The 144,179-nt window shown below is 35.4% G+C and overlaps 9 protein-coding genes, 1 long non-coding RNA gene and 1 pseudogene across 33 annotated transcripts in view; 4 read left to right on the top strand and 7 right to left on the bottom strand.

Moving 5' to 3' along the window:
• Window positions 1–9,508: 9,508 nt before the first annotated feature.
• Window positions 9,509–10,244, bottom strand: LOC127148158 (ribosomal protein S7, mitochondrial-like; annotated as a pseudogene).
• A 54,303-nt stretch (window positions 10,245–64,547) lies between these two features.
• On the top strand, window positions 64,548–66,858 carry LOC103492460 (non-specific lipid transfer protein GPI-anchored 2). Of its 2 annotated transcripts, none has more exons than XM_008452856.3 (3): window positions 64,548–65,075; window positions 66,424–66,465; window positions 66,572–66,858. In XM_008452856.3, the coding sequence occupies exons 1-3, from the start codon at window positions 64,733–64,735 to the stop codon at window positions 66,715–66,717; spliced, it is 531 nt and encodes a 176-aa protein (XP_008451078.2). In that variant the 5' UTR covers window positions 64,548–64,732; the 3' UTR covers window positions 66,718–66,858. The 2 variants fall into 2 exon arrangements, with proteins under 2 accessions (XP_008451078.2, XP_008451079.2); XM_008452857.3 differs by having other exon boundaries at window positions 64,553–65,075; window positions 66,578–66,858.
• A 426-nt stretch (window positions 66,859–67,284) lies between these two features.
• On the bottom strand, window positions 67,285–70,877 carry LOC103492459 (protein ROOT PRIMORDIUM DEFECTIVE 1). 4 transcript variants are annotated; one of them, XR_538261.3, is made up of 3 exons: window positions 70,454–70,711; window positions 67,800–69,974; window positions 67,285–67,704 (listed from the first exon to the last, which is right to left on the bottom strand). XR_538261.3 is itself a non-coding variant. In XM_008452854.3 (2 exons), the coding sequence occupies exon 2, from the start codon at window positions 69,864–69,866 to the stop codon at window positions 68,670–68,672; it is 1,197 nt and encodes a 398-aa protein (XP_008451076.2). In that variant the 5' UTR covers window positions 69,867–69,974; window positions 70,454–70,877; the 3' UTR covers window positions 67,285–68,669. The 4 variants fall into 4 exon arrangements, 1 of the variants encoding a protein (XP_008451076.2); XR_538260.3 differs by having other exon boundaries at window positions 67,285–67,992; window positions 68,124–69,974; XR_007818999.1 differs by having other exon boundaries at window positions 67,285–67,992; window positions 68,148–69,974.
• Window positions 70,878–75,380: 4,503 nt separating this feature from the next.
• On the bottom strand, window positions 75,381–76,335 carry LOC103492458 (uncharacterized). The gene is made up of 2 exons (XM_008452849.3): window positions 75,916–76,335; window positions 75,381–75,835 (listed from the first exon to the last, which is right to left on the bottom strand). Exons 1-2 carry the CDS (start codon window positions 76,265–76,267, stop codon window positions 75,636–75,638), a joined length of 552 nt encoding a protein of 183 aa, XP_008451071.2. The 5' UTR covers window positions 76,268–76,335; the 3' UTR covers window positions 75,381–75,635.
• Window positions 76,336–89,738: 13,403 nt separating this feature from the next.
• Window positions 89,739–91,210, top strand: LOC127148193 (uncharacterized). The gene is made up of 3 exons (XR_007818998.1): window positions 89,739–90,216; window positions 90,291–90,354; window positions 90,958–91,210. It is a non-coding gene; the product is annotated as an uncharacterized LOC127148193 (long non-coding RNA).
• Window positions 91,211–94,251: 3,041 nt separating this feature from the next.
• Window positions 94,252–100,328, top strand: LOC103492457 (T-complex protein 1 subunit eta). Its single transcript, XM_008452848.3, has 14 exons — window positions 94,252–94,454; window positions 94,572–94,832; window positions 95,691–95,816; window positions 95,896–96,099; window positions 96,717–96,886; window positions 96,960–97,095; window positions 97,270–97,386; window positions 97,503–97,622; window positions 97,709–97,807; window positions 97,901–97,990; window positions 98,835–98,922; window positions 99,469–99,557; window positions 99,730–99,804; window positions 99,900–100,328. The coding sequence occupies exons 1-14, from the start codon at window positions 94,440–94,442 to the stop codon at window positions 99,996–99,998; spliced, it is 1,689 nt and encodes a 562-aa protein (XP_008451070.2). The 5' UTR covers window positions 94,252–94,439; the 3' UTR covers window positions 99,999–100,328.
• Window positions 100,329–107,394: 7,066 nt separating this feature from the next.
• LOC103492456 (F-box/kelch-repeat protein At5g26960) lies at window positions 107,395–108,994 on the bottom strand. Its single transcript, XM_008452847.3, has one exon. The coding sequence runs from the start codon at window positions 108,853–108,855 to the stop codon at window positions 107,548–107,550; it is 1,308 nt and encodes a 435-aa protein (XP_008451069.1). The 5' UTR covers window positions 108,856–108,994; the 3' UTR covers window positions 107,395–107,547.
• Window positions 108,995–113,946: 4,952 nt separating this feature from the next.
• LOC103492455 (stomatal closure-related actin-binding protein 1) lies at window positions 113,947–124,523 on the bottom strand. Of its 2 annotated transcripts, none has more exons than XM_008452845.3 (13): window positions 123,896–124,523; window positions 122,969–123,287; window positions 122,025–122,153; window positions 121,002–121,094; window positions 119,739–119,879; window positions 119,192–119,260; window positions 118,796–118,879; window positions 116,498–116,678; window positions 116,221–116,337; window positions 116,029–116,087; window positions 114,948–115,082; window positions 114,681–114,830; window positions 113,947–114,329 (listed from the first exon to the last, which is right to left on the bottom strand). In XM_008452845.3, exons 2-13 carry the CDS (start codon window positions 123,248–123,250, stop codon window positions 114,285–114,287), a joined length of 1,485 nt encoding a protein of 494 aa, XP_008451067.1. In that variant the 5' UTR covers window positions 123,251–123,287; window positions 123,896–124,523; the 3' UTR covers window positions 113,947–114,284. The 2 variants fall into 2 exon arrangements, with proteins under 2 accessions (XP_008451067.1, XP_008451066.1); XM_008452844.3 differs by having other exon boundaries at window positions 122,969–123,267; window positions 123,896–124,510.
• Window positions 124,524–132,213: 7,690 nt separating this feature from the next.
• Window positions 132,214–136,533, top strand: LOC103492454 (ABSCISIC ACID-INSENSITIVE 5-like protein 2). Of its 17 annotated transcripts, none has more exons than XM_051080487.1 (5): window positions 132,225–132,373; window positions 132,965–133,261; window positions 133,776–134,471; window positions 134,565–134,636; window positions 136,219–136,533. In XM_051080487.1, exons 3-5 carry the CDS (start codon window positions 133,812–133,814, stop codon window positions 136,297–136,299), a joined length of 813 nt encoding a protein of 270 aa, XP_050936444.1. In that variant the 5' UTR covers window positions 132,225–132,373; window positions 132,965–133,261; window positions 133,776–133,811; the 3' UTR covers window positions 136,300–136,533.
• Window positions 136,534–138,583: 2,050 nt separating this feature from the next.
• Window positions 138,584–141,779, bottom strand: LOC103492453 (protein GAMETE CELL DEFECTIVE 1, mitochondrial). The gene is made up of 3 exons (XM_008452828.3): window positions 141,037–141,779; window positions 139,988–140,177; window positions 138,584–139,097 (listed from the first exon to the last, which is right to left on the bottom strand). The coding sequence occupies exons 1-3, from the start codon at window positions 141,645–141,647 to the stop codon at window positions 138,891–138,893; spliced, it is 1,008 nt and encodes a 335-aa protein (XP_008451050.1). The 5' UTR covers window positions 141,648–141,779; the 3' UTR covers window positions 138,584–138,890.
• An 801-nt stretch (window positions 141,780–142,580) lies between these two features.
• Window positions 142,581–144,179, bottom strand: part of LOC103492452 (uncharacterized) — a 7,281-nt gene continuing 5,682 nt past the window's right edge. For all 3 annotated transcript variants that reach the window (XM_008452827.3, XM_051081432.1, XM_051081433.1), the window contains 3 exons: window positions 143,331–143,435; window positions 143,052–143,168; window positions 142,581–142,949 (listed from right to left, as the gene is read on the bottom strand). In XM_008452827.3, the coding sequence (XP_008451049.1) occupies window positions 142,878–142,949; window positions 143,052–143,168; window positions 143,331–143,435 (294 nt within the window). In that variant the 3' untranslated portion in view covers window positions 142,581–142,877. The remainder of the gene's footprint in view (window positions 142,950–143,051; window positions 143,169–143,330; window positions 143,436–144,179) is intronic.

Here is a 144,179-nt window from a genome sequence, read left to right as displayed (position 1 = left end):
TTTGCTACTTTAAAGGAGTGAAATTTTCCTTGTTCAGAGACTGATCGATGTTGTTGTCAAAGGCAAGGACAATTTTCAATAGAGGAAGAAAAAGATATATCATAATATCTTTTCACGTTTGAAAAAAGGAAGACTAATCAATGAACAAGAAAGGAAGAAAATCAATGAATAAGGAAGAACGTGAATGAACAGGGGCTCACCTTACTAGTCAGAGGAATTGAATTTTGATGCCTCCGTTACAGAAGTTTTGGAATTCAGTCCGACCTATCCACAGATTCATATGGATCAAAGAGGTCATTCTAACCCGTTGGACTTGTTCATTCCACTAATTTGATCCACTAAAGAAAAGATGAAACTCTTTCTTATGGGACTCCCAGAAAGAAGGAAAGCTTATCCTGAGACATTTAGCTCCATAAACAAGTCCGACTATCCTACTAGACGGCAAAAAAAAAGGAATAAGATAGGATTGATTTAGTAGATTTAGCAGTTCAAGGTTTAAATTGAAAGGAATCAAAAGGTCATAATATCTAAAGAGCCATAAGAAAGAGTTCCATCTTTTTCTAAAAAAGAGGTCCGACCATTAAGTAAGAATATATAGGATGAAAGTAGCGGAGCAGTCGATCTCCTTCTTCTTCTTCCTTCCAATGACTTTGATTTAGTTCAGATTGGTTCTATGTAGCTTAATAGACTCCGCCATCAGAATGAAATTCCATAAATAGGTCCAAGAACAATAAGTGGAATTCTCATAAGTCCGACTATCGATGAACCTTGTCAGTCGTTCTAACCTCTCGATTGAGTACATCGACCATTTCCTCTAATATGCCCTAGTTCTAGTATTAGTGTATCTTTTGAAAGAACTTGCTTTGGTATAGGCTTTGAATAAGGCTCGTTCCCAACGCTCACCTTTTTGGCTTTAGTCGCGAATTGGTAAAGACCTACCCCTAGTTTCAGTCAGAATGAGTCCTCAGGACTCCGAGACATTAGCTTCTGCCAATAGTGGAATATTAAGGATCGCGTCCTCTGCATATTCTACATTATAGCCTATAACTAATTCAGCTTCCGCTTCTAGGAGATCAAAGGGAGCTCAATTAATTTCTGCTAGACAAGAAATAAATAACATAACCAATACAGGGAACAAGGGAATACCAAACCATATCTACTTTTATGCCGTGACAATCTCACTCGAATTATGGGGACCTACACATATTAGTACAATATATCGAGGTCCCTGACCAGAACCACACGTGCAATTTTCCCTACATGTGGCTCATCCGTGCTTTTCGAGCCGCTACCTGCTGTGACTCAACATGGTAAAATGGGCAGAATTGCACATTTGAGTATGAAGAGCACTCTAAAGTGACTCTAAAAGCTGATCATTCTTCTTATGCTTCGAAAACATCTATTGAAAGATCTCATACGAAGAAGAAAGCCCCTAATCTCTGATTCATGAAATGACCTTATGTTACCTCTTTGAATGCCTTTCTCTTAAAGTTCTAGCTTGAGCTTCTTTAACGACTAGGCCGGTTCCTCGCCAACAAATTATATTAAGATCTTGGGGAAAGCCCTAAGAAGTCTAGGTTGGCTTTCAGCTCCATCCTGGCCGACATTCTGCTCTTGAGGGGGTGGAGTCCTGGAGCGAACTACTCATTGTTGTCTTTCCCGAATCCCTAAGGGGCTTTTGAGAAGGAGCATTGTTAGAGGGAAAGGTGTGGTTGATAAGCCACTTCGAGGAGGCGACTAGACTAGAGTGCTTTCATTAAGCATGTGGGCTGAGTCATTCCCACCACTTAGGGTGGCCCAATTTGGCTTGGTCGAGAAGAGATGAAGATAAAGAATTTGACGTTACAGGAATCTCTTTCTATGTTAGCGGGAGGGGACCTTCTTATGGTAGTCCCATTACGGCCTCTGATCGTTCATCTCGTCTCCTCTTTCTTTGACTATACTTGGATGTAGCCAGCCATCTTAGCTTCACATGAGAGAGTTAGCTTTTAAGGCTCTGCACCCTCAGCTCGGCCCCTTTCCTATTCCCCTTTGCTGCTTATTAAAAGAATAAGTCCTGTTGAAGTGGCCCACCTTTATGAATCTATACCAGCTGCTACGCATGAGCCAATAGGAACTATCATGAAAATCGAAAGAAAGAAGTTAAAAACATAAGATATAAGTCCATAGAAGGAAACTTCAGCATTACTAGAAGAAATCAAAAGGTTCAGATTAGCTTAATCTTCCATTGACTTTTTCTTCCATAAGGAATCTGACAACAACATCGATCAAGCACTTCTCAAATTCCAATTATAAGGTTCAAAGAATTTGAGTTGAATAAAGTCATATTCATCTATGGATTAAAGAGGTCCGACTATTATATTAGTTCCATCTTTGATACATCCACATTGTTCAAAGAAAGTCTATTTCAATCTAATGTTTATTCTTAACTCCTCTCTTTATTCAATGAGCTTTGATTCTCACAAATTCTTTCTGCCTCTTCTTCTTAGTTGACTTGCTTCACTCATGTGAAGTCACTTCAAGAATTCTTTGACCTCCTTCTAAATTCTTTGCGCCTCTCCTTCTTAGTTGAGCTGCTTCGCACCTTTCAATCAAGTTATTTTATAACCTTCACAAATTAATCCTTTGGTCCTAACCCACAAATGCTTTGCACCTCTCTTGTAAGTTGATCCACTTTCACAAGTCTTGACTTGTCCGAAGGACTTGTTTATATCCATATTCATTTGTCCAGAGGCTCGACTGAAAGTAGACTGAGACTGAATCAATGAACAATGTCTCAACTGAAAGGAGAGAAAAGAATGATTAGATTTTAGACTGAAGGCTAAATGAATATGAGTTCTTTTGATCCACTAAAGAAAAGATGGAACTCAAAGAAGAGAAGCAACTGAAAGTTTTCCTTTTATTAAGAAAGAAGACAACTCTGCTACTTTCTGAATATGGAATAGAAAGCCTAGGATCATGAATTCCACTAAAAGGTCCACTCCGCTTCTTTACTGAAGTTTCTTCCGAACCTACTAAATCAAGTCTAACAACCAAGTCAGAAAGAGAAATCCTACCACTAAACTTCCATTCTTTCTAGTTCTTTGTGTCTAGGCTTTCCTTCCGCTTCGTGGCCTTCAAACCTTTCACAGCAACTGATCTTTCTTCTATGAACGTAAAAGGCATAAAAAAAGAAGCTTGCTTTTCTTGTCCGTGGGCTTCTTCTCCTCAAATTCTTTGAACCTTCCCACATAGAAGGCATAGAAGTCAACTCCTCTTCATAATCTAAGGGCTCATTTTCAAATAAGGATAAGGACTTCGCTTTCATTCCACAAATTCTTTGTGCTTCTCCTGTCCTTCTTAGTCGAGCTGCTTCGTACCTTGAAGATGAATGGATTTCTGACTGTCTGGACTAGCTTATCCTCGTCTTTTAGTCGAGCCTTGTTGTAAATTCTTTGCTCATCTTCTCTTTTGATAATGAGACCTCTCAACTCATTTGAAGCTTTCTTTTTTTTGAAATCAATTCGCTTCGCGCCTTTATTACCGCTCTTTCTCTTTCTTCCTTTTTCTTCTTCTTCCTTTTAGAATATTGCTCGAAGATTTCTTGCCTTTGGCTAAGAATACGTTGAAGCTCTTTTCCTTGTCTTTCTCTTTCAGATATTATAAGATCAGATTTCAGGGTGCTATCCTTGTACTCAGTCTTCCTATTATCTGAATATGTTCTACAACTCACTCTTGCTCCTTCGTATCTTTCTTGTTCTTTCTTTTCAAGATGCTTACCTCTCTCATCTGATTTGATGGATTGGTCTCGTTATTATAAAACCTTATCAACAGAAATGAACCTCTTTTTCTAAGAAGCAGAACGCGTCATCACCTACAACCCTTTCTTTCTTCTGTCGGGGACTTCCACGAAATGAAAAGAGGCGACATCGTCGTATGCTCAACACTTGTTGCCTTGGTTTATATCCCTGCGTATTGCTATGGCCGATCTTTCACTCGTGCAAAGGTTATGAAATAACTCGATTGAAAGGAGAGGCAGAGTAGGAGTTGAATGAAAGCGAAAGTCCTTATCCTTATTCTTCAAAGGAGCGCAATAAGGAAATAACTCAACTCAAAACAAAAGGTGCAAAGCAGCTCAACTGAAAGATAACGCTCGACTGATAAGGAGAGAGTCCTTATCCTTTGAATTTGAAGAAGTGCAAGTGAGGACCATGAATTTCTTGCTTTGTCTTCTCGGAGGCTTCTGAGAATATCAAAGCACTTCCACTTTGATGCTCCTGGTTTCATCGAAATGGCTTGGCCCTGCACCGTTTGGAGAATGAGCTTATATATGGGCATGGCTGACTCAGTTATTCTTGCAATTCAGATCAGATTCAGACCGCCTCAGTGAATAAGGGCTTCTCTAAAAGCACAGTTCTTACCTCCCTTCTTTGAACTCGTCCATTCCTTGGATGGTCCTTTGCTCTCACATTTGAGTGTTTGCTCGTCATTTAGGTTGGTGAGTGAGATTTTTGCTCATTGCAGTCACCCATGGGGTTTTTCGAACCTGGATAGTACTAGGACCCTTGTGTCCCGACCCTTGATCGGATAAACTACCCTATGACCCACAAGTCAAAATGAGTCTTACGACGAGATGTAGACATTTCCCATGCTACAATTCCCTCTAGTGCCTTACTGGGTTAGGTTTGGAGAACATCCAAGCAATTGCCTTTGCGGATCCAAACGCACTTACAAGGCGCACAATAAGAATTAGACTAATAGAGACTTCATAAGGGACCATTTGAGCTGTAGATCGTAATGCTCCTAGAAAGGCATGTTTCGAATATAAAAGAGTGAAAGTTCCTAACAATCAACAAGTTGATCATACCTTTCTTTGAATTGTACGAGCACGTCCTCTCTCACCCCCACCGCGCTTACGACTCTTTACCCTAACTAGCTCTAGCTCTAGTTCTTCCCTTTCTATTCCTTGGTAAGCGGACCGCTGGAGCATTGAGAGCGATATCTGCTTTTGACTGATGGAAATCTCTCAACCTCTATTACCTAATCGAACCCAAAAATCACAATTGATTGGTTCTTGCCAATCGTATTAGAGACATCTTTATCTGAGAAGGAGGCTTCATCGTCCAGCTCCTTATAAGTGATGTTAGGATCGGTCGGCTCATTCTCTCCATTCAAAAAGAAAAGAGAGAGAGATCTTTCTAAGCGAGAAAAAAACTCAATATTGAAGACACGTCACATCAATTGAAGCAGGTAGGAAGGACACGAAAGCTACCCTTTGACAAATGCAAGCAAGGTCGCTTGCTTACTCTTCGTTGGCGGCAAGGAAGGAGAGGAGGGAAAGAAGACTAGACCATATTAAAGTCAAGAGGCATTTGGGAAGCAACTAGTTCTGGCCAAGCATCAAGCCAACCACTACATAAAGAAAGAGATCCATATACCAGTCATTAGCGATAGTGAAGTCATCAGAGGTAAAAGTTTTAGCTTTGCGGACGAAGTCAAGCCACTAATGGAGTGGTGAAGGAGGCAGACTATACGTATACGTCTATTAGTAACCGTTGAAATACCAGAGAAAAAATGGAAGTGAACTATTGAAGCTATCAGTGTGATTAATCCATCCTAAAATAAAACTTCAGATGAGTCAAAAATCCATATGAACCTGAAAGGTGCAAAACAGCTCGACTAAGAAGAAGAGGTGTAAAGAATTTATGAAGAAGGAGAGGGCTCGACGGAAAGGAGAGCGAGGCTCCGTAGGAGTTAAGAAGTGACTTCAAGGTAAGAAACAGTTTGACTAAGAAGGAGAGGCAGAAAGAATTTACGAGGAAAGGAGTGCAAAAAAGAAAGATTAGACTTTCACCTGCTGTCTGAAGTCCTAGGCTTTTAGTGGTTCGAAGGACGCTCAAAGAATCTCACAAAGCGATTCATTGAGGACAGGTTAATATGGAATAAATAAGGATCCGTCCGAAGGTGCAAAGCGAAACGACTGTTAAGGCTCAAAGAATTTGAGAAATCCATATTAATAAATTAGTGAATATTGAGAAGTGACTTAACAAGAGTGCTAGAGCAGAGCATAAGAAAAAAACAAAGGTCCAGATGTTCATATGAATATAGAAAAATAAAGGTCCTCAATGAATAAGGCTCGACTAAAGGGAGAGTTGCAATCCTGTCTCAACCCTTGTTCATTGATTCAGTCGAGCCCTTGTTCATTGACTTCTTGCCTAATTAAGCTACTCAAGATGTCCTCTCCTTATTTAACATTGGTAGAATAATGAATTCGCTTTCAAATTCTAAGATAATTCTTTAATCCTTTTGTTTTGAGTCGATTATTTCAAAAAATAAAGGGGTCCTTCACAGAATAATGGATAAGGACTTCGCTTTAAAATTCTGAGATAATTCTTTGATCCTTATCATTTGGTGTCGAGTTATTTCATAATGCACTCCTTTATAGTCATTTCACTTCGCGCCTACTCCGCCTCTGAACTTCTTTTTATCCATTTTCATAAACCGAAGGAACTTGTGCATCAAATGGAAACCTAATATGGACGACCCTCAATTCCTAAAGAGCCTCCGCTAGGAGCAAAGAAATTGCGAATAGCCTATCCTCCGATTTCAGACTCCTAACGGAGTGGTAGACTAATTTCCTTTCTGAATTTGCTTGCGACAAGTCCTAGCATTAGTATGAGTTCGTTGACCACGTAAGGGTAATCCATCTTGATGACGAATTCCATGATAACAAGAAAGAGAAATGAATCATTTGATGTCTGCTCGTTCTCCCCTCTTTAATTCCCATTGAACAATATAATATTGACCTATCATTTGTATAATTTGGTCGATCTGATACTTAGTTAACTCTTTGATCTTTATGTTCCTACTGATATCTAATCAATAACAAACCTAAATGGAATTTTTATGTCCAATTCCATCAATTTGAGTAAAGGAAATTCTAACTTGTTTATCGGCAACTGATCTTGCTCCTGAAATATATGACATTCTTGATCTTTCCTTTGACTAGTCTTCTCGACTGAATCATAAATGAGTTCTCTCCTCTTGAATGATCTTTTCTATAGGTCAAACTATAGTGAGTGGTCTAAATTTTGACCCGAATTGATGAAGATTATGTTCTCGTACCCAAGCCCTGAAAGAAGAGAAAGAGTCTTGTGGAGGAGAATTTCACACTGATATGACTAAAGATGTGAGAAAGTGCTCCACGATGGGTCGTCTCGCAGTCTCAAAATGGAAGTTTTTTTTGTTTATGAAGATATAGCACAGAAGGTGTTTTAGGGCCGCAAAAGAAGAAACCTCGTCGATAAAAGATGGAAGTAGTCTTATGTGCCAAAATAAGGTTATAATGGAAGGCATAAAAAAATCAAACTTGGTCTAAGCTGCCTGTGGTTACAGAATCTCATGCAGAAGCCTCCTTGACTCCCTCTCTAGGAAAAAAAAAGGCTTTCTCTGGTAAACCATTCAGACTCCCAGAAAGAGAAAGCATATGACCCAGGTTTTGATTAAACAACCTTCAACTTGCTTGCATGTTTGAAGCATATAGCTAGCCTTTCTTTTAAGCCAGGATCTTTCTATTTGAGTATGATTGGGCCTTGCTATCATAGACTCCCACTGAGCGGTTGTCGGGCATACTACTTATCTAATGATTGATTCTCTCTCTTAAACTATGTAGTACTTTATATATTCTTTAAGGCAACTCTTGAAAAAGAAAAGTAAATGAAACTACAACAAAAACCAAAATTCATCAACATTTGCATCTCAGTTGACTCCTGTGTCAGACCATGACCCTGAGCTTGTGGATCCTATAAAAGACAATCTTCTAATGCTCTTTAGAGAGGTACCCTGGATAGATCGTCTACCCAAGGGTTGACTTGAAAACCAACCAGAAAAAAGCCTCATAGTTTACAAGGTTAAACACAAACAACAAGCCAGGCACCTTGCTCGATCCCACTACACAGGAAGCTCAAAGAATTTGAGAAAAGGTTAGATCTTTTTTTCAGAGAAAAAGAAAGGTTAGAAGAAGAAATCAATGAATAGAGGACAAAGAGGGAATGAATTGAGAATGAAAAAAGAACTCAATTTCTTTGACTCTCTTCAGTGGATAGTCGGACAGAAGTTTGAGTTCCATCTTTTCTTTAGTGGATCAAAGAGGTCTGATTGCTAAGTGAGAATATGAAGGATGAAAGTATAGAGCATTCATTCCACTCAAAATTCCTTAGATTTGACTTCTTTAAGAGTTTGATCAAGGTGCCTACTTTTTTTAGAATTAGTCGATGCCAATTTTATAACCTACTATTTAGGTTGTAATAAGGGCACTTCTACTCTAAGAGATGGCAAAAATCTATGAAATGAATTACCATCAGAATTAGAAGGATGTGCCTTGATGCATCCGCTACTAAATTTCCTGTAGGGATATCCTTCAATCCTTCTTCTACTAGCCGAAAGTTCTCCTTTTATTTTATCATCCGGTGAAAGGTTCTTTTTGGAAATACTAGTTCTAAGCTTTCAACTCGTGCCCTCTTTCCTTTCTAAGGCTTTGCACGCTCATCTCCCTATATTCTCTCGAGCGAATGCCTATGAGGATAGTTCTTCTTTCATCTCTCTCCCCTCTCACTTATGACTTCCCAATCTCCATTTCTCCTTTCAAAGCCGCTACTTATTATACATCATTTCCTCTATTCCATTTCCTCGTGATAAAGAGAAATTGGCATACCCGCATGGATGATGGGGGTGGTGGGGAAAGCCTCCGTCCTAGGAATCCACCTCACTCAGCGGATTAGAAGCTTAAAAAAAGTGGATTAGAGCGCTTTCTTCCATAATCAAGAAAAACGACTGCTGCAACTACAAGTTCAAGTGGCACAAGTCTTGGTATGATGGAGACAAAATGGCCAGAATCAAAAGGTAGAAAGCTACAGTTTAGTAGTGAGGTGGGAAAGTTCTTCCATTCCCACGTAAGCTAATGAAGGACGAGTTTCACTATTACTATTGATAGCTTGAGCCAAAGAAATCCCTAGTGGAGTGAAAAAAGGAGCAAACCTTCACAACCTTTTACCCAACAGAGAGAGTCCTAACTTTTCTTTCTCTTGCCTTTTTCGACATAAAAAGGGGGGCTATCGCACCTCTATCGCCGAAGACCTCTTCTTTCTTTTTAACCTCACTTCAGATTATGCCCAACCATACCAACATGGTATCTCAAAACTCCCCTCCCTTTTGTTCCTTTTTATTTGATTTTTTATTGAAGTGCATTTCTCAAATCAACTCCCCGAGTCACTAGAAAGAAGTGAAAGGCCCACTACTTCAGAATTCATGGCCCCTTTTTTATTGATCTTGCTCTCATATTCATTTGACCCAGAAAAAAGAGAAGTCATATAAAGTTTGATTCTTTCATGCAATGCATAAGGAGCAGGCCTCCTTCAGAAAGCCTATCCTTCAACTCAATGAATGAAGGGAGGAGTATGAGGAAGGTTGGCTTTCTATATTCAAACTCCAAATATCAGAAGGCGGAGGCTGGGTTAAAGAATATCTAACTTCATAATCTAACAGAATAAGGAATATATTCTATTATGTGATCTCTACTTTGCCACCATCTAAAATGCGCAAAACTTCAATTAGTGGAAGCCAGTCTATGAACATTCTCCCTTTTCTTACGTGCAATTCCTCCCTTTCGATAAGCATCCAATATTTCAGCAAATGAATATTTCTTAAGCTTATCCTATAGCTTATACGTCGTTTGAAAGCTGCTTCAAGGATCCAACAAATAGCTAAGGTTTGTTAACGATCCCTTGCTACAATCCCAGGGACACTATAAATAGTACCTGCTACTTTTACTTTTTTTACTTCACATATGAGCTTTATGTTCTCTACGGCTTCAACTATCAGTTTGATTCCACCACATTTAGTTTGAGCTTGGTGATTCAAAGTTTGATAAACAATAGTACGAACTCTCGTTCTTTTACCTTCTTTCATGCGAAAGTTCACCAACTTCTTGATCAATTCTTTTTTATCACCATCAAAGCCCCCTATAAAGCTTAGAATTGGAGAGAAATTGGAAGTCGCTTTCAATGACGAGGCTGAGAAATTGATATTCCGCAATCGTCACTGTCCATCTTTCTTTTCAAAGTAGACCACTCAACTTCTTGAACTTTGGTCTCGCTTTCGGAGTGATAGAGTATACACTCTCCTCTCATACAGCTCAGTCCCAACATCAAGACCGATTCAAAAGAGATCATACGAACTGTCGATTTCAGTGAGATAGCCACAGCCATCTTCCTCTCCCTTTTCAAGAAAAGATTAGATAACCTTTGGTTGAGCCTCTTCTCTCCTCTTCTGTACTCTTATCTAACATCACAAGTCTATATTATATCATCATATTGTCCTTTCAATTCTTCCTTTCAGTTTCTAGTCTTTTAGTGGTCTTACATCCCTCTTCCTATGGTCAAGCTACTTTTATCCCTCCTTCGAACTTTTTTTAACAAGAACAAAGGCTCAACTGAAAGGAGAGGGAAGTCCCCACTAGTTTCATTTACTCAAGACCTCCTCTTCAAATTCCAAATCGAATTCTTTATTCTTCAATATTCTTTTCACCCTTTATGAACTTCGTTGCACTCTTAATCCTTATAAGTGATAATGACTTTCGCTTTCATTCCAAAAATTCTGTGTGCCTTTCCTTTCATTTTGAGTCGAGTTATTTCTAATTTGAAAGGCTTCTTAACAGTCGCTTCGCTCTTCTCCTCTGCTTCTTAGTCGAGCTTCTTCGAACAGCCCCGTAGGAGTCGAATTATTTCATAACCTTTAGAGTAGCTTAATGCAAGCCTTTTTAGTTTGCAATTCGAAAAGAATTTGAGAATTCTTTGATAAGGATTCAAATTCTTCTTAAATTCTTTGATCCTTTCATATGAATATGGATTTCTTAAATAGTGGTCCGTTCGAAGGTTATGAAACAACTCGAGTATAAGGAGAGTGTCAAAGAATTTGAGAGCGAAACTTCTTCATTATAGTCCTTTATTTTTAGAAATAACTCGACTCCAAACAAAAGGAAAGGTTCAAAGAATTTAAAAGCAAAACTCCCTCCTTATTCCTTATTAGGATTAGGAGAGCAATGAAAGAAATCCATATTAACATTCCGTTCCTGATTAAAGAACTAGTCATTAATGGTCGGCTTCATTGATATCCTTTTGGTATACCTTGCGAACACTTTCCTTTTGAGCCTCTCGCCTTCTCTAGAGAAGCGAAACTCGAATGGATAGAGCAGATGGTCCAACTAAATAACTTTTTCTTTTTCATTACTTCCATGGTTGTGTCTCATGGAATGACGCACCCATACTATTTCAACGGTTTGTTAGTAAAGATGGTCCCACAAGTGCCCCTTCTTCCAATGGTACTTTAATTTCTATTCTTATCTCTTTATTCCCTCTTTTGGTCTATCTACATTCCAGGAAATTCATACGCTCCATGGATGGAGAAAAAAGTGGAGTCTTGGTTAGAGCAAGCCGCCCTATTCTATTACCAGACATAATTGAGAGAAGCTCATCTGAAACTCGAGCTAGAAAGGCCTCATTTCATTTCGTTCCCCTTATTCATTTCCTTTTTCTTTCATCCAAGGGAGACTTCTCCTATTTTTCATCTTTCTGCGATGTGCTCTGTTTACTATTCTTTCATACTTTTTTCTCTTTACCAAAGACTCTGACCTTTGTTCATTGAGGCTGGGAATCAGCAAGGACTCAATTCCAAGATGAGGTGCTCTAGGCACCCCCATTTAGAAATAAGGGTCTCAGTTTTTGGGCTTGTAGCTTTCCTCATCCACCCTTCATTAAGTGGTGCTTGTGTGAGGGTTGTGCTACCAGAAATCGAGCTTGAAGCTCTCACCTTACCAACGAGCTGACAGCTGATGGCTCTTGCTCACAACTACTACCAAAAAGCTCCAATGAAGATTCATATTTCACATAGAGGAGTGTGCATCTTTATCTTAGGTGTTCTTCTGTCGTGCGACCTGTGGGCCCATGCCTCCTATTTTTTCAGGGTGAGCAACGTGAACTCTGATTCAATTCAAGTATTTAATCCTACCGCTGAGATGCTTACTTGACTCCTTAACCTTGATAGAAAGATGGCTTATTGAAGAATTCTTAAATAAAGGTAAGGAACTTTGGATGAACTAATGTGAATAGTTGTCAACCTCGTTGCCCGGAAACACCCAGTGCTGACCATACTGAGAGAGATGAAAGCGCAAGTAAGGCCAGTTGGCGAAGTGGCATTAAGCATCTCTAATGGTACGAAAAGAGAGGTCGTGATGATATCTTCTACATTCGTACCGTTCATCGTAGAGTAGATCTCGCATCTAACCAAGTCTTTAACCAAGGAACGGGAGAATTCCCACTACTGTAGGTAGGCCAGTTGGGCTATGAGTGTGGTGGGAATTGGCTTCCTAAAAAGCCAGCCCGAGGTTAGAGTCAGCATAGAACGAAGGGGATGACCTCTTGTGTTGGCAAAGCCAACTTCTTCGTTTGGGCGGAGAAGAGCAGACATATGGACACGGGTCAGAGCGCAGTGTAACTAAGAGATCCATTCCATTTAGGGCGAGCTTATGTGGTTATGGGGGTGGGTACAAGTCGGTCTGGTGTTCAATCCAATTGGTCAGACAACGACAATTTCACTTATTATCTTAGTATTAGCCACCTATCCCGAAAGAAAATATCGGAGTTGTAGAATTGGTTTTTTTATGAGGGAAGAAGCCCGACAGGGTCCCCCACTGACTTGGCCCCAACTGGTAGCTGCTGGGTTTCCCCATCTCTTCTAAACTTCCCTTGATCTTTGGCCTGAGCTATATAAGGTAGAAACTCGTCTCACGTACAATTCGGAGGTGAGCCCCATCCCAGCAGTAATGGTGCGGCTTAGGTCAACTAACACAAAGAAGATAAAGTTCACTCAACGATTGTCTTTGGGTTCTGAACTCCATATGAGGAAGGAGCGTTGTTGCTTGCGAAGTTTCAATCTTATACATGGACCCACTTCTCATTCCATTTATGGTAATTTGATGATCTATAAATTGTCCCTAACGAAGGATCGACTCATCTTTTTGCATGATAAAGAACTTCGTGCCGACCAATTGCCAATCAACTTTCCAACTTCATATGAGAATGCAAAAACTAGAGCATTTTCTGCATCAGTGGATGATAGGCTTTCTTCGCTTTCATCAAGATTTATAGTTGACCATGTTCCCAGAAGAAAGATACTTTCAAGAAAGGACAAGCGTAACTAAAGTAACTATACATACAAATCCATCTTCGAATCTATATGCTTTGATTGGAACAGGAAGTTCTAAAACAGGCGGTTGGTATACCACCATAATGAAACTGCCTTTTCTTTTTTATTCGAATAGGATTTCTCTTGGCTTCATTGGGAGGCACCCATAGTTTGTTACGTCTGCTCCAAAAGGATAAGTTGCTTGGAATTGATTGAAGTGGAGTTCATAATTGCACAAATGATGAGGATTCTTTTCTTCTGAATTCAAAGGCGGATGGAATAGGTAAACTACTAAATAGAAAGACTACGTAGCTTAATAGATCAAATCTTCTGAAAAAAGGAAACTTTAACTTGAAAAACTGATCCCTCACTAAGAGAGATAAATGGGATCCTTCTTGAATATCCTCTCTAAAGCGGGAGCCAACCTTTCATGGAGCCTGCCTTGCCTCTTGCTTTCTCTAGAGTGAGCTTCACAGCCAAACTCTCTTCCTTTTTTTGATTTGACGAGCATAATTTGAATTTCCAGTAGCCAAGTAAGAGATGGTATGAGTTTGAATATCGACTTGGTGAACTACCATCCTTCTTTCAATCCTTTGGTGAACTACCATCCTTCTTTCAATCCTTTGTCTCCAGACTCCAGCCAAGCTTCTCATCACGAAGAATCGCTTAAAAGCAGGCAGGCCTCTATCCCGACTGTATAGCAGTTGGGATTGAATTGCCTTCTTTTTCTTTTTTCTCATGTAAGAAAGGGCAGAAGCAAAGAGACGTAGGCAAATAGAGACAAAGAAGTTCAATAAGGGGAATAGAAGAAGTCAATCGGTAGAAGGCAAGCAACTCGAGTTAAAGGTCTTCTCGGTTGAGATGTTTGCGGGAAACTATCTCGGTATCAACTCGCATTTCATATGAGTGGAAAAGGGGTGATTACACTTCTACTATGGCATCTTATCGAGCGGGCAAGCCTTGTTCTCGGTAGTATACCCCACCTTCAGGAAAGAAGATGCAATCCAACCCACAGAACGGTAATACCAAGAAAGTAGCTCATAATGGAGACTCGAGCAAGCATGCCATCGAGTGCAGTAGGATCCCTAAGATTTCATAATAGTTCTCATTCTCAATCAGGCATCTTTCTAACTCAATCTTATCACGAAAGATTCAAAGTAAGTCTCCCTAGTGGATAATCGGACTTCTTTATCCATTTCACTCGTGCGGTATATCAGTATCCTAGGACTTCTCATGTTGTGGGACCTCTCTATGGAATTTCATTCTTGCGGTAGGCTTTCCTTATTCCATTTTCATCATCGATAGTCGGACTAATTTATGGAATTTCAATTTGTTGTAGAAGTCAATAAACATCCATAAATCAAGGAGTCTTGTCTTCTTCTTATGCCTAGGACTGATGTTTGTTTTTGTTGCAGGACTTGTTCATTCCATTAAATCTTTCTTCTTTTTTATTTTTAGTGGAAAGAAAAAGAAAGAGTCAGTTGTGAGACTATTATCAAGTGAGAAAGAGAAAGCCTAGCGGATTGAGGGTCAAGCTTCTGAGATCCTTTTGGGAAAGCCCATGTAGCGGTATGGGTCAATGGAGGAATAAGCGATGTTGTCTTGTCGGCCAATCCTACTATCTATAGAATATGGTGGTGAGGAAGGTATCAGACTAAGATTGACTCCTTTGATAAAGAAGATCAAAAGGCCATGCCTCTTAGATAACCAAATAACCCGGGCATTCATCCATTTAGTAAAGTTACGAATGCCTAAACCTCCTACTTATCTATAGTTTTCTCACCTAAAAGAAGAGTTCGAGATGGAGGAATCTTATACTATTGTGTCATCACTACTTTTAGGTCGACAAAAGCCTTCTCTCATTGATCGAGCACAATCATCCTATCCAAAGCAAAAGATTCCAAGTTTGATTTTTCAACTAAACTCAAGATGTCATGACACATAATGGATCACAGGTTTCTCCTTTTCAGGTTTATTCCCAAGATCAGATGGTCGAGAAAGAAACAACATAGAGAGCACCATGTCAGCTTTCCTTCCACTACTTAGTCAAAAAATCACTGAGAAAGTACATCATGGAGTTTGACCAAATATCAAATCCAGTTTTGTCTTGGGTTGGTTAGCCAGTCTCATAGACCTTTGGCTTTCATACTAAACTGACTGAAGGAAAGAAAGTTCCTGCTACTGGATCAAAAGTTGCCTCAGCCCTCCTTGGTCCCCTTCATCAGTTTTGGTGATTCATTCTCATCAAAATATAATGATGAAAAGTCGAGACTGGCCTTAGAAGCTTTTGTCCTTTATTTCAGGGAGGTAGAGACGTGCGAAGGAGCTTCACCGCCCACAGAGTAGGAGAGAGAAAAGACAGAGGAATATGTCTAGCAGAGGGAAAAAGTGAATAATATTCAATGAGTATGATCAGTTTTCGTTGAGGGACAAAGTAGCTCTTAGTTCAGGAGAAGAATTCTCTTTCGTCAGTGAGTTGTTGATAGGCTTTCTTCCTTTAAGTAAGTTCAAAGATCGATCACTCAAAGCCTTCGTTCTTTCACTCGAAAGTGTGAATCTCACTATTTTAGGGACAAAAAGACGAAGACTAATCAGTCTCTGATGGATCAACTGAAGCATAAGTAGAGAAATCTGTTAGGTTAGAGGTGTGAAAAGTTGCTCGAAAGATAGCACCAAAGTTTAGTACGCTATTTCGCCAAGGGAAAATGTGACCATACCATTCGCTATTAATATATAGATTGACTTAGCTAGAGCTCCACCTACAAGCCACTCACTTGATTATGGAAGAGAAGAGGCGGTCCAAAGTCGGACTGATTTATGAACTCAAACTTCTGCTTCATTGATCTTCTTTTCACGCTTCTCTAGGCTTTCTCTTTCTTTTCTATACTTTCCTTTTTTCCCTTCTTAAATTTTTCAAAATTCTTTGAGCCTTGTTTTAGTGACTAATTCAACTACGTAGAACCAAAAACAAAGGTGCAAAGAATTTGTGAACAAAAATCAAGCAAAGGCCAATTCAATTACTCCGAAAAGATGAATATGACTTTATTCAATGAGCTTTGACCCCTCCGAAGGAGCAAAGAATTTGCTTGTGAAAAAAGAACAGAGAATTTGAAAGGATAAAGAAAAATGAGTGCATTTAGGATGAATTCACCTACGCTACGCCCCAAACCGCGTAGTGAGTTTTTTTCATATTCTCACTAAGAAATGGCATCTCCCACGTAGCGGTTCAAACTTCCATCTGGACATAGTAGAAAACTACCTCAATGAACAAGGCTCCGTAGGAGTTGACTTTTGCTGCCTAGCCTAAGAAATGGGTTCTTTGATCTGTCTGAAGGACTTGTTTTTATCAATATTCACTTGCCCACCTCAATGAACAAGTCAAAAAACAAGGGTTTTTTGCATGAAAATGCTTCAAAAAAGAAGGGCGCGTAGGCAAACTAAGACGTTGTGATACAGGTAGCAGTTTCCATCTCCATTTCAGAGGCAAAAATTATAGACAAGGAACTTGACAAAGAAGAAGGGGAGGATGCCTCATCTGCAGCTGAGGCGGTAGAATAAGTAGTTGAAGTTGAAACATTATATGCACACTTTTTTTTCATCTTTAAAATGAGAAAAGATTCTCCATCTCGAACCGAAGGAAAAGAAATATTCCAAACTAATGAAAGAGGAAAGTCCACATTAGGAAGTGGATGAGGCAGACAAGGCGACCCAAAGCAGAGGCACGCGCAAAAGCTCAAAGAATTTGAGAAGTGTGTCCGAATTTGATCTTGAGGCAGAGGGCACTGTCCCTGGATCTCCGGCCTTTTGTTCATTGAGGTGATCCCAGTTGATGCTTCAAAGGTGCGAAGTAAAGAGATTGGTGATAAGGAAGGATCTCCTAGGCTTGACTTTTACATATTAGTTCTTCTTTTAGAAGTGGCCGTTTATGTTCTTTCGATTGAGGATGTTGATCAGAGATCTCACAAGGCCTAAAAAGTCAACTATTTGGTCATCCACGTAGCAATGGTGAAATTGATCCTTACCTATTAGACCACCCTAGAAAGAAGAATGAAATAATCGCCTTTACGAGTCACAAATGAGTGAAAGGCCTTGATTTGAGTAGTGATATGATCAATCCACAATCGAAGAACTGAACCTACAACTTCCACTGTAGGTGAAATAGGGTCAATAAGATATAAGAAAGAATCTTGAGCAAGCCTATGTGACGCTTTGATTTTTCCACTACAAGGGATGCTAGGGAATCCTCATAAGCCACCGTTATTGAAAGAGTTTCAAACATAGCGGGAGTTACTAGAGAAGCAGTTGCAGAATGAAATTTCTGAATAAGTATGATCTGAAAGCTTGTAGAAAAATAAAGTCGACTGATCAAATGATCCTCGGGGTTCATTCCTTACCGCATAGTGGGTCGTGGCTTTTAAGGCTTGGACTCCCTAATCAAAGAGGATTCCTTGATTGTTTTCTAAGATAAATGTGCTTCCCTTTTAGCCTTTCTCATCTTCTGACTTTGATTGCCTCCATTTATCCTAAAACTTCTTTTTCATACTTTTTCTCTTCTTTGTATATTCATTTGAAGGTGAATACATGGTTCGGCCCACTTCTATCTGATGGCTCCAGATCTGTTGTCATTATAGGCAGCTCATCGGTTGGTTCTTTTTAGGTTTTCAGATTGAGGCTTGACTGACTGTAATGGAGAATAAGAGAGCTTGGCTTATAATAGGTTTCATTCTCAATTTCACTTTCTACTTTCTAACTTAGGCTTGATTCTTGAATTGTTTAACACAAGGGGTTTTGGTTTCTGACTTGAATGAGATCTTAAAGTAGGTTTTAACAAAGTATCAAACTTTGAGAACCTCCTCAATCAAGAAGTTGAAAAAGAAAAAAGGAGCAATGACAAGATAAAGATCTATTTTGATAAAGCTCTTCTTCTGCTTGTTCAATGACTTTCTCTTGATAAGAACTTCAAAATAGAGGTTAATCAAGCTCTTCTAAGGAGAATTCAAGGTCCTCATTTTCTATATAGTATAGTATAGAAGAAATCACTAATTGGGAGCTCTGCTCGTGTCGCGATGTGATCGTGACGCAGAGCGGCCGACGTCCTCATTCATTTAATCTTTAATAAATAAAAAGTTCAAAGTCGCCACCAATTATATTAAGGTGTGATTGGTCACCCAAAAAAAACATTGGTTTACGTTAATTGAGATTTAAAGTTCGAGAGTCAGTTGTGTGTGGGGAATGTGTTATTCTCTAATTTTTGGCTTATAAAGGTGGTTTGAGAAATAATGTTTGGAAAATAAATAATATGAAAGTGGTGAAATAAGTATTCTGTCATTCAACAAATCTAATCAATTAATATCAACATATTTAATAAACAGTAAAAACAACCAAATTAAACCCTAAATCTAACAAATTTAAATCAAATGGCTTAAACCTGAAAAAAAAAACTTAACAAAATTAAAACATAGAGTATAGGTAATTTGATGCAACAAATTCCATTGGCCTAAACCTAACAAAATTTGATGCAACAATATTCAAATGGCCTAAACCTTACAAAATTAGAACACAAAAACATATTTGATGTAATAGTATTCAAATGGCCTAAACTTAACAAAATTAAAAAGCAGAGGCATAGTTTGATGTAACAACATTCAAATGGCCTAAACCTAATAAAATTAAAACACGGTAAAGTAAAACATATGTAAAAAATTTGATGAAAGAATAGATTCAATTGGCCTAATCTAACAAAATTAAAGACACGGTAAAATCAATTCAACGAATTAAAAACAAAACAAATTTGAAAAAAGAAAAAAAATCTACGTTATAATAGGAAAGAGAAAACAAAAACTTACTTTTTGGCAGAATAGTTTCTTCGCTTTTCTTTTGACACTTTTAATTGGTCTCCCCTTCTTCCAAGAAAATCTCTTTTTTTTCTTCCCCCAAAGGAAATCTCCTCCTTTGTTTTTATAGGCACTGAGATGATAGTTTTTCTAAACTACTGAGAAGAAAGCAAGATCATGTTTGTGAGAGTAGAGAATGTGGGGAGAATCGTGAAGAGGGAGAATTGTGAAGAGGGAGAGGAAAAAGTTGTGGAGGGAGTAGTTAAGGGAAAATAGGGAGGAGATGTGAGATTTACTTTTTGTTTTCTTACATTTTTTCCTTTTTTAAATAAATAAATAAATTCAAATTCAAATCAACTTAATTTTATAAAAAATAAAGTAATAAAATAAAATAAAGTAAATATAAAAATTAAAAATAAATAGCCAAAATATGATATCTACAGCTCGTGCGAGTGAGGTCGTAAATTCTTTGGTCCTCACGTAGGAACTCAAGAAAGCAAATACAAAGGTAGAAGGTCTGTGGGTTAACAAATGGAGGATCTTTCCCCTACTTATTCATCTCAATTCCTCAAGTTTTTCCTAGTCACTTATTGATCGCTCCTCAAATTCTTTGAGCCTTAACATCAAACTTTAGTCAGAGTGGAAGTGCTCGACCTTGCGCGCGATCTTTGACTTAGTGGATCAAAGAGGTTAACTAAAAAATGAAGTCGCTTCAAACATTCGTCACTTTCGAACATTCTTCTCCTCTTTTATTAATCTAAGAGCTCCTTTTCACCTTATTAAGGATAAGGACTTCACTTTCAAATTTTGAGATAATTCTTTGATCCTTATCATTTTAAGTCGAGTTATTTCAAAAAATAAAGGGTTCCTTCTAATTGGAAAAGGAAGGAATTTGCTTTCAAATTCTGAGATAATTCTTTGATCCTTATCATTTGGAGTCGAGTTATTTCATAATGCACTCCTTCTAAGTGGCAGAATAAGGAATTCGCTTTCAAATTTTTCTTAAATTCTTTAATCCTTACAGTCGAGTTATTTTATAACCTACTCCACCTTGTTCCTTGATTTCTTTATGTGGCACATTCCTATCGGTCTGACCTTTCGTATTCATCAAGGGTTGAGGTGAATATGGATAAACAAGTCCTTTGGATCAACATTCAAAGGCGAACTTTCAGTCGCTTCTCAACTTCTACGAAGTCTTTGTTCTGAAATATTCCTTTCAACCTTTATGAACTTCGTTGCACTCTTTTAAAGGATAAGTTTTTATTCAATTCCTTGTTCATTAATTCAGTCGAGTTATTGCATAACCTCCTGACCCTCAACTCCGACGAAGCCTCAGTTGTCTGAAATCCATATGAGTTCTTTGAGCCTCCACAAAGATTATTTGCTTCCGACTGAACTTTCTTTTTTGAACATTTGAAAACCATTTCATTTTTGTTAGATAGGCTTGGAGTTGATTCCATGGAAACTGATTTTTTTTTTATGTTCTACTTATTTTTTCTCATTGTATTATACGTTCTTCCTTCAACTGGGGGAAATTGAATCCCTCTTTCACATCCTCTGAATCTTGAACAAGTCCTTTGGGCATTCCAACAAAAAATATTGTAGGGCCCAGAAGGCAAAAAGACTGAAGAGGGTCAGACAAAAGAGGTAAAGCCACGAGAGTCAAAGTACGAGAGGGTCTCAGAAACTCAGGAGAGTCTAGAAAGAGGGAAGAAGAATCAGACTAGGAGCAAGACATACCTAGAGGAGACCGAATAAAGCAGCTTTACTTTGAATGAAGTGGCTTCGCCACTCGACTAAGCGAGTTCTTTCCATTGATGCTTTTCTTCTTTCTTAGCTAAGCTAATATTAGTCATATAGTAGCTCTTCTGTAAAGGGGAAGAGCCCTAGCTTCCGAGATGAAAGACAAAATCTCACCTTTTTTTACTTCAAACCTCTCCGTTATTTACATGGAAGAAACGAACGAACTACTTTAGTCCTATTAGAGTGTCACAACGAAGACCTTGTTCAAATCCAGTAATATGTGATATCAAAGCAAGAGCTAGCCATCGAGCTAGTGAGCGATGATATCTTCTCGGTGTGAAAGAAAGGGTTAGTTTTTCCTCACTGCTAAGGGCCCACTACGTGTAGAGGGAAACTAATCTTTCTGAATTCACTAACCGCTCCGTGGGATGCCATAAGAAAGGATAGAGAAGAAAAAAGAGTGATGATTATTGACTTATATATTTCTAATTAATAGAATATTATTTCATTTGTAAAGAGAGAAAGATCAATGAACAAGGCTCCGTAGGAGTTGAGGAGTCCTCAAGACTCCTCAAGACTGTTAGAGAGTTAAGAAAGAAAGGGCTAGACCGGAAGAAAGAAGGAATATATGCTCAATCATTCTTCTTATTTTGAGTTGTGAATATTTGAAGAAATGAGAGAGAAAGAGAAGAGATACTATCAGTCTTCTTCTCATTCTTTTCATTGACTAATTAGCTTTCTTATCTTTTCTTATACGAAGTTCAGATCAACCACTATTTTGAGCATCGAGAGATCGAAATTTGGAAGATTCCACACGCTTTCTTGCTTCGATCAAGATGGGGAACCACATTCAATGGCGAATAATAGTTCACCTCGCACGAGTCCTTTCAATCAGATATTATTGACTTTAATAAGAGAGAATGTGAAAGGGTAAGCATAGATCTTAATCGTCTCAAGATCTCTTCCCTTTCATTTAGTTGAGATCCAGAACTGAGACCACTTTGTGGGGTCCTAGAAACTAACGATTGATCTTCCATTCGCTTCGCCCTTCTCCTTTCCAGCTGCTTTACACCTTTCCTCTCTTTTTTCTTATCTCAACTGAAACTCAAAGGGTGTGGCGCCACATTGTTCAAGCCTTGGAATCAGCCCTTAAGAGAGCAATTTCTCTACTTACTCTATCTATAGAGAAGGAGTGAATTCCTTCTTGTGTAGCTGTGTTCCCAGCTCCCTAATCAGATGAATCCCCAAAATGGTAGGCATATTGAGTCGGCTACATAGGCCACTCTCACCCATGCAAATTAAAGGATCGGCTTCATAGGTCGAAGTTCACAACTCACTTAGGATTCAGGTCAAGTCACCTATGGTCATCCTGGTGAAATGTAGTCTCAACTAGTAATGGTGTTAATAAGAGAGACTATTCATTTCATGGTCCAGTCTTATACAAACTCTTTATATAGAATACCCCCACTCTAATGTCTCGACATGAATGATTATGATCAAATCATTTGTAGCACTTTAGAACAATTGTAACAACTACAAAGCAAGTCGTATTCGTAGTGTCACTAGGATAAGGTATCCAGCCTTATCCATTTACTACAAACCATTTAGGTTATCACTTAAACATGATCCACTTGTATGTCTCCACATACATGTTTAGGTTACAAAATATAATCTTGGATGTTAGTTTATTGGCTTTGTGGGTTAATGCAACTAAATGTCAAATAAAATAAAACACTTGTTTTATTTGATAAATAAAAAGTTTGTATAATATAAACAATTACAAATTACATGACTACGAGATTTAGGGCATCAACTCCAACAATCTCCCACTTATCGTAAAGCTAGTGGGGTCTACAACATAAAAGTTAAAATACTATAATAGTACACAAAACAATAAACTAGGGCATACAATACGCACCCAGTAAATCTCCCACTTGCCCTAGATTAAATGTGGTATGTCACGTAGACCCAGACTCTCTAGATGACCCTCAAACACCTTAGCCGTGAGGGGCTTTGTAAACGGATCAGCAACATTGTGCGTCGAAGCTATCTGTGTGACGATCAAGTCCCCTCGATGCACTATCGAATCAAGTGATACTTGCATTCAATATACTTTCCACGCTTGTGACTTCTAGGCTCCCTAGAGTTAACCACAGCCTCATTTTTATCACAGTAAAGAGTAATTGGCTTTGACATGTTTGGAACTACTTGCAAATCAGTCAAGAATTTTCTAAGCCAAACAGCCTCCTTGGCAGCTTCACAAGCTGCGACATACTCTGCCTCCATGGTGGAGTCAGCAATACATCCTTGCTTGATACTTCTCCAAACTACAACTCCTCCATTAAGAGTGAGCACTGAACCTGAAGTAGATTTCCTAGAATCTCTATCAGATTGAAAATCAGAGTCTGTGTATCCTGTAAGAATCAAATACTTAAAACCGTACACAAGCATGTAGTCCCTCGTTCTCCTAAGATACTTAAGGATAGTTTTAATGGCAGTCCAAAGAGCTAATCCTGGATTAGATTGATATCTACTGACTATCCCCTCCGCATAACAGATGTCAGGTCTAGTATATAACATCGCATACATCAAGCTGCCAACAGCTGATGCCTAGGGGATAAGTCTCATTTCCTCAATCTCTTGAGGTGTCTTAGGACACTTTCCATAGACAAAGTAACTCCATGCCTGAAAGGTAGTAAGCCTCTTTTGGAGTTTTTCATTGAATATTTAACAACTATCTTGTCAATATACGATGCTTGAGACAAAGCTAGCGTTTTATTCTTACGATCTCTAAAGATCTGAATATCCAGAATAAACTGTGTCTCTCCCAAATCTTTCATTTGAAATTGGGCTGCTAGCCATTATTTGATGTCAGTTAGTAAACCTACATCATTCCCAATGAGTAGGATATCATCTACGTACATAACTAAGAAAGCTACTAAATTGTTGATGATTTTTTTGTAGACACAATGTTCATCAACGATTTGATCAAATCCATAAGATTTTATTGCGGTATTAAATCTTATGTTCCAAGATCGAGAAGCTTGTTTCAATCCATAAATAGAACAAGGGTGAGCATGGTGGGCCAAAAAACCAAAACGAACGATCGAAATCGAACGAACCAATGTCGGGTGGGTGAAAAAATACTATAAGCAGTCAGGTTTTGGGTATTAGAATTTGAAAACTGACTTCAAGAGGTCAGTTCAATCTATAAGGTCGGTCGGTCTGGTTTACCGACCAAACCGACTCTACTTTTTAATATATATATATATATATATAATATTTACAAAGTTAGGTTTTTTCTGCTCCCACTCACAGCCCACATCACGCCGGCTCACATTCCACACGCACAGATCTCTCCTTTTCCCTCAGTTAATCGTCGTAATCGTCGTCGACGGTGACTCCATTGGCTGGTTACTCCATTGGTCGATTACTCTATAGATTCCATTGGCCGGTTCGTTGCCTCAGTCATTCGCCATCACGCACAGATCTCTCATTTTCCCTCAGTTGTTTGCAGTCAGCCACACACACAACCCATTCGCCGTCAGCCGCACGCATAACTCGTTCGCCGTCACGCACAACCCGTTAGGTATTTTTTTCTTTTCTTTTTAAATATATGTGTATACGAAAATGTAAAGTATGTATACTCTATTCTTTACTAGAGCCTGATATACTCTATTTTTTTTATACACATATATGAAAATATAAATAAAGAATAAAATACTTAATCAAAAATGGAGCAATTAAGGGGGATGTTGTTTGGTGCCAAAAATTACCCATTTGGAATGTGAACAAAACTTCCTCATTGAAATGAAGAAGAAAAAGAATGAAAAATTTTTAAGGTTCTAAAGAGATGAGGTATTCTGTGAGGGAAAAAACACTTTAAAGACCAATTTTTAAAGTGATTTTTGCTTGTGTGTGAAGAAAAAAATCAAAGGAAGAGATGAGTGAGTGTTGTTTTCTTTTTCTGAGATAAAACCCAAATGGGGAAAATGGATTTCTTTCTCTCTTTTTTTAACACTTTTTTGGATTAAGATTAATGGAAAACTGGAAGTGGGGTTTTTAGATTTTCAAGTGGCATTTATATAATGAAATTTGATTATGAAGAATATGAAAAAGAAAGACACTGTAGACCCAAACTTAGGGGACATTTTTAATTCAAATTATATTTAGGGTTTGATTTTAAATTGATTTGTTGTTTGAACCCAAAAAAGATAGATTGGGCATCATTTTCAAAATAAATTCTGGTGGTGTGTAGAAAATATTTTTAAGCTTTGGGTTTCTTTTATTCTTCCCACACACACTAAAATGGAATAGATTTTTTCCTCCCATTATAGTTAAATCAAATGGATTCAACGGATATGGAGTTAGAGTGTGATAGGAGCTGTGAAACTTCAAAAATCGTAAGGGACGAAGATACGGATGCCAAGCGTAAAACCATTGATGTTGATCTTGATTCATATGGGAGAGAAGATGTTCCAAATCCCCCGAAAATAAGGAAGAATGTCAAGCAATCAATGGTTTGGGAACACTTTGAAAGGCTTAAAGGTGATCCTAATGACCCTCATGCTAAATGTAAATATTATGGAGTTGTTTATGCATATCATTCTAAACGCAATGGTACTAGGACTATGAAGCATCATTTAGAAAATTGTAAAAGGTACCCTTACCAAAAAAAGAGAGACCAAACTCAAATGACATTAGCTTTTAAACCTAAAGACAAAGTTGGAGATAATTCTTCACAACTTGTATGTGGGTCATTTAGTTTACAGGGTTGTCGGGAAGCTTTGGTTGAGATGATAATAGTTGATGAGTTGCCCTTTAAGTTTGTAGACGGTAAGGGGTTTAAGAAGTTTGTGGATAAATTAACATATGGAAATCATACTAGATTTGTTGTTCCATCTCGATTTACGGTGGCTAGAGATGTGCTTAAGTTGTATGTTAATGAGAAGAACCGTTTGAGAGACATGTTTGTAAAAAACAAGTATAGAGTTTCTCTCACCACTGATTGTTGGACATTGGGAGAAAATATTAATTACATGGTCTTAACTGCCCATTTCATTGATTCTGATTGAAAATTACATAAGAGAATACTTAGTTTTTGTCCAATTGAGAATCATAAAGGTGATACTATCGGTAAAACAATTGAAAAGAATTTGAAGGATTGGGGCATTGACAGGGTAATGACTTTGACGATTGATAATGCAAGTTTGAATGATACTGTTGTTGCTTACCTTTTAATTGATTCAGTAAAGGATTATTGTTTGGTAGGAAATTTATGCATGTTCGTTGTTGTGCCCATATATTGAATCTTATAGTAACTCATGCTTTTAAGAAACATAATGATTATATTGATAGGATTCGATATGTTGTGCGATTTATACGGTCTTCTCCTGCTCGTTTTTTGAAATTTTAAAAGTGCATTGAACTTGAAAAAATAGTTTGTAAGAGTTATGTGTGTCTTGATGTTCCCACAAGATGGAACTCCACATATATGATTCTTGAAGCTGTTGTTAAGTTTGAAAAAGCTTTTGATAGATTATAAGATGAAGATGCCTCGTATAGACATGATATGTCACCGAATAAGGAAGATTGGACAAATGCTAGGATGTTAATATGTTTTTAAAAGTATTTTATGATGTGACATTGAAGATTACAGGCTCTTTGTATACTACTTCGAATTTGGTCTTCCATCAGATTACAGTGGTTCAGAATTGTATACGTTTGAATGCGGGTAGTGCAAATGCATTGTTAGTTGGAATGGCTAATAACATGAAGGCAAAATTTGAGAAATATTGGGGAAATAATGAAAAGAATAATTTATTGTTGTATGTTTCTATTATGTTGCATCCTCGAAAGAAATTAAGATTTGTATCTTTTTGTTTGAAAAATTTTTTTGGTCTCGAAGTTCCTGAATTCATGGGAAATGTAGTGGAACAATGTTGTAGATGTCTCTTTCATGAGTATAGTGTTACTCGAAGTGGGAGTAGATAAAGATGTAGTAGTACTAATACAACTAGTACACAAACTGTTTCAGGCTTGGATGTTAATGTTGATTTTGATTCAAATGAAAATGTGGGTGAAGATTTTGCCTACGACACGATTGTTGAGGAATTTGAAGATGATGCTACTACACCTTTCGAACAGGGGTCATCGGAGATTGATATTTATTTGTTGGAAGCCAATGTTAGGACGGAAGGTGATTTTGACATACTACAGTGGTGGAAGATGAACAGTGATCGATTTGAGGTTCTTGGTTATATAGCTAGAGATATTTTGCCCATTCCAGTTTCTACTGTAGCATCTGAGTCGGCTTTTAGTATGGGAGGACGTGTTGTTGACTCATCACTCTGCTCATTGGCTCCTAAACAGTGGAGGCTCTCATATGTACTCAAAATTGGCTAAATTTTGATCCAATACATCTTCAAATTCAACATGAATTGGAAGAGGCTTCAAAATTTGAAGAAGGTATTATTCAAATATTTACATGATATCTTTTGTAGTTGTAATGTGTAACTTTAGTGAAATCTTAAATTATTTAATAAATTCTTCATATTGATTATGTAGGATTCTGGGTGGTTATGGAGAATGAAAAGGAGCTTGAAGACCTTCCAGATTTTGATAAGTTGTCAATTACCAATTAAGCGATTACTAACTAATTCTGATCCAAGACTTGTAATATTTCTATCGACTAGACTATCATAGTGTTTCTGTTTCATACTTTGGTTGTATTTATGACAATTAATAGTAATGTGGTGAAGTGAATTGAACTTGGATGTTTCTAATTTCATTTTGGTAGTATGTTTAGATTCTTATTTTTATGTTGTTTATTTTATTAATTTGTGTAATAACTATGAACTAAGCATTGAAATTAATAGAACTAGATTTTATTTTTTAATCACAATTATATGATTTAAAGACAATATAGAATATATATCATAGACTTTTCTATTGAAATTAAAAAGTGAAATAAAACATAATAATGTCATTCTTATTTTTTAAAATCGTTTATCAAAGAAAGCAAGAAACATAGAAAAAAAAGGAGAAGAGGAAACAAAAAAAACCGACCGACCCGACCGAAGGTTGGACTGGTCACTTTTGTTGGAAACAGCGGCTGAAGCCGATTTTCCAACTTCTGTGCCGACTTGTAGTCGATTCGGGGCGGTTTCGTCAGAAAACCGACCCAACCGCTCGATGCTCACCCCTAAACAGAACGATTAAGCTTGCAAACCTTTTTGTTCTTGACCTAGAATTATGAATCCTTCTGGTTGTTGCATATAGATGGTCTCCTCAAGATTTTCATTTAAAAAGGCAGTCTTAACATCCATTTGCCAAACCTCATAGTCAAAATATGCAACAATGGACAAAAGTATTTGAATAGACTTCAACATGGCAACAGATGAGAAAGTTTCCTCATAGTCAACTCCCTCAACTTGGGTATAACTCTTTCCCACTAGTCTAGCTTTAAAAGTTTGTACCTTACCATCTGCACCTCTTTTTCTCTTGTAGATCCATTTACAACCTATAGGTTTTATCCCATCAGGTTGATCTACAAGATCCCAAACTGAATTGAAGTACATAGACTCCAATTCAAGAGACTCCAATTCAAGATTCATAGCTTTGATTCATTCATCTTTATCCACATCCTCCATTTCCTTCTTAAAAATCAATGGATCCTCAATGTTGTCATCAGATATGACAGTTAAGGCTTCAGTTAAACTCATATAATGAATAGGTAAGTTTGTAACCCTCTCACTTTGTCGAGGTTCCCTCAGCGATTGAGGTTGACGTGTCCTAGTAGATGAACCGACATGAACAACTCTTGTTAATGTACTAGGCACTTCAACAACTCTTGTTGAAGGTTCCGTTAATGTACTAGGCTCTTCATTTAATACTATATAACTATGCAGTTTATGCTCCCTTATGTGGTCCTCTTCTAAAAATGTAGCATTTGTCGATACAAACATTTTATTATCTTTATGATCATAGAAATAACCACCTCTAGTTTCTTTGTGGTAACCTACAAATAAACATAATTTTGAACGAGGTTCCAATTTCTTAGGATTAGTCCCAAGCACGTGTGCTAGACAACTCCAGATTCTAAAATGATGTAAACTGCCTTTACGACCATTCCATAATTTCAAAGGTGTTTCAGAAACACTTTTAGATGGAACACAATTCAAAATATAAATTGCAGTTTGCACTGCATGACCCCAAAACGAATTAGAAAAGTGAGTGTAACTCATCATAAACCAAACCATGTCCAACAAGGTTCGATTTCTCCTTTCTAATATACCATTCTGTTGAGGTGTACCAAATGCTGAGAGTTGGGATATAATTCCACGTTCATCAAATAGTTTTGGAATTTCAAATCCATATACTCTCCACCTCGATCGGATCGAAATATTTTAATAGTTTTACTTAATGCGTTTTCAATTTCAGCCTTGTATTTCTTGAACTTTTCAAGGGCTTCAGACTTATGTTGCATTAAATAAACATACCCATAGCTTGAATAATCATCAGTAAAAGTGATGAAATATAATATTCAAATCTTCCTCTTGCTTTAACATTCATAGAACCACATAGATCTGAATGTACAAGTTCTAGGGATTCTTTGGCCCTATGACCTTTTCCAGTAAAATGTCTTTTGGTCATCTTACCTTCAAGGCATGACTCACATACAGGTAAAGAATTTTCTTCTAACTCACTTAGAAGTCCATTTTTTACTAATCTCTCAATTCTATTGAGATTTATGTATCCTAATCTTAGTTGCCAAAGATGAGCATTTTCTTTTGGAGAAATTTTAAGTCTTTTATTTTGAGTCGTTGCAGTTTTGAACATTTCAGTAGGAGGGCTTTAGATGTTAATGATTTTAACACATAAAGATTATTTTCTAACTTTGCAGAACAAATCTCACACCATTTTTGCAAACAAACACTTTATTTACATTAAAAGTTAACGAGTAAGATTGTTCTAGTAAGCACTTTACAGAAATCAAGTTCCTTTTTAAATCAGAAACAACATATACATTTTCTAATAAAAGAAAAGATTTCTATAAACAAAGTCGAAGCCATCCCACTGTAATCGCTGAGACAACATGCCCAGTTCCAACTCTCATCGTCATCTCTCCAGTCTCCAACTGCCACCAGGAACTAATTCTCTGAAATGAAGAACAAACATGATTAGTGGCACATGAATCTATTATCTAGGTTGAATCATCATTTTCCACTAAACAAGTCTCTAGCACTAGTAAATCATGTTTACCTTATTTGGCCTTCTTCTTTTCTGTCAAGTACTTGGGACAGTTTCTCTTCCAATGTTCCTCTTAGTTGCAATGGAAACATATTCCCTTTGCAACCTTGGCTTTCTTGCTCGTTTTAGCAGCAACGGAGTTAGCTTTATTTCCTTGGCCACCCTTCTTCTTCTTCCACTTCTATTTGTCAGATGAAGAAGGCAAAAACTGAGTTCCAAAGGTCGAACATCTATGGAACTTTCTTGTGGAAGAAGCAACATTTGCCTCACCCTTCTGTCCTTTGATTTTCATCAAAGACTCGAAAGTCTGTAGCTCATTGAGAAGGATGGTAAGGGTACAAGCAATCTTATTCATAATAGCATTGCTTCTAAATTGCAGAAAACTCTCTAGCAGAGATTAAAAAATAAAGCTAACCTGACTCGCTTCATCGATGACAGCCTCATTCATTTCTGCCACATTGAAATAAACCATCATATTGAGAACATGTTCTCACACTGAGGCTCCCTCGTTCATGCGGATAAGAGTTATAAATGTATTTTAGAGCATCATCCTTGATCTGATAAGAGGCCTGACCAAACATCTCCTGCAAATAGTCCATAATCTCACGAGCGGTGAGCATTGATTCATGTTTCTTGGCCACTTCAGATAAGCTAGCCAAGATGTATGCTCAGGCTTTTTCATTTGCCTTGACCCAACACTCATGTGCTTCTCGAACAGTTCCAAGTTACATTAGCAGTTAGGACTTGAGGACACTCCTCAACTAGGACAAATCTAAGGTCATCGATGATTAGCACAGTGTTGATAGTATTTTTCCAAGATGCATAATTATTGCTATTAAGTTTATCAGCAGTCAGCATATTCAAAGTAGCACTCGTCATTATCAAATTGCTGAAAACATACAATTTATTTATATTAGTTATACTAGCATTTTTCATATAGAAAACCAATCAATTTAACAAAATTTTAAAATATCCTAAGTGATATCTATTTTGCAATGATGCCTCAGTGAGGTAGGATAAAAACCTTTGTATGGTGATTAATTATCCCTTCACTGAATTGAGACAATTTCAACTAAATATTACACCAGAATAACTCTTATTCCTATAATAGTTTGTCATCATTGTTTAGTCAATAAATGATTAACTTACTTAAAAATTTCTTGTAAGTGTAACCCTTCATTTTAGATTCTAGAGTTCCGCCCCAATAAGTAATTCGTAGAGAAAAACCGATTGGAGCAAAAACTAAAGAAATCCTATCCATTTCTGAAGTTTGAGTAAAATCTAATGCAAAAACCTTCCGTAGGAGGACACAAGCAAAGATGCCTCGAGGCCGAGCATAAGTCTCACGGTGTGAATGTTTAAGGAGAAACATGAAAAGAAAAAATGAAGTATCATATACCCCATTTTCTTCTACTTAGTGTTTTACTAAAAATCAATTAACTTAGAAAATACGACTAATTATTTATTTAAGTCCATTGTTAAATTGGTCCAATATAACTCTTATATTGGATAGTTTAACAATATATGATTATTGTTCATCAAACACTTTGATAAATATAATCATGTATTGCATGCTTATAAAATGTTCAACTAATTCACCTTCTAGGTTAGTTCCCAAGTAGGGGTGTTCCGTTACCGTCAGCTTAAGTACCCCAGCCTAGACAGAACCTTCCTTAGACAAAGGTCCCTTATAAACTAATATTTTATAAATTTAATCTTTTATTGATATCATTTTAATCCTATTAAAACGAAAAAAGATTAATCCTATTTCTAATCTCATTAGAAATATTATTCATTAAGGTCTAGGTGAATTAATTTTAAACTATTTAAAACTAATTGTGACCTTATGTTAGCATGCAACTCTTTATTATAGAATTTAATTCTAAATTCATAAACTTATAACACTTATAAGAAAAGAAAATAACTAAAACCTATAAACATGCATTTCTAATGTCATTGAATAAATATAACGATTATATTCATTAAGTAATGACATGCTCAATGCATTTCTATTTTCATCACAATACAACAATTATATTAATGCAATGAAAATAAACATATCCATCAATCAAACTATATAATACAACATTTTAAAATATAGGATGATGCATGGATATATTAATTATACATGCTATCATATAATATAACAATTATATTAAATATGATGCATGAGCATGCTTAGAAAATCATGCAACTAAAATATAACACTTATATTTAAGAATGATGCATGATAATTATAATCCTAAGGTGTGATTTTAAACTATATGACATACAATATGCATATAATTGGCTTAATCAAATATCACATGCAATAATAGATTAAATAGCAAAATAGACCAAATTTGGCACCCCTACAAAAAATAATCAAATTACATTAATTTAATTAATAAAACAAAAGTCTACATGTTATGGAACTCAAGCCCACAACCTCCTGCAACAATGATTGATGACCAACAACTGCACCAAACATAAATCCATGATACATTAAAGGCGCGCATAAACAATATATGTGCTTTTGATATTTTTTTTTTTTTTTACAAACGCTGCTGCAATTCTGTACAGATTTGAATCTATACAAAATTGGAAAAGATCCTTCGTAAAGCCTCTGAAAATCGTCCATCTTCCCAGCAACACTTACCTCAAACGACACGAACTTACAAACTCGATTACATAATTAAAATGGCCAAAACAACATCCTCTTACATCAATCAAATTAATGAAAAATTGTAATCTAAGGTGCCAAAATTGAAAACATCTATTTTGCAAACTCACATTCAACAATGCAGAGGGAAAAAAAATACCCACCTTTTCTCTGAATTTTGTTTCAAAAATCAAAAAAACAATTGCACAACCTGGCTGTAATACCAATTGAAGGAATGGAATTCCCATAGCAGAAGCGTATGAATGCCATGCAATTGAAATTAAATTTGTAAAACCAATAAATTCAAAGAAAAACAAAAAAGCCTAAGCATGTTTTTATGGAGGAAAAGGTGTAAAGAAACTAACCTTTGTAGAACCTTAAAGAATTCTTCTTCTAAGCTTCAAGAGCACCACGAAGTCTTCCTCGTTATTCTCCAGGTAAAGAATCACATAGAGTTTTGGGCTTATGTACTTTGGTGAGGGAAAAGTTTTTAAGAGAATTCTGTTTCTTTTTAGGAATGCAGAGAGATCAATTAATCAATCACAGAGAGCACTAAAAAATAATCTTTCTCTTTCTTTTTAATATCAAATCTTAACCATTGATATGGAGGGGGAAGTTATCAAAATAACTTCCTCCCTCTTTCATACAGGAGTTATTCTGTTTATTAATTTTTTAAAAATATATTAATTAAAATAAAATAAATTTAATTTAAATTAATCTATATTATATCTCATATAATATAAACTTTATATTAATATAACCAATGGTTTAGATCTCTCATATGATCTATAGTTCTAATATGAATCGAATCCATATTAATTTTAACCTATAGTTTAGTTACGAATCTTATTCATATTATTATTATTTGAATCATATTCAAATATTAACTTCTCTTATAAAAAATTTATTCCCTTTAATTAATTTGAACAATTCAAATTAAACCAAAATAAATTTGATCCTCATTTATTCTTATTGAGCTAACAATGAGACCTTATGGACCTACAGGTTGAAGCTCCAATGAAATGGGATTAATTAATTAAACTCTTTAATTAAATTAGTTTTTATTCATTAACTATTAGTCATTCCACTAAAGACTAATAGTTGCACTCTTCTTACTGTAGATATATTTTGTGTCTATTAGATAAACCAATCAATGACCCTTCACAAATTGCTCGTAATTACCGCTAGGAAAAAAATTATCATTTTACCCATGTAATTACATCTAACTCCTTAAGTACCACTGATTCCTCTAATGAACAATAATTATAGTCCTACTATAACTGAACTCCTATCAGGCTAAGAGAGGGTGTGCCGTCACATTGTTCAAGCCTTGGAATCAGCCCTTAAGAGAGCAATTTCTCTACTTACTCTATTTATAGAGAAGGAGTGAATTCCTTCTTGTGTGGTTGTGTTTTCAGCTCCCCAATTAGACGAATCCTCAAAATGGTAGGCATATTGAGTCAGCTACATAGGCCACTCTCACCCATGCAAATCAAAGGATCGCCCTCATAGGCAGGAGTTCACAACTCACTCAAGATTCAAGTCAAGTCACCTATGGTCATCCTGGTGAAATGTAGTCTCAACTAGTAATGGTGTTAATAAGAGAGACTATTCATTTCATGGTCTAATGTCTCGACATGAATGATTATGGTCAAATCATTTGTAGTACTTTAAAACAATTACAACAACTACAAAGCAGGTCGTATTCGTAGTGTCACCAAGATAAGGTATCCAGACTTATCCATTTACTACAGACAATTTAGGTATCACTTAAACATTATCCACTTGTATGTCTCCACATACATGTTTAAGTTACAGAAGATAACCTTGAATGTTAGTTTATTGGTTTTGTCGGTTATTTTATTAGATAAATAAAAAGTTTGTATAATATATGCAATTACAAACTACAAGACCACGAGATTTAGGGCATCAACCCCAACAATAACTAGCCCCCTATAGGGCGGTCACTTCTCTCCGTCGTAGCATAGCCTACATCACTTATGAATTGATGGTGAAGCATATCCTTTAGACTTCTTCCAAGTCTTTTATGGAGCATAACGAAAGAAGAGTGACTCAGCAGGACTTTCGTATCACGAACTCTTTTTACTTTCAATTACTGCTCAGTAGGGTAATGAATGGAAGAACTTCAAGGGATGAAAAAGATGGTGGGGTTGCTCAGGCGTAGAAAACCTCTCTCTATGATATAATTTGGGAATGTGAGTTCATTGTATTATAAAAGATTTAACTCATGATCTTCCTTCCTATTCCATGAATGAGCTACATAGTTCATTGAGAATCTTTGTTTGCTTTTTTTCTTTATAGAATGATTGAGTGAATTAACGAGATGAACATCTAAGCATTGCTACTTCACCAAGGACAACTATTATATTACTTCCTCTTCTCTCTCCTTAACATCAAAGTTTCTTCGCAACTTTGGTCTCGTATTTCATCCTCAGCTAAAGCAGCTACTTCGGGAACAAGAACTAAAATAGCTACCACTTCAACCGCTCCAAAGCAGTCTGACTTGCACTCCTCCTTTCTCATATTCTTGAACCTCTAATTCAACAGACTCTAGACCCTCAACCGACCAACCTGAACTTGTCTGCCTCTACCGACACTAAGGGGACTAGCACAAGATCAACTGATGACTCTCCTCTGATTACTGATTCTGATTCCTTTGGAACTGCAGCTTCCCAACCAACCTGGTGGGTTCTCTCCTCGATGCTACCTGTACTCTTAAGTGATATTACTTGCTTCATTTAATTCTGGTTCTCCACTGACAGTACTTCTTCCTGTTGAGCATATTCATACTTTAGAAACTCAGTGGATAATAAGAATCAGCCCCTCTCTTTTCCCTATCGAAACTCTGACTCAGACTCTACCCTATCTGGATCCCTACCTTTATATAGTTTTTTTATGTGAATACAAGGAAGCAGCTCGGACAACTCTAGTTGAAAAAGATATTGCGTCATCTCATGACTCTGGAAGTCTCCTTTTAGGGGTCCTCATCGTGCCTATTTATGGGGAAAACGGAATGAAAACTAGAGTCATTTCATTCATAGTGAGTACAAAAATGGGTTCTTTTCCCGTTCCTTTAGACATAGAACGACTTCTCCTACGGCTCCTACAGAGTCTTATTCCTTGTCGCGTAGGAGGCGTAGAAGGACTCTGGATTCCTTTCTTTACGCTCCTTTCTTTCTCTATTCATTTAATACGCTTCACTTCTCAAAGAACTCATATGGATTTCAAACTCCTTTAGAGCGGTCCAGAGTAGTTTAATTAGTCATTGATTCTTTCTCTCTTCTTTCTTTGTATGTAATTAAGTAGGTTCTTGTCTTTAATGTTTTTAGAGAAAAATGTGCAAATTGGACCTGCAAGAAAAAACCTCAAAATGGGTTCCCCATGTCTCGTGCCCTCCCATAGGGTAGTCGAGCGAGTGCCTCTAACCTCTTTTTCTTCTACTTTTCTCGTACTAATGGATGGAAGAGACTCCCCCTACTCCAAGCTAATCTTCGGAAACAGACTTTCTCATGGGTTGAAGCAATAAAAATAGTTGTTCATTCCAATTCTCCCTAGATGAGAATGGAACTCACTCTGCATGGGCACCTCTATTTGAGAATGACCTTTGTGGATTACCTTTTTTAAAAGAGGCTACTTCTACAGACACACAAGCTGCTACTGCCACTTTTGCATCTGAAACTAGGACTGGAACAAGATCTTCTTTCTCAGTCGATATAGGCCTTGAAGCCTCAATGAAGCAGGTTGACGGGCACTAGGTAACTCTCTCATAGATTAGTGTATGAGCCTGATGGTTGGGTCCTTTGTCCTTATGGTGAGAGCTTGTCCTGAGCTGGTATTCTACCGCTACATGGGTTATCGAATTTACGGACTTATGATTTCGTATTTCATCCATTTTGACTTAATCAGAGAAAAGAGTCTAAATAATAGCTTTTCATAAAAGAAACTCCAACACTTCCCCTGCAACTCGAAAAAAATAGCCACAACTTCTGCCACAGAGACAACTAAAGCAAGAGTCAGCATTGCTGGTCGAACTGTCGTTTATAGGTCTCGTCTTTGGTACTCTTTTGTTCAAAAACCTATATACCTGGAAGGGATGAAAGAAGGCGCTTAAAGCTTGAGCCTGTTATTAGTAGGGTCTTCGAAAGTAGAAACCCACGGAGTAATGATCTGTGGCATACATCTCTCTTTATGCAATAAGAAAAGTATAGATAAATCTCGTTCATTAAAAAGTACTCTTTCTTCTCTTTTCTCTACTTTGATTATAAACGAGAAAACTAGAATGAAAAACAAAGGGATTGGACGAGAAAACCCATACTAGTCCATTGTTCATTTTCCCTAAGGTGAAGGACCCAGACTCAGAATCTTTAGGCTCACAGAGCAGTTTTGGGTAGCAAGTCTTTCTCTTCAGGCCCATAGAGAAAACTTATATCGTTTGAATAGAAGTTCATAGTTAGCTTAGGATTAAGATTAAGTTACCTAGGTCATCATAATCGAAATCGTCAGTTTATATAGTCAATGGTGTTATAACTTAAAAGTCACTATTTCATGGTTCCAGTCTTATACAAACTATTTACATAGAATGCCTCTACTCCCATGTCTCTACATAAACGATTCAGGATCACATCGTTTGTACTAACTACAGAGCAAGCCACATCTATAGTGTTCCCGGAATAAGGTGCCCCAACCTTATTCATACACTATAGATCGTTTAGGCTATAAACTCGAACTTGATCAACATTTATATCTCTACATAAAGTTCAAGTCTACACTAGATAGCCTCAGGACTTAGTTAATTGATTCAAGATTATAGTATTCTATTTTCACTAATAAGTCTTTAATAACCACTTTATTGAATAGAATCTAATTTTAACTACAAATTACGAGCTTTAGGATATAAATTCCAACAAGGTTCACGACGATTCTGCCTTCATCAAGGTCCTTATGATAGAAGTTGAATTGAAGAGGAATGATCTTCTTGGCAATAGGGTTGTTCTGGTCCCGGAAGCTTCTCGACAGAGTGTTGCCTATTAGAATTATTGGGACATTGACCCTTTTCAGGAAGGTTTGCTCATATTTGGTGTCAAGCCTGCACTTCTGTCCATCGAGAAGGGTCAGCATAGTGTTTGGGTTTATGCACTGGTCCTCTTCGTTTTTATTGGATTCGTCTAGAAGGGTCAGCATATGTCAAAAAAGTCATGAGCCCCCGAGAAGTCATTCTTTTTGTGCCCAATGGAGTAGATTTGTCACCCAATCCTTTTAAGCTTTCTAATGAGTAGGCTTTTCTGGCTATCAGATTCTCTATAAATAAAGACCTTCCTTGTTTTCAGGCATTTCTCAAAGAGGAGAGTGGCAATCCAATCAATTGCGAAAAACTTCTCGTGTATTTCTTCCCAAATTCTTTACTCCTACGGCCAGCCCTGATTTTCTAAGAAGTCGATGAGAATCCCCATCGGATTGTTTGATATTTGACAAGGAGCATATCCTTAACCGCTCTTCTCTTAAAGAAAGAAAATTGTCACGTTCACACAATTTAGCATAGGTTCGATTATTCTTTTCTTTCTTTTTTCAGTCTTTTTAAGGCTTTTGTGAGTTCGGAAAGCTTTTACTTCTAACAAAATTGAATTTAGCAGAAACTTGCCCCATACATAAGGTGTTTTATCCTCTTTGGTTACATACCCGTAGAGTGTTCTCCATGCCTTTTGAAAGGAAACGAAGCTCAACTCATCTAGAGCTTTATTTTATCCTCTAAGACTTCCCTTCTTTTTTTTTTATTGTGTTATTCTTGGAAGCATTTTCATTCAAGACAGTTATATTGTGATTCATTTCACTGTCTTAGTGTCTTTCTTTCGCAATGACAATACAGACACAGTCAAAAAGTTTCTTAATCTATTGTTCCAATTTTTGGGGCTGGACTTTATGTCTTTCCCCTTTTCCTAATCGAGACAGGGTTATAAGAAGGAATTTTCGTATGTACTCCTTCATCTTTTCTTCTCTTATTTATTCCGTGGAGGTTCTTGGTGTAGCGTAGCCCGCCTTTCTTTGAATTCCATTAGGCCGCCAGAGTTTTTCTCCAAAAAAGCATGGGGAAAAAAATCAAAGAAGTGTCCCCTCCTTAAAAGGTTATAGAACCTTTGAGCAATCTAGAAAGATCCCGAAGGAAGAAGCCGTAACTCGGCTGAATCTTAGAAAAATCGAAGCTTCTGTAGAGGAGCTGAGAAATATACCCCAACCTCATGATGCAGATAAAAAGGTAGGAAGAAGGAAAAAAATCGTGAAAGTTAACCTTTCTTTCTTCCTACCTCTCTCCCTAGTTGTCGGTAGTCGCTAGAGCTAACGGCTTTCAAGTTTGAAGGTAAAGGTATATTTCTCAGCTCATTGAAGGGAGCTTCGGTCTTTCATCTTTTCGCAAAGTCAGTAGTTTAATCAAAAAAGCAAATTGAATCTTTATACAAATTTGAGACTCTTCAAAATGAGACTCAAACCCAAAAAAGTGATTCACTGACTTTAGCTCGCTTAACCCTGGAAAAAAAATAGAGCATTGTCGGCAAATCCGTACATATATGACTTTCTCCAAGATTTCACTCTGTAATAGTCTGGTTTTCTTATATATGCAAAATAGACAGACCTAGCGGCCATCCAGTCGAGTTGTGCCCCAAAAGAGTCCTACAATTTCTGCCCTTTGTCCACGATGTCCCTAGTCAACAAGGCATAAGCCTTTAAGGCACACATCCTTTACATCAATCATTTCACGATAATAGACAGAACTTCTCACTTAATGAATTAACAGAGGAATGTGAGGAATCTTTAAGGAAGAGAATCATGCACTTTGTAAAAGCTAGCTCGAGCGTACTTGGGGAGCAAGCGGGTAGTATACAAAAACGTTAAAATGTTTTGATCCTAATGTATTCAAGGGGAGAACCAACACAACAAGAAGAGGCCTGAAAGCAACTATCAATACAAGAAGAGGAAGGAAAGCAACTATAAGTGTGAGTTGAGGTGAGGCTCTGTAGGAGTTAAGAAGAAGTCAACAAATATAAGGGGTGAAGCGATCGAAGTAGATTAACTCAGGACCCACCGCTACAAAGTCAAAATCAAAGGACAAAAGCAGAGTAAGACACGAAGCGAAACTACTATGAAGGAGCCCTTAAAATTTAAAATAACTCTACTCAAAATGATAAGGAGAGGCTCCGTAGGCTCAAAGAATTTGAGTCCTTCATTATTCTTTAAATTAAAAGGAGCCTTTCAAATTAGAAATAATGAGACTAAAAAACAATAGGGTGCGAAACAGCTCGACTAAGAAGGACAGGCTCGATTAAAAGGTAAGGAGTTGAGAAGAATTTGGAAGGATCCCTTAGATTAATAGCTCCGCTACACTACATTATACATCATTATAGGTATTACTTTGGGTTATAGGTATGACTTTGGAAGGCTCTGTAATAGTTGAAACTGCACCGCTCTGTTTCAAATCTTCAGGGCAAAGGTTCAAAGAATTTGAGAAAGCATTAATCCGCTAGGCTACCTACATTGGAAAACAGAAAAGAAAAGGAAGGTGTTTGGTGTTCGCTCCACTGGAGAAAAGAAAGGGCGAAGGCACCGAAGCCATCGTTAGGCTACTCTGCTCCGCTTCAAATCTTTAAGGTGAAGGTACCGATCTAAAGAAGAAGGTAGGTGGATCAATATATCACCAACAATTGACAATGAAAAAGCAGACGTATGGTCAAACCTCTTAGCGAGGAAAAGGACTCAAGGCAATAGCCTAGTGTCGTTATGCAAAAGTAGGAAAAAGGTAGGAAAAAACGTACATCTGAAAATGGCAGCCGTAAACCATTGTTTTTCAGCTACGCGAACAGCTGTAAACTACTTTATCTTGTCTTTCGGAGGAGCAAAACTGGAGCATAGCGTAGCGGACAGCCGTTAACCACTGTATTTCTCCTTTCTTTTTCTGAAGCGTAGCGTAGCGAACAACCGTCAACTACTTTTCTTTCTCTGGATCTTTAAAAAGGAAGCAAAGCGTAGCATAGCAGACAGCTGTTAACTATTTTCTATTTTGGAGGAGACGAAAACTTGAGATTGATCCTTTCTTTATCCGTAGCGAACACAGCACAGTCGTTAACTACTTTCTTTCTCCTGTCTTTCTCAAATTCTTTGACTTTATTCAATCTCAAATTCTTTAAGCCTCTATTTATTCAGACTACTTTCTTTCTCATGTCTTTATCAAGATTAGGAGCGGTAGCTCCGCTTAGCCGATAGACTTAAACTACCTATATTTCTTTCTATTTCTTTATCCAAAAGTTAAAAGGCGCAAAGAATATTGCGAAGATTTCAATTCATTTCCTTCTCAAGAGCGGAAGTGTAGCGTAGCGGAAAAAGGAAATAGTCATCAACTACTTTTTCTTGTATTTAGATCCTTGATTTCTTAAAAGCGGAGCGTAACGAACAGCCATCAAAAAATGATACCCAACAACTTGTGAAGCTATTAGGGAAAACAAGAATGCATTTAGGGATTTTAAGGGTTAGGAGAAGGCTCAAAGAAGATTTTTGCTTTCTTTTGCGGGGAATGAAGCGTATTACTCCTCTTCAGTGGCTTCTTATTAGTCTCAGTCTGACTCTTTTAGATCTAGACCAGACAAAGCCCTTTTCATTCTTGCAGCATGGCGCAGTACACAACTCATCTGAAGCTTTCTTTTTCTTTCATTTCTTTCTTTATTTCTAACCCCAAGCTCAGAGCTTATCCTATTCCTCGGCTCCTCTCCTATAATGTCAAATGAAAGAAATGCTTTCTATATGACTCCTATTGATATTGAGAGGACAACTGCTCGGACTCAAATTCTGATCGCCTTAAATCACTTTGCTACTGAGCACGACTCTGCTTTCATATGAAAATGGATTTCTGAGTGAAAGATGAATCGAAAATCTTCAAAATATTCTTTGCGCCTTCTATGATTACATACTAACCTACTCTGTCGGTCGTCCAAAATATATATGATGAATAGTCCAAAAAAGAAAGGTTCAAATGACTGGGGTCAATGTTGTTTCTGACTCCTTCGGATGGTTCAATTATTTTTTCTTAATACTCCTATTTAGTGGAAAGGATAGATTCAATATTCTTTTCACCTTCTTCTATAAATCACTTTGCTCCGTCGGTCTACGCGTTAAAGTGGAATGCAGTATTCTTTGCTCCTAGCTGCGGAATCCTCTCCTTACAGTCGAGTCGCTTTTGCTCTAGATGAGGAGCATTTAAATCATAAATTCAGGCTCAAGATGACATTATTTCTTTTTGGAGTCTTATTCCACTAAAGAAGAGTTTCAAAAAAATCTCTTTTGATGTTAGTCGTATTATGGAACTAATAATAGTCGTATTATTCCACTGAAATGAGCTCTATGGGAATTGAACCCTTATTCATTGTACTAGTTCATTGATTTGACTATAAGGGAAATCCTACATTTTGCAAGGTTTTAACATAGGGAAGATGGAAGAAAGAATGAAAAATCAGACATTTTGCAGTCAAAAAAGATCTTTTATCGGTCAGAAGGTTATGAAATAACTCAACTGATAAGGCTCGGTTAGCGGTTGAAAGCGAAGTCCTTATCCCTTATTCTTAGAAGAAGACCTTCAAATTAGAAATAACTCAACTCAAAATGTAAAGATCAAAAAATTATCTCAAAATTTGAAAGCTAAATACCTTATTCTTTCAATTAGAAGGAGCCCTTAGATCAATAGCCTTCAATAAAAAAGAAAGTGGGTCCGTTGTTGCATCAGTTTTTCAATAAGTCATTTTCTTTCGGTAAAAGTTACGTCATCTCTTGACCAGAGAAAGAATGGTGAAAGCGAGAAAGTTTCAATTCAAGGGTAGAAAGAAGCCAAAATAGAATCACAGGATGAAGAGTTCAAATCCACGAATAACATAAAGAATTCAAAAGCGATCCATTGTTAACCCTTCGGAAGGGAAAGCAACTGCAACTTCTGATCCCGATTGAAGAAGAAAAGATACAACCTCTCCTTAAACCTCGGATGAGTCCACTCTGTGTGCTGCATAACCTGTCTCCTCGCCTTCAAAACGAAAGTTGAGCCTCTCCTTTCAATTGAGCCCTCAGTGGCGACATCAACATATCTATAGAAAGAAGATCATTTCAAGGGAAACTTCACCAAGTTCCCTCATCAAGACCCGACGAACCTGTTACGATATAATGAACTATCTTCCAAAGAAAGAGCTTATCGAGAAAAGAACTGAATTTGTCTTCCTCAGCACAAAGCGAAGCTACAGCTTGTTATTGTTCAACAAGTTCAACTAAATCAAGAACTTATGAAACTGGAACAAGAACTGCAAGTTCAACCTCCACTGTTATTGGGACGAGGATGGATTTATTCCTATCTTGCTTCAACGGCAACTTAAACAGTAAGGACTTCTAAACCCTCGCTTCTGACGTTCAGTTCAAGTGGTGGAAAGCGGTTTCCTCTTGGCCTTTGTTCCATGGATTAGAAAACCTCTCATGATTGGGCCTTTCTTTCCCAGATATCCGCAATGCCTTTTTGTCATGATCACTACTTCACTAACCGAATTCTTATGGTGGTAGAAGTTTAGTTCGTCCCATAACTGATTATTTATGGATTTCCTCATTAGTCCTACAAGCTTACTCATTCATGAATTGTACCATAGTCAGAAATTAGATGATAAGAAAAGAAACTTGCAACGGCCTATTTTTCTGCAACTACTGACATGGAAGCCTCTAGTCTCACTGCCTTGATTAACAAGAGCTACTGGTTGGTAGAGCCTTTCTCTGCTTGAGTCTTTCCTCTTTAACTTAGAAAACAAAGGCTCGACTGAAAGGAGAGGAAGAAGTCCAACTAAAATAGAAAGCATGCCCTCTAACTGGAGGAGTATTCTCTACCAGTCTCGTAATCTTATCGCCTCATACCCATAAACAAGGACTGAAGAGGAAGGAACAACTCCAACATCAGCTTCGTCTCGCATTTCATCCTCTTTCAGTTACACAGCAAGGGATCCTTCATTATAATTCTGAGCTCTAGAAATAGAATAACTAAGCTGGTCGCTTCGCTTCACGACTCAGTGTCATGGAATACAATAAGCTACAAGACGAATAGACTCGTATGGAAGACAGAAAAACACTACTGCATCAAGTTGCACCCCCTCGGATCAAGCTTCTTTAAAGGGTGTTGAGTCGAGGTACCAGATCAAGAGGATTCTGTACTGTCAATGAAAGAGTCGAGTAAAGAAGCAATCATATCACTATCAATCTCTTTCTTCATAGTCTTCCTGTATCTAGAATAAGAATCAGTCTCAGTGGAACAAGCATTTAACTTTAAATGCTAGGGCTCATCTCCTTTAAGTGAGGCCCTGGTTAATAGGGAAAGTCTTTAGCAATATTAATATTCCCCCTTGCACTTCTCCTTTTGAGTCAGATTTCGTGCCTCCAATGGTCGCTTCGCTTCTAGCCTTGCCTTTGGTTTGCACTCCTTAACAAAAAGGATAGAGAATGAGCAAAAGAAGAAGCTCGTGTTTATGAGAAAGTGGTTTAAAATAGATTCAGGTTCAAGATCATATAAGAAGATAGAGAGAAAGAGTTATAAAGGGAGAGTCTTATCGGCTTATATCTGATTATTTCTTTCTTAGCCATTCTTTTCATTCATTCATTACATTAATTCAAGTAAGGATTCTCAATTTCACTATCAATCTTTGATGAATAAATAGCGTCAGTAATAGAATCTATATGATTCAGATAGTTGTGGAAAGTCTGTCTTTCGAATTCTGACCACCGTTCTTTGAGAAAAGAAAAAGAATATAAGAACTCTGAATATTGGTAGTTTAAGCTTTGTCTCTGAATATGATTCAAATCTTTTCATTTAGAAAACCCAACGCCCAATAAAGTTGTTTAGTAGTGGACCGAGAAATGGTGCTCGAAGATTCCAGTAAACGTCTGGCAGAGTATCCATGGATAATAAGAAGGGAAGACAGAAAGAAAAAGCTATCGTGAGAGTTCTGAACTTATGATTTTTCAATTTCTCTTCCTTTATTCAAAGATTTCTTTCATGCTTTTCGAGTGAATTCATTAATTCAAAGAATAGCTAATATATATGGAAGAAGATTCAATATTCCTTATATCTTATTAAGGATATACTTTCTGAAATAAATAAAAGGAAGAAGAAAAAAAAGTAGCCTAGTGGAAGAGAAATGCAAGCTTCTTTCAATGAAACTGAGGCACAAAGAATTTGCGAACAAAGGCGAGACTAAAAGGTGTGAAGCAGCTCAACTAAGAAGGAAAGGCTTAATGCAATAAAAGTTGCAAAGAAAAGAAGAGAAAACAAGTCAAGAATCCTAACGGAGGGAGTGCACCTAAGGATTATAGAATAGACATTAGCTTTCAATGAACATCCATCAAAGAAATTAGGAGAGGGGAGCACAAATCAGAGAAAAGCCTAGGGGCCGGAATAAGCAAAGAAAGAGGAAAAGGAGGAGCGCCCTACCTAGATAGATCTGAAAATGACCAGCTCTAAATATTCTTTGAGCCTTGTCCATTGAGGTTTTTGTTGAAGTGGTTGTTTGACCAGTAGTCGCAGTCGTTGGGGAAGTTATTTTTGTACTTTCTCTTCTTTCAATCTCCAAAATATGATAGAAGGATCAAACCATTCCCCAAAGGAAACTAGCTGAACAGAAATGAAACTTACCAATAAGTAAGAGGAAAGTTGTCAGTCAAAGAACTCTTCACTCTCTTCTCACACAGACAAGGAGAGTAGTTAGTTGAGATTGGTGGAGAGGCTCAAAGCCTACTAATTGACATTCTCCCATGGGAAATGAAAGGCAAAAGACATCTTTTCTTCGCTGGGTCCCTAGAACCTAAAATAAGTATGAAAATTGAGGGTACCCGTGCGATCATCAATAGGGAAATTTTTACTTTGCTTTCGTGCCCTATAGCAACAAGAAGTACACATCGAGAAGCCCACTCTGCGGTTCGATGTAATTGAGTCAAAAAGAGTTATATCAAGTATAATCTTTCTTTCTCCATCCAGAGGCTCCACCTTGTTCATTGATTGACAACAACATCGATCAGTCACTTCGCTTCATTCCTTTCCGTAGGCCTAGTGGCGGAGAAGGAGGCATCAAAATTCAATGAATCTACTACTTTCATCTTTCCAAAAATAAAGGTCCAGGTTAAAATATTAGTGGCAATTAAGGAGCAAAGAATTTCCAGAGTAGCTTAATTCCACATGAATTTGAAAGGTACGAAGCAGCTCGATTAAGAAGGAGAGGCGCAAAGAATTCTAAAATTATTATTGAATTCCACTAAACTTGAAAGCAAAGAGGTCCAAGTGATGCTCAAAGAATTGAGAAGCGACTGAAAGTTCACCTTTGAATGTCTCCTCTTTTATCCACTAAATCAAAGATTCCACTAGTTGACAATCGTCCAAGCCTCTCCTCAATGGGTAACCGGGCTTTGTAGAGTCCAAGTGGTAGATTGAGCTAAAGCGAGAAGTTTCCAAAGTCAATATGGTTCATAGAAAAGACAAGAAGAAAGAAATCAATGAACAACTAATGAATCAAGGGTTGATTTGAGATTAGTGGTCTGCGCCTACCCAACCATTCCAGGACGATATGATCTCTTTGATCAGTGCTTCACTAGCCACTAGATCCAAGAATCCCACCATCTCAATGAAAAAAGGTCTTAAATCACTCGATTGATTGGCACTCCAGTAGGCTCAATGATATTCTCTCTTATTTGAACCTATCTGATCTACGCAAGAAGTGCCCTTCAAGGGCTTTAAAGCCTTCCATCTTTCCTGATCACCGCCCCTAACTTCTTTCTACTTCTCATTCGTCTATCATTTTCATGATAAAGGGTTTCAGCCATTATTCAAGTCTCCAAACGATAGAAAAGCTTTCGACAACAAGAAAGCAAGCCTTAAGGGGGGAAGAAAGTCTAGCTAAACAAGGCTGCTCATCAACTAAAGTTGAAAGGGAAAGAAGTTCAGATAGATTACCGCGCCCGTACGAACCCCCACATAGCGGTATTTGACTTGAGCGCTCACACACATTTCTATTGATTAATATAGTAATTGAAGAAAGAAGGCTACAGAGCGGACGTAACAGAAGGTTTTCGAATGTCGACTCAGTTCATGCATAAAGGCTTCTCTTTCGATCTATGGAATGCATTGATAACTGTATTCCCACTCTTCCGCTGCGATCCCAAGGGAGTCAATGAAATGAGGGCAACGAGATCGGGACCTTCAACACTGAGAATAAAGACATATATACAGTCGTATGATGGCTGGATCGACCCTTGGCTCTTATCCATTTCCAAAGAAAGGTATACAGCTCAAGCTAGCACTCTGAATTTAGCTCAAAAGGAAGATGAATACGTCCTTATTAATAAGATGGGTCAGACCTCTTTAATCCACTAAGTCAAAGATGGAACTAGAAGAATTTGAGAAGCGAATACTCGTGCAAGTGCTGAAGTCTTAACCTACTTCACCTTTTTTGATTCAGAATTCTGATTTGTCAAAGGTTGGTTAATATATAGGATGAAAGTAGGAAGTTGAATAGGAATTACCTTCAAAGTCCTTGTAGACAGGAAGTACAATCAAAACTAACGCCCTAGCTCTTTCTCATTTTTTTTCAATCAATAGGGTGCGCTTCAGATGCATAAAATCAAAAGAGGGAGATACATCAGAGAAATCATGTATTCTTAGGCTCTGGCATCTGTCTCAAAGGTAACTGAAGAATCGACAATGAGGCCTCTTAAATTTTTTTAGCCTCTAAGGTTTTTTCAGATTCACAAAACTCAAGGTCGGAGAAAAATGTATGGGACTACAAATAAGATTTCTCTTAAAGTAAGGAGAGAAATAGTAGCTCCAAGGTAAGGTTTTGGGATCAACTAAAAGGAATCGACCCACTCCATGAAGGAAAGCAAAATTTCATTCCCAATCGACTACAGAAGCTTTTTTTTTTTTTCCTCTTGTAAAGGGGCGAGAAGTCCCTAAGAGATGGGGTTGCAGATGTTGTCGTGGCCCTTGTTCTTGTTCCAGTTCTTCCCCTATGATTCTATCATGCTGGAGAAGTTTCTCTATTGCTATTTTCCAAGGCAAAAAGATAGGCTTTTCTCTCAATTCACTCTGATTCTTTCTCACTCCTTTGCATCTTGAATGTGATTTAACCTTCTTTCTTCCATTTGACCAAGCCATAGGCTAATTGTAGAGGGAGAGGAGAGATCTAATTGAGAAAGGTTGACAAGGATCAGGAGTGCAAGGGAAAAAGGACGAGCCCTTGATTTCATATCCAGGTTTAGGATCAAGATAAAGAGAGAGAAAAAGAAGTTAAATTTCATCTTCATTTTTCCAGTAGTGGTATTTCATTCTTAGACCAAGTTAGACCAACAGTTTGATAACTCAAATCTCCATGAAGTGTAGAGAGATGGAAGTAAAGCATAGGTAGAGCAGGAATTGATCGAGCAGCAAAAGAAAGTAGAACAACCTAGGATCAAGGAAGAGAAAGCGAGAGTAGCAAACAACTACAAGATAGGCGAACCTCTTCCTTTCACTTAGAGGGAGAAACAAACCTCATTTTTCTTTCATCATTGGTAGAGATGGAGCATAGAAAAATGAAGGAAGGAAGCATGGGAGCACTAGAATCAAGAAATTCATTCTTCTTACACTAAGCGATTAGAAAACCTACGAGTTGGTGAGAGACCGGCTTTACCGAGTGGAAAGGGCCCTTCCTTTGCCAAAGGAAGCACATAGTTAAGGTGGGTTTGAATGCAGGAGTTATGAACGAGGAATGCCTCCAAGCATACTGCCACTAAGAAGATCAGAGAGTGCCTTACCAAGTGGGAGGGCTCTGCTGCTATTTCACAAGGTCAGGGTTCTGTTCTATCTCATCAAAGAATATAAGGAGTGTCTGGATTAGAAGAAATAATGAAAATAGTAGACAAAGGGAGGCATATCATCAAAGTCAGCCAGAGAACGTCATAGACAAGCTTCTCAAATCTCTGATATTATACTTCAGAAAGAGAAAAGCTTGATCAACCTTTATTTAGCTGATTATGAGATCAATGCCTTTGCCATAAGAAAAGTTGGATCCATCTGCTTCTCAACTCATTTGGAGCTTTCTTTTAGCTTTTAGTGGAATTCATAAGTTAACCTCTCTCCTTTCAGTCGAGACGTCCTCTCTAGTTTAATTTCAAGCCCTCAATCCTCTAAAATCTACCATATTTAGTCCTCTTTAGTTTAAGTCCCCTAGGCTTTCTTATTATGGTTGGCTTCTGTGCCCCCTTTCTCTTTAGTTTACTTATTCAGGTATACCATTCAGAATCAGACTGATCAAGGCAGAGGAAGAGCCTCAAGAAATAACGAAAATCAGAACATTGTTCAATAGTAGCAGCTTGGGACCATAAAGGAGGGTTTTTCTTGTATGCTTTTCCTTTATTTCTCTTGAGAGATGGAGCAAAGGGTCAAAGAATATTGACTTGAGTTTTTTTTATTCTTTTTCGTAGAACTAACCAAGCGCTTATTACTCTATTTCGGCCCCCTCTCAGCAGAACCTACTAAAAAGATTCAAGCTTATCTCCAACCCTTTCTTCTTCAACATGGGAAAGATCTCATGAAAGAGGAAGTAAAGTAGCTAGAACTCGGGATGCAGACTAAAAGTCGAGGCGTCTATTGTCCTCAGTCTAGTTGATAATAGTAAGTCTTCCCCCTACCTTTCCAACCAACAAAAAACTCGTAGTTTGTTCTAGTTTAGATGTTTTGTTTTCTTCCTCATTTCGTCTGATTTGATTGACTCTTCGGCAAAGCTTCAATGGCAAAGCCACTCATAGATAAAGTCAAAAAGCTTCCCCCAAAGATTGAAATTGAGTTGATCCTCCGATCAGTCGCTCTGGCTAGTCTCTCTATTAAAATAAGAGGTCTCATCTAAATCTGCGAATGATTGACCTCCTTTGAATCTCTTTATGGGAGGGAATGGATGGACGGTTCAAGGAAGACGTGTGCAATCACAGTAGAGTACGAGTACATAAATCTAAAAAAAGAAGACGATAAGGCACGATACGCGATCGATCTACTAAGAAGAAAAGAGACTGAAAAAATGGTTTCTTGCACTGGTGCAAGCAAGAGAGAAAGGGGGATGGTAGGGTTCGCTTCGGCTTCCTTCCATTAGCCTCCCTTAATATTATCGACTGATTTATGGAATGTTAATTAAGCTAGTATGGGCCCTTATTTATTCTTTTTCCATATTAGTTTTCCATCTTATTCATGAGTTTCAGAGGATTGTAGAAGGCTAAAAAAGAAAATGAGGTGAGATTGAAAGGTATGAAGCAGCTTGACTAAAGAAGGAGAAGATCAAAGCTCATTGAATAAAGAGAGAAAACAAGTTAAGACTCCTAACTACGGGAGTACAACTAAGGATTCCATATTCTCTTTTCATTCCATAGATTCGAAGGCTTGACTAAAAGAAGAGCGAGGGTTGAGAAGAGAATGCAAGTCAGAACCATTAATAGACGCCATGTAGCGCTAATCGATGGCACTAAACTACTATGGTCAAGCAGCGGCTTCAAAGATGGAACTACTTCCTTAAAGACCTTAACCCTGAAACCTGACACCTAAATTCAATAAAGAAGGAAATGTGCTTAGAGTACAAATGAGATTGAGACTATATCATTGCACAAAAGACTGAAAAAGTGAATCGAGTAGGGGCAAATTGGAAAGTCCTTATTCATCTTGCTAGGTACTGCTGTCGTTACGTTATTTTTTAGGGAATCGAGTGGAAGCAAGGAAAGCTACTAAGAAAGAAGAAAGAACTAGACTTTTTTCCAAGAAAAGGGTAAGGAAAAGGTTCCAGATATCAAGCACAGACCTTATCCCTTTACTCACTTCGAGTAGACCCATCAATCATACTGGAAGATAGCTTTTTTCAAAGAAAACGAGAGTAGTGCGATCACTTCTTTCATCACAATCGTACACAACTTGTCGACCTCTCACTCATAGAAGGGTATCATATATCTCCATTATGGAAGGACGCTGGGGTTTGGACCACTCATTACATTATATGCGCTTTGACGAAGAGCTGCCTTTTTTTGAAGAACAAGGTAAAGCTCTAAACCTTTCTGAAATATACCTGTTCAATATCTTTCTATCCATTCAATCTTGAGTTCTTTAAAGCCTGGAAATGAGCAATGCTCGAGGAAGCCAGTTGGAAGGGTCAGATTGACTGTGTACTGAGGCCCACTACATCAGAAAATTATTGATAAGAGAGGAGAAATTGACTCTCATTGTTGTTCTAACTATTGTCAGTTACACAACCAAAGCATGCAATCAAAATGCATTAAGACAGGTACCCTAAAGAGGAAAATGAGGGACGGCCCAAAAAGAGAGTTCGCAGGTCGGAGCAGAGTCAAAGCAAAGAAATTAGGTAGGTAGGTTCAGTTTTACTTCTTGTGAATTAATAAAGATAAAGAGTGAGGGATTCTCGGGGACCAAAGGATTAGAGAGAGAAGAAAATAAGAAAGAACGAATGACTAAAGAAAGCCACTACACAGGCAGCAAATCAAGCAAGAAATGGTACTCAGAAATTGTGTAGTTCATCTTTCTATTCCATTCTAATCAAGAAATTTCCTATTCAATTCTTCTTCCTCTTCCCTTTCTTTATGCGCAGCAAGAACCATGAAAGAAGAGAAGGCCACTATTAGTTTAGTATAGTACTACAATGTTCTTTATCTTATCTATTTCAAGGCCTGTTAGAGGTTCTTTCTTTCCATATTCTACAATGCCAAAGGAGGGTTCATCCCTAATTTCAATCTTTCTTGAGTAAGATAGAAGCAAAGCACGTGCCTATAGAAAGAGAGAGTCCAGAGGTTTCGGTCTTCAAGAAAAAAGAAAAGAGGTTCAGAATGAATGCAAATCTAATGAACCTTTGCCTTCATACCGCTCCGTGGGTGAATTACAGAAGACTATTGAAGTTGTAGAAATTGAGGCATCCATAAAAGAAGAAAAAGTATATAATTGTAGAAATTGAGGCATCCATAAAAGAAGAAAAAGTATATAACCCATATAAAAATGAAAGAGGAAGGGAAAAGAAAGAGATTTTGGGATCAAACCAAGAAAGAGTTTTAGTCGTGGATATAGCGAATGAGATTCGGCATGAACCTACTTTTGACTAAATAAAGGGAAAAGGTGAAGCTCCAACAAGAGCAAAGGCTAGGGTTGCTCTAGGAGCATCCATCTGCTCTCGATTCCTTTATAATATAATATGAGATCATATGCTTTCAGACAAAAACTCCTATTCATGGTGAACTACTCATGTACATACTAATATAATCGCTACCAACATCAAGGAACTACATAAAAAACCTTCTTTTAGAAAGAGGTCAAGAAACCTCCTAAAAAGGCCTTTTTCCATTATACGATACCAGCAGAAAAGGAATCCTTAGACAAGATAGGCTGTAAGGAATAGTCAGTAGGTCAGAAGGCCAAGAGAGATAGCCCTTCCATTCCATTTCCATACATTGCTCTCGCATGCCAGGTGGAAAATCAGAAGTTTGTTGCCAAACCAAGCTCCACAGCAGACCAACTAAACGCCTTTCCAAAATTCTGACTAAACCCTTGGAAGATTTCGAAAACTAGCCTTTAAATTGGTTTGATGAAAAGTCTCATGTTATTGAGTTAGCCTTCTTCCTCTCCGTTCAAGGAGCACTTTTCTCTCTTTTTAAGAAGCTTATTCTTGTGCTACAGTAGAGAACCAGACATTCTTGAAAATCATCAGCCTATTAGTTCACTTACATGCAAGAGGGAAGGCCTAGAGAGAGTGCTCTTATTTATACAAGATCCGTACTAAAGAGAAGCTTTGAATAGCCGCCTACGACTTAACTGAACTTTTTTTAATGTCATAGGTTACTTGTTGGACTCAAGATGGAATATGAACTTTAAGGATAGGCATTCCTTCCTTACCTCCTAGGCTTTCTATGGAATATTCAAGACTGACAGCTTTCCTTCCACTAGGCTTTCTCCTTGTAAGTCTTGGCTTTCAAATAGTGGAATATTTGATTTAGTGGATCAAATCAGTGGAATTCACAAGTCTCGCAACTTCATGAATATGGTAGAATTCATAAGTCCTTCACCTATATATGGATAAACAAGGACTGAGGTAGAATAGGTTATAAAATAACTCGACTGAAAGGAGAGGCTTCGTTAGGAGTTGAAAGCGAAGTCCTTATCCCTTATTCTGTGAAGGAGCCCTTTATTTTTTTGAAATAACTCGACTCAAAAAGATAAAGAGAGGCTCCTATGGAGTTGAAAGCAAAGTCCTTATCCCTTGGAGCCCTTCAAATTAGAAATAACTCAACTGTAAAGAGAGACTCAATGTAATATGAGTGAACTCCTTATCAAAGAATTTGAAAAATCCATATCCAAATGAATTTCATTCTAGAACTCGCTCTCCTCAATGTAATCGAGCTTGAGACTATATTAGATAGAAATCTTCGCGATCATCGTAGAAATCCTGGGAATGTGCTTCTCAATATTCTTTGAGTGTCTCATTGATAAGGACATATTCACTCCCGATTCCCCTATCAAAAAGTTCTCAACTTATTTCGTTGTGTGACCTTTCTACATTCCTTGCGGCTTGAGAGTTTTCCTCTAAAAATGGAGGATTAGGAGAAAGGGGGAAAGCATCAAAACCTACGACAAGGAATGAACAAGTCAGTTTAAACTATGGAGGACGAGGCGCAAAGCGACTGGGAAGGAGATAGGCTCGAGTGAGGTTATGTGTTAAGATACGAAGAAGAAAGAGAAGAGAATGAAATAATTTGATTTAATAAGAAAGAAAGCAACTTTGACTTAGCGAAAGCAACTTATTGGCCAAGTTATATCTGATTATCGAATGAGCATATCAAAATCAAGGTCGTCCTTGCACTTCTGTTAAGTCCCTTCGCTTCATGCCTTCAGAGGAAGCGCAAATAATCTGATTCATCCTTTGGCTCCAGTTTCACTTCTATACATACGGCTTTTCATTGTCGATGATATCGATATTGATCCGACTGCCTTATTGTGGCTTCGCCCTGAAGTTCAGATTGGAAGCGGAACTGGGCTTGATTCCGATACAGTGAGGCTTCTACCCTCAACAAATAATACTAACTGAATAGCAAATACCCGTTCATTAGATGTGTCCCTCTTCCTATGGTCGAGCTACTTCTATCCCTATATATTTTTTCTCTTTTTCACTCCTCACTCAATTTTGGTATATGGCGCCTTTGTCCGTCTTTGTTCGGTCAAGTTACTTTCTTTGTTCGCAGGATCCTCCAAGAGTCATTACTTTCTTATGTTCTTTCCCAGAAATCAGAGGAAGACTTTCTTTTTGCAATCTCACGATCTATAATAAGCCACTGAGAATCTAGGCCTTTCATGAAGGATGGGCACCTTGCCCTCGGTAACTCCCTCCTCTGATCTCGCTCCAAAGGAGGAGTTTTCTACACTTTCAGGCTGCACTTATCTTTAGTCCAAAAGCTAATATAGGTATGTCCCCCACCAATGAGCCAACTGAAAATTTTCATATATAACGAAAATATAATTAAATAAAATGGAATCAAATTGGTTTCTTTATTTATTTTTTTTCAATTTTTAGAAACATTTTCTAAATTTTGGGAATGAGAAACTAAAATGGTTATCAAACATGACTGTTTCTTAAAAAATGAGAAATAGAAATAGGAAATAGGAACGTTATCAAACGGCCCCTGGATCGCAGACATTGTTTTGTGGGTAGTCTTGATTTTAAATGTCTAAAATAATTAATGTATGTATTTGGATGTGCAGGATAATTGATGTATGAATGTTAAATATTTGTGTCGGGTTTTAAGGTTCCCTAGATAATAATATCTTGGGTTTTAAAAAAGTGAAACAAACATAGATATTAAATGCCTGTCTAAAATCCCATGGAAAAACTTGTGAAACAAATAGGGTCTAAGAACTATTTAGAAATTTTCAATATATATACACACACTTTGAAGATAAATAAATTTGTTCACTTATGCATATTTTACAACCACGATATTACAAAAAAAATATATTAGAGTTGGATTTAAGTTGACAACATTTTGAGGCAAGTGGCTCGAATGACAAATAAAATTATATATCAAATTTAGATAATATTAAAAGGACATAAATAATCGTACTATTGGCATTCATTTTTTTGCTAGGATTTATTTTGATTAGATAGGCATAAAATTTTGATAATTTTTCCTTTATTCATGTCAATGCATGTCATATATTTATTAGATTATAAAATTGGATAAAATGCACTCTTGGTCCTCGAGATTTGAGGTTAATGTCTTAAAGTTTTTAAAATGAACACTTTAGTCCCTCATTAGTTTGACAAAATATATTATAATATTATTTTCTTATGATGTAGAATTATCTCCTCCCTCTTCCATTCTCTCCCCACCTCTCCTTCAACCATCCACGCACCTTTTTCTTCTTTTTGTTAATTTCTAGAATTAACAAGAACAATTTTCAAGTTTCCTAACTCAAAGTCATTCCACTCATCATCTCCACAAATCTCTAGCCAATCTTGCGAGCGAGAATTTCTGACAAGCATAGAGTTGGTTTACAAAATACAACAAATTTGTTTGCTTTTTTATCTCTATTTATTTACTTTCTTTCTAATTTCTCCAAATCTCAACTATTTTTTTTATTTTCCAAATCCAACCCCCCATTTTTCAAAAAGAAATTTCCATAGTTCTAGCCCCTTACTTCTTTTGTCACCATCAAATTCCATTTTCTTGGTCCAAATTCAAAAAAAAAATTATGTTTTAAAACTTTAACAGGTTTTATAGAAGAAAACCTAACTAGCCATTTTTTGATTTATAGTGCAGAGTAATATTTCTTATTTGTAAATTTATTGTGAGAAAAAAAATGAAAACCATGGGAGTGGAGTTTGAGATAGGATGAAAGAAAAATGAAAATTTCATAGTAAAAAGGAAGATATAGACCAGTATGAAAGTTGGGATTGATTTGGGAGCAAAGAAAGAAAATTAAACCAAAAAAAATGAAGGTTGAAAATTAACGTTCTCGATAAGAAGAGAGGATGGGAGAGAAGGGATGTCACATCATAAGAAAATAATATTATAATATTTTTTGCCGAACTAATCATAATTAATGGTCAAATCATTTTTTCGTTAGTCAACTAACAGTCTAAGTAACTTTAGAAACCATTTAGAATTATTTCTCAAACCTCCGGGACTAAAGTATTCATTTTAAAACTTCATGGATCAAATAGACAATAATCTAAAATCTCAGGGACCAAAGAGTGCATTTTGCCCAAAATTATATAATGTTTTAACTATGAAACAAAAGGAGAAAAAGTATGAAGAACAAATATAAACAAGAAACAAGAGATAAGTTTTTAATTAAATAAGTTTATATTCTTGTTTTCTATGTCTCGAGTCAAGAAATAAAAATAGTTACAAGATATATTCATCGTTGATGATTGCTCAAGACAATACCTAAAGCTTAGGGGTGCACTACAAGTACGTGTGTCAACAGATGTCAGATCTACGTCAGGAAAGGCTACGCCAAACTAGAAATGACCGTCAACAAGAGCGTCGTGAGAGACACATCGTCAAAGGCACTCCCAACGTGCAAACGAGACGACATTGTCAAGTACGTCGACATGGTCAACACGTCGACAGTGGAGAACTATCGACGTTTGTTAACAATGTCGTAAATACCTTACTGTTGATGTCATCAAGTATCATCAGCGTTGTTTAGTATGCGGTGTATGCAGTGTTATATGATTTAAATTCATTCTAAAACACAAGTAATGTAAGATTCATAAAAATTATAAAAATTCCAAATCGAATTTATATTAATACTAATTCATGATGGAATACGAAACATGCATAGCGAAAACAATGATCAAACTTTACTCTATATGCAACTTAATTAAAAAAAAATTAAGGTTAAGAAAAGTACAATACCTTTGTAGCTTCACAATCCTCGAAATCTCTTCACGATCCTAAACCGGGACCACCACAAGTGTTGATCCACTATTCTCCAAATTTAGAATCGAGTTGTGGGACCCATTAAGTGAAGGAATAATATGAGAGAGGGATTGGAAAATGGAGGAGGAGATTAGGTTGAGATATTACAGAGAAAATGGTATATTTTGTAATTCAAAATTACAAACATGGCCAATTTTCTTTTCAATTTGAAAAATATCTTTTTAAATAGACTAATTACATACAAGATTGCATGTAACTACTTTCTTAAATCTCAATACCTAACAATCCACTAAAGTTTAATGGGCTATGTGTTTACATCTTATGTAAACACTTGTTCTACTAAGTGTTGGTGGGATTATCCAACAAAATATTGGATTTTCTCACTAACTTGAGTCCAAGGACAATATGGTCATTTGATCAATTAAAGTCAAATTTTGACTTTTTACCATTTTGTCTGTATTGACTAATTTCAACCTCCCAAACATAAATCTATATTTCTTTTTCTGAAATTCAAATCATATTTTAATATAAAGCCGGTCAAAGTTTGACTTTTCAAAATCAAAGTTTGGCTTTATAAAGTCGAAAGTCAACATTTTGACTTTTCACAACTTTGACCATTTTCATCAATTTCGAGCTTCTAAATATGAAACCGTATTCATATTTTTAATGTTTAAATCACATTTAAACTTAAATCTCTATAATCGACGGCTATATCGATTTCTCTCTCTACTTAATTCGAATTATTCCAACATATTTTTCTAAGTTAATTCCATATGAGCTAGCAGGGGAACCTAATGGACCTATAGATCATGGGTCAAATGATCCAAGATTAACTAGCTAAACCCTTTTAAACCGAGCTAATCAACATTCGTTAACTAACAGGTCACTCCACTAAAGTTTCGTAGTTGAACTCCCCTCACTATAGATATATTTGTGTCCATTTGATATAACCATGATCAGTAAGTTAATCCTTCACAGGTTATTCGTAACCTCGACTGGGTCAAAATACTATTTTATCTCCAAGACCACATCTTATTCCTTAAGTCCCACTGATCCACTATTGAACAATTGGTTTAAGGTCCAACCTATAAACCAAATCTCTCTCGGCCTAATGAGAGGGTATGGCCTTTTATTCGAGGCTTGGATTCAGTTTTTAAGGGAACAACCTATCTATTAATCCTAAAACGTGTAGGAGTAATTTCATCTTGTACCCTATGTCCCTAGCTATCCATTCGGTCTTACCCCTGAAAGGGAAGGCTTATTGGGTCAGTGCCATTGAGCTGCCTTAACCTATGCAGATCTAAGGATAATACCGTTTGAATAGAGTTCATAGTTAGCTCAGTATTAAGATTAAGTTACCTAGATTATCATAATCAAAATAATCAATTTATGTAGTCAACAGTGTTATAACTTAAAAGTGATTATTTCATGATTTCAGTCTTATGCAAACTCTTTACATAGGATGCCCCCACTTCCATGTCTCTACATGAACGATTTAGGATCACATCATTTGTACTAACTACAGAGCGGCTTGCATCCATAATGTTCCTAGAATAAGGCGTCCAACCTTATTCATACACTATAGATCGTTTGGGCTATAAACTCAACCTTGATCCACGTTTATGTCTCTACATAAAGTTCAAGTCTACACTAGATAGCCTCGGGACCATAGTTAATTGGATTCAAGATTATAGTACTCTATTTTCACTAATAAATCCTCAATAATCATTTTATTGAATAGAATATAATTTCAAACTACAAACTACGAGTTTTATGACATAAATTCCAAAAATTCAAATATTAAAAAATTACACATTTGTAGGTTCAGAAATTACATGAATAATAAAAATGAAAAATGAAAACTTAAAACATAACTCTAAATGCCTACACTAGTTTTCCAACTTCTGCACATTTTCTCAGCATGATTGTAGCTAGTATGATCATAGAGACATGGGAAGAATGGGCAAGGAAGGAAGTTGAACATTATTACGAGCTTCGTCAAAGGAAATATAAGGTTGCTTCAAACAGAAACGATCTTTGCTCTGGTGGTTCCAGAAAATTGATTGGAAAGAGAGAAGCAATAAATGACAAGATCGATAACAGAACAGTAAGTCATAGAAAGTTTCTCACTTGCATATTAAGTAAATGTGATTGATAGCTTTTTTAACAATCAAACATATTTACCTAATATGTATGTGAGGAACTTTCTATGGCTTGTCTGTTTGGTTCTCGATCTTGTCATTTTTTGCTCCTCTCTTCTAGAATAAGGGTTGTTTCTATTTGAAGCAATCTCATATTTTCCTCAATGCACCTCGTATTAATGTTTAACTTCTCTCTTTGCACATTCTGCCCATGTCCATATGGTCATACTAGCTACAGTCCATGTTAAACTCTTAATGGCTACTATTTCACTTTCTTTGAGCTTCTTTATAGACTTCTTATACAATTCCTTTTCTTTCTTTGCTGCTTCAATATAGAAGATTATAATTCTGAAATATACAACAAATTTGATATCAAACATACATACAATATACATCTTGCCAAATAATTATGGAGTTGAAAGTTAAATTTCTTACATCCATTATTAGATCATGTCAATATCATAAAGCACATACAAGATTTTCTTTTCACGAATATAACAAAAAATGCCCTTTAATTATTTTGAAACAAATTTCAAACATATATAACTCCCAAATTGAAATTGGAATTCAAATTGAAAATTTGAAATTCAATCTCAAATTGAACTTCATCTTACATCCTAACAACATTAAATTCGAATGCAATACTAAAACCTACAACTAAGTCAAAATCAAAATACTAAAACTAATTTAAAATCTAAAACCTAAAACTAATTTGAAATATAAATACTAAAACTAATTAACTAAAACAAAGTAAACCACTTACTGGAATGAAGAGCGGCGGTGGAAGATGATAACGAATGGAATGGAGCGGCGGCAATTGCTCTCCTTCTCGACTTCTCGTAACTCTCTCTCGACCTTCTCTCCTTTTCGGTTCTCTCTCGGCCTTCTCCTTCTCAATTCTGTGAATTACAGAATGTGTAGTTAGTTTTTATAGAGGATCTCCTGACGTTTTACTTATGGCATCGACATAAGATTTCCAACTTGCTACACAATCACTTATGGCATTGTGAGAATCTTGTCAAAAGCAGTCAAAACGTCACACATCTTGCGATGTTACCTACACCACATCGTCAAAGGTTCGACCTCTCACGACGCCATGCAATTTGGCATCGTGGTATGATTGTCAGAATTTTTTAAATGTTCAACCTTTGCTGACGCAGTCAAAGCAACGTCGACAAAAGTCGACATCTCACGACGTCATGCATGCAACGTCGATAGTAATTAGGGATATGGTGACATGTACATGCATGGCATCATGAAAAGTCTATATTATTGTTTAAATTAAACGTTTTCACGACGTCTCCTTGTGGGGCATTGTAGAAGCCTCACCCTCTGTCGACGTTATTTGTGCGACGTCGTCAGAGCTTCATACTACTAATGCTTTCTTCACAGCATTGCAAAAAGATTCTTCTTACGACGACATCCCATTTCTCAACGCCTTTTTCAGCATCGACGAACCTCTGATTTTTTGTAGTGGTGGGTTTATGCCCACCAAAAGGAGGCATAGAAGAGCACACATCGCAAAATGGAATAGTCAAGGCTTCAAGATAACTAAGTTGGACCATATATGAGTTAATTAATGAAATAATCAAGTTGAGCTCATTGTCCAAGACGACAATGGAGCAATCTCATCTAACACATCTTGCAACCTCAAAACTCACATTTCTCTAACACCGGCAATGTTACACATAACCACAAGTAAGCGTCAGAGAAATGACAATTTACCTAAAACATCCATAAGATCTCTACCATCATAGTAACCATATTTGTGTGTCAAATGACAAAGTCATAAAGAGACTTATTTTACCAGGAGTGTAAGAAAGCTCAAAAGAATAGAGTATGTACAAACAAATAATCTCAACGACCTCTAAATTTTAGACATTGTGCCTTGAGCAATCATCAACAAGCTAAAATAACATATCTTGTAACTATTTTTGTTTCTTATTTTTCAAGACATACAAAACAAGAATATAACTTATTTAATTAATAACTATTTCTTTCCTCGTACTTTTTCTCCTCTTGTTTCATAGTTAAAATATGATATAATTTTATAATATAATAAATACATAATATGCATTGGATGAGATAAAGGAAAAATTACCAAAATTTTATGCTTATCTAATCAAATTAAATTCTAGCGAAAAATGAATACCAATAATATGATTATTTATGTTCGTTTAACATTGTCCAAATTTGATCTATAATTTTATTTGTCATTCGAGCCCGTTGACGTAATATGTTGTCAATTTAAATCCAATTCTATTATATTATTTTTGTAAATACATTGTGGTTGTAAAATATTAAAGTGAGACTAATTATATGTATGAATGAACAAATTTATTTATCTTCAAAGTGTATATTTATAGAAAAAATCTAATTAATTCTCTATACACATATGTATGTATAAGTATGTAAGTAGATATACATATATAAATATAAATATAAATATATGTGTATATATAGAGAGATACATATATACCTACATACGTATACATATGTATACATATATACATACATACATATCTATACACATACATACATATCTATATACATATATATATTAAAAAAGAATAATAAATAAAATATTAAATTTGTTTTCAAGTAGCAACTGAATTTAAGAGGGTCAAAGACAGATGCAATGCAAGCTCACATGACCACCAAGGCAAAACCAACTTTGTAATTAGAAAAAAGAAAACCATATAGATATAAAGTCTCACATTAATTAACAAACAAGGAAAATTGCTTTTTGAATATTCCATCCTTCTTTTTTTTCAAACATTTTTCAAAATTTAGAAAAAGAAATGGAATTTGTTATCGAACTAGTTAGTTTAATGAAAGAAAAAAACATAAAACATAAAAAATAAAAAAAATAAAAAAAAAACTAGAATACTATCTAACAAGCCCTTACATTTTCAAAAACCAAATTAATAACAATAAAAAACTAATGATCTCTCTTAAAATTTTACTAAAAGTTCCCTTTTGGAATCATATAACTTTTGATTTGTAATTTGTAAAATTAAGCCTTTAAATATCTCTTTTGTCACTAAAAAAGTTTTTATTCTTTTTGTGATCTATTTTTAAGTTTAGAAATAAGACATATTCAAATATAGTAAAAAATTAAAACTGTTTATGAAATATAGCAAAATCTATTAAATTTTCTACAACTCATTTAAGTTTTTTTGGTTATATTTTTAAGTTGTTTCAATTTTTTTGCTACCCATCAAAATTCTTTGTTATATATTGAAATGTATTTACTCTGTTTTCTAAAATTACCTAAGAATTCAACTTCTGTGTTTAAGAAATGTATACTTAAAATTTAGAAAAATCAAAACACTAAATAGGATGGTCAAACATAATCTAAAATATATATAAAAAAAATAAAATAAAATAAGGCAAAAATAAAAGGTTGTCATCAATATTGACATTTAAGAGTACGAAATTAATTAGGAAGTTAGGTTGGTGATGAAATATTAAAAATAAAAATTAAAAACAAAAGTCAATACTTTGTATTTGTATACTTACATTTTCATGTTTAATAATAATTATAAATGTGAACAAAATTATTTATTTTTCTTTTATTTCCATCCAACTTCCAACAATAATGAAAATAAATTCTCTCACAATGGTCTTAAAAAAGACAAACTTTTCACATGGGGCTTTCATTATTTCAAAAGCCTTTGTACCTTTTTGCCACAAGGAGAATTTGAATCCAACACCAACTACTTTCACATTATTATAATGTGTTTATTATTATTCTCAATATTTGTCTTTTTTTTTTACCAAAAAAAAAGAACGAACTTTGATGATGAAGAAATGAATGTAGGGAAAAGTATGATAATGATGAAAGGTTAACTAATTAAAGTTTGAATGATGAGTTATACATTTAAAGAAAGTTTGCAACAACAAATTGGCTATTATAGTCTTAAGTTATCATAGTTGAGTTATAATAGTTTATAACGGAGTATTACGAGACATTGTAACTAATTGGAGAGTACCAAATAATATTTACTATAGTAAAAAATGGTTATTATAGTATTTGATAACCCTTGCTCCAAACGGCCTCTTAGTTAATAAAGATTTGAAATAAATTTTTAATTTTTTAATTTTAGCTATTATCGATTTGAAGGTAGCAAATTTATCTATTTTTATTTTTTTCTAATACAAGGGATTTGAACAAGGACATTTATACGTTAGTTAAATTATGTTTAATTTTGACTTAAACAAATGTTTGCATTGCTTTAATCTAATTAACCTATGTTATGTTACTCGTCCTAAAGGTTCGTTGTTAATTTAACCAACATGTCACATATTAACATTTCTAAGTATTACATTAATTTAGAGATTTACAAGACTTCAAATAGAAATTTCATAAATATAATCAAAAGCTTTTGAAAGTTGAAAGAACTTTAAATACTAAAACTTTAATTTAATGCCAAACAAAATTATATGTTTAAATTTAGGATTTAAGTTAATTAAGATGAAGTTTTCAAAATTAAGACTCACTCCGCTACACGATAATTGAATAATTTAATTATAAGGTCAAATTATAGGTTTAGTTTACTAATCTTTTACGTTTGGATTAAATTATGTTTGAATTTTCAAATGTGTTCAATAGATCCAATTCATAAACTTTCAACTATTCAATTTGAAAAATGTTTAATAAATTGTTAAACGGTTAAAAAATACTTTCAAATGTTTTTAACGGATTCAATTCATAAACTTTAATTGTGTCTCGTAAATATTTGGTTTAAAAATAAAAAGATATTGTAAATTAAAACCAGTAAAATTTTAGATTATTGCAGTGATAGGCACCGATTGATTTGCACTTACATATATTGATAGAAATATATAAGTGACTAAATTGTTACTTTTAAACCAGTTTTGAGACCAAGAGTGATTTTTTATCTTATTAAATCTTAAATATTATATCAAATATATTTAAAAAAAAGATATGAAATATGTCAATAACCAATTTAAAGAGATTGAAGTAAAGAAATTAAATGTACACAAAATTGAAAGTTGAAGTAATAAACTTGCAAATAACTAAATTTAGTGCATCCTACTTATTCGTTGATTTATTTCCAAAAAAAATCTCATTCTTTAATCATTTTCATTGTAAATTTTGAAATCATATTCCCACAATATATTTAATTTATCCATTTTAGTTTCAAAATTTTAAAATCTAAAATTACAAACCACTGAAATTGAGTACACTTCCAAATTACCCAAAAGTGCAAAGCACAAGAATGGAAAGAAAAAAAAACAATAATTGTTCATATCATAATTTGGTGAAGAAAAAAAATGGTTTTTTCATCATTAGGAAGTGGATAAAATAACTATAAGAAATAAATAGACACCACCCAAAATAAAATAAAATAAAAACCAATCACAAAAATGGAATCAAATTCCTTTCTTTTAAATATAAAAATAATAAAAAGAGATCATTTTTAAATAAAACAAATATAACAAAATATGACTATAATATGTAAACCTAAACCTAAATATAATCTATAATATTTGATTGTACTTATAAATATATTTAGAATTGTTGTCATTAATAATATGGTAATATGGTATGGTTTGTATCATATTTTGGTGAAAGAAAAAAAAAGAAAAAAAAAAAGAAAAAGAAGGGTTTTGTTATTTCATTATTAGGAGGTGGATAAATAAATAAGAATAATAAATAGACACAAAGAAAAGAAAAAGGGTAATAAAAGTCCTTCAATGGCGGTAGCTGCTCCCATTAATTTCCCTCACCCTCCTCCTCTTCCCATCTCTATTTCATCACTTCAATTCCACCGCCCGCTCCTCCAAAAAAAAGAAGCCCTAGCTACAAAGTAAAACCAACAAAATTAACCAAAACACTTTCAGATCGCAAGCGAGCAATGGCGGCGGGAGCCTGGATCTTGGCTCTGGCAGTAGCGACAATGGCGATTGAGGGGATCTCAGGGCAGGCACCGGCGCCGGGACCGGCGGGGGAAGTGGATTGCTTTACGACGCTGCTGAACATGTCGGATTGTTTATCGTACGTGACGGCGGGGAGTAATGATACGAAGCCGAATAAGCAATGTTGCTCGGAATTGGCAGGGCTGGTGGAGAGTAGCCCTAAATGCCTTTGTGAGCTGCTTAGTGATCCGGATAAAGTTGGATTAACCATTGACGTTGATAGAGCTATGAAGCTTCCTTCTCAATGCCGTGTCTCCACTCCTCCCATTTCCCTCTGCTCTCGTAAGCTTTCTTTCTTTACTTCTTTCCTCTTCAATTATTTTCCTTTCTTAGATTATTAAAACTTATGTTCTCAAATATGGGCAAGGCTTCATTTAATTACGGTTTTATGGGTTTTTTAAAATTTAGAAACTTAATAAACACAAAATTGATAGTAAAATTCTTTAATAAGTAATGATTTTTGGGTTATTTTCAAATACATTACTCTATCCTACTCTGATCATATAATTGTAATATTTTATTATATTTATAAATATTTTATTTTTATAGTAATTTATCTTAATTTATTTAAAACATTTCATATGTTTAGATCTATGAATGATTAAATACTTTCGTCCTGATTTTGTTAATTATTTGCAATCTTTAAAAAAAGCAATGCAAATTTTGAAATGAGAAAAAGGTTTTCACATACTTTTATTTGTTTTTTTCTAAAAGATTAAACTAGGAATTTAAATAATTTTTGGAAGTATGAAAGAAAGTATAATTTTTTATTTAAAAAAAAAAAAAAATCTTTATAAACCAAATCTAAAAAATGAATGATATGTTGGATAGAAAATTCGCATTATGTTTGATGTCTTCAGATTTATTGATAAATATAAAATAAATACATATAAACATTTTCTAATACGAATCTAATTTTTTAACTAACCATCAAAGTAAGAAAAACATAAAATTTAAATTCCTTATTTTTAAATCTTCGTTTTTAAAATCTCTACCAAGCTTTAAAAATAACTTTTCTTAACCACATAAAACAAAAAGGGAAAGAAAAAAAAAAAGGAATTTTTAATCAAACAACTAGATTTGGGCCGTTGTCTTTAAATTTGATTTAATAGGCAACCAAATTTAAAAAAGGGGAATATTATTAAATTAATTTTAAGTTTAAATGGTGATTTAATTCAAGTCAAGTTCCGTGATGATAATTGAATGTTAAAAGATATTTTTACAAAATTGAAAATTAAAACCTTTTCAAAAAGTAAATAATTAAACCAAGCATTAGAATATTTTAAACAAACATAATTACATAAACTAGCATATTAACTTCGCTATCAAGATGCTCTTTTCCCCCCTAAAAAATTCAAATAGATATCACAAGCATCTTTAATAAATATCATCCTAATATGAGACTACTTAGCACTAAGCTTGAACGTTATATTGAAACCAAACCACTAATTTTATAATCTCAATGGTTTGGTTGTAGTCTCACTCCAACATCGACTCCACCAACAACACCATTTGATATTATATATATCGGTTTAATTTAGTTTGTTCTTTGTCAAGTTCAAATTCAAACTGATAAGTGGTTTCAATGGGTTTGAGCGCTTTGCAAATTTTTGGTTCTTCCTAAATGCAGTTTTGGGATTTCCGGTGGGATCAAGTCCAGCACCATCACCAGGTAATAAATCATACACTTCTTTTGTTATGTGGGAATAATGAAACATTATAATTTCTCAATTTGAGACTATGCTAAACTAAAATTTCGTCGTTAAATGTTAAAACAAACCTAGGTGTTCAACCACCGGATGCAGGAGGCTCAAGCACCACCGACACACCGGGAAACAGCGGGAATAGGGCTTCGAGCATCAACCACCTTCATCTTGCATTTCCACTTGGCTTAGCCTTAGCATTCATTCCTGCACTTTTCTAACCAAGATAATCTTTGATTATCTATAATTGTTTGCCTATTCTTCTGTCTTTCCTTTTCTGTTTAGAAGTCATTGTATTGTATTGTATTGTACTGAGATACTTTCATGATTGTTAGGCCAATAAATTGTTAGCTTCTATTAAATTATTTTGTTGAAAGTGAAACTACCTGTCCTACAGCTTCTATTGAATTAGGTTTTCATGATATGATAGGAAAAATCTATAGATGTAACTTTGCAGCATTAAATGGTAACATGATTGAGATGGTAGCAAAGCAATTGACAGATATTGGGATACAAAAGTATCGTTGGCATAAGGTTGGAGTTTGGTAGAGTTGTTAACTCTACATTTTGTTTGATCCAATGAAACAAGTTGTAAGTAGCATGACTAAAAACATTAGTTTTACGACTCGTTTGACTCTTTCTTTATAGTATGGACTCTACCACCAAGGTCTCGTCTAGTTATAGGAAACATCATAAATCAATGGTAATCTAAAAAGTAGGGTTCATTTGGTTGTGTTTGTTATTTACCTATCTTTTGGGATCATAATAATGTGAGACTTGCCTCCAAATTTGTAATAGAAAATGAGCAAACGTAATTGAGGCTCATAACGATTGGTCAATCAATAGTATCTCGTTATGATTACACGAATTCTCATTACAAATTGGTAAACATGGCCACTTAACAACTCTTCAAACTAAACAATTTTACTACTTGCCTCAAATGATCACAGCAGAAATCCTCGAAGCAAAAATAAAGAGAGGCCAGAATTCAACAATAAAAGGCACAAACATACCCCCAATTCAGTGAACATCTGTGAAAAATGGTGTTGAAAATAATCATCTGAAGTTTACGTCACATAAGTCCTAATCAGTAAGCACCAAAATCCTTTCAATTCCTTCCCTTCAAATCTTCTACGGTACAACCAAAAATCACGAGTCCAAATGGTTCAGATTCTGCCTTTTCACTTGAACCAAGTGGCAGCGGGGAACTCAACGCACAACATGTTAAAGTATTCAATAAGTTCACGCAGGTAATGAAAATACAATGGAAATCATACGAAGAGATGACAAATATTATAAGTACCATCTTGAATAAGACCCATCCCATCTGAACTAAGCTTTGGTCGGAGCATAATCACCTGCAGATCACAAAGAACACATTTTCAGACTACCAAATCAGGTTGTTCATCTTCTCCAGTTAAGTCTCCCTGCCTTAAAGACCGAATTACAACATTGTGAGGAGCGTCCAATCTAATCGTCTCGCTTTTCAATCCTCCCTGAGAAAATTTTTTGGATAAGAAATCATTTGATTGATTGAATGAAATATCCAAGGATATACAAAAAGGACCTATTCGAGAGGAATACAAATATGTTTCCAATTTGCTACGATGAAAGAAAAGTTGCTAACTTTTGATAGCTTGTATGCTCTTACACCAAGAGAAACCATTTGTAAACGGCTGCTTCAAGGTTGTCCCTTGTGGTTTTGGCCTTATCTGGGAAGATTCTTGTATTCCTTTCATCCTATCACTTCCACAGAACGGTTGATGAAATGTTTATCCATAAATGCTTCTTTGTGGCTGTGATAGGGTGATCAATAAGCTGCATCTGAAGCCAATTCTACGTATCATCAGGGGAAAGTATGGACACCAATTCTTTGAAAATTCATTCAATCAAGGAAGTTGTTTCAGATAGTCCTTTCCCGAAAGAAAGGTGTTCACATCTGCAAGAAGATGCAGTAAAATATCCCATTCCTTCAATTTCTTTGTATTAAAAAAGGGTCTGTCATATTGGTAATTAGCTATCAACTCCCCCAATGGATTCAAATTCCCTTAACAAAATTGTTGATCTCTCCGGCATTCTCCTTTTTGCTTTCAGACTCGTGACAATGTTTCACAAATTTGAATGTGACAAGCTTTGAAACATTTGTTGAAAGAATATGCATATTTTCATGTATTCATTTGTTACCTAAAAGAGGGAAGCCACCATCTTCATTGTGAATTTGATCTGCTTTTTGTCTTAAACTACTTTGAGATAAACCACGACGCCCCATAGCAACTAAATCTAGGAGTTTTCTCCTTACAGTATAAACTGGATTTGGATCTATTAAACACCCCCTCTCATATGCCTCTCTTAGGAAAACGGTATGTCTCTTTCCCTTGGTTGATAAATAAAATATCCCAGGATGATCCAAGAATAGATCTCTTATATTTAACTCAATGCCAAACCATTTCCTAAAATGGCTGATCTTCTCTACTTCCACCATCTTTTCCACGGTCAAAGTCATGAATTCATGAACAATTGAAACCGCTCGCTTTTCCAGTGCTAGACTAGTGTTCTTATACTTGTTACTGTCAAGTATTCCCTCATATGGTCCAGTATATGGACACTGTTGCCATTCCTTAACCTTGGCCTTGAAGATTTTTCTCAACCGCATACCCGGAGGGTAGCTATGTTTAAAACTATACTGGATTTCGGTCTCATCAACAGTGCAGTCCTCTTCACAACACTGACCCACTCTCCATTCCTCAACAGCTGCTCTGAATTGATTTCTCGGAATGTCATCAACCAACTTCAGATAATGAGTATTTGGTTCATGAGCATCACAAAGCTGAAAAACATGAGAGTATTTTGATATCACAGTGTCCTCAAAATCGTCAGGGAGGCCAAGCTCCCTCCACACCTTGTAAATTGCACGCAGTGGTACCATCTTAGAATTTGACATTGACAAAAGCCGAACTAATCGATCAACAACCTGAGGCAATGAAGAATTGATAGCATCTGCCTCTTCAGAGAATATTTGATTGGCAGTGTCTGTTAATTTGCAAAATGGTAGAGACTTGTTTGGATCATAGAAAATGTGAAAAATATGAGGGTATTTGCGAAGGAAGGAGGGAGCGCCACGGTTGAGGTGGAGCTTCTGGGAAAGCCTTGAGAGGAAGTCTAGAGATACTGATTGATTCCTCGGATTCGCAAGGATAAGATCTTGGATAGCAACCACTTTTAGAAAATTCTTGTACTTATCCATCAGTTTCTCAAACGTTGGATCCCTAGCTCTTGATGCAACATATTGGGAAGATGTTACTTTACATCTGACAAACATATTGAGATGAAGGTACCTTTCTCCAATGGACCTAAATATATGAGGTCCCATTTTAATGTACAATTTGCACCACAGAACCGTCTCACAAAACACTACTCCTTTCTTCGCATACAAATTCAGCAGCTGTGGCTTCTTTTATGAACAAAGAAATATAGACGCCTAGAAACAAAAATTGTATGCGTTAAATCACCCATTGACCCCAAAAACTTACGTTGATGAAGGTAAATTTAATAACATATCAGTATTCTACACTTGTGAGATTTGATACCAATGTAAAGATAATGGATGAACATAAAATTAATAATTATATCAATATTCTAACAATATGCTTCAATCACAGCAAAAACATTAGTATGAGAATCACTAATTTTGAGGAAACATCTCCGGGATGATCATTCCTCCTCTCACAGTGAAAACCAAAGTCATTTGCTGAGTGAAGTGTCTGAGGCCCCCTTTTAGACTATCACCAATGCAAAATTTCAGCCCAACCCAGATTTCAAATTAAGGTAATGACCCAATATACGCTATCTGAAACTCCTCAACACAGCCAGAAATTTCAAGAGAAATCCACAGTTTCCTTTAGAAAAATGCTTGAAAATGGAATTTCCGATTCGGTTTTCTGTAGGGATTTTACTTACCCAATACCAACGTACCGATGGAGCTTGTGAAAGCCTTTGGCCAGTAAGAAGACAATGGAAGCCTCTTGCATCAATACAAAAATCCTCACGCCGTGGCATTCCATATATGGAATGAATGAAGCCACTCAATACATTTTGTCGCCACCCCCCAGCCGCCGGCCGTTGATGAGAGGAAGGAGGAGAAGGAAAATAAGGAGGAGAAGGAGAAAGGTTTTGTTCTTAGTTTCGAGTATCATAAAAAAAAAAAAAAAATTAGTACTTTCTAAATTACATTCGTACCCCTAACAATATTAATTGCATATAATTTGAAGAATGTGTTTTAGCAAAACAAAGTTATTTATTGAATAGAAAATAAAAACGCCATAACAATGATCAAATGAAAAATCAACAAAATAGAAAAAATAAATAAACAAAGAATCTACATTGAAAATATTTAAAATATTGTTATGATAAAAAGAAAATAGAGAACAACAATTATTAATAAAGTAGAAAATCAAATAGAAAAAGACTAAAGTGGTGAATTAGATGAAGAAAGATGATTGAGAGGATGATGTGATATTTTTAGTTATCTTAGTCTATTGGGCTTGTTTAGGCAAAATTGAAAATATTTTTCTTTTTAATAAAGAAAAAGAGTATTTGAAATGTGAAGTGAATTTAAATCTTACGGGAAACATAAAAGGGTTTGGAATCATGTGTTTGTGTTAGACTACAATTAGAAAAGGGTAAAGATGTCTATTCATTTTATGTTTATCTCTTCTCAAAAACCTTCTCAACTATTTGTTTTGTGAGAGTGGGCACAACCGCTACTACAACCCCACCTTATTTAAAATAATCTTTTATTTAATATAATATATATATATATATATATTAATTTAATATTTTAAAATTAATATTAAAATACAAATGCGAATAATGTGAGTGAGCACGTGCTCTCTGCTGGCCCCTACTTAAATTTTCTGGTGATCCTATCGTATCGAAGAATTGCAAAAGGATTCGTTTTAGTAATTTATAAGATGATGACGACTTAAGGAGAAAATCAAAATTCTTAAATAATTAAACAATAGTGTAAAAATCATTAAAATTTGGCATTTTCATCCATTTTTCTATAGTTTCTATGCCTTAGAAGATCGCACGTTTAGCCGGTGGTTTGATTTTTTAGCTTGTGAAGGTATATATCTCTTTTTATAAAAGCTTAAAAAAATTGCAATATTAAGAAGGAAAGTTATTTTTAATTACAAAATGTAACGACCCAACTCCTTATACTGAATCGAAGTCATTACTAAATATAGAACAAGTGGTTTAAGTCATAAAATTTATTAAAAACGCATAAGGTTTAAGAAATTTTATTTATGAAAATTTAAACAAGGTAGTTATGCAAAAAGTGAAATGCGTTCTAAAGTCCTACTCGGGCCCTATCTACATAAAAAGATGATAAGTAATGAAAAGTACTCAAACTCAAATACGAAAGTCTAAAATAAGGATAAGCGGAAGCAGTAGTCCCTATGGCCCTCCACGGTCACTTCGGGTCGCTCGCCAGCTTGCCCTTGCCTCGTCCTCTACCTGAAAACATAAAGTGAAGAGAGTGAGTATAAAATACTCAGTAAGGGACCCACTACTAGTCCCACTAGGTGCCTGTTAACTTCCTGTCAGAGTCCTGTAACTGGTACCCAATTTCTGGCACGTTCCCGAACACATGCAACATGCGCTCCCGTAGGAACGTAACTCTGGTCTTCGGTGCCCCGGGGGACACCTAGGACAGTCGGGATGCGAGGACCCCGTCGAGTCACTCGAGTCATATCTATATCCATGTTAGACTGGTGTCCCGTCGGACCACACAGTCCTCAATGGTGGTGATCCCGAAGGACACCCATGCAGGTACGACTCTAACAGATTAAGCTAACAGGTACCCTAATTGCAGTATACATACACATGGCATCAGCATATAACATATCACATAAATCATCTCTACACTCTCCGTCTCGACATTCGTCGTATAGCCATAACAGCTCTCGCCACACATAACAGGCTATAGTATAACCAAATCGTCATTTGCATCATACTAACATTTATTTCAGGCATCGTACTGTCTAATCCTTAACATGAAAAATTGGAGCATACATAGTCTCATACTTCTAAACATGAAGCTAGTAGTAGAATCTCTTACCTGGAGATTTACTTGTCGAGTCCTAACCGCGAGGCAGTACGCTTTCCAAGCGACAAGGTCCTAACTGTTTAATATGCCAAAATTCGTAATTAGGTCACCAACGACTAACGGTTCAAGACTCATTTGAAATGACTTACCCTAGAGAGAGGTTGCAGTGCTCAAGCCCCTACTGAAGAAATCCCCCGCTGCAGCAGTTACTTGGTCCAAGACGTCCCTTAAGGAAAATAACTTAATTTAGTCCCAAATTAATTTAATTAACGTCCGAAGCATGGAGTCTTACTGGGAAATGCCACAATAATTAATTAAATTACCAAAATTTAGGTGGATGGAGCCAAATTAGTCTTGGCGGCTCGGCTGGAAGAGGACAGGGACCGGCTCGGCTTGGCGCAGGCGCGGCTCGGCTCGGCACAGGGATTTACGCGTGCGGCTCGGCTTGCAACGGGAGGGAGACGCGGCTCGGCTACGCAGAAGCGCGCGGCGCGGCTTCACACGCGGACACGGCTCACACGCGGATTCGACTTCGGGTTCGGGCGCGCGGATGTGGAGCGGCTCCGGGTTCGGGTTCGACGGCTGGAGGCGCGCAAGGCTTAGCTGTTGGATTTCAGTCGGCGCGACGGCTGGCTGACGAACGTTCCGGCTGCGCTGCGTCGGATCTAAGCGGCGCGGCGTGGCTGGGCGTGTGAGCGACGGCGTTGCGGACACGGCTGGCTGGCGAATCGGCTGCGGCTCCTCAGCGCTGGATCGGAGCGACGCGACGCGGCTCGGCTGTCCTCCTCAGATCGAAGCGGCGCGGCGAGTTCCGGTTTCGGCTGGCTCGGCGAGTTCCGGCTTCGGCTTGCAGACGCGCGGCTGATCGGCTTCGGCTGTCTCGGCGAGTTCCGACTTCGGCTTGCAGACACGGCGCGGCTGGGAGGGTGGTTCGGCTCTACTGCGGCCGGCTCCGACGCTTGTGTTTGAAGCTGGCGGCGGCGGCTAGGGTTTTTCTTCTTTGGGGAGATGAGGAGTCTCATGTCTCCCAATGCCTCCTTTTTAAAAGAATTTAAAATAATAAAAGAAATCAATAAGCCCTCTTTTCTCTCTCTTCAATTAAGCCACCCTTGACCCTTTCCAAGGCAAATGATTAATTTGCTAATCCATTAATTAGATTATTTCACCCCTAATTTCAATAAATAAAAAAAACCAACTTTAGTTTAATAAGGGCTTCCCCAATTATTTCCAACAAAAATAAAAATAATAAAATAAAAAGAAATTCTTATTATCCTAAACAAATAAGGGTTCCCAACCTTAATTACTCGAGAAGATCAAAATGGTAAGGTTCTTCCAATAAATTTAAAATTCCCATAACCACACTTAATATTTATGACAAAGGGCAAAACAAAAAAAGAAATATCAAATTGTTGGGCGTTACACAAAATTTCTAAAAATATTTATAAATATATCAAAATATTACGTTATCTAAGTGATATACCAAAATATACACTATATGTATAATAGATAAAGATAGTTGTCAAATCATGGTCCATTGTAAACAGACGGTGATATTTTAAAAATAACCCTATTAAAAAAATATATTTCTAATTATTGTATAATCAATTAATTGACTTTAAAAGTTAAATTTGAAATATTTTTTAAATATAGCAAAATCAATGTCTATCATCGTCTATTCTTAATAGATAGTAACAATTTGATATATTTGTTAATAAGTTGCTCATTTTTCGAACATAACCTTTAATTTGATCAATGTTAATGCGAGCAAAAACTAATGGCATATATAACAAAAATCTAACCTAAATATTTGAAAAGACCAAAAAGAACACACGACCCTTTTAATTTTTCTTCAAACAAATAGAAAACTCAATTCAAAATTATTGGCTCACACCCTCTCCTTCTTCGATTTTCTTCATCTTGGATTCAAATTCAGAAGGTATACTCTCAATTCAATCACTAATGTTTTTTTATTCATTCTTTGATCAAGTTTTGTTAGATTAAAATCATTTTATTTTATTTTTGCTTTGCAATTGGTTTTTCTTCTTAATTTCTTCTTCTCTTCTCTTTAATTTGTTTCAATTTTTCGTTTGCTTATATCGTTGATTGTCGTGCTTTTGTTGATCGTTGTTAACTTCCCTCAAACTAGAATTAGATAGATTATGTTATTTTGTTGATTTGTTCATCTTCTATTATAGTTAGATGATTGAAAAAAAAAAACATAACTGATGGAATCAAACATATATCTTCTGAATTTGAATCGAAGATGAAGAGAGTGCAAGCGAAAATGAAAACAAGAAACGTTTTGAATTTGGAGCCAAAACGAAAAGGCCGAAGAAGAAGGATCGAGGCATCAATGATTTCAAGTTGAGTTCTTTTACTTGTTTGAAGAAAATTAAAGGTAATAGGTTGTTTTGGTCTTTTCAAACAAATATTTGAAGTTGGATTTGTAATTTTAATTACTTGTGTCATATTTGCCATTATTTGAAGGCTCCATTCGTGCAACCACCCTATAATTTTTTGTGGCAAACTTAAATACGTTGTCTTTCATCTTTCACACGTGTGTATATATAATTTTTTTACCCAACAAAATGAATTTTTTTTACTTCCATATTTAACTATGTTTAAGTATTCTTGATTTTCAATAGATTTTGGTAAGCCTTCGACTATAGTTTTGACCGAGATTCCAATTTCGACGTGCCTAATCAATAAAAGAAATATAAGCCACGTCACCATTTTAAAAGTTAATGGAATTTTGGCATTAGAGACTAAAATAAATAATTTGTAAAAATTGAAAGACTAAAATAAACTTTTTAAAATCAAAATATCACTTTATCTTTTCTTTTCTTTTTTTTTTCATCTACCGCAAGATCGGACCAAAATAGAACGTTCACACGCCCCACAAAATTTGAAGTTCATCCTCTCACCGAAATTTCGACATTCTCACACGTGAGGCAATGTCAATGCATGAGAAAGAGAGTGAAAGCAAAGAGAGCAGCACCTTCGAGGCGTCAAGAAGACGGAGCACCGTCGTCAACCGGCGGAGGAAAACAGCGCCATTTTGAACCGTCGAATCTTGCAAAGACAAACTGCGGCTCTTTCCAAAACTACTTCTACTCTATCCTTCCGCCGACCGATCTTTGATTCAGATTCAGCAACCTCTCTCTGTAATCCATTTCTTCTACTATTTCTTCCTTCCTCCACCTTCCTCCTCTTCCTACAACTACTCGACTCTACTCCAAAATCACGAATCAGTAAAGAAGAAGAGGGAAAAAAAAAGAAGTGAATATTGTAATTAATTCGTTATACTGACCTTGCGTATCAGGGCCGAAAGAGGACGGCGACGGCGAGCGGTTGGAGGTTAAGATAGAGTTGGGCTGGGGAAAAGGATGTTCGGATTGCGATTGAAGGAGATGGATGAAGGATTTGAGTTCAAGCTTTAGGTATTCGAAACGATTGGGGTAAAGAAGTTGGAGAGATTGTAATTCGACATTTGCTTGTTCTTCGATCATCGTCTTCCTTGCTTTGCTCCATTCTAAGCTTGAGATTCTCTCCGTGTATGTCTCGTTATGGTTCTTCTCTCCTTGGAATTCGGCCATGGAAATGAAAGTGGAAGAGAAAGGGAAAGAAGACGACGGAAAGTTTGTGGGGTCTTTTTGCAACATTTCACTGAAGAGAAAGGGAAAGAAGAAGACGGAAAGTTTGTGGGGTCTTTTTGCAACATTTCACTGAATTTTGGGGTTCTCGATGTAATTATTATTATTTTAATTTCTTTGGTTTTTTTTTTTCTCTCCTCGAATTTGTTATTTTAAAAATCAATTGGCGCCTATTTCTTCAAAATTGGTTTACTATGGTGGCTAAAAATTAAACTACTTTGACACATTTATTAAGACTAAAGTCAATGTCATTGAAAAGGGTCGATGCTAATTCTTTATGTTTGTTTTGTATGAAATACTCATTAAGGATACTCGGCTTTGCTACCTTCTAAATTGAGAAGCGGTTTGGGGTGTTATTTGATCTTTCGATGTAGACGATAAGTTCGAGGGAAGATGGTCGGTGTAAGGTCATTCAATATCGTGTGATTGTGATGGCTTAAGAACTATTAGAACTGTATTTGTTGAACAATAAATTTTGGTCAATTAAATTGCACCACATCATCACACAAAATTGTGATAATTATAATTTGATTAGATTTGGGTAGTCAAAGTTTTTTCCATATCCAACCCAGTTCAAGCCTCTTATGAAAATAGAGCCAAAGAAATAATGGGTTTGAGCGGCCAAACAAGTGAGTTCGAGCCCACCAAGCAAATGGGCCTAAGCTCAAGCTGCCAAAAAATGGATCCAAGCCCAATAGGCAAATGGGCCCAAGCCAACAAACAATGAGCCCAAAGCCCACCTAAAAGCCCATAGAATTTCTCTATAAATAGAGACCTTTTGGAATTTTAGTTGAAAAAAGAACCAAAGCTCTTAAGAATTGAAGATAAAATTTCAAAAAGAAGTACAAGTTTTTATCAACTTCAAGAATATCATCTTTGAAATATTGAAGCTTAAATCGACTTGCAACTACAACTTTCTAAAAATCAAAGATCAAGAAGTTCTAAGTTTAATTTGTATGTCAGAGAAATAATCAAATGAGTAAATACTAGAGATTGTATCAACAATATTATCTAAATCAATATACAAAGTTCAATTCCACGAATTACATTTCTCTTGAAATCTCGTGTGAACAGTATTAACATCCATTAGTGAGATCATAGCATTAGTTGAGCAATTTCAAGGTAGATTTAAGTATTTAACATATATCTTGATGATCGTGTCTTATGGGTTATCTTCTGTTGAAGCTACTCACTCAAATGGAAAGTGTTGGAAATGACCCACATACACCTTGTCTCATGGCCTATCTCTTCGGCCATGAGACTAGAGCCTTTCATATTGCAAATGCTGATCTATCGGTGATATTTTTGTTATCAATAAATTTTGACAAATTTTGCTATATTTGCAATTTTTTAAAAATGTTATATATGCTAATATTTTTAATTTAATTGATATATTTACAACTATCTTGATAACATGTATATTGTATTTACATTGGTGATATTTGGTTGCATTTATTACATTTCATGAATTATTTTTACGATATACTAGAATATAGATTCAACCCTCACATCAATATCAAACCCATAAAAACATGAAAATATCAACATTTGAACGAAAATTTAATAATATCAACCAAAATTTGTTTTATTTTATAATAATCTCAAATATTAATATTGTATAAAATGATCAAATATTAGAGATGGTAGCATTTTGACCTAAATTAAATACTATTGATCAAACTTTGTTTTATTTTTTAATAATCCCAAATTCCAATACTGTATTTGAAGATTGAACACTTTGGGTTAGTTGTGACACAAATGACATTTATTAGTGGACCACTTGCATAGATGACATTTAATAAAAGGATAGTTGCAAACATAGTAATTATATTCAATATAATTAAGTATATAGCAACGTTTCTACAAAATTGCAAATATAGTAAAATATGTTAAAATCTATCAATGGTGGGAGTCTATCATGTGTAGCAAATGTTGGTTTATCACTAATAAACCATAAGATTTTATCACTGATAGACTTTATTATATTTGTAATTTTTTTAAAAATATTGCAGCATACTTAATAATTATTCTAAAAATTGCTACATATTATTAATTATCATTTAATAAAAAATAATAGAACATATAGCAGAATAATAAAATAATTGCATATATAACACAAAATTAATAAAAGACTAAAAGATCCATATGCACCCACCATTTATAGCATATAAATTAGTAATGGAACATCTGGCACAACATTGACCATTTTTTTGGAAATTTTTAGAAATAACGCACGATAGGTTTCGTCTTACAAAACTAGAGATTCTATAATTTTTTTTTAAATATTCCAACATCTTATACCAAATTTTATATATTTATATTTTCTTTTTCCAATTTTAGTTATACAAAATATTATATCAAACGTTAGCTAAGTTTGAATTTTTTTAAAATAATGTGTTTTTTAAAACTAATGTAAAAAATATGATATGAGAAAAAATATTGACAAAAATAGGATAGTTTGGACGAAGCGGGATAAGTCGTGGACCCCACGACTTCAATGAGATGACACATGAACCTCACACCTTTTTTCCAATTTACAATTTCCAAAAATACTTTTTTTTATTAAATATCTTTCCAAATTCCAAATTCCAATCTCTAAAAATATATTTTCAAATCTCAAATTCTAATCTCAAATTCTTAAATATATATATATATTAACAAAATATGCTATTATAAAATATATTAAACAAATATTTGCAATCCACCGATATTAACAAAATATCTAATTTTTTTAGAATCAAAATGAGAAAAGTTATATCAAGAATAATTCTATTGTATGGAAATTAGAATATCTAATTTTTTTTAGAATCAAAATATCTAATTTTTTATTGTATGACAAGAATATCTAATTTTCTTATAGAATCAAAATGAAAAGAGTTATGACAACAAATCATTTGTGCGGATTGCAAATATTTGTTTAATATCTTTTTTAATAACATATTTTTTTAATATATATCTTTTTTTAAAAAAATGGATATTGAAATTTAAAATTTGAAAATATATTTTTGGAAATTTGAAATTTAAAATTTGAAAAGATATTTTTGGAAATTTGAATTTAAAAATTTGAATATTTAATATATATATATAATAATGAAAAAAAAGAAAAAAGTGTGCCGTCCACGTGTCAGCTCATTGAAGTCGTGGACTTCGCCCAAACTACCTTATTTTGTCAATATTTTTTTTCCTACCCTGTTTTTGCCGTATCTTTTAAAAAACACATTGTTTAAAAAAAGATTCGCTAAGTTTATATCAAAATATCAACAATTTTTTAAAATTTTTTAATTTGTTTCTAGATGAAACCTAAGAATTGTATATAATATTTTGGCAAAATAATTGAATTTGAAAAAAATTAAAAATATATAAGATTTTGGTATAAGATTTGAAAAATTGATAATCTCGATGTAATGTTAAGTTTTAGAAAGGAAATGTAAGAATAAGATATAATATTTGGTAAAATAACAAAATTTAGAAAAGAAAAAAAATAATTAAAAATGTATAAGATTTGGGAATATTTGAAAAAATTGTTAGAATTTAAAGTGATCTCTACCGAAGATGCATCTGAAAGATGAAAACAATCAATAACATACAAATGTTCACGCATGACACGTAAAAACCGTCGAGTATGTCGAAGTTCACGACCTCTAAAAAATGTCAAGACTTAAGATTATTGATATGTAACAAAATGTCAATAATTAATTTGAGTGTTCACGACATTTAAAAACCATAAATAACTATTCTTTACTTAATTTGAGTGTTCACGACATTTAAAAACCGTAAATAACTATTCTATACTTGATATGGAGAAAACATCAAGAATATGAGTGTTTTTTACCTTTAAAAAATGTTAAAAATGTACTTGTTTATAACATTTAAAAAACGTCGAGTTTATTTCATTTTTTTAAGTATGGTCCTACAATCTCATAAATATGCATAACGATATTCCTCAAATATAATTAAAAAAACTTGAACATTTCAAAAAATTTACATATTTGTTTGATATCGTCGTATACAAAACTTTACTTTACTTCTAGAAAGATTTTTGTAAGTTAATATGGACAACCCCATATGAAAAAGTTTCCAAAAAATTCTCTCACCTCCACATTTTCATAAAAAGTATTGGTGTTTACATAACGTCTAGAAACAATAGATACTACTTGGTGTTTTAAAAATGCCAAGAAAAAGTACATACTAGTTGGCGTTTTTTAAGCCTCAAGAAAGGGCCTAACGTTAATTTTTTTTTTTTTGAAAATTTGCCCATATTTGCATTTTCTTGAAAATTCTTGACCTTTTAAATTTGAAATCACTCATCTCTTCTTCTTCTTTTTTTTTCTCAAAAACCATCAAGTATTTAAAATACAAACTTTTTTAGAATACCTTTTTCTAGTAATGCAAGCTTACAATCTATTTTGACTAAGGGTAAGTATGATAGATTGAAAAACTGACGACTAACTGAAACAAAGTTGATTAGTTGAAAAAGGAGAGGGATTGGTCGGTGTCATTTTAGGAAAATTCCAAATTAACAAAAAAAAATTAAGAATAAAATCAACCGACTTTTACTCATCGACAGTCAAGATCAATTTGAATAGTTATTAAAACAACCATAGTCATTTCAGATGATGATTTGATAAAAAAAAAAAAAAAAAAAAAAAAACTGACTCCAACTGACCGATGCTCATCCATAATTTTGACTAAATCATTTATGTTTATTTAGCATGAAAGACATGGAGTGCTTTATAAGTGTTGTGGTCCTGTAAGGTCTCCAATGATATTTGACTTCGCTACCTTTCTAACATGTGTCCCTTCTTTTCTATATGCAAGGGATTTTGGTCGTTATCTAATCTCTAGGAGTTGATGGTTGATAAGCTTGAAGAGCATGATTAATGCAAGGTCATTCAATCTCGTGGTTCCTTTAAAGTTATTGGAATTTTATTAACATCAATGAGATCAAAGTGTCACATGATCGTTTTCAAGGTGAATCAAACACATTTCTTGACGAATGCATTCTTACAGAAATTCTTATACTTTGTAGACACCTTAAATGGAAAGCATAGGGAGTTAAGTTTTATGGTGCTCCCTTTGGATGAATGAGTATAATGGAAACTGAACGTTGATGCTTCGTAAAACTTTAAAAAGTGTTGCAGTGAGTGGGATGAGTTGTTCGTGACTCCTTTGGATCTTGTATCTATACCAGCCTTTTAAAGATCTCATAAGGTGGTCTATTGAATATCTAGAAGTCCAAGTTTTCCTTGAGGGTCTTAAACTTCTCAATTCTATATATTGTTTCTTTCCTCCCCATGCCTTTGTGGTTTAATTTGATTCTTATGAGGTGGTGAACTTAGTTAACAACTGCTTGCTGGACAATACCGAGGTAGAATACATCTAATGAGCTTGATGTTTTGGCAATGGCATCTGGAAATTGTCTCTTCTCCTTTTGCATTCGCGCTCAAAACCAAATCACCACGTCGCTCATTATGCAAGCTATTTTTCAAATACCTTTTGATTTTTTTTATTGAGTCCATCTTAGAAGATTTTGGGAGATGTTCTTCGTATAAAGTTTCATCTCAATGAAGATTTTGGGAGGTGTTCTTTGCGTAAAATTCCATCTCAAATTTGTCTCTTGTATTCTTTTTTCTTCCAATGTTGTAGTTTGTGTTCAAAATTGTCAGGGGCTTTAGGGTGAAATGATATTAAATGTCGACGAACTTTGTATTTTATTTTAAAAGTATTTATAAACTTTCAAATATATGATTGATTTTTGTTTCTTAATAAAGATATCCTCGTAATGCTTTCGAAGTTTTATCAACGCCCTTAACTGTAACGCCCAACATTTTCGGTTTCCTTTGTTATTTTGGACCACTAATAATATTAATCCTAAGTGTGTTTATTATTGGTATTAAACTAAAGTTTTTATGGTTTAATTATGAAGTTAGGGGGGTGAAATAAATTATTGGCTTAACAAATAAATGGCCTTGGAAAGGGTCAAAAGTGGTTATTGGAGGAGAGAGGAAAGAGGGTTTTAAAGATTCTTTTATTATTTTTATTATTTTTATTTCTTTTAAAAAGAGGCCTTGGGACTCGTGCGTAAAGAGGAAGAGGAAAATTTTCAAAGAAAGAAAAAGGGAGAAAAAAAAAAAAAAAATTTTCCTTTTGAAACCCTAGCCGCCGCACGCCGCCGCCGCCGCCGCCGCGAACCCGAGCCGCCAAGCATCCTTCTCTGTTCAGCAGCGCAGCCGAGCCGCAATCGCGACCGAGCCGTCGCCGAGTTTCCAGCCGCGCCGGGAGATCGTCCAAGCCGATCTGCGCAGCCGAGCGCCCGTCGGACGCCGAAGCCGAGTCGAAGCCGCCTCCGTGCGTCCGCAGCCAACCCGTCAGCCAGCCGAGGCGCGCCGCTCCGATCCGACGCAAGCGCAGCCGAAACGCCAGTCGTAGCCGTCGCCGAGCGAAGCCGCGGTAGCCGGACCACCAGCAGCCGCCGCGCCACCCGAGATCCGGAAGCCGAAGCCTCGCGCGCAAAGGTCCGACCGAAGACCCGCCCCGCGACCCGAACCGACGCGCGCCACCCTCCGGAAACCCGACCCGCGCCCGCGTGCACCCGTGCGTGAGCCGCGCCCGCGTGTGAAGCCGCGCCCGCGTGTGAAGCCGCGCCGCGCGCTTTTGTGTAGCCGAGCCGCGTCTCCCTGTTGCAAGCCGAGCCGCGTCTCCCCCTGTTGCAAGCCGAGCCGCACGCGAAATCCCTGTACCGAGCCGAGCCGCGTCTGCCCAAGCCGAGCCGGTCCTGTCTTCTTCCAGCCGAGCCGCCAGGACTAAATTGGCTCCATCCACCTATATTTTGGGACGTCTTGGACCAAGAAATTACTGCAGCGCGGGATTTCCTTCAGTAGGGGCTCGAGCACTGCAACCTCCTTCTAGGGTAAGTTAAATTCAATTGAGTCTCGAACCGTTGGTCGTTGGCGACCTGTTTACGAATTTTGACTTATTAAACAGTTAGGACTTCGTCGCTTGGAAAGCGTACTGCCTCGCGGTTAGGACTCGACAAGTAGATCTCCAGGTAAGAGATTCTACTACTAGTTTCATGTTTGAAGTATGAGACTGTGTATGCCCTATGTTGCATATTGAGAGTTTGACAGTATGATGCCTGAAATAAATGTTAGTATGATGCAAATGACGATATAGTTGTGCTATAGCCTGTTATGCGTGGCAAGATTTATTATGGTTACGACGAATGTCGGGGCGGAGAGTGTAGAAATGATTTATGTGACATGTTATATGCTGATGCCATGTGTATGTATACTGCAAATTAGGGTACCTGTTAGCTTGATTCTGTTAGAGTCGTACCTGCATGGGTGTCCTTCGGGATCACCACCTATTGAGGACTGTGTGGTCCGACGGGACGCCAGTCTAGCATGATATAGACATGACTCGAGTGACTCGACGGGGTCCTCGCATCCCGACTGTCCTAGGTGTCCCCGGGCACCGAAGACCAGAGTTACGTTCCTACGGGAGCGCATGATTGCACGTGTTCGGGAACGTGCCAGAGATTGGGTACCAGTTATCAGGACTCTAACAGGAAGTTAACAGGCACCTAGTGGGACTAGTAGTGGGTCCCTTACTGAGTATTTTTATACTCATTCTCTCCACTTTATGTTTTCAGGTAGAGGACGAGGCAAAGGCAAGGGCAAGCTGGCGAGCGACCCGAAGTGAGACCGAGGAGGGCCATAGGGACTACCGCTTCCGCTTATTTCTTATTTCAGATTTTAGCATTTGAGTTTGAGTACTTTTTATTTTTCACTATCTTTTATGTAGATAGGGCCCGAGTAGGACTTCAGAACGTTTTTACATTTTTGCATGACTACCTTGTTTATGTTTTTATAAATGAATTTCTTGAACCGTATGCTTTTAATAAAATTTTTAGACTTAAACCACTTGTTCTATATTTAGTAATGACTTCGATTCAGCATAAGGAGTTGGGTCGTTACAGTTGGTATCAGAGCACAGTGTTTTAGGTTCTGTAGACTGACCTACGATGTAAGTCATTTTGTTTGGTTTTACTTCACCCTATGGCTATACGGTCCTTCGGCACTCGCCAGGTATGTCTGAAGCCTTGCTAATGTTAAGATTACAATTTTGCCTGAATAGTCTAAGACCTAGATATAGGGTGTTAAGTTCTTGTGGCGAAAAGTTTGTTGGTGAATTTTAGGGAGAATGCCGCCACGTAGAGGTACACGCCGAGGAGGTGGTAGGGGAGACAGAGGAGCCGGTCGTGGCCAGCCGGAGGCGCCACCTGTTGCACCGGCAGTCGACCCAAACGCACCGGTCACCCAGGCGGATCTCGCCGCAATGGAGCAGCGTTATCAGGACATGCTGCAAGCCGCTTTGGCGCCTTTCCTTGCCGCCCAGCAGAACCAGGCCGCCCCTGTTCAGGCCGAGGCCGCCCCTGCTCAGGCCCAGGCCGCCCCTGTTCAGGCTCAGGCCGTCGCTCCTCCAGCCCCTGAGGAAGCTCAACCAGTACCAGTTCAACTGTCGGCCGAGGCGAAACACTTACGGGATTTCAGGAAGTATAATCCCAAGACCTTTGACGGATCCATGGACAACCCCACAAAGGCCCAAATGTGGTTGACGTCCATAGAGACCATTTTCCGGTACATGAAGTGCCCAGAAGACCAGAAGGTGCAGTGTGCAGTCTTCTTCTTGGAGGACAGGGGCACCGCCTGGTGGGAGACCGCGGAGAGAATGCTAGGGGGCGATGTAAGCAAAATAACATGGGAGCAGTTCAAGGAGAACTTCTATGCTAAGTTTTTCTCCGCCAATGTGAAGCACGCCAAGCTGCAAGAGTTCCTAAACTTGGAGCAAGGCGACATGACGGTGGAGCAGTACGACGCCGAGTTCGATATGTTGTCCCGCTTTGCTCCCGATATGGTAAGGGACGAGGCTGCCAGGACGGAGAAATTCGTTAGAGGACTCAGGCTAGACCTTCAGGGCATTGTCAGAGCCCTCCGCCCAGCCACGCATGCTGATGCACTACGTATAGCACTGGATTTGAGCCTGCCTGAGAGAGCCGATGCGTCTAAGGCTGCCGGCAGAGGGTCAGCCTTGGGACAGAAGAGAAAGGTTGAGACGCAGCCTGACGTAGCACCGCAGCGAACACTGAGGTCAGGAGGTGTCTTCCAGAGACACCGACGGGAGCTTGCAGCAGCCGGGAGGACTCTGAGAGAGCTACCTGCTTGTACTACCTGCGGGAGAGTCCACGGAGGTCGTTGCTTGGCTGGGAGTGGAGTCTGCTTCAGGTGCAGACAGCCGGGGCACACTGCTGATATGTGTCCTCGGAAACCCTTTGAGGCGACACCGCCCCAGCCTTCTGCGGCCCAGCAGGGGAGAGTTTTCGCCACTACCCGGCAGGAGGCCGAGCGAGCTGGCACTGTGGTGACAGGTACGCTCCCAATTTTGGGGCACTATGCTTTTGTGCTATTTGACTCTGGGTCATCCCACTCGTTTATATCCTCCGTTTTCGTTCAGCATGTGGGTTTAGAGGTAGAGCCTTTGGGTAGTGTTTTGTCGGTCTCTACTCCATCTGGGGAGGTCCTGTTATCCAAAGAACAAATAAAGGCATGTCGGGTAGAGATAGCGAATCGTATGTTAGACGTGACCTTGCTAGTGTTAGACATGCAGGATTTTGATGTGATACTAGGCATGGATTGGCTATCAGCCAACCATGCAAATATAGACTGTTATGGCAAGGAAGTTGTCTTCAACCCTCCCTCCGAGGCTAGTTTCAAATTCAGGGGGGCAGGCATGGTATGTATACCCAAGGTCATCTCAGCCATGAAGGCTAGTAAACTACTCAGCCAGGGTACTTGGGGTATTTTGGCAAGCGTAGTGGATGTGAGAGAGCCGGAAGTTTCCCTATCCTCCGAACCAGTGGTAAGAGAGTACCCCGATGTTTTTCCAGACGAACTTCCAGGACTTCCGCCTCCCAGAGAAGTAGACTTCGCTATCGAGTTAGAGCCGGGCACTGCCCCAATCTCGAGGGCCCCTTACAGAATGGCTCCAGCCGAACTAAAGGAGTTGAAGGTCCAGTTACAGGAGTTGCTGGACAAAGGCTTCATCCGGCCCAGTGTGTCGCCTTGGGGAGCCCCAGTATTGTTCGTGAAGAAGAAGGATGGGTCAATGCGCCTTTGTATTGACTACCGAGAGCTGAACAAGGTGACAGTCAAAAACCGCTACCCCTTGCCCAGGATTGATGACCTGTTCGATCAGTTGCAGGGAGCCACCGTCTTCTCCAAGATCGACCTGCGATCAGGCTATCACCAGTTGAGGATTAGGGACGGTGACATCCCCAAGACGGCCTTTCGATCGAGGTACGGACATTACGAATTCGTTGTGATGTCTTTCGGCTTGACTAACGCTCCTGCAGTATTCATGGATCTGATGAACAGGGTGTTTAAGGAGTTTCTAGACTCGTTCGTCATAGTCTTCATTGACGACATCCTCATTTACTCAAAAACTGAGGCTGAGCACGAGGAGCACTTACACCAAGTTCTGGAGACCCTTCGAGCCAACAAGTTGTATGCCAAGTTCTCCAAGTGTGAATTCTGGTTAAGGAAGGTGACGTTTCTTGGCCACGTGGTTTCCAGTGAGGGAGTTTCAGTAGATCCCGCAAAGATTGAAGCGGTGACCAACTGGACCCGACCGTCCACGGTTAGTGAAATTCGAAGTTTTCTGGGCTTGGCAGGTTACTACAGGAGGTTCGTGGAAGACTTCTCACGTATAGCCAGCCCGTTGACCCAGTTGACCAAGAAGGGAACCCCTTTTGTCTGGAGCCCAGCTTGCGAGAGGAGCTTTCAGGAGCTCAAACAGAAGCTAGTGACTGCACCGGTCCTGACAGTGCCCGATGGTTCGGGAAACTTTGTAATCTATAGTGACGCCTCCAAGAAGGGACTAGGTTGTGTCCTGATGCAGCAGGGTAAGGTAGTTGCTTATGCCTCCCGCCAGTTGAAGATCCATGAGCAGAACTACCCTACCCATGACTTGGAGTTGGCAGCTGTAGTCTTTGCACTGAAGATATGGAGGCACTATCTGTACGGTGAGAAGATTCAGATTTACACCGATCATAAGAGCCTGAAGTACTTCTTCACCCAGAAGGAGTTGAACATGAGGCAGAGGAGGTGGCTTGAGTTGGTGAAAGACTACGACTGCGAGATCCTATACCACCCAGGTAAAGCGAATGTAGTGGCTGATGCGCTAAGTAGGAAAGTTGCACATTCAGCAGCGCTAATCACCAAGCAGACCCCCTTACTCAGGGACTTTGAGAGGGCAGAGATTGCAGTCTCAGTAGGTGAGGTTACCGCACAGTTGGCTCAGTTGACAGTCCAGCCAACCTTGAGGCAAAAGATCATTGCTGCTCAGCTGAATGATCCTTATCTGGCAGAGAAGCGTCGCGTGGTAGAGACAGAGCAAGGTGAAGGCTTCTCCATATCCTCTGACGATGGCCTTATGTTTGAAGGACGCCTCTGTGTGCCGGAAGACAGCGCAGTTAAGACGGAGCTTTTGACTGAGGCTCACAGTTCCCCGTTTACCATGCACCCTGGGAGTACGAAGATGTACCAGGACTTAAGGAGTGTCTATTGGTGGAGGGGCACGAAGAGGGATGTGGCAGACTTTGTCAGTAGATGCTTGGTGTGCCAGCAGGTGAAGGCACCTAGGCAGCATCCAGCAGGGTTGTTGCAACCCTTGAGTGTGCCAGGGTGGAAGTGGGAGAGTGTGTCGATGGATTTTATTACGGGACTGCCCAAGACCCTAAGGGGCTACACGGTGATCTGGGTCGTGGTCGACAGACTCACGAAGTCGGCCCATTTCGTGCCAGGGAAATCCACTTACACTGCCAGTAAGTGGGGGCAGCTATATATGACAGAGATTGTGAGACTACATGGAGTACCCGTATCCATCATTTCAGACAGAGACGCCCGTTTCACATCGAAGTTCTGGAAAGGACTTCAACTTGCATTAGGTACAAGGTTGGACTTCAGCACGGCATTCCACCCTCAGACTGATGGTCAGACAGAGAGATTGAACCAGATTTTAGAAGACATGCTGCGAGCCTGCGTACTAGAGTTTTCAGGAAGTTGGGACTCCCATCTGCATCTGATGGAGTTTGCCTATAACAACAGCTACCAGGCTACTATCGGTATGGCACCGTTCGAGGCTCTGTATGGCAAGTGCTGTAGATCCCCTGTCTGCTGGGGCGAGGTTGGAGAGCAGAGGATGCTAGGCCCCGAGTTAGTACAGACGACCAACGCAGCCATACAGAAGATCCGAGCTCGTATGCTGACAGCCCAGAGCAGACAGAAGAGTTACGCTGATGTACGACGTAAGGACCTCGAGTTTAAAGTGGGAGATATGGTCTTTCTGAAGGTAGTGCCTATGAAGGGTGTTCTGAGGTTCGCGAAGAAGGGGAAGCTGAGCCCACGCTTCGTAGGGCCGTTCGAGATATTGGAGCGGATTGGCCCCGTGGCTTACCGCTTGGCGCTACCCCCATCGTTTGCTGCAGTGCACGACGTATTCCATATCTCCATGCTGAGGAAATATGTCGCAGACCCAACACATGTGGTGGACTTCGAGCCACTGCAGGTTAGCGAGAACCTGAGCTACGAGGAGCAGCCTGTCGAGGTCCTGGCAAGGGAGGTCAAGAAGCTTCGCAGTCGAGAAATCCCACTGGTTAAAATCCTTTGGCAAAACCATGGAGTGGAAGAGGCAACGTGGGAGAAAGAAGAGGATATGAGAGCCCAGCACCCCGAGCTGTTCGAGGATTAGAACTTTCGAGGACGAAAGTTTTTTTTTTTGGAGGGAAGATTGTAACGCCCAACATTTTCGGTTTCCTTTGTTATTTTGGACCACTAATAATATTAATCCTAAGTGTGTTTATTATTGGTATTAAACTAAAGTTTTTATGGTTTAATTATGAAGTTAGGGGGGTGAAATAAATTATTGGCTTAACAAATAAATGGCCTTGGAAAGGGTCAAAAGTGGTTATTGGAGGAGAGAGGAAAGAGGGTTTTAAAGATTCTTTTATTATTTTTATTATTTTTATTTCTTTTAAAAAGAGGCCTTGGGACTCGTGCGTAAAGAGGAAGAGGAAAATTTTCAAAGAAAGAAAAAGGGAGAAAAAAAAAAAAAAAAAATTTTCCTTTTGAAACCCTAGCCGCCGCACGCCGCCGCCGCCGCCGCCGCCGCCGCCGCCGCGAACCCGAGCCGCCAAGCATCCTTCTCTGTTCAGCAGCGCAGCCGAGCCGCAATCGCGACCGAGCCGTCGCCGAGTTTCCAGCCGCGCCGGGAGATCGTCCAAGCCGATCTGCGCAGCCGAGCGCCCGTCGGACGCCGAAGCCGAGTCGAAGCCGCCTCCGTGCGTCCGCAGCCAACCCGTCAGCCAGCCGAGGCGCGCCGCTCCGATCCGACGCAAGCGCAGCCGAAACGCCAGTCTTAGCCGTCGCCGAGCGAAGCCGCGGTAGCCGGACCACCAGCAGCCGCCGCGCCACCCGAGATCCGGAAGCCGAAGCCTCGCGCGCAAAGGTCCGACCGAAGACCCGCCCCGCGACCCGAACCGACGCGCGCCACCCTCCGGAAACCCGACCCGCGCCCGCGTGCACCCGTGCGTGAGCCGCGCCCGCGTGTGAAGCCGCGCCCGCGTGTGAAGCCGCGCCGCGCGCTTTTGTGTAGCCGAGCCGCGTCTCCCTGTTGCAAGCCGAGCCGCGTCTCCCCCTGTTGCAAGCCGAGCCGCACGCGAAATCCCTGTACCGAGCCGAGCCGCGTCTGCCCAAGCCGAGCCGGTCCTGTCTTCTTCCAGCCGAGCCGCCAGGACTAAATTGGCTCCATCCACCTATATTTTGGGACGTCTTGGACCAAGAAATTACTGCAGCGCGGGATTTCCTTCAGTAGGGGCTCGAGCACTGCAACCTCCTTCTAGGGTAAGTTAAATTCAATTGAGTCTCGAACCGTTGGTCGTTGGCGACCTGTTTACGAATTTTGACTTATTAAACAGTTAGGACTTCGTCGCTTGGAAAGCGTACTGCCTCGCGGTTAGGACTCGACAAGTAGATCTCCAGGTAAGAGATTCTACTACTAGTTTCATGTTTGAAGTATGAGACTGTGTATGCCCTATGTTGCATATTGAGAGTTTGACAGTATGATGCCTGAAATAAATGTTAGTATGATGCAAATGACGATATAGTTGTGCTATAGCCTGTTATGCGTGGCAAGATTTATTATGGTTACGACGAATGTCGGGGCGGAGAGTGTAGAAATGATTTATGTGACATGTTATATGCTGATGCCATGTGTATGTATACTGCAAATTAGGGTACCTGTTAGCTTGATTCTGTTAGAGTCGTACCTGCATGGGTGTCCTTCGGGATCACCACCTATTGAGGACTGTGTGGTCCGACGGGACGCCAGTCTAGCATGATATAGACATGACTCGAGTGACTCGACGGGGTCCTCGCATCCCGACTGTCCTAGGTGTCCCCGGGCACCGAAGACCAGAGTTACGTTCCTACGGGAGCGCATGATTGCACGTGTTCGGGAACGTGCCAGAGATTGGGTACCAGTTATCAGGACTCTAACAGGAAGTTAACAGGCACCTAGTGGGACTAGTAGTGGGTCCCTTACTGAGTATTTTTATACTCATTCTCTCCACTTTATGTTTTCAGGTAGAGGACGAGGCAAAGGCAAGGGCAAGCTGGCGAGCGACCCGAAGTGAGACCGAGGAGGGCCATAGGGACTACCGCTTCCGCTTATTTCTTATTTCAGATTTTAGCATTTGAGTTTGAGTACTTTTTATTTTTCACTATCTTTTATGTAGATAGGGCCCGAGTAGGACTTCAGAACGTTTTTACATTTTTGCATGACTACCTTGTTTATGTTTTTATAAATGAATTTCTTGAACCGTATGCTTTTAATAAAATTTTTAGACTTAAACCACTTGTTCTATATTTAGTAATGACTTCGATTCAGCATAAGGAGTTGGGTCGTTACATTAACTTAAATAATACCATTACAATTTATATAGAGACAAAATCGGTAAGCAACTCATTTAAATAAAATGCCATTGAACCTTAAAAAAATCTATTGATATATTAACTATTGAAATAATAATGTGAAAAAAAAAATCTTATCACTAACTTTATAAGTGAAATATGTTTATCTGCACCACATTTAATCTCCATCTCCTATTTTCTCTCCTTTATCATTATTATTACCTTCATCCATGACCTAACACTTCTTTATCATTATTATCTTCTTTTAACACTCTCCCCCTGCTTTCATTTTGTAATCTCTAAAACTATCAAAATCAATCGAGGCATACATAGGTTCTGTCACACTCCACCTCACATGCAACCTAACTCGTCATGCGAGACACGACAGGACTTAGAATATCTTTAACGTGTTAAACGCCAAAAAAACTCAGCTTGAGGTCCTTAAGCTTTGATTAATCGCTTAGTAACTTTTCCTTGACTTAACTTGTAACTTAAAAGTAAACCTTAAGCAATATACAAATTTAACACGACCAGAAGTAACCAAACTCAAACTTTTATTATTTAAGTTAGGTGATTACAATACTTAAACTTTAAAGCTAAACGTCTGGCAGCTCTTCTCGCATAGCAAGCTTTTCACCATTACCTTACTTTAGTTTGAACGGCTGACTCCTGAAAGGTAAAACTTTAAAACATAAGTCAAAAGACTTAGTGAGATTTTAAGAAATCATTTTCATGAAATACCTTTCGTAAGCATCACTATTCCCATCAAATTGCTTAAACATATCGTTTACATAAACAACAAATCAAATCGCAATAACATGCATTTCACATAAGCACACATTAGTCTACAACCATTCTTTTTGCCAAGAATCTGAATCATTCTCTACGCAAAGATTCATCATCTCTCGTTTAGACTATTGAGATGACCTTCTCATCACCAACATCAGAGAATATCCTGACTCGTTTCTTGTTGCTCAGGTCGAAGCACAATACACATCTTTTATGCATTGTCCTGCCTTATTTCACCATGTACACTTTTTATACATGGCTGCCTTTACTCTTTTTGTGCACATAATAGTTAACTCATCGATAGGAAGAAAACTAATGGTTTAAACACCATTTCATAGAACATTTAAACACACGTATCATTCTTTAAACATAACATAAACTTTTATTCAAATCTCTTTGGAAACACTACTATTGAAATCATTATTTCAAATCAGAATAACTTTTAAAGAAATCTTTTATGTTAAAAACACTTTGAAAGAAACACACTAACAAACTTGGAAACTCATACTCCAAATACTTGTCTTCTTCCTTTTCTCACGTAATCACATCAGCAGTAGTTCAACACTTAGTTTTTCTCTTCAAACTTTCAGAAAATCAATCTTTAATAGTCTGATTGAAGACCCATATTTATACTAGTCTTAAATCAACTTAGTCATCCTTAAATCCTCAATAACTCGCCAACTCCTACCCTTAGTGGTACACGTATGAATCTTATGTTTAACTTAAACATGTTTAGCTTAAACTCCTACACATGGTCTATTAAGTAAACTTAGGAAATTTCCAGGAAACTTCCTTACTCCATCTCGCCTAGTCTATCAATTCGTGAAGAACCTTAATCACATACTAACAGTAACACTTAACCTTCAAAAGTCTTATCGCATAATCCTTCTTGCAAACTAACTCAATTGCCAACCAACCTCTTCTTGCGTAGTCTTGCTTCAATGTAAAAAATTAACTTCTCTCCACATTCTTTCATCCAAAACACCTATTTTTCATACTTAACCAAAATTTAATCTCTTAATTTAGATACGAATCTCACAAATTCTACTGAAAATAAATAGGAATAATTGAACCATCAAATGGTCTCAAAACTTAAATAATAGTAGTTGAATGTGAGTTAATATGCTTGCAGTTATACTTCTAGACAATAACTAAAAAAACTAATGGTTTGTGTAAAAAACTAGTGGTAAAATATGTTTTTTTTAAAAAAAAAACCTTTTGTTTTGGTATTTTAAGTTTAGGGTATTAACAAAGTTTTGAAAGTTAGAGTATTTTATAATTTTTTTTTGAAAGAAACATCGTATCATTAAAATTAAACACCTAACTTAATTCAGACATACTTGAAAAGCAAATTCGAAAAATTACCTATCTAACAAAATGAAGAAGGATTATTTAAAACAAAATGAGTCAAAGTATAAATAACTATGTTATAACGTTCAAGGGACATAAAATAAGCCCACCACATTGGGAAAGTTCAATAAATGAAAAGCCTCACCATAGATTACTCCACAAGGAGAATGAGAAAAAGAGAGAGATAGGAGCAACCAAACAACACCTTGTGCACTAAAACTCAATTAGGATTTAATTAGTCCTTTTAAGTTCAACAAAATTGCATAATGAGTCCATTAAAAGAAATTGACACCAAATATAAATATAAAAGAGATATTGATGGATATAAAATTAAAAGTTTAAACTTTTGTAATCATTTTGTTTAATGAATTTGGAAAATTAAGTCCATTTCTTCTGTATTTTTAAAAATGGTTTACAAATAGTTAAATACATGGTTAAGAATTGATTTGATTTTTTTAGACGTAGTGACGAAGAAAATCGTTATATATATAAAAAATGAACCTATCTACAAATATAACAAAAAAAAAAAAAGAAAAAACTTAAATGAACTATAAAAGGTTTAATTTATTTTGCTATAATTTATATAAAAGAAGTTGGAAAATTATTTAACGAAAAAATTATAAAAAATTTACAAATAAAACCAAGCATCACAATCTATACGTGAAAAACCAAGATTAATACAAATAGTAGTTTGTACTTTGCTTGTTATTTTGCTATCTATTCGAAAATAATATATATATATATATATATATATATATATAATATTTATTTATAGCGTTATTTAAAAAAAAATAATATTTTTTATTAAAACCATCTTCATACTAAAACTTGTAAAGCTAATTTTAACCTAAAAAGAAAAAAACGAAAAAAAGAAAAATAACTTCTTTGAAGTTAGAAAGCTTAACGCACAAAGTGCTTCTTCTCCAACTCTCCACAAAACCCTAGAGACCAACAGCACAAACAAACACTTCCACCTTCTTCACTTCCCTTCTACTCCCATCTCCACGTCTTCAACAATGGCAGCCATGCTGGTAAGCACTCACAATCTCATCTTCTTTCTTTCCTTCTCATACAAGATTTGTACTTTTTTTGCCCCCCATTTCCTTCACCATATCCGACTCTCTCTGTTTTTGGGTGAAAATGTACAGCAACCACAGATCATACTCCTAAAAGAGGGAACGGATACTTCCCAAGGCAAGGCGCAGTTGGTAAGCAACATCAATGCCTGCACAGCAGTGGCCGATGTGGTGCGTACCACCTTGGGACCTAGAGGTATGGACAAACTCATCCATGACGATAAGGGTAATGTCACCATTTCTAATGATGGCGCTACTATTATGAAGCTTCTTGATATTGTTCATCCTGCTGCTAAGATCCTTGTGGATATCGCTAAGTCGCAGGACTCCGAGGTATTGTAACACTGGTTTGTTTCTTCTTCTTTCTCGCAGTTTTTGATTCTGGAGTTGGAGCTGTTGTGTTCGATTCACGACTTTGTGTTTGTTAGGATAGTTAGTTTCTTGGTTATGTAGTTAGCTTTACTTGGTACTTACTTTGCTCAATTTGGATTGATGTGTTGCAAATCAATTCAAGCCCGAGATATGCTCTTTCCGGAACTTATATATTTTTCAGCAGTTTTCAGTTAGGGTGCTGAAAATGAGACAGTATGAGGCTTTTAGCGATCTAACTATCGTTTTTGTTGCTTAGAAAAAGAAAAAAGAAAAAAACCCCATAAAGTTCAAAAGTAGTTGGGTGTTCATTTCTTTTATTCTCCATTGCAGCAGGCAAGTAAAGCAGGTTTTGGGAGCTTACAATCCATTGTTTACTATTCAACTCTAAACTAGCATTCTCAATCCTTCTGATCTCTAGTGTGAAATCAAGATTTTCTGTAAAGGTTTTGCGAGTTGCATCACATACTTCCATTCAAGAAACAAAGGCATTGGCTTTTGTATGCTTAATTGTTTTCATGTACCTCGAGTGGCATATTGGAATTAATTAGCTGAAGTAAATGTTTTGTTTCCTATCGCACTCGCTCAAAGTCATGTAATGCTTGAATAAACAGTGATATATTTTGAACCTTAAAGAGATATTTGGGCTGTTATTCCTCATTTGCTCCTACTGTTTTATTTGTTGGGTCCAGTTTTCCTAATTGCTCTGATGGCCCTCCCTAGAAACAAAAAGGAGAAGTAAAAGGAAAAATGAAAACAAGATACTTTATTTATAATCTCATTGACGGGAATGTCCATGTAACTATTAATATTGTGTTCCAGGTTGGTGATGGGACAACAACTGTTGTTCTTCTCGCTGCTGAGTTTTTGAAGGAGGCCAAGCCTTTTATAGAGGATGGAGTTCACTCTCAAAATTTAATACGGAGCTATAGGACTGCAAGCCATTTGGTATGTGATGTTAAATTTTGTTTCTGTTACGTTTATGGGTTGAATGTTGATCCTAACTCTCCTGACTGGGGTTTGGTAGGCAATTGAGAAAGTAAAAGAGTTGGCAATCAGTATAGAGGGGAAGAGCTTGGAGGAAAAGAAAAGCTTGTTGGCTAAATGTGCTGCAACAACACTTTCATCTAAGCTCATTGGCGGAGAGAAGGATTTCTTTGCATCAATGGTTGTTGATTCTGTTATTGCTATTGGCAATGAAGATAGGCTAAATATGATTGGCATAAAGAAGGTTTGTACACTTAACTTTTACATTCTTCATTATTTTGCTCCAAGGGTGCAGATAGCACTTTTCAGATGGAAATAAAATAAATATGTGTTTGGACTTTTCTGAACTGAAGATGCTTAGCTAAATTGACATATTTGAAAGATCATGTTGGATAAGGATTGATTAATATATGATACTGATATATATCGTATTTCTTCTATGATACTTTTTTTTATTATTATTATTTTTATTTTATAAGTATACTGTGTTGTTAAACTGCCTTCTGTGAATTTTGAGGCAGTGTGAAGAAAAGGTGCTCAAGACCTTGAGTATTAACAATGTGTAATAGAAAGCGTGTTTTCTTCAGCTGTATTGATTTTCAAGCACAAGGTTGTGTGGTAGATATCAGCTTTTGACTCATTTCTTAATGCGATCCTGTCCATTATCTGCACTTAAATAGTGTGTTGATGTTGAAACCTTCCTAATCAAATTTCTTTTCCAAAGTATTTTTAGTTATGTACACAAATTTTGGTGTTTGATAATAATTCTTTTGTTCAGTTTACTTTGACATGATTTTGATAAAAGGCTGGTATGTTACTAAATGATTAAGTGCTGTTGGAACTTTGATGTGCCTTGTCCAGGTTCCTGGAGGGACCATGCGTGACTCCTTCTTGGTAAACGGTGTTGCCTTCAAGAAGACATTTTCTTATGCAGGTTTTGAACAGCAGCCTAAGAAGTTCTCAAATCCAAAAATTCTCTTGCTAAATATTGAATTGGAATTGAAATCAGAGAAAGAAAATGCAGAGATACGGTAGTATTCAGTTTACAGAACTCACCCCCTTTCTATTACAACTGCACTAAACTTCAAGGAATTTCTTTTGTAGGCTCTCCGATCCGTCACAGTATCAGTCCATTGTTGATGCAGAATGGAATATTATTTATGAAAAATTAGACAAATGTGTAGAGAGTGGAGCCAAGGTGGTTCTTTCACGTTTGGCTATTGGTGATCTTGGCACACAGGTTATTGGTCTTTTCTTACAATGATTGCATCTCCAGTATTCTTGGAAGTTGATAGGATTCTAGACAGTGTATATTGAGAAGCAAGTAATTCATATTGAAATATTAACAAATATTATCACCACTCATTGAGTAAAGTTGCCTCTAAATCCATATCAACGGTCTGCTTTTTAACAGTATTTTGCAGACCGAGATATTTTCTGTGCTGGCCGTGTGGCCGAGGAAGATCTACAAAGGGTTGCTGCTGCAACTGGTGGAACTATACAGACATCTGTTAACAACGTTATTGATGAGGTGGATTTTTTTTTTGGTTAAGTAATTTTATGTAATTGTTTTGGAACTTATGTGCTTGATTTTCCTTTGTCTTTCATAATGACCGTGTGACATTATTTTACTTTGTTGGCTTAAAGGTTCTTGGGACATGTGAGGTTTTTGAGGAAAAGCAAGTTGGTAATGAAAGATATAATATATTCAGTGGCTGCCCATCAGGTAGAACAGCCACCATAGTCCTTCGAGGCGGAGCCGATCAGGTACCAGTTTTGTTGACACAGGAAATTGAATATATTACTTTGTGTCTCAATTATTCTGATTTCGACATACTCCTTTTATCATTTAGTTTATTGAAGAAGCAGAGCGTAGCTTGCACGATGCAATCATGATTGTAAGAAGAGCACTGAAAAATTCTACTGTTGTTGCTGGTGGCGGAGCAATAGATGTATGTTTACAACTTCAGTAAGAACTTAATTTGACCATTTGTCTTTGATTTAGATGCACCCTTAATTTTTTCTACTCAATCACTTTGTGGCAGATGGAGATCAGTCGATATTTGAGGCAACATGCACGCACAATAGCTGGCAAGTCTCAACTTTTTATCAACTCATATGCCAAAGCTCTTGAGGTAGATCTGTGCTTTTGCTTTTTTTTTTCTTTTACTTGAGTTCGTAATCAGATGATTTAGCTAATTACTTTTTACGTGGAGAGGAATATTATCCATCCTTACCTCATGGAATGCCAAACTTCAAGTTTACTTATATTTATTACTATGATGGAAGCATAGTATCTCATGTTGAATAATTTCTTTATTTTTTTTTTTTGGGGGGGGGGGGGTGTCAAGAAGTGACTTTCATCAAGAAAGATACTAAAAGAGGGGACTAGACCCGTTGTTGATTACTTTAATGCCAATGGAGACATTTTTTTTTGCTACTCTTGGGTTTTGATGCCTTAACGTGTTTCCACTTAGAGAGGTTGAGAGATCCAGTGAAGAGGTGTGGGCGTCTGTTAATGGACTCTTTTGTAATTATGATCATGGTCTCAATTTTGTTGGATAGGTGTCATTTTTTGTAGTTAATTTGTGCCGCTCCTCTTTTTTTTTTTAGTTATAAAAAAAAGGAATACCTTTTGGAGTTAAATTTGAAGATTTTTTGAAAGTAAATGCAACTGAAATTTTCCTGGGTGTTCTACCTTATTATTGGTCATTTTAATGGTCGAACGGCTGAAGCAATTGGCTGATAAAATTAGTAAACATTATTTTTGACATTATCTTACCTGCAGACTATTATTGTTAGTGATATAATTGTTCACTACTCGTTCTTGAACATCATCAGCTTATCCCTGCGGAATGATAATTCACAATAACGTGGGCAATGTCTCTCTTCTTAATGCTACTGTAGTAGGAGTGTCTTGGTCTGTTCATAGTTCTCGAGGGATGCATTACTTGGCTGTCTTACCGTGGTGTCCTGCAGGTTATCCCCAGACAACTGTGTGACAATGCTGGGTTCGATGCTACTGATGTGCTCAACAAATTGCGACAAAAGCATGCTCATCCTTCAGGTAGGATTTTGTTAGGGTCGGTCCCTCCTAGCAAGAAATCTCAAGAACAAAGGATGAAATCAAGAACAGTTAAAAAATGATCAAATATGAAAATATATGAAATATATTCTAGAATACCACAAGAACAAGTAACAAAGTAACCCTAGTCTTTCAAGTGGGCTAGACTCTCCCAAATTTCCTTTAATCCCTTACAAAATTCTTCACACCTCTACCCAACCGCTCTCCTACTATTTATACCTAAAAAACCCTACCAACCTACTATCCAAATTCTAAATGCCCCTTATACTAAACCTACGTATACTATATTAATAACCCCATATAACTCTAACTAGGACCCTTGCATATTTCCATCTCAGTGATGCTTTCTCTTAACATCCTTTTACTCACTTGGTACATGGTCAAATTTAATTAAATTGGGCGTTGAAGCGATTCATTTTTTTCATTTTGCTTTTATTTGACTCAAATGTAGTTCGTCTGTCCTTGGATTTACTATGCTACATCAGTTTTCATATGCTTGTATATTGACATGTTGAGGTTCTCAAATAGGTGAGGGTGCACCGTTTGGGGTGGACATCAACACTGGTGGAGTTGCCGATTCATTTGCAAACTTTGTATGGGAACCTGCTGTTGTGAAGGTATCTGATTGCTTTGACTTGTAACTTGGGAGTGATTATGAAATGGTTAACATTACTTTTGTCACAAGCATGCACTGAATGCTCCGTTGAAAGCATGCACTGAATGCTCCGTTGAAAGCACATTGAATCTGATCTTTATACCTTCCATCACACCAAATTCTTTGTTTTGCAGATAAATGCTATTAATGCTGCTACAGAGGCAGCTTGTCTCATACTAAGTGTTGACGAAACTGTGAAGAATCCCAAGGTTATTTGATTAACTCTGTTCTGCAATTGCTTTTATGCTCAGTTATATGTCATTGTTATTAATCTTTCTTCCCCTCCGACCTTTTATCGTACCAGTCCGAGAGTGCACAGGGGGAAGCTGCAGCCAGTGCCATGGGTGGAAGACGTGGTGGGGCTGCATTCCGTGGGCGTGGACGTGGAATGCGAAGACGATAGGCAATTTCATTGTCACGAGAAGCACAGTTTGGTTAGTTCAATTTTTTTTTTTTTATCTTTTTGCCTGCGTGTGCTTTTCAAATTGTAGTAGAATCAGATTTTAATCTTATTTGGCCAATAGACAAAACCTTGAGTTATACATCCGTTGGGAATTAATTTGGTCATATAGTACTTTACGGGTGGAGAGTGATTTTGATGGCATCTGATTGCCCTTTTTTCTTCTTTCCTTTTTGTGGACCCTACATATTCATTTTGTAGTTTTGAATTATTTGTAGAGAAACATTTCTTCTTTTCTTTTTCTTTTTCTTGAATTATAGATCTGTTATGTTATGTTTTTTATGTTTTATTTTTTACTATTAAATTGGTTTTAAAATGTGGATTAATTATTGACCTTAAAAAAGGACTCAAGTTGTCCATAAGTTTTAATTTAATTTAACTTTTGACTTAGTAGTCAAAAGACCTTTAGTTGATGATGGACTTAGAAGCAACGAGTTCAGTTCATGCTAACTACTTAGTTGAGGTAAATGCAAGCTGCTCAATTACTCGGACCTTGAAGGGAGTGAGGCTTGATACTTAACGTACATCAACTGGTTTTTTTTTTAGTTATCAATTTTGTTTCTTTCTTTTGGATTAAGACCTTTCCTCTAATTATCCTTTGGTTTCCTTTATTCTTTCATGTTTTTAAGTGAAAGTTCGGTTTCTAAAAAAAGGGTTAAAATACCACTAGTCCTTATATTTGAAGTTTGGTCACTACACTTTCAACAAATCTTAAATTTAGTCTTGCTGATTTTTTAACGAAAAACTTAGTTATACATTAGCAGTTTTACCATAAATGTTATAGAATATGACATGTTATATTTCTCGCATGAAAGTTATTATTATTTAACCATACATGAGTTAGAACTGTTTTTAAGGGATTAAATTTAAGAACCAAAATAATAGTCTAACCTAACCATAGGTCCAAAATGTTGATGGAGGAACTAAAAGAAGTATTTAACTTGGTATTTAGCAAATAATATTGTCCTTGGTGACTAATATTCTTCCAAGACAATTTTCTTTTAAGTACAAATTGACGGTTGGAGACTTGAATTCAAGACTTGTCTTCTTTGTATGTTTATATTATATATCTTGTAAGGGCAATTTTGGAATCTAAAGAAATTAAATTTGAAAGACACTTTATGAAGATTTTAAATGAAAAAATGTTAGTGAAGTGAAAAAAGTGCATATTTATTAGTAGTTTAGTTGGATCTTTTAATTAGATTTGTGGATAAGAGAGAGAAGAAAGAGATGTATATTTATAGTCATCCAACATTAAAGTCATAGACATAACTTTGCAATAATAATAGAATCAAACTTCATAAATAATGATGACGTGGCTTGCATACCAACTATAATTAGTAACCCATAAAACTCAACAATTTTCTTTACCTATAAATCATATTACTAATTATTATTATTATTCACTTTGCATATGTTTGTTTTGGAATGAGGGCTCTTTTCTTCTTCTTCTTTTTTTTTTTTTGCATATGTTCATTAGTAGGAATCTTTTCATTTGGTTTTTGACTACGACTTAAAGTTCATTAAATTCTGATTATTAATTTCGTCGATGTAATGGGAAATTTTGGGTCAAAGAATTTTCCACTTTTCAATGCTTAATTTTTCTTCTGCTATGATTTTCTCCTCGATTTTCGGTGTTTAGATATTTTGTTCGATTTTGGTTTTATACTTTTAAATATTCAATTTCAATTTTCGTAGTTTCGGTAAATTTTAAATTGTCCCTCGAATCTAAATTTTTATGAAGATTGGTTTATAAACATAATGACTTTGATTCCTAAATTTATATTAAAAATGGTAATAGATTGTTCTAACTCTATCAAAATAAATGGCAAATTAGTAGTAGAGTCTAAATTTAAGATTTATGAAAAGTTTTGAAGAACTAAAATTGGAGGTTAAAGTGTAGGCGTGAGTATCGGTCGGTTGGAGTTGATGGATCTATCATTCTTACTCCTATTAGAATTATGTGTACATGTATATATGTATATATGTATGTATGTGTGTCATATATATATATATATATATATATATATATATGATCTATAACTTTTTTTTCCTACTATCCTACTAATTGTTCTTTAGTTATTGTAGTTGATAATTTGATGAATTAATCGCAATATTACCAAATTAGTACAAAAAATTATTGGTTGGAATGTTAAAATCCATCAAACTAATTGTTAAATCACACTGAAATTTCATTTTCTTTGATAGAATGTCAAATCAATGTTATTTTAAAACTTATTTTCAAATTTAATGAGAAAAGTTTCAATGAAATTATGAAACTTGTAAATTAAATTTCAAGTTTAATCTCACTCTTGAAACTGTTCAGCGACACCTAAAATTTTAATTTTTGGATACAGTAAATCCTCGAATTTAGTGTGCAATAGGTAGTTGATAAATTCAAAATTTAATAAATAATCGATCTATTAGAAAAAAAAATTCTACATTTGCAAAATTTTAAAAGATCAAGCATTTACAAAGTCTATGGTCTCTTTCGGTGTAACCACTTTCTTTTCTGTTCTTATTTTTGAAAATTAAGTGAGGTTGAGATGAAGAATGGTAAAATTAGAGGTTTATTTGGATAAATGATAATTTTATTTTTAAATTGATAAAATAGCAAAACAGAAAATTTTTAAATAATAAATGGAAGAACAATGTCTTAAATGTCCCTACTAATTGACAAATGTGATTTCTAAATACTTTTGTAACACAATCCACAAATACCCTATAATTAATACAAATTATGCACTCACATCCACAAATATTCTATAATTAATACAAACTAGGCACCCATACTTGGGACATGATTGCTCGAGGATGGAGGCTTCTTCAACGGTGAGGAGAGCACGTCCTAGTGCGACAGCGTGATATGGAGAAGGACGGATGGTGCAACAAACTAAATGCGAATGGGAGATCGTGACGGTGGCGGTGGGTTCGTGGAGATGCGACAATGGCGGTTGGAGCTTCGTGGACAAACACCGATTGGAGCAGACACAATCCACTCGCTTCAGATTCGGAAGTCGCGACGTAGAGGAGATGGCTGACGAAAAGGAGAGCGGCTCGGTATGTGGCGGCTTGGGCTAACGATGAACAGAAGCTTGACGAATAACTAAGGTGACAGTGGCGGCTTCAATGGACGGAGGGAGATTGTCGCCGGAGATCGCGATGGAGAGACGAGAGGCAGGGGTGGCGACGGCTGTGTGATTTCGAAGAAGAAGAAGAGAGTGGGGGGACTGCGACTGAGATGAAGAAGATGATGATGAATTTAGGGTTTTAAAAAAAATATAATAATAATAATAATAATATAATTCATATTATATATATTATATTATATTATAATATTATAAAATTTATATCTTTTTATTATTATTATTTTTTCTTTTCCTTTCTAAACTTAAATAACTTTAACACTCAATAAATTATCTAAAAAATTAATGAATTGTACATTATATTTGGCATAATTTTAGGAATTCAACTTAAGAATCTAAAATTAATACACTTATTTCGTATCTTAATAATTAGAGGATGCTAAAATTAATGGCATATCTTTAGGGATTGTTCAAACAATATAATATTTTTTTTATTTAGTTAAGAATTATTGTTTACAAATACATTGTATTCGTGATGTGTGATGTGATATTTTGTTTGTTTGTTTTTTTTTTTTTTTTATCTCAACAAATACATCGACATGGCAGAATCTTAGGAATCAAATGTTAGGAATGCAAAATTAATGATTTTTCATAAATAATTTAAAAAAAATAAAAATGTTAAAATTAAGATAATGTAAACTTATTATGTGTATTTTTTTGGTAAATAATTTAGAAAATAAAAAATAATGAGAGTGGGAGGTTGAATTTTGAGATGATTTTAGGGAGGGGTTGAATTTTGAGATGATTTTAGGGAGGGGTTGAATTTTGAGATGATTTTAGGGAGGGGTTGAATTTTGAATTTAAATTTTAGGGAGGGGTTGAATTTTGAATTTAAACTTAACTAATTTACCAAAAATAATTATTTTCATTATATTTGCCATGATTTTAGGGAAGTATTGATTTATTTGATGTAGCGGTTGGTATTAAGAAGATACGGTAGACTAGGGCAAAGGAAGAAGATGTACATGGCATAATCTTATAACTAATCTCGGAAAGGCAAGATTAATTATTTTTCGAAAGTAATTTAGACAATAAAGATGTTAAAATTTCGAAAACAATATCCTTTCCTCCGTTCTTTGTTCAAATTTTCGTTTCTGCGGCCATCAGCGTTCCAGTTGATTGTCAATATGATCTTCCATGCATTGCTTCCGTCGAATCTTTTAATTTCATTTCCCTAAATTCCGCATTTTTATACTAGATAATTAATATTTGCATTGTCTATTGTAGGGAAGGGTTGAATTTTGAATCTAAACTTAACTAATTTACCAAATATAATTATTTGCATTATATTTGCCCCGAATAATCGGTATCTAGCTGCTTTAAAATTTGAATATTTTAAATTATTTTTCGTTAATTTTTTAATGTTTTTGTTAATAATTAATTATTGCATTATCTTTGTCATGATTTTAGGGTGAGATCCACCTTTGAATCTATAATTCCAAAAAGGAAAGAATTAATATTTGAAACTCTTTTTCGTTAATTTCTTATTTTTTATCATAATAATTACTTATTGCATTATATAATTTTGAATCTATAATACTTTGGATAAAACATTAAATATTTGAAGTTATTTTTTGATTAATTTGAAGCTAAAAATCGGGATAAGGGCAAAAAAAGTGGAAAAATATTTAAAACAGTTAGTTTTGCCGTAAATAAAAAAAAATAACTGTTAGTTTTGCCATAAATAAAAAAAAATAACAGTTTGTTATTTTTCTATTTTCTATTCTTATATTTGTCATTTTCACGGATTTCCCAATTAAATAGATAGACACTTCTCTCACTTTCAACTTTTTTTTTTTCTCATTTTGATGTACCTTTTACCATGATTTCAAAAAGTCAAATCAATATATATATGTGTGTGTTTTAAAAAGCTGTTTTTGAAATTTAAACTTTGGCTAAAAATTCAATCATTTAGATAGAAAGATACAAATCAATTGAAGACATGAAAAAAAGAAAAGGTTTAAACTTTTTTTGAAAAATAAATAAATAGTTACCAACCAGAACTCTAATTTGTAACAATAAAATGTTGGGTTGGTTAGTGTAATTAGTAATAGCAATCTCATAGGTTACAATAAATTGTGTTCGTGTGTATGTTTTTCTTTTCTAATGTTTGACGGACTATAATAGTTTGTTACATCTATGTTATGTTTGACTATTTTTGTATGATTACAATAATATATGATTAAGGTGTAAAATGATTTGAAATAATAGTATTACAATTAAATATAGATATGAATGTTAATAGGTAAAGATACCAAATATTATAATGGGAGACCTAAACTAAATAGGTTGAACCCTAACATCTAGTTGGTGGCCAACCACCAATTTGTTTAAACAAAAAAGCAAAGGAAAAAAAAGAAAAGAAATAATGAAGGTTTAGGGTTTGGGGGCAAAGAAGGAATGAGAGACAATTTCTCATTTCTTCTTATGTGACAGATTAAAAACCTTATTAAAATCAATTCATCTTTCTATAATTTCCCCTTTCCAATTTTTAACCTTTTTTTTTAATTTATTTATAAAATTCAAAAGTATATAAAAGAAAAGGTAAATTAGAAGCTAGTTTTCATATCTAACAGCAAAATTGTAAAATATAAAAAATGGTCTTTTAAATATAATAAAAGATAGTAATACTAAGATTAAAAAAAAAGTATTTTAAAAAATAACAAAATATAGCAAAAAAAAAAATATAAAAAATAGTCTTTTATATATAATAAAAAACCGTAATGTAGAAATTAAAAAATGATAATTTTCAAAAATAGCAAAATATTAAAACTATTTAAAAAATATAGCAAATTTTTGTAAAATTTTCTATTTGAAAAATTGCTAAATTTTATAACTACGGTTATTCATAACAATTCTTCTTTAAAAACTGGTTTACCTATAATTTTGCTATTGTCAATTTTTTCATTTCCAACGAAATTTCCTAAAAAAGTTAAATTAATATTTTTTTTTGTAATTTATGTTTTTTTTTTAGTTTTCTTACTATGTTTATATTTAAATTTTAAAAATAAAAACATTTTTATAGTTTCTAAAATTTAGCTTGATTTTTTTCAAATAATAGTGGAAAGTGATTACATAAGTAAGTAACAAGGAGTTAATAAACTTAATTTTTTTTTATTAAGAAATGGTCAAAATATGTTAATAATCCAATCTATATAAATTTAGTTTATAGAGCTACAAAGTCTAATGATTTGAATTTCTCTACTCTTAAACAATTGTTGTAGTTAGAAACTTTAATTTGTTGATTCAAATTGAATGATAAATTTTAATTTTAGATTTTTAAACTTAAATTTTATTGAAACTAAATGGATGATAAGAAAATAATTATAATATAAGAAAAGGCCCATTATGTTTATATATCTCAAAATTTATAAATAAAATTAAACAATTCAAAATGAAACTTTAGTGACAAAATTAGAATTTAAACTTCCCTTTCCTATATGAGATCTTGAAAACTTTCAAGAAAGTCAACCATATATAATTTATTTCCACTCTTATTTAAACTTTCAACTTTTACATCATCACATTTTTATTGATATCTTGAAGTATTCATTGATACTATCACATCTTTATGAGTTCGTATCAACATAAATGGTAGATCGGTATTTTCATTTTATCATAAAAAATTATGAAAAATAAAATATAAATATTTAGTGATATAATATCAACAATAAACATTTTAACTTATTTAAAAAAAATTCTTATATGTGTATCAATTTAGTGGTTTTAGCTCAATGATGTTTTATCAATAGAACCTCTAAATTTAGATATGCAAAGTGTAATTTAGAATTTTAATTAAAAGAGTTAAATATGAAGATAGATGTGATGATGTGAATTGATATATACGTACGAAATTCAAAATTTAAATTAATACAAACGTTAAAGTTGGGTAAATTAAAAACTTCCCTATAATTTAAATATTCACTCTGTTAGGATTGAATGAAAAAATATAATCTAAAATAAAGAAAAATCCAAAACTACAAAATTACAAAAAAATAAATAAAAAATAATAATATTATGTCAGTAAATTCAGGACCTGGAGGCTTCCAAAAAAATCCAAAACTCCAAATTTCTTTTTCCTTTGTTGTTTTTGTTATTTGTTATTTTGTTTTGTTTTGTTTTTTTTTTTTTTAATTTTTAAAGAAAAAAGAGATTATTAAAAAAATAAAAAAGAGTTGAGAACCCCATGCAAATAAATGTTGAATTTTTAACCCTTTTGTTTCTAAATAAATAATTGACAAATCAAACCAATTGGATTTCGAGTCCTTACTCGCTTTTCGTGAACTCCACGCGTCCCCTATTTTTTAATCTCTTTTACATTTCACCTCTTGCCGACGGGCGCGTCATCAACACTCTACACACACGCACGCGGCGCGTTGCATAACTTCCGGCATCTCCGCCCCTCTTCTCCACTCTCCGCTCTTCGTTTCGTAAATCAATACCAAACCTTCCTTCAATCCTCTCGCACTTCTTCCACTTCGACGGAGTAAATCGTCGATGCAACCCGCGACTTGAATCAGTACCACTGTCTCTCCCATTCCGATGCAACTGAATCTCACCGTACTATCCAACCGGAACTGCGGTGGCAACGGTGGACTTCTTATTCGGTACCATTCGCCGAATCCGGCGGTTTTGGTTGAGGTTTGGTTGGTGTTGTTAGGGCATTTTCTTCTACCGTCGAATTTCCAGAACGAAAGCTCCACGGCGTGGCTAGCGAGGATGTAGATATGTCCAGCTGCTGCACACGCTGCCACCACACAGCCTCCGCCCGGTACGGCGCGGCTTCTCAACCACGTACGCGCCTCCACATCGTACATATCCATGGAGCTCGCGTAGATATGAGCCTCCGAACCACCTGAAGCTCCTCCTCCGATCTTCAATCCTCCAATTACGTAGAACACGCCGTCGACAGCGGCTCCGATACAACCATACCGTCTTCTAGCCGATTGAGCAACGACTTGCCATGAGTCCGTCTCAGGATCGTACATCTCAACCGCTGTCGTCGTTGGAGCACCGCCAGCGACGTAGATTCTACCAGAAATCACCGCATTGGCGAATTTCTTCCTGGAGAAATTCATCGCAGATCTAGCTGTGACCATTCCAGACCAAGTATCATACAGAAACATCGCATTTCGGCCAATTAGGTAAATTCTAGGTCCAATAGCAGAGAGACGAGCGTGAGACAACAATCCATAGAAATTACTAAGAAACAAACTCTCCTTCGCTTTAAACAGCGCAACCTTCCACAAACCGCCGTCTCGGAAGTTGAAACTAGCTGCAAATAGACCATAGTTAGTAGCGGAAACAGCATAAACAGTATCCTCCAATTGACCTCGAAAACGGCGGAGATCGACGAACGTAGTAGAGAGGAGAAGCCGAGCCCATTGACGGCAAACGAGGGAGACGGAAGGAAGAGAAGTGGAGGAAACTCTGGAAAGGCACTCCAAAAGAAGGTCGTCCGGGAGAGCAGAGATGGCGGAAGCGGCGGCGACGGCGGCGTGGGGAGGAGTGGTGGCGGTATTATTAGTGTTTTGGAAGCAGGATTTGGAGGCGATAGGGACGGCAGCGGCGGAGGAATCGTTAGGGTTAGGGAAGCAAGATTTGATGAACCAAGAGAAATGGCGAGAATTGGAGTTGGAACTATCGGACGCCATTGGAGAAGAAGAAGTAAAGCATTTTTAAGATCTAATTTTTATTTCTCTTTCTATGTGTGTGGTTGAGAAGAAGAAATAAGGGGAAGAAAACACAAAAACACATAAATGGAGGGGTGATTTTGCAATTAACCAAAACTATATTTCTTTCTCTTTTTTCCATTCTCCTTTTTTACTTTTATTTTGGTTTCAAAAATCTATCTTAACGTCAAGTTTAAAATAATGTTAATGAATGGAAATATTGATAAAAATATTTTTCTCAAATATAAATACATTTTAATTAATCAACCTTCTAGAAAAATATTTATATTAGTAGTATTTTTATTTTTATGTTTTTTAGAATTTTTACAGAATATAAATTATTTTCTCACGTTGATATCAAATCCATTAAAGTGTAGAAAATATACATGTCATATCAGTATCTTGATGAAAATTTAATACATGCTTAATGTAGACTTGAGTGTAGCTCGACTAGTGAAGAAAATTAAGCTCGATGTGATTTGACTAAAATTTTATGTCATTAAAGGTAAGAGGAGAAATACTTTGGTATGGTAGAGCTAAAAAAAATTGAAAAATTGAAAGCTAAAGTATTTATAGATATAACACAATTTATAAAATTTTAAGAATATGTCATAATTTAGATTTTTTTCTCGAAATCTATTAGTGATCGACCACAATACTAAACTAGTAGGAGAGTATATGCAATAGTGATCTTAATCTATCAACCTGAGAGAGAAAAAAAAAAAAAAAACAAACAAACAAACAAATGACTCAATTCAAAACAAAGCATATAAGAATTCATCTATTTGTTTTGCCCTAAATCCTAGATATTAGTTTAATTTCCTTTTTAATAAAATCAAATTTGGTTCTTTACGTAACACGTAATAAAATAAAAAATCGAATCAATTTTCACTGCTACTTTGATATATTCTAGCAAGCATTCATTTTTTTTTTGCAATCTTTTTTAATCACACATTCGTATAGAATTGAAATAGAACAAATACACTAATTGAAAAATCCATTTAACCATGAAAAGATTGGTATAAATCCAAAACCGTAATTTTATTGCCGATTCAAAATGTTAGTAATATTTTTTATAGGTCGATGATTGGATCGTTGCTACATGTCTAAACTATTTATATTAATGTGGTCAAGATGTTTTAAAATTAGAAAAAGCTTAGATTTAGTGACAATTGGGATGATACATAATTTAATATGTAAAGGTAGGATTCATGACACAAAGTAGAATATAAAAAGAGAAGAATTGAAAAGGGAAAATTTTGACAAGAATCTTATCCTCTAATTCAAGAATGTGATTCTCATTTTAGTGGGAATCCATAACTTTGTTCAAATTATTCTCATTTTACTGCCCTAGTTTAACTTTTAGGTTAAAATATACATTTACATTTCTAACCTTTAAGTTTGAATATAAAAGTCGAGATTTAACTCATTCTCGCACATTTTTCTCTTTTAAGTCTAAAGTTTGATTCTTATCATAAACTTCTATACTTTATATTGAATAATTAAGGATGTTCGTAGATTGAGTTAAAATTGCATCGGATTATTCTAGTCATTTATTAAAACTTTTTGTCCTAGAAAAGGTTAAACGTTAAAAGAAAAAATTTCTTTTTAAGAACGGTTAAATTTTCTCTAATAGTTGGATAATAAATAATCGAGAAAAAAATTATAAAAATAAAATAAATAAACACTTAGTATAATATAATTGGAGAAGTAAAAAATGTATATTTTAGATCAACGATAAGTTTGAGTAGTTTGAATGAGTTTAGGTGGACTCATCATCGAAGATAAACCCTAGAATTTTCATATATAATCCAGACGAGTTTATAACTCAATTCAAATTGTATGAGTTGGATTGGATTGATTAGTTTCTTTCGATCAAAAATTCTTTTAAATACTTATTTTTAATAGGTCTGAACACATTCAATTTTTTTTATTAAAAAGCTCATTTGTTAGTATAAACTTGAGTTTTATGCATGTCTAACAATATCATAAACCTTCAAATTTACCTATATTAAATTCATGGTTTTTTTTAAACTTAAAATAAGTCAAATATCATATTAGAAAGAAAATTAAAAGGAGACATTTTCAAATGTAGCAAAATGAATCAAATTATTTATAAAACATAATAAAATTTCAGATCTATCACTAATGTTTCTATCAACATATCAGTGATATTCATACACTGATAGGATAATAGAAGTTTATAAGTTTCTAACGGTAGAAACTTGAAATTTTTTTATATTGATATTTTATATATATTTTCAATCATTTTTTCTATTTACAATAATTCTATTAAAAATTCGAGAATTAATCAAACATGAAATCAAAATTTATTAGAGATTATTTTAAAAATCTATAGATGAAAGAACACAAATCTAAAAACTCGAAAGATAAAACTTATAATGTAATATTATTTTTAATAATTAATATAGCACATGGATCCATTTTGATATGTGTGCAAATGTTGCTCTTTACATGTTACCAAAATTAGTTTGAATTAAGTTAAAATTTAAGTCAAATAAAAAGAAAATACTAATCTTCAAAGGATTGTGATTTATAATTTCAAAAGATTAGAGATTTGATCAGTGGAAAATTAATATAGTAAATTAAAGAAATAAGAATACTTCAATTCAATTTCTTTGAAACCTTAGAAGTCAAAATTTTCATTCACACAAATTATTATTTTATAATTAAATGGAAACATTAAATTATCCATTTGACAATTATTAAACATAGACTTCAATAATGGACATGATAACATGTCTCAGCTTTGTTGAAAATATTCATTTTTTTTTCTTTTTTTGGAGGGGGCAAAAGAAAAAAAAAAAAAAACCTTTAATCAAAGCTATGACTTTTCTTAATTGATGAGAAATTGCATATTTAATTATTTACTCGTGAACGACTTTTTTTAAAATGGTACATTTAGGAATTGAGATCGAAATTTTTGACGGTTTAGTCGAATGTATCACTACAAAAAGAAAGTCTATTATCCAACGTGAAATTGTCGAAAAAAGCTTAAAAGAGTGTCAAGATATCAACTTCCGATGAACTTCCAACAAATATAAAGTTGTTGGGAGCTTTGTGGGAGAAACCGTCTAAAGATAATTTCTCGATGGTCTTTTGGACTTAGGAAAAAAGATTCTTTACCAATCAAAGTAGAAATAGGTTGAATCTTTAAAATGGGTAAGAAAGAGGAGTCGACACAACAACGCTTACATGAAATAGGAATCAAAGGGAGCTGGTGAACGGTGTTGATTGGAGGCGACAAGAAGTTGGTGGATGAAGATCGAGTGGTCAGTGAGGGTTGAATGTGAGAAAGAGAGTTTTTTGTGAGTTTGGAGGCATAGAGAAAATGAGAAATTAAGGCTTGAAATTGATGTTTTACAAAGCTAACTCTTGATGCCATACATAGACGTTAGGAGTTACCTCCAACTCCCAACAACTTACTTAAGTCATAGAAAGTTAGGACCTACTCTTGACACATGTTTTATGCCGTCAGGAGATACTATTTCTTCTTACTATCTATCTCCCGACGATTGCTTCTTGCACCAGAAAATTTCTTTTCTCTCATAGTATGTCTTATTAAATAACTAAATTTTGCTCAAATGGGTGGAACTCAAATCGTAATGGTTGTAAAAGATTTGTTATTTATCGCATTGAACAGATTATTCTAAATAGTTCTCGACATTTTCAACTTTTCATGACTGTGGTTATTAATTACAGAAATCAATGTCACAACTCTTGTGGAATGGACAAAATATGTTTTTGGCATTTTACATAGAATCTTCAATTTTCTTTTTCTAATGAATATAACAACCATTCACATGGTTTTAATTACAATAAAATTTTAAATCTTACTTGCGTAGAGAAGCAATTAATATAAATTATTAGGTTGCTATTTTGTATTCTTTCGAAAACGAATATAAAGTTTTGTGTTTATTACAACTTGTCGAAATCGTAATAAAAAATCATTTGATGTTTGTTTACTAATGAGATATAGATGATTATCTTGATATTTTTTTTATATTTTTAATTAATCGACATGGTAACTAAATAAAAAAATGGTAATTAATGAAAATTTATAAATGAAAGAATATTGAAACTGGATTTTATTGAAAAGCTTGATTACAAGTAAACAATAACAAATGTAAACGTATAAGAGTAGCTTTTCGCTGACTTGAATTTGAGGTTAATTAATAAAACAAACACTATTAATATTTCAAAATATGTCACCAAAGGATTAAAATATAAAAAATCAAATTTACTTTTATTATCAATATTTCAAAATAATTACATCACTATCCTTGTATGTTATTTTTTCAATGTAATTACATCAAAGAACTGCAAAACTTTAGCTGTCATTTGTTGCCATTTTCCTACAAAGAAATAGATTGAATAAAACCAATCAAAAGATTGAAGTAAAATAACTATTTTTATGGGGGGGAAAAGAGAGAAGTTTGCTTTTGAATATAATTTTAATTCTTTTAATGTCTTCAATCGCTAATAAAGTGACCTAGGTTGATGATTTCACACTAACCAATGAAGATTGCAATATCTCAAATTTAAGAAGGAAAAAGAAAAAAAAAAAACGATTCCTTGAGAAAACATAATTAGTGGAATTCTAGAGACAACAAAACAAATTTTCCTCCCCTACCCTATAATACTATGTTAAGAAGTTCAATATTACCATTACATGTCTCCACCTAGAAAACTACATAGCATAAAGAAAAAGGGTTTAATCACCCTTTAGTTTTGCAAGATATCACCGATTAGATTAAAATTCTAAAGTTTTAAAGTTTAGACTAATGATAAGAAATACAAACTAAATATAGCTCAGCTGACATACAATGTATCGACAACCAAAGATATGCCGTTTGTATGACATGTAAAATTTCAAATGCGTCATAACTACTTCTTCGTAGAACGGACAAAAACAACCCTCTTCCACATTTTTCCATACCATTTGTCAATATATGTAACTTGTATCAAACTTAAACGAACAAGGAGTCAACTTAAACAAAAGGAATTTGAAATGAGAGTCGAGCCCACTGGATTTGAGTTGTTGAACCCATATTTGGAAAATTTCACTCATGCAAATATCAATCATGTAAATTAACAACTACTCAGAAAAATTCAGGTTACATTACATCTATTGGTTGAAAGAACCACAACCTCAAATTCAGTCATAGAGAGCATACTTTGTTAGGACTCTGAAACAGAAAGGCAAACAGAAAAACAAGATGCCTTAATGTTAGGAAGGAAAGAAAGATGTGGAGAAGAAAACAGAAGCACCACAAACAAATAGTGGAAGCCAATAATAACAGATCTCAATGCCATATTCTACTATCAAATGTGGAGTATTGGGAGCTAAGAATAATTTACATTTACTGTAGATCTACAAGGGAGGTTCATCAGTTTGCTGATGGAGCTCGGTCGTCGGGTCCAGCAAGAATGATCTGCTCAACAAGAGTATGCACATAACTATTAGATCCTGAGATCCTACCTTGGGAAACAAGAAGAAAAAGGAAAGCAACAGCGGGGGACTCAAAAGGAATGATGGTGAATCTCTCTCTACATCAGTTAACCTTTTACAAATAGCACTCTTTTTTAATTTTAATGGCTCATCCAGTGCATCTTGACCGGGATCAATACCAAAGACCAAAACAAAATAAAATATTTTTAGAAGATTGTGTATGACATCTTATTTATTGATGTGTAAAGATTTAGGCAGGGCAGGGTAAGATGGGAGGACCAAACTAAAATTAAAACTGAATTATTCATGATGTAATAGAGTGAGCAGGACGTACATTGCAATCAAAAGCAAACCGCCTCGCTAACATTATGGCTGCATTTCTGTCTCTCTCAGATTCAAATGCTAATATGTAAGAAAGATCTTTCTTAGCTTGCCAAAACAATGCTTGAGCTGCAGCATTGCCACCACCGCGAACTCCGCATAACTAAGCCCAAGATAAGTGTCAGTAGAGACCAACTAAGCAAATATGTTTACATCCATACTGATACAATTATTATTGGTTCACAAGCTAGTTCCAAATTTTGAATAATAATCTAATTACCTGCATTGATGAAGAATAATATTCTTTAGCGATGGTGTTCTTTCCTTTGCAGAGCTTTATCCTCATCTTTCCAACATGGAGTGAATGTATAGATTCTGATGGATTATTTACTCCATTCACCTGAGTAAGAACTACCTGAAATAGAAAAAATACAAGGGAATTAGTCCCCCTCCATAGAATCATGGAGCAGGAGACCGTTGATAATTCACATGAAAAAAGAATACAGTGGCAAGAGTCCTTCGTGAAGCGCTGAATCACTGATATAGATATCTCAAAATATTTCAAGATGTGGTATAATGACAATAATATAGTTGTAGGAAAAGGCTCCAAAAACATTAATGAACTTGATAAACATAACCATAAGGACAATACATAACAGAATGAGTTGATAAATAAGAAAAAATCAAAATACGGGTAGCAAAGACGGTGGTTTTCTATTTTTGCTTTCAGAAATAGAACTGTTCATTTTATACGGAAAGAGGACAGGTGACAGTGATATTGAGGAACTGCATTTGATCATCTTTCTGACTTCTGAAGAGGAAAAAGTTGGGACATGGATGGAGCCCAGTAAGGCTTTATATGGAAACAAGATGGATGACAAAAATATTGTACATTCAATGTGTAACCTAGTCCTCGTCCAAAATCAGTTGAAAATTACTCCTTTTCTGTTCACAATTAACACCAACTAGAGAGTTTTTCCTTGACACTTCAGAAGTGAGAGGCTATACGTCTTATCTTTTCCACTTGGTTCTAGTATAATGCTTCTTGTCCAAAGAAACGTCCATGCTATTTAAACTTAAGTTGGCATAATGTACTGTAGTTCTTGTGGGGTTTGATTTATTTTGGTTTGCACAGTTAACTTATAACGGTAGAGGATACCTTGACCTCATACCTTCCTTTGCAACTTCCACAGTCAACATTAGTACATTTGTAATCTTTTTAAAAAATCTCCATAGTTTGAGGCTTTGAGAGATGCATCATTTAAACCACATGTTAATTATAATTTCAACCTCTGACACTTGCCTATGCTATACCAATCATGCATAAGACAAAATCTTCCATAAAGAGAAGGAAAACATACATTAAACTCAACATCATGCTTCCGCACGAGGGCTTCAACATAGCTTCCCAGACCAGCAGCTGTTAGAAAAACCAAGATTTAGTTTCGTCACATGAATCCAACAAGTTTTAAACAGCAATAGCAACAGAAACAAGAATTATTGACTACTTCATTTGTATCAACATATATTTATACACATAATTCTTAAACTACCTGGATCAATGGGGCCAGTGGTTGTCAAAGTGATTCTATGATCGTCTAAAATAACGTCAGCTTGCAAGATTTTACCAACGTCGAAAGGCTCTGGAGCATAAACGGATTTTGTAGCTCCTGCGAATGTGATAATAACAGTTCAACTCAAAATTAGAGAAAGAAACATCAGGAATCCTCCTTGAGAAGAAACATGCCGAGCATTTAGCATTATGAAATTACAAACAAAACATTTCAACTAAATTACAACTTAAACCTAGCAATTATATGTATAGAGTACCTGAAATAAGTTCCTTCTTGCCACTTTCAGATGCTACGCGATACCACTGGATAGAGCATTTTGAAAGGTCTGGAGAAGTATCACAAGAAGGTTGGATATGAAGATATGAACCCAGAGACTCAGTGCCATCTATCTCATATAAGTTGGAGTTGTCTCCCATTGCCTTCTTGCTTATTGCAAGCTGAAAAATATGATGATTTAAAAAAAAGAGCTCAGGATAATTTTAAAAATTAAATAAACAAAACAGAATCTAGAACAAAATGAAAGTTGGACATCATTAAGTTGAATTTGCATAAGGTGTTTAATAAGATTTTTGAGAGACTTGCCATTGACATTTTTTAGATCAGAGAAAATTTCATTAAGGAAACAAAGCAAAAACAGCATTGAGGGGTGCTATGGATGCAATTATGAAAAAGACTTACATTTTTCTTATCCACGAGAAGTCAATTGCTTACACAGTCTACTACTTTAGACCTTAAGGTAAATAATCATCTTTTATGATAATGATTTCTGAAATTTTGACAAAGAAACGTAGAAGTTATTGACCTCCTGCTATAACCAAAAGGGTACTTCATGGTCTGAAATTCTGGATTAGGCCTTCATTGCAGGCAAATAATCCATTAAAATTTCTTCGACGAAGTGCATGGAAGAAATGTTTTGCTTATAAAATGGAGAACCTGGTGTAGGGATTAAAGAAAAAAATGATACTAACAGCACATGAACCTTTTCCTTATTCATATCCTGGGGTGGATGTCTATAAATAGTGAAGTGCTCGGCATACCTGCTTTCACTTCGTAAGTAGGTCACCTTTTTGGTTATACTCATAGCACATGAACCTTTTCCTTATTCATATCCTGGGGTGGGGGTGTATAAATCTTTATCTTCTTGGAAGATACCATACTTTTCCAACCTATCTTCATTTGGTAGGTTTAGAATGGCATTCCACAGTATTTTATTTCCCTTTTCCAAGTTATTTCATCTAATAGTTCTAAAACAGGGAAACTTACTGGAATTTTCTATCAGAATGGGAAAGGGGAAGGAGGCAATTCTCATTTGGTTAGAGAATCGGTTACCGGGGTGGGCTTTGCAAGGAGGATAATTTAGAGATAGGAAACACAACATTGAAGAATCTTTTTTTTAACTAGATGTTTGTGATGTTTTCATTTGAACCTAGTGTGGCACGACATAGAACCACATAAAAAATCCTTACATACTTGAACCTTACAAGGACCACACTTCCTCCCCAAACCGATCCACACCTCTAAGCACTCGAAAGTGCCAATTATCCACAAAAAAAAGACCCGTTGTACTAATGGGTAGGTGAAGCAAAGACTACTTGATAATTTTACTACAACCTCTAGGCTGAACTATGCCTACTTTTGTGAACTCAAAGCTATTTCTAAAAGAGAACTTCTATTGCCTACTTTTAAGAAATGAACGCAACATTCTTGCAAAAGATACTTGGATTGCCTCCTGCGGGCTGCCGTTTTATGGGTGGACCAGGGCTCATAAATTTCATGAGGGCTCTTTTACCTACAAAGGTGAATTGAGTATTTATCTCCTTATCCATCAATTCAAGGACACTAATGTTGGGCTCTAAGGATTAGTAAAGTCTCTGAGTCTTTTGCCTTTTTCTGATCTCCTTTTCTTAGCTGGCTGCCTCTTTTGTTATTTTGAGGTTTGCAACGTGGTTCTGGGACGGTTCAAAGGGGAACTTTTTTGCGGGATGGAATGATGTTGCTTAGTGCTCAGGTTCACCCTATTGGGTGTTCAGTAGTTCTAGGACCACTACATGATTGAATTTAAGTTCTAGTAGGACAGGTTAAGGTTCCCACTGCAATGGGGACTTGTACCTCCCAGCCCTTCATCCCTAGGATGTAGGACTGGTCAAGCGGTACTATGCACTCCCACATTGGTATAGTCTTTGCAATGCTTTTCCATAGGATCCTTTTCGCTCTTCCCCTACCCCAATATTCTTCCTTTTGGCCCTGTTGTCATTCAACAATTTGACCACTCTCATGAGCTGGGACTTCCTGTTAGCCGGTTAGATGAAGCATTTTTTCTCCATTATCCAACTTAAATGCATTTTTTGGGCAATTTTAGGAAAACAGTTTTCTGCAATATAGAGATCTCTTTAACTTAAAGCTACAACAACAAACATGCTTCACCACAGAAAAAGCTTGCATACAAAAGGATCACTCTCAAGGCCACATGCAGTTCTTCCAAAATAACTAAGCAAAGAGAAAACAAAAAATATCAGAAATGGAGATTGTTCAGTTGATAAGATGACAAACTTACTTCTTTCTGAAGTAGTATGGAATACTTGGACTTCTCGGCAAGTTGCAGTCTCAATGCATGAAGCTCATGTTCCATGTCCATAACCTGCACATACTCAAGTCTTTGAGATACTTTGTGATAAAAATACACAACATAGAGACATATAGATATATATAATTATACTAGGGGGGGTAGAAATTTTGTATTAATCACAAAATTTACAAAACAATTTTTTACGAGGCAACGGAAATGTGCACAAAAATATGTGAACATGGTATCAAATTTATCCATACTTAAAATGACCACATAGAGAGTCCATCTTTGTCAACATATCCAAGGATGAAATATGTCATGTAAATTAATTTAGAAGAGAAATAAGGTAAATTGTACGATAATAATAGCATCAAGAATGCGGACCTTGCTTGGTTGATGGAGCATTTTGATCCTTCTAGCCTCTTGAACCTCCTTCATTAGTTCCTCTAGGTCCTGAACACGTTAATGAATTATGCTAGATAAGCTATTGAAAATAGAGAGGAAACAAGAACCAGCAATGACGATGCACCATATAATCAGATAAGAAAGGCTTAAGCTTCTTCTCTCTTTTTCCCCCTCTAGTAGAGAAGAAATACACAGGATAGGTCAGCGACTCTTGTTGGGTGCCCTAATTAAGAAATTTGTTTCTAGCCATAGTTTTCTTGTTTTTTTAAATCAACACCAATTGATGGATGATCAAGTAGTAGAGTTCTTTGGCAAGGGTTTTCTCTACCCTGGCCCCTTACATTCTTTTGTTTGGTTGAATATATATGTGTGTATATATGTTTTTTTGGAAAGGGAACAGATCTCTTTATTCATATATATGTGTATTTATATTATTAAATTTTATTCTAAAAATGAAATGAAGACAAGGTTAGAAATAAGAGATGGGCTGTGAGCAAGGAATACACAATAATTGAAAAGAAGAAACCTGCTTCCCAGCTGCACGAGACATTCGTTCATGTTCTTGTAGGGCTTCTTCCACTCTCTGAACTGCTTCTCTTGCATTTTCAATTTCTGCACGTGCAAAAGCTCTTTCCTCATCGACAAGTTTCTTAGCATCTTCTGAAGCCTACATAATATTATAAACTCTCAACAGAGGAACAGAAAAGATGTGAAAGGCAATGCCTTACGGTGAATTATTGAATAAAATTCAAGACCAAAATTTTAAAATAAAATAATTAATTCAACTTATTCAAATTTAAAATCAAATAAAATTCAAGACCAAAGTTTTAAAATAAAATAATTAATTAAACTTATACAAATTTAAAATCAATCATCTTCTCGCAGCCATATGCTAAAAGTTAAAAGACTTAAGGATGAAGAGTTTCACACTCAAATTTAATATTTTACTCTCATATTTCTTTTAAAGCTCATTAAATTTTCAATTCAAAACATTAACTACTATTTAAATATACCATTAAGCACTTTAAGTAAAACATTAAACAATTGTTTAACACATGTCCAATAATTATTGGAGGTTCAAATCCCTACATGATCAACCAGTATATGTTAAACACACTACAATTCCATGTCCATAAAATTATAAAAAAAAGTAAAAAAAAAAAAAAAAAACCTATAACTAAACAGCATGCATGATTGCAAAGTTGACTCCTCTCAAGAGGTTTTTCTTAAACAATTAGTCATGAAGCTATATCTGTCTATCATCTAATTAGGAATAGAATTAAGGAAACAAAAATCCACAAATATGCAGTAGATAAATAAAGCTCGTTTAATTCAGCATCTTTTAGGAAATCACCCAGGCTGGAATTAACAAATCCGATATAAATGTAAACATTATGGATTTTCCCTCGCTCTTTGGGTAACTATTTTGATTTTTTTGGTCTTCGTTGTCCTTGGTGGAGCACTACCAAGGTCAAGAAGTAAATTTATTGGTTGCATCTCTGTATGAAAAAATGACATCATTGTAATTTTTTGTTTTTGTTTTCAAAAGTTTACTGGGAAATAAGAGGTGCTCCAAAGTTGCTTAAAGCGAGAGAGAAAGAGAAGCTCCAAAGAGGAATATTATGGGACTACCTAGCTCTTTCGGTGTCTCACCCCTTTATGTATATTTCATTTATCATAAAGCTATTTAATAAAATAAACAAGAAAAAATAGCAGTTGGAATTTAATACATGCTCTTTCTAAGATATGGAAAATATTACCCAAAATTTAATTAGAATGTTAAACAAACCTGCTTAAGAAAATTGGCTAGCTTCTTCACTTCAGCCTTTTCTTGAATTAGTTCCCCTTCTCGCTGAGTAAGTTGAACTGCTAATGCTTCCACCTGCACGAAGCAGAATCAAGCACTCCAATTATTATGCATGAGTTCAGAGATGGCATCATGAGCACCAACATCGCACATAAGAAACTGAAAGGTTAAGCTTAAATAATAAAGGAATAGAAGAAATTCCTTGCTAGTCTGGTACTTATTACAGATCCAAGGGCAGCCTATATATAACACAAACATACCTACTCTACCATATAGGGACGTAGATTATTTTTCATGTTTTTCAACCCAACAATCACATAATTAGTGTGTTCGTGACCCTTATGCAAAATCGCAGATATTCAAGAGCAGATAAGTTTCAATGTATGATACACAAACCTAAAACCTAAGCCAAATAACTCATATCATTAGAACTTTTTCATGTTACATGGCCAACTACTTAACAACTACTAAATGCATCTGAAATGGATATCAAATCACCAGCTAGTATAGTGCTTAGGACACAACACCTATTAAGGCTTTTGTTATGTCCCTGAATTTTAAAATGTTCAACGGATTCCTCCACCTTTTTTCCCCAGTATCTATTAAGCTGTGCAACCTTCCTGAAAAGTTACTTGAAAAAATCATGTTCTAACTGACTTGGCCAAGAAATCTTAAAACTCAATAAAAAATATCCATTACAAATATGCAGTCGATGCGTGACAAATGACGGCATAGTAGGGCAGGCCCAAATATTGTATTGCATCAACCCAGGTGAAGTTCAAGTTGACACTTACTTGGCCAAGAAAACTTAAAATAGGACAAGCGCCGAATAATTTTTTATTGAACTAATTTTAACTGGTTGCTGAACTAATACTAAGTATTGCAAGTCTAAGGCACGCTCATAAAGCATTAATAGCCATAATTTTCACCCAAGATAAAATTATAGTACAAGATTTCCAAATGCATGTTCTGAAAGGACATCAACTAGGCAATAATAAAATTTACCATTGCAATTGCTTCCTCTACATCATCCTTGTTCCTTCCTGCGACACGTCCTCTTAATGCTTCCAGTGCATCCCTAAGCTTCTTCAATAGAACATGTTTTTCCAGTGAAGCTGCCTCTCTTAGTCTAGCCTGAATTGCACAAGTAAATAGATTATAACTGGAGCATTTTTAGTATAAATAACCAATTTCAGATTTACCCAGTTAGTGACTGAAATAGAAATTTGAAAGAAGAATTCACCAAAGGGAACCGATCCATATTTTTCAACTTGCACCAATTATGCAAATGAAATGAATCAAGTACATACAAAACTATTAATAAGAATTTGAAATCAAAAGGAAGTATGATATCTACGCTAAGTGTGAGAGAAAGTCTTCTTTTATTATTCATTTATATGACATGCAGAGTAAACCCCTAAGAATTAAAAGAAGAAGATAGTTTTAAGAGCATGCTTTCTCATTCTGATTAAATAAGTTTATCCCTGAACTTTGAAGGTTGAGTCTAGAATAGACCCCTAAACTTTAAAGTACATCTAACAGGTTCCCAAGCTTTCAATTTCATGTCTAATACAATCATGATATTTAAAAGTTGTCTAACAGATTTCTACATCAAATCCTAACCTTTCAATTTTTTGTCACTTGGATTACTCAACTTTCAAATTTGGGTCCAATATTTAAAGTTCATTGATCTCAAAATTGAATTTTATCTCCTATAAAACTTTCACTTTTCAGTTCCAAACATCCATGAATTTTTAATAAAATTATAAAAAATCAGGTGCCAAACTTGTAATTTAACTTTCAATCTTTTATTGAACAGGATAAGCTAACCTGCTAGTAAGTAAGCAATACAAAAAATAGATATCTAGCTTACAAACCAATTATGTACAAGAGGGAGGAGTTGTTTTGTTTTGATAGAAAGAAAAACTAGTCACTGGAAAAAAACTAACCTCTTCTGATAACTTAGCAGCAGCAGCCAAACCCTTCTCAAATTTACTGGCCAAGTCTCGAACTGAGAGGCGTTTCTGCTGTTCCAACAGTTGAGCAGTCTCACGAGCAACAACCTCCTTCATAGATAGTACTTTGGGATCATCTTTAGCCTCCACAATCTGATTGTTTGGTCCAATTTTGTAGTTTGGAAACCGACTGGAAGCAAATATAACATCAGCTGATACAGCTGATACACCCTCTCTTTGCATTGTGTCACTATAAGTACGGCTAATCCTTGTCATTTTTTAGCCGGGTTGCTCTGTAAACCAACAGATTGGTCTGTTACGGCACCAGAGCAAACAAATAACCAAATGAAACAAAAAAAAACTACCTTAAACAACAAAATTATTTCTAGGGCAATGTTCAGAAATAATTTTGCTAAAGATATGCCATGAAAAGAGGTAAAGAAAACTAGCTGACAAAATATTGAGCTCAGTAAGGACTATCTAGCTTAACTTTGTAGGATCGATCATTCTTTCAGAGACTTATAATGAATCTCATACTTTTTTTTTCTCTTGCTAGAAAACAACAAAATTTATTGATTAATAATTGTCTGATGTTGTTCTCTATTTTCATAAATTTTAATAAGCACAAACACCCATCAAAGAAAGCAGCCATTCCAAGGAGCACGAATACAAATACCCAATTGGCAGCCAAAACTGACCAATAAAAAACACGATGAGGGGCAAACAATGCAGTAATTTACCATTAGAATTGAAGATCAAAATCAAACCCAAAACACAAAAAGTCTCACCCAACAAGCACATAAGCAACAAAACCCAAAACCCAATTCGCAAAAACAATAACCCAAAACAAAAAGAAGAAAACCCATAAAAAAAAGCTCAAAACTAGAGACAAAAAAGAAAAGGGTTGAAGTTTAGACTTACAGACGACTGAAAATACTCTGCGAAGAAATCAAATTAAGTGGGGGTAGGGATTTCCAGACTCTGTGATTCTCGGATCAGATACGGAAGAAGAAGAATGTCTCGGACTCGATTACCAAACAGAGGAAGAAAAACGGAATAATATTAATTGAGGTATTGAGAGAGAGAGAGAGAGAGAGAGAGAGAGAAAAGTAGCTGGTTCGCTTTTTGAAAAGCGACAGGAATGGAGAGAGAAAGAAAGAGAAGCCGGCCTGTGTTATTAATTTGGGGGAAATTGGGTGTTCAAGGAAGAGGATGAAAGAGTGAGAGAAGATGAAGAATGAACTGTGGAGTCATATGCTTATGCTTTAAACTTAAAACTCATTGGCTATGGCGGGTCCTCCTCGCCATTATTTCTTCTCTACTGCAGACCAGTTCCCTCTTTCCCCGTTTTGTTCTCACTCCTTGGTTTTCCCATTTGGTGAACTTTTTTCAATTTCTTTTAATAATCTATTTATCAACCCAAATCCAACCTCTAACCTCTAACCTCTCACCTCAGGTTCATAAGATTAATGTTCATAGTAACTATATGAATTAGCGATTCTGTATTTATTGGTATGAATAGTTTCATAAGTTTCAATTTCAAGCTATTAAATCTAACTTTCAATTTCAAGCTATTAAATCTTATATCTCTATTTCATACAAATGATAAAAAGAAAAAACAATTTCAAAAATCTTAATTTATTTTTACAAACAAATAATCTACCTACATAAATTTCTTTTAGAGGACGAAAACATTATCTTTATATTCATATTCATAGTCATACTAAATTGTCTAATCATAATTTGACATGTGATATTTTATTCTTATTTTTTTAAAAAGATATTTTTTAAGTAATGAGAGAATACTATATCAACATAAGTACTTGTGTGACAAACAATAACTAAAAATTTAGTTGTTAGAAAAATATTTCAATAAATACTTAATAGATAATACATTCATAATGCACTAAAATATATTCGTCTCACAAGATTACTGTTTATTTTTCTAAAAAACAATAAATTTAGATATAAAATATTTGAAAACTCATCGACCAAATAACATACGGAAAGTAATTCAAATTAACTTATTTAAAAATATATACTATCTTTACTAGTAAGATTGGATTTGAAAAAAAATAGGTCAACAAATACGAACCAAGAACTTAGATCGAATGAGTGTGGATATGTGTTCATACAAGTTGAGCAATTAATCCTCGAGCTAAATCTTTATCTAATCCCTGTTTAAACTTAGAAAAAATAAATAAATACATCATTATAAGATAACTCAAACTTCAATTTCATTTTAAATCCTCCTAAGTTAAGGCAAACTTGATTTTGTAAATGTCACACCATTGTTTTTCTAGTCACATCTTTCTTCTGCATTACAATTATTTATTGAAAGAACATGCAAGTCAAAGTAAGATTTTCTCCAAATCAGATTTTGCCACTAACCACTTAAAAAAAAAAGGTCAAAATCAAAGACTATTTCTTTAAAGGAGTAGAAATTTGAATAATCAATATGGAGGCTCAATCCTCATAGAAGAAAAAGCATAAATGTAGTATAACATCAATGAACACTCTAACAATGACAAAAAGCGAACCATTAATATTGTTCATGGAGCCTCAATCCTCGCAGAAGAAAGCATAAATATATCGTTACACCACTTGAGATAAGAGTTGATGCATTACTTTTATTTAATTATTTACGATGAGTTCATTTTCTCTTATCAAATTGTATATTCTGTTTATTTATACATATAATGTTTGCCTCATGAGTGTTCGAGTTAGTTTATATGCACCTTGATTAGACTCACAATGGTTTGCTTAATCCAACAACATTTGAGTGTTAAAGAAATCCATAAGGTATTAATTCATAAGTAGGCGTCCACTATCGATCATTTATTAAGATTTTCTAAACCAAATATAAATAAATATTAATTTTGATGCATTGTTATATCAGATTTTATGATATTATTGAATAATTTTTAAAAGTGTTGGATTAATTTATTGAATTAATAAATTATTTATGATTATGAATATAATGTTGATAAACCTAGGATATATATATATATCGATTATACTTTGATATAACAATAATTGTTTGTTATAAAAGGCGATATGGATAAGAATTTAATAAACACATATAAATCATATATGTAATGACCTAACTTTTCTGAAATAAACTTTGCTCGTTATCACGAACACAAAGTTTAGAAAACATAAAAATTTAACTTAAATTAAAGTTTAAAAAGATACTCTATAGGCGTTTATCAAATAATACAGTTCAGTTTTGCTTGGGAACCCTTAAATAATATGAACAAAACTAAATGTTTGTTAAGACTAGCTGATCTCTTACTTGCAAATAGTTTAGTAAACTATTATGACAAATGACCTCCCATCCTACACATTTTTGCCTTTATCAAAAGGAAAAGAGAAATGGAAAAGGTGAGTATTATAAAAATACTTAGAAAGAGATCCCAACGAGGCACACGGACGAACAAATGTATATGACGCTCACATAAGAAGCAAAATATGAGTCTAGGTATTGAGATACACATCTCACATACAACCCGTTACTATGTCAGCTTTACACTTTTGCAACAATAACCCAAGAGTACAATGTTAGTTTATGACACCATGACATAGATACACATTACACAAATTGAGTGTACAGTGTTCATTGTAGTTCATAAGATATGACACTAGATCACACAAACATGACATGGATTCAGTATCCCACAACTCATTATCCGCGTGTCATGCAAAAACGCGTCACATATATTATCATTGTACACGATACACTTCCATATAAATAACATCGCATACATTAATATCACAACAAAGTACTAACAACTAAAATAGTTAAAACCTATGTAATAGTTAGATTTCCAAGGATTTAGAAGTAAATTATTTGCTTAATCTTGTCGTATTATAATTTTCAATTAACAAATCATAGATTAAAGGGGTTTTTTTCAAAAATATAAAAAAGCGGCAAAATATTTACACTCTATAGAGTAATTCCGAAAACAGAAAAAGCTCACAGGTCTACCATGTAAAATGCCAAAAATGTTCCGTCAACCATGCCGTCAACAACACGCGCGTAATATATTTGCGATCGTTTAGATTTGGTTATTGTTTGATACACGATCGTTTAGATATGACTACAATTTATACGCAATCGTTTAGATATAGTTATAATTTATCTTTTCAATTTCATCGTTTAATTTGGTTACTTTTAAATTTAGTTTTAGATTTCTTTACACGTCGTTCAGATTTCTTTACACGATCGTTTAGATTTTTTTAGATGATCGTTTACTTTTTTTACAAGATGATTTACTTTTTTTACACGATTGTTTACACCTGCTACTCTAATCCAAATGATTTTTTTTTCAAGATTCTCTATACACGATTTTTTATTTTTTTACACGATCGTTTACATTTGTCTAGTCCAATGTAAATGATTTTTTTCAAGATTCTTTATGCACGAACTTTTATTTTTTTTTACACGTTTATTTTTTTTACACAATCGTTTACATTTGACTATTCTAATCTAAATGATTTTTTTCAAGATTCTTTATACACGATCTTTTAATTTTTACACGATCGTTTACTTTTTTTACATCATTGTTTACATTTGGCTAGTAAATGATTTTTTTTTTCAAGATTCTTTATACACGATCTTTTATTCTGTTTTTTTTACATGATAGTACATTTGGCTACTCCAATCTAAATGATTTTTTTTCAATATTCTTTATACACGGTCTTTTAGATTTTGCTATTTTTTATACACAGTCTTGTACATAGTCGTTTAGATTTGGTTACCCAAATGTAAATGACGTAAAAAAATAAAAGAAGAAAGACGATAGAAAGAAATCGCAGCGAAAAAAGAGAAGAAAAGTAGAAATACGATGAAAACAAATTGAAGAAAAAAATAAGGAAAAGAAGAAAAACGATATAAAAATTAAACGACGTAAATAAATAATTGAAAAATAAAAAAAATGATGAAAAGAAATGACATGAAAAAAAGAAAGAAGAAAGACGAAATTGGAGAAAGAAAACGAATCAAGGAGAAGAGAAGAAAGATTGAAAGACAAACGGAATATTTAAAAAATGACTAATTTTATGGACTTTGTTACCAGACGCGTAAATAGTCTGGTATTTTGTTACATTTATAAAAGTTTTCCTATATTAAACCTATATTAACAAAACCCTTTTTTTTTTTTCGGATTACCGTCCAAATACAAAATTTTAAACTCATTAATAAAAATATTTTTTTGTTCCATGAGATAAAAAGCTTTTAAAATCATTCCAAACCTTCCAAAAGAAAGATTTAAAATTATTTCTTAGAACTTTCTTTCGAAACCCAAGTGAGGGCTTAGCAAATGATCAAAGAAAGGAGATTCACTATACAAATTCCAATTAATTGGGATGTTGTATCCATTTTTATTTAAAAAAAAAAACCATAAACTTTACTGATTTTGTTGAATGAGTTTTAACCTCCGGTGATTTCAAAAGTTAAATTTAGTCCTGGTAATTTTAATTATAAAATTTCGTAAATAATTCATATAGTTTGATAAAATCAATCATAAGGGTTATTTATAAAAATATTATCAAACCATACGATTAAAATCTAACTATTTTTCGAATTACAAAGATTAAATTTACAATTTAAGTTATACTTTTCACGCTAAAAATATCTACATATACTTTCCGTAATCAAGATTTTCAAGTAAACTCGGTACCCATATGGTCTAAAATTCCAAATAACTTATAACATCACAATGTCCAAAAATGCTTCTAGGTTACAAGTCCAGAATTTGAAAGTATGTGTCATTCAAATTTCAAAATGTGACATTTTTGTTCATACATCAGAGTTTTGAATTAATCAAAGGCGCCATCGTTTCACGTATGAAGAAAAGTCAAAAGTCTTTTTTTTTTAATCTTATCTATTTTATATCACCAATCTATTTTGAAAGTGACTGTCATTTGTCCTTACAAAGGGTTAGATATTAAATGATTTGATAGAAAGTGACAATAAAGTTTTATAAAGGATGAACATGGAAGTGGTCATTTCAACAACTTTGTCCACACTCTATTGAAGATTTTTTTACTCAACCCTAGACATGAAGAGAGATGATGAATTGAAGATGAATCAAGATTTGAAATTTTATGGACAATTTCAGTATCATTCACTCTAAAGGTGCTAATTAAAAAAACTCTTGGTGATACAATTTTTTTTTTGTATCTAACCCAATTTAATTCAAACTGTATGATTTGGGTTAGATTATCGACTAATTTAAGTTGGATTCAGAGTATCTTTGATCCATGGAGTTGAGAAATAATAATATAGAAGTAGGAGTTATGAACTTCACTCATTGTTTGGTTCAAAGAGTTTGTGTGTTCTATCTAAAAAATATTCAATTTTCTCGAGAATTCACAACTCCCTCGAATTCTTAAGCTCTTGCTCTCATTATTTCACTTTTTACTCCAAACTTTTCCAAAGTGTATTTTTATGTTTATAGAATTTGGTTGGTTTTAATTACATATATAAGTTTGTTGATGCTTTCATTTGTCTAATTTGTGAACTAGGTATTCGGACTAGAGTGAGATAACTAGAGTGTAAATCGAACATAAAACCTCTTAAGAAGGTCATAATTTGACAAATGGCAAGAAAATGGTAGAAAAAGGGCTAAAAAGGGGCATGGTCAACAGAGTGCATTGCTAATACTTAAGAGAGGGAAAATGGGTTGCATTTTGACATCGTTTTAAAGGAGGTTGATATGAATTTGATTAGAGCCTTCATAGGAACAACCAGGAGTTGATTTATAGACAGAAACGATGTCTTTGAGCTTGTAAAGAGATTGACGATTGATATGCTGATTGTTGGAGGATTATTTTGGAGGATTATTTTAAGCTCAGGGATGACAATCAAGATCAACCCAACTTGCTTTCCTTTCCTTCTTTACTCTTCCTTGCTCTATATTTAGATAAAATATGAATTGTCCATATTTGGGTCATGTCATGAGAGATCGGTTTTGTGTTATTAGGGTTTTGACGTAGTTTTCAAATTATTGAAACTTATTTAAATTATTCTTAATTTGATATATACAATTTCATTTTAGTATATTCGTTCTTAAAGCTTCTACATATTTGACTAATGTTTGAATGACGTTTTACTTAACATCTTGTTTGAGAGAGACGAAGACTTTAATTGGAATCGATCTAGCATATATTTGACCATTATTCAGTTACCCCTCAAAGTGATAGGAGACTAATAGAGATCAATAGTGATAAAACTTAATAACTAACGTTGCATCTAATTAATTGATTGCATAATAATGAATTGATCGATGATTAGGTCCTAGAAAGGATTGAACTCAAAAACCCTCTCTCAATATTAGACTCCTAGGCTAAGCCTATGGTTAGGATAAGATGAGTTAAACAATTAATTAAGTTAATCTATCAATGAAGTCATGATACCCAAGTTATACCCAAATTAATCTATCAATAAACAAGAGGATCGTAAGTTATATCGTTTGAGGGATCATCCTACAAAAAATATTTCTCAAAAAAATCTACACAAGTTTTTTCCTTTTGATATGAAAAGGCAAGGGACAAAGGAGAAAAGTTATGCAAAAATGAGATCTAAAAAGGTCAAAGAAGGAAATATAATTTAGCCATCAATCTATTTATAAAACCACCCTAGTCACAAAAAATATGATATAAAAAAAAAACAACTACAACAACATTGACTTAAAAAATGAAGCAAGAAAATTTATTGTAAATGGTAAAACTATGAAAAATAAATATAAAATATAGCAAAATTTCATACTCTATCAATGATATACTATTATCTGTGTCTATCATCCGTGTCTATCAGCAATATTGATAGACAATGATAGAACCATGATAGATTTGAAATTCTGTTATATTTTGTGAACATTTTGGTTCATTTTACTATATTTGAACATAATAGACACACATATAGTAGTTTATTTGTATCATGATAGACGTAGATAGTAGTTTATCTTAGTCATCCTAATCTATCACATATAGATTGTGATATTTTGTTATATCTATCGATGTTTTTAGAAGTTTTGTCATTTAAAATAGGAAAATTGTCAAAAATAGCAAATTTGACAAAATATTTACAATATATAATAAAAATTCAGATTCTATCAATAACAGACATTAACAGTGATAGAAGTTTATCAATTTCTATCATTGATAGAATCCAAAATTTTACTATAGTTTGTAAATATTTTAATTTATTTTACCATATTTAAAAATGTCTTTTAAAATAATTTTCAAAACTTAATTAACTAAATTAATTTTTTTATAATCAAAATATAAAAAAAAAAAAATCAGCTTAGACACACGCACATATCTCTCTAAGTGCAAAGACTAGAAATTTTATTTTGAAGGATTGGGAATTAATGTATATGAAAGTATTCAATCCAACAATAAATTTCACCATGAAATTGAATTAGCAAACTTGCTATGATTTCCAAGTTGCAAATCACAATAATAGTCTAAATGTCTTTTTTTTAAAATTATTTTTTTAAAACTTCGAAAACTATCTTGAAAAGTTGAATGGTTGCCAAAAACCCGGATCTTATTCAAAATAATTTATTTAATTAACCACTTGAAAACGTATTCCAAATACACTTTAAGTTATAAAAATATTATCGAAAATTTATAAAAATGTTATTGTAAAATCACTTACAGAGGGAAATGTCAATGTTAATATCACAATCAAACTCCCTTTAATATATTGTATAACTCAAACTAAAACAAATCTACTCCAAACAAATCTAACCAACTATACTTACATCTTTTAGGAAAACTTTATAAATCAATGGTATTGTGATTGATTACTTTTGATGTTGTTTACTTATGTTTTTCATTCGTATTAACATGAGACATATTTCCAAATTTGTAATTAAATAATGCAAATTAATTAACAAGTGGAGGAGGATCAATCCAATTATAACAAAAATCATATCATATTATTACCATCATCATTACAGTTAAGATTGTTGTTATCGTTTCAAAAATTAAGAATTTTACCACTTTTAATGTTTCTATTTATCGTAATCGTTTAATATTCATGGGCGAAGGTAACAACAATAATAAATTTTTTTAAAAAAAATTGTAATTTTAAGTAAATAAGATTGAAATTCATTCAATTATATTTGGGACTACAATCCCCTATGGATTGGACTATGGATCAAATTTGGTTACAATTATACCCATTTTAATTGAGGATCGATAAAGGTGGCCTTAAATTCATAATCCATTAATAATTCGTCTCAAAGTGGCTGCACCCAAAAGAAAAAAAACATAACTTTCCATTCAATTGGAGCAGCCGTAATCGGTAAGAACAAACGAGATCCCAAAAAAGCAAGAAGAAAATCGAAAATCGGAATACCAAAAGTGATCAAAAGCGACAAGAATCAAGTGGGTTCTCTTTCTCTTCACCTTCGTGCGTCTCATAAATTTTCCTTCCCTGATTAAGAAAATACGTGTGTGACAAATCAGGAAAATTTCAAGCAAAATTCATTTCAATTTTCACACCCCTCATTTTCTTCCTTCCACTTGTCCTCTTAGATCCGATCTATTCATCTTCTCACTGCCACTGGTGCCTACTTCTAATCGGTTTCTTCCCATATTCTTCTTCTTTTTTTCCTCTTTCTTCATGGGTTTTTTTTTTCTTTTTCATGTTATTGGTTTTTTTTTTCTAAGAATTTCCACTGCTGTACTGCTGAAAAGCAATTGGGTTTTTGTGTTTATGGTTGTTTGTATTGATTCGTGGTGTTTCTGATGAATTGGGAAATCAAGAGGCTGGCTTGGTTTTGTAGAGTCGTATTGGATGAGCAATGATATACAATATTGAATTTTTGTGTGAATTTATGTTTGATTTGAAGGAAATTGAAATCTTACGTTCATTGTTGTGAATGGGTCTTCGTATTTTGAACATCTTAAGTCTAAAGGGTGGGTGCTTAAATTAGTTTTAATTTGAATTCTGAAATATATGCTGTTTATCTTTAGGACCTTTGGGCTTGTGCTGCTGGTAGTAAAGGTTGCGGTTCAATGTTTGAGGAGGTGCTCTTGAATCCTCCTTTTCGTGACAAGGAAGGTTCTTTGATAGTTGTGTTGTTTTGACCCTTTACAGGGCATTTGGCTTGAGAAAAATAGTATAGTAGGTAGACGATGTTTGGGATGTGATTAAGTTTAACTCATCCCTGTGGGTGTTTGTTAATACTGTTTTTCAAACTTACATGATTAATATGATCCAGGAGTGTTGGTTGCTCGATCAGGGAGTTCTTCCTCATTTTTCCTTTTAAGGTAAAGGGCCACTTTCTTGGGAAAACCGGGGGTGCTTCTTGTCATAGGTTTTATGGATAGAGAGAGAAATAAATAATAATGGAATGTTTAGAGGGTTGGAGAGGGACCTAGTGATGTGCGGTCCTTGGTAAAGTTCTATGTCTTCCTCAATTTCGGAGACCTGTTGTAAATACTCTTTGAGTAACGTTTTAGTTGGACCCCTTTTTTTAGAGTTTTTTAGGGCATGGTCTTTTGTACACCCTTGTATTCTTTCATTTTTTATCGATGAATGTTATTTCTATGGAAAAAAATACTACATGGTTAATATGATTCTTTTGGATTGAAGCCACTCTCTATAATTGGGCGTGAGAGTTGTTTTTTTTTTTTTTTTTTGTTAGCTCTTGTATCCTTTGATCCATATCGTTGAATATTTAGTTTCTTATAAAAAGAAGAAAACATCAAACTATGCCTGGTTGATAAGTGTTGTGTGTAATTAAAGAACTAAGACTTAAAATTTGATTCTCATGAATGATAGATCAAACCTTAAGGTTGGTTTTTGAAAGCGTTGTGGATGGGGATTCAGACGATGGGTTCTCAATTGAACGGCCAACAATCTCATTTACACCCTGCCTCACTGCCAAGGCAAAACTCATGGTACGGTCTTACTCTTGATGAGGTTAAAAACCAGTTAGGTGGAATGGGAAAGCCATTAGGCAGCATGAACCTTGATGAGCTTCTTCATAACATCTGGACAGCTGAAGCCAACCAATCCATGGGAATGGAGAGTGAGAGTTCCTCTTCAATACATTCTCTCCAACGTCAGGCCAGTTTCTCACTGGCCAGAGCATTGAGTGGGAAGACTGTTGATCACGTGTGGAAGGAGATTCAAGAAGGGCAGAAGAAAAAAAATCGTGCAGATTTGAAAAGTCAGAATAGTGAGACTACACTTGGTGCTGTGACTTTAGAGGATTTCTTGATACAAGCTGGGATCTATGCCGAGGCTTCTCCAAGTCCCTTGGATGCCATTGATACTATGACATTGGAAGAGAAGAACTTTTCACTGGAAATGGGCTTGTTGTCATCATCCCTTTCACTAGGCACACTGTCAGATACAACGATACCAAAACGGAGAAGGGATCCCTCAGACACACTTGAGAAGACTATGGAGCGGAGGCTAAAGAGAAAAATCAAGAATAGGGAGTCTGCTGCTCGTTCTCGAGCGAGAAAACAGGTCATTACTTAGCAAACCTTTCCTCTGGAGGATTATTTCTCATGTTTCTCTATTCTGTTAATCTCTATAGCTAATCTAGTGATTCAAACGTAGGCCTATCAAAATGAACTGGTGAACAAGGTCTCACGCCTTGAAGAAGAGAATTTAAAGCTCAAGAGAGAGAAGGTGATGATTTTTTCACAAGTGAATTGTTGTGTGAGCATTCATCCATAGCTTTGCTTGATTTAATAACTTTTAACTTTCAATGGAACGTGAAACGTCTATGATCGGATTTTTTAGTTCACAAAACCATGGAATACATAGTTTGTGATGTTTTTGCCTATATGCATTCTCAATATTAGCATGCTCCCAATCTATGTCTGGTGATCAAACATGACTCATTGTGAGAACAAGTTTGTGCTTGTCTGTCTTAGCCTACATGTATTGCTCAAGTCAATATCTATTTGTTATCATCCTATTGACTTTCTTAGAGTTGAGATGCTAATTTGAAGAGGGAGATTCATATAATTATCACTAGGCCAAAAGAAAAATCCCTTGAGTCAGCTTATAAATTGGTGGTCTCCTATATCGATTATGTTCACAAATTAGAACTGACAATGGGAGGATAACAATAGTTTTCCTTCTCACAATTCTGAGCTATCAAGGTCCCACTATAATAAAGGATTTAAGTTGCCACCTATTCTTGAAAAGAGAGAACCGGGGATCATTGGGATAGCACTGGTGTTTGTTAGAACTTGGGTTTAGAAGGAATATTGATGAAGTTGAACTTTGAAAAAGGTGCTCTCCTTAAGTTCTTCTGATTGATGGTTATACTTATAGTCTCAATGGTAAGACCGATGGCAGATTGTGGAATGTAGATTTCCAGGGAACTCTCTTTTCTTCTTTGCTTGAGCATTTGACTAGAGAATGCATGGTCTCTGTAAAGCCATCTCCTTGCAAATTCTCTTTGGACTCTTCTCCTTGTTGACTGTAAATATTGGATAGAATCCAAAAGACCTTTAATTCGGACACCTCTTCCTCTTACTACTTTGGGACAACTTCCTTACCCTTTTATCTGTTAGGGTTCCACCTAACAATTATCAATATCGAAATATAAAGTGTGAAGAACTACCAAATAAACCAAGTATGAGGCACTTGGAACCTCCCCTTTGAGTATGCTAACTCAAGCCTTAAATCACTCAACAGTTGCTTCCCTTCCCTAAGCTCCCTCTATCTGTTCATAACCAAATAGACCAACTCCCTAGCTCAGTACCCGTTTGCCCTTACTAATGTCATACTAATATCCCTAGTTAACGGCGACATAATAAAAATCAGGCGTAGTTACAACTTTTTAAAATCTAGAAACTAAGCAGGATAATGTGCTAAAAATAAAACAGTAGTCACGTTTATGGTGTATGAATGCAATTCAATATCATATGCGAAAAGAGGATCTGTTCTTAGTTTTCAATTCGGTCTGTTTCGGTTTAGTTTGCTTAGATGAAATGTAAGTGTATTTTTTCTTGTTTGCAAATTTTCTTGATTGATGAACTAGATGCACATTTGTTGTTTGACCGCTATATATAAAATATTTGTTCCATGTATAGTTTTGAATTGTTCTTGTCTAGTTTTCTTCTTCTTCTTCTTCTTCTTTTTTCTTTTTTTAATTTCGAATGATCCTTCTACCTAGTTTTCTCTCTCTTACCTTCTCAGTGAGCTAAAATGCTTCTGTTCTTCCAACCACTGACCCTTGTTTTGTCTAACCAAGCAGGAATTCGACAACATGATGCAGAGCAAACCAATCTCGGAACCGAAGTATCAGCTGCGTAGAACTAGTTCAGCTTCCTTCTAAGCTACATCTTTAGTACAAAAGGTATTGGTTTAGGTCTAATGGGAGAACGTTGGATGGAGTATATAGAGCTTCAGCTGAATCTGTGTGGGTACAATGCTGAATAGTGTTTGGTTTACATGTACAGTACTTAATGATGCATATCTTATTTTCAATTATAGAGCAGCAAAAGTGCAACGTTTATAATGTCAAGCAATTCCCATTCCCATATAAAACTAAACCATCTTTTTTAGGTTATGTGCAAGTTTAGCTATTAAATTTAGTGATTCTTGGCATTGATGTGCTCTAATTGTGTGTATTAACTCTAGGAAGCATAACCCATTTCTACAATTGGTTAAGGTATATGTTCTTCAACGATTGGTCAAGATTTTGAAATTATGTAACTTACTGAATTAATTTTACCTTTGGGATGGGGAATGCCCCGCCGCGTTGCCATCCCTAAATGGACAACCATCGTAACTTAAATTATAGAAAATATCCTCCTCTTTGAGTTTTAAAAGTTTTATTAATATTCCTAAAGTGCCCAAATTTATTTAATAGTTCTTATTCCATTATTTGATACTTATTTATCTAAAATAAATAAATAAATAAGGTATATGAACTATAACAAATAAAATACTAAGGGTGCGTTTGGGGGAGGGAAAGAGTTAGGGGGGAAAAGGATTATAATAATCCTGGGATTATGATAATCCTAGTGTTATGATAATATGTGTTTGGGGGAAAGAATATAAAAGGTAGTATTATAATAGTATGTGTTTGGAGGAGAGATTATGATAGTAGTGTTATAGTAATATGTGTTTGGGGGAAGGATTATGATTGTAGTAATTTAAAAAATAATAATAGAATTTAGATTGGGTTATTTAGGTAGGGTAATGTAGGGTTGTAAGAAAGTAAAAATAGGATAAGATAGGGTTATTTAGGGATTAGGATTATTTATTATATTCCTTGGGCCAAACACGGTTTGGCACAATTTCCTAATCCTTTTCCCTCTAAAACCCCACCCCAAACACGCCCTAAATGATTTTAAGACTAAAATGCTTCTACGAAGTTTTGCTTGTTAATAGCCAAATACATTTATATTCGACTATTTATCGTTTTAGTATATTTTTAGAGGAGGTTTTTATATTGAAACTTAAAAAGTTTTATGTTTAGATGTTAAGAAAACTCAAATTTGGACAATTAAGAGAAATATGAAAGTATCTTGAAAAAACGAGGATGCCTATGTAATTGTTTTAAAATCGGTTTTATTTGAAGTTAAAAAACCTTCAGACAAATTGATTATAATATTAACGATAGACTCATTCTTTTTTATTTTAAAGTTATTTTTGTCGTTACAAAAATGAAATGAACGGTTTTTATTCAAATACCAATTACAAAAGGTTTAAACCTTCATTAAGTTAGAAATATTTTTTGAACTTTTGAAAATTTAAAGATATTTTCGAAATCAAATCTTAGGTAAGGGTATTTTTTGAAAGTTTAAAGGTTTCTTTTTTAATTTTTGAAACTTTATATTTTTACGGGGTAAAGTCCAAAAGCATTTTTTCATAATTTAGCCTAAATTAAACTCATTTATATATAACTATTAATTATTTAAATTGGGAATACCATTATGATAGTTAAATATGAAACTTATGTTTCGATATGTAACGTTCACATAGTTTATTCACTTTATGATAAGGATACAAATCTCATAAAGCTACCATTTATGCAATTCTGATTTTATTATTTTCCAAATTTCAATTTGCTTTCCAGTTTTCATTTCATAAACATAAATAAAAAGAATTGACTTTTTTTGTAATCACAATTGCTTTAAAAAACTCAGCAAAGTACCAGAAAAAGAACACTGGAGACAGATAATTCCAAATAATTCATATTTAAAAAGTTCTAATTTCTAACTATTTCTCTCATTTTTTAAATATAAAATTTAAGAGAAGATCAACAAGAAACTATTGCAGGTTTTTCATATTTAGAGTCTACAAATTAAAGACATCAACAGAAAAACTAAAATAATTACTAAACAAATTCCTGTTTTGCTATTAACAATAGTATATATACTTTTTTAAAAAAATAAAACCCCTATGTTCATATGAAAACAGGCAGTAGAAAGACTTGACTTGGCTAAGTGCTATTGGCATGACTTTTGTATCTAATAATCCCCGCATGTTATACTAAAAAAAGAAAAAGAAATAACATTTTAACCTAACATTTTAGTATAGAAAATAAAATAAAAATGACTCCTACGAACTAACGTCATAAGATTATAAATCACTTGCCAGGTTAAGACTCATTTTTCTTCTATGAACCAAGTGCAAAACTTTCATTTTTGCTTCATGACATTCTAGTTTCTAGGCAGGCAAACTCATATTAGAATCGTTACTTACAAACATCAATATGACCAACATAACATTGTACTTTTTCTTTTTTAGTACAAGCTGTGAATTGGAGGGTTTGAACCTGACACTTCTTGTCCTCAGTTAAGTATAGGTGTCGGTTGAGCAAAGTTCTTATTGACAAGATAAGATTGGACTTGGAGGCTCTTCTAATGGTTGCAAATTTTGTCAAGTCACATATGGTCCAATAAGTAGCTTGCCTAGTTAACTCCTCCTCAAGGGTTTGAGAGAAGGGGAGGCTACAACTTTTTCCTCCTTGAAGGGTTGGGTTGAAGAATCAGAAAGATTAGGCAACCTTGAAACGCTGCCTTTTCCTTTCTTGGCATTTGGCCCAAATTCCTCTATCATGTATTTCCATCCATCGATTGGTCTCCGACGACTAAATATATGGCTCTTGATGAAACTAGCAATCTGCATATGAAACCAAGGAACTCGGTAATGGGTACATTCAAGAGAGAGAGTTTCATAAAATGAAAAGAAAATCCGAAGCAATGTGTTCAAAATCAGTGGAATTTCATGCTAGATTGTTCCTTTGAAGAAGCAACAGTGCAGAGAAAAAACATAGAGGGGGTGTCGTGAACTTCAAATGAACGAGATGGTATGCTTGATTAATGAATGTTTTAAGATTGTAACATCAAATCTTCAACCATTCATTAATCATTTTCTATTGTAAACAACGCAATAACACTAGTCCTGTTATCGAAGAACCGGTTACAGTTTTCTTCCATGATTTTTCTAGTTTAGTAACTTTTCATCGCTTTCTATGTGAATTGGTTTGAATTTGACAGCCGCAAACCAGAAAGTCAGAAAAGTTAGAGTTCTGAACTCCATGTTATATGCATACTAGACGTCTGGATTTAGTTGGCATGATAACATGAGCGATTAATTATTCTATCAGCAAATAACTGTGCTATAATTTAGTTATTATATGAGAAGAAGCCAAAGAGTTTTGTGATTATATGCATTTCAAGTCTAGTAATCTAGCTTAAGAGAATGATCTTCAAGAAAGTTATTGAGGGTGAGGCATCCAACCTCTTGGTCAATGATATACGTCTTAACCAATTGAGCTACAGTAAGTTGACTTAAATGTTCGTATTGTTTCTCATCCACTTAGAATTCTTTGCTTCGTTCGTGTGATTACTCAAAATTTCTTTTAAATTCCTTTGGTGTTTTAGATGTACTCTTCCCTTGTATATTTCATCTTTCTAATAACATGTTCAGTCTCTCATCAGAAGAAATATGTCAAAATTCCTTTCAAGAAAACGTGGTAACAATAGCGAAACAAGCAAATCGTAATGCACCTGAAATTTGTTGTATGCAATACGACGATCAAACTCCTGCAGGAGAATGTCTTCTTCTCTTTGTGTCATCTCCCATACATTTCCATCATGACCTTTGGATAATGTTTCCCATCCATCAGGTTTATTTCTGAACTCCTTAGAACTTGGAACTTTTGAATGGTTTAAATCATCATTGACCGATTCAAAAATCCTACAACCATAGCATAGCAGTTCAGATTTGTTGTGCTTGGAGAGAACAAAAAAAAAAAAAAAAGAAAAAAAAAGAAAAAAAAAATCTCAAGGCAGTGACTTGCATACGTATTTTCCTTATTGTGTTTCTTTTTCATATGGACAGGTTTTGAGTGGCCACTCCTTAAATTATGTTCAAGACCGGACCATTAATCTCTGGCTGGCATAGCATACCCAAGCGCAAAGCCAAATCTTGATGACAAGGGTTTTAAATTGTTAAGTATCTTTTAGGCCTGAGTTTTGTTAGAATGCTTTGAATATGTTATATGACACTCCAAACAACTAATTTATATTCAAATTTACGTTACTTACAATTTGGTCTAGAGTACTGATCAAAGCGCTCTTGAGTCAGTAATATGATATTTTCTTACTAATAGTAAGTTGCTCCCTTATTTTTTCGTTAGTGAACCACCTGATCTCTTTGTTGATTTCTCTACTCTATTCATTTTTCAGTTTTCTTTGTTTGTTGTTTTCCTAACATTGTCGTTAGCTTTAATACCACATTTACCTCGCCACGGGCATAGGCCACGTTTTTATAATTATCTGTTGGGTCTTATTCTTTTAGATTGGAGTCCTTTTTATAAGATATAGTCGGGACTCGTGCTATTTTGTAAACCCTAGAATATTCATTGTGGTAAATAAAACTTTGGTTTTCCATTAAAACAATGCTAGAAATTCAGGTATCTTGCAACATTCCAAACCCTACTTCCTCAATCCAATCAACAAAACATCTACACTAGATAATATGATCAGCAGAAAAAAAAACCACAAACATCAGGCTTAAACCATTTGCACTTGACAAGAGAGAAAGAATAACTCACTCAGAGCAGCTATCCATCAATCTTTCAATGTCATCCCCACTGCCGGCAACGGAATCCCCCAACCTAGCCTCCTCTTGCTTCTCAATCTCCTTCATCCACAAATTAGCATGAACCCTCTGTTTCTGCAATCTGTAATCTTTCTTTATGTTCTCCAAGCTATAAAGCGACCCACCGCCGCCGCCGCCGCCATCACCTCCCTCCTCTTCCTGATTCACTCCTTGTTTCTGCTTTTGAGAAGCCTTTCGCCTTTCATCCCAATTCTCATTCATATCTTCAACAAACGCTTTGGTGTCTGCATCAACTTCCGACGGAAACACAACCGCAGTGTTTCCAGACGGGAAGTTCACATCACTCTCCCATGGCGCTTTGTTCTTTGGTGAAAGGTCTTCAGGAAGCCAAGCGGATTCCCAAGTATCGTTCCATTCATCGTTGCCGTTGCTAAACTTGCCGACTCCGGAGGAAGAGGAGGAAGAAGAAGAAGATCTGGTGGTAAAGGATCTGGCATGGAGAAAGGAAGAACCGAAATGGGGTTGTTTGATTCTGCGAAACAGTTGAAGAATTTGATTGTTGTTTGTTGGAGAAAGAAGTTGAATGCGATTAAGGGTATTCATGGGGTGAGGAACAAATGAAAGTGGAGATGAAGGGATTTAAGGGTTTAAGAGTGTGCCAATAAAACCATAGCTGTTTTTTATTGCAATGTTGATTTTGGATAAACTTCCCCAAAAAATTCATTTTGTTTCTAAGAAAATTTTAAAATGTTGGATGAAAATTGAGACCGCAATCGTTAATTTTGCAATAACATCAACTATGATGTTATAGCAATTCAGATCCTAATTTTCATTTTCATTTGTGTTTTTGAAATGTTTATGAAATATTAAAGATAAGAACAAGAATATTTTCAGATATCGGGTAAAAGCTTAACATATATTCTTCATGACTCTCTCCTTAGAACTACCGTTTTATATTGTTTTGCATTTGTATAACTTATTAGATAAAAAAATTAATAATTTAGAAACCTATTAATATTGTAATTTAACCTAAAATAATCTTGTGAGAAAAATGTATAAGAAATTAAATTATAGCGAAAAAATATTTCAATTTTAGTCCTCCTCCAATCAAGAAATTTAAATGCAACCTAGATTGTATTGGATGAAATTTTATTTATTGGTATGTGACAAATTTTCTAAAATTCTTTTTACTATCTCTATGAAAGGAGATGGCATGGATTAAGTAAAGCTTCATTAGAAAAAAAAACATTAATATGATAGCTAGAAGAATTGTAATAAGAGTACCAAAGTATTATAAAAAGTAGAATTTAATGGATACTAAATAATAAAAAGGCTGAGAATTTAGAAGTTAAAAGTAAGAAATGGACAAATCAAACCGATTAAGTAAAGGAACACCACAAGATTTTTTTTAAGGATTTGCGGTTTTTTAAGCATGTGTGTTTGGAGAGTGTTCGACAAATACCTCATTTTTATCAAGTCAATCTAGACATATCATTAGGACGGGAGGAACATAGTTCATAAGAATGGAAACTGAACTAAGCAATTGAAAACATAAATACTTAGACTAAGTAAAAAGCTGTCTAATGTAAATCAAATATGAACTACAAATGGAATTAAATCAAGAAGAATACAAGAAAATGATACGAGAAAAAGCCGACAGGAAAAAAAAGAACACATTTGTGATTATTTGATTTCAATCACTGCTCCCTTAAGGGGATAATAACTCTCACTACCTTCCAACAAAACTTTCATCTAACTCATTTTCATATTAATTCACACTTATTTTTCTTCAAAACAAATCTCATTTTCAAGGCAAAATGTCTCTTACTAACTTCATTTTTCTTTTCTAGCCAAGGCCTCTCCTTTGTACTCACAAGCAGCAGTCACCACAAAACCTGCTCCTACCTGGAAGGAAAATCGAAGTAATGTTAAGGAGGTGACAAGAGAGGGAACGGGTCAATAGCGCCCCGAGGGTGAGAGTGTGTGGATATGATTGTGGATAATTACTTGACAATCTCTAATAACAGCGCGCTCCTGAAGTTGTACATTGCTGCAGATAACCGAGCCTTGAATTGAACAACCGTCAGCAATGGTAACATGGTCCATGACGACCGAATTAGCGATCTGTATTGACAAGGGTTGTAAAACTTATCGTTAACAAGATTCTTACATTACAACCTAAAACCAGATTATAAACTTTAGTTGTATGGAAAGTAGAAGACCAAATGGTAAGGACGAACAAATTCTTAATTTTATCCCAAATTAATAAATTGATTCTGTCATTACCTTCACATTGGATCCTATCCGGCAATGGCGGCCTATTACTGACCGTTTCACGCTACATTTGTCACCCATCTGTGAACCTTCTCCCAACATGCAATGGGGTCCCACCTGAAACTCTCCAACTTAGTTCAAGGGAATGACTAATATAACAAAATTAAGTATAAAGTAAACAACATTCTGAAGTACAGACGTTTTATCGATTCGGGAATACCAAGAAAATTTCTCTATAAAAGATTCTCTTCTTTTTTCATGTTTCTTTTTGAATTTTTTTTGGATAAGAAACAAGTTTGTTGATTGAATGAAATATTGAAGGATATATGAGAGCTTCCCTTTTAAAGGGAATACACCAAATGTTTCCTCCCATAACTACCACAGAACAGCAGATAAAATGTTGACCCATAATTGCTTCTTGGTGGCTGCGAAGGGGTGATCAATAAGCAGCATATGAAGCCAATTCAGAGACCATGGACCAATTAAGGGCTTAAAATAATTTCTACCAAATATACGAGGAGGTGGGGCATTTGAAGAATAAGTGGATTGAGCAATTCGTTGCTATTTTGGCAAAGACAGCACTATGAAGGAGACAAATCCATGGACAGAAACGATCCATGGTGTTGTGGCAAGTTTTAGAGACCTCCAATAGTAAGAATTTGACTCTTTTGGGACGAGGTGACTTCATCTCCTTGTGATTGTGAACAAGTCTTTGTCCAAAGTGGATCTGCTGAAGGAGAGATAGCCAAATAGGTCTATAGTGACTTTGTAGAGAAACGACCATTTCCGTCAAGTTTCCATTGCCGTGTATCGCATCTGTTCGACAAAAGCAATATCGGTGACGAGGTGAGCAAAAACGGC

This window comes from Cucumis melo, chromosome 2 (assembly GCF_025177605.1).
Source record: "Cucumis melo cultivar AY chromosome 2, USDA_Cmelo_AY_1.0, whole genome shotgun sequence".
NCBI classification, from domain to species: domain Eukaryota; kingdom Viridiplantae; phylum Streptophyta; class Magnoliopsida; order Cucurbitales; family Cucurbitaceae; genus Cucumis; species Cucumis melo.
This window is presented reverse-complemented; position numbering and strand designations above follow the sequence as displayed.

Bases quoted from the DNA above. Each gene is read 5' to 3' on its own strand.
- LOC103492457 (XM_008452848.3), top strand. The intron at 96,100-96,716 runs GTTTGTACACTT...TGCCTTGTCCAG, and splicing joins ATATGATTGGCATAAAGAAG to GTTCCTGGAGGGACCATGCG. The intron at 99,558-99,729 runs GTATCTGATTGC...TTTGTTTTGCAG, and splicing joins GGGAACCTGCTGTTGTGAAG to ATAAATGCTATTAATGCTGC.
- LOC103492456 (XM_008452847.3), bottom strand. From the start codon at position 108,855: ATGGCGTCCGATAGTTCCAACTCCAATTCTCGCCATTTCTCTTGGTTC.
- LOC103492460 (XM_008452856.3), top strand. From the start codon at position 64,733: ATGGCGGCGGGAGCCTGGATCTTGGCTCTGGCAGTAGCGACAATGGCG. The intron at 65,076-66,423 runs GTAAGCTTTCTT...TCCTAAATGCAG, and splicing joins TCCCATTTCCCTCTGCTCTC to TTTTGGGATTTCCGGTGGGA. The intron at 66,466-66,571 runs GTAATAAATCAT...ATGTTAAAACAA, and splicing joins AAGTCCAGCACCATCACCAG to ACCTAGGTGTTCAACCACCG.
- LOC103492454 (XM_008452838.3), top strand. From the start codon at position 133,812: ATGGGGATTCAGACGATGGGTTCTCAATTGAACGGCCAACAATCTCAT. The intron at 134,472-134,564 runs GTCATTACTTAG...ATTCAAACGTAG, and splicing joins GTTCTCGAGCGAGAAAACAG to GCCTATCAAAATGAACTGGT. The intron at 134,667-136,218 runs GTGAGCATTCAT...CTAACCAAGCAG, and splicing joins TTTCACAAGTGAATTGTTGT to GAATTCGACAACATGATGCA.
- LOC103492458 (XM_008452849.3), bottom strand. From the start codon at position 76,267: ATGTTGCAAAAAGACCCCACAAACTTTCCGTCGTCTTCTTTCCCTTTC. The intron at 75,836-75,915 runs GTCAGTATAACG...ATTTTGGAGTAG, and splicing joins TTTCGGCCCTGATACGCAAG to AGTCGAGTAGTTGTAGGAAG.
- LOC103492455 (XM_008452845.3), bottom strand. From the start codon at position 123,250: ATGACAAGGATTAGCCGTACTTATAGTGACACAATGCAAAGAGAGGGT. The intron at 116,338-116,497 runs GTACTCTATACA...TCACATTCGCAG, and splicing joins CAAGAAGGAACTTATTTCAG to GAGCTACAAAATCCGTTTAT. The intron at 116,088-116,220 runs GTAGTTTAAGAA...TTTTTCTAACAG, and splicing joins CACTGGCCCCATTGATCCAG to CTGCTGGTCTGGGAAGCTAT.
- LOC103492453 (XM_008452828.3), bottom strand. From the start codon at position 141,647: ATGAATACCCTTAATCGCATTCAACTTCTTTCTCCAACAAACAACAAT. The intron at 140,178-141,036 runs GTGAGTTATTCT...CTATGGTTGTAG, and splicing joins TTGATGGATAGCTGCTCTGA to GATTTTTGAATCGGTCAATG. The intron at 139,098-139,987 runs GTGCATTACGAT...TTTCATATGCAG, and splicing joins TTGCATACAACAAATTTCAG to ATTGCTAGTTTCATCAAGAG.
- LOC103492459 (XM_008452854.3), bottom strand. From the start codon at position 69,866: ATGGGACCTCATATATTTAGGTCCATTGGAGAAAGGTACCTTCATCTC.